The sequence below is a fragment of the Thunnus albacares genome, chromosome 12, assembly GCF_914725855.1.
Source record: "Thunnus albacares chromosome 12, fThuAlb1.1, whole genome shotgun sequence".
NCBI lineage: Eukaryota > Metazoa > Chordata > Actinopteri > Scombriformes > Scombridae > Thunnus > Thunnus albacares.
In genome coordinates this window covers 6,041,285-6,159,487 of record NC_058117.1, presented here as the reverse complement: position 1 = coordinate 6,159,487, position 118,203 = coordinate 6,041,285, and the positions used below count along the sequence as shown (strand labels likewise).

At 41.1% G+C, this 118,203-nt stretch overlaps 3 protein-coding genes and 1 long non-coding RNA gene across 6 annotated transcripts; 3 read left to right on the top strand and 1 right to left on the bottom strand.

The window, feature by feature from the left end:
• Positions 1 to 904: 904 nt before the first annotated feature.
• LOC122994379 (serine/threonine-protein kinase pim-2-like) lies at positions 905 to 15,710 on the top strand. The gene is made up of 10 exons (XM_044369027.1): positions 905 to 1,316; positions 1,545 to 1,639; positions 1,733 to 1,780; positions 2,055 to 2,276; positions 2,823 to 3,003; positions 14,203 to 14,376; positions 14,501 to 14,909; positions 15,019 to 15,128; positions 15,378 to 15,457; positions 15,569 to 15,710. The coding sequence occupies exons 1-7, from the start codon at positions 950 to 952 to the stop codon at positions 14,590 to 14,592; spliced, it is 1,179 nt and encodes a 392-aa protein (XP_044224962.1). The 5' UTR covers positions 905 to 949; the 3' UTR covers positions 14,593 to 14,909; positions 15,019 to 15,128; positions 15,378 to 15,457; positions 15,569 to 15,710.
• Positions 15,711 to 24,377: 8,667 nt separating this feature from the next.
• On the top strand, positions 24,378 to 26,368 carry LOC122994380 (serine/threonine-protein kinase pim-2-like). Its single transcript, XM_044369029.1, has 6 exons — positions 24,378 to 24,422; positions 24,516 to 24,563; positions 24,861 to 25,082; positions 25,516 to 25,696; positions 25,823 to 25,996; positions 26,121 to 26,368. The coding sequence occupies exons 2-6, from the start codon at positions 24,543 to 24,545 to the stop codon at positions 26,210 to 26,212; spliced, it is 690 nt and encodes a 229-aa protein (XP_044224964.1). The 5' UTR covers positions 24,378 to 24,422; positions 24,516 to 24,542; the 3' UTR covers positions 26,213 to 26,368.
• Positions 26,369 to 49,624: 23,256 nt separating this feature from the next.
• LOC122993561 lies at positions 49,625 to 52,878 on the bottom strand. 2 transcript variants are annotated; one of them, XR_006406405.1, is made up of 3 exons: positions 52,688 to 52,878; positions 50,683 to 50,752; positions 49,625 to 49,672 (listed from the first exon to the last, which is right to left on the bottom strand). It is a non-coding gene; the product is annotated as an uncharacterized LOC122993561 (long non-coding RNA). The 2 variants fall into 2 exon arrangements; XR_006406404.1 differs by lacking the exon at positions 52,688 to 52,878 and adding an exon at positions 52,296 to 52,672.
• Positions 50,808 to 117,906, top strand: zswim5 (zinc finger, SWIM-type containing 5). Of its 2 annotated transcripts, none has more exons than XM_044367842.1 (16): positions 50,808 to 51,639; positions 101,055 to 101,242; positions 102,247 to 102,415; positions 103,913 to 104,061; positions 105,241 to 105,391; positions 106,586 to 106,762; positions 106,890 to 107,066; positions 107,807 to 107,953; positions 108,065 to 108,202; positions 112,571 to 112,719; positions 113,557 to 113,659; positions 113,781 to 113,916; positions 114,399 to 114,556; positions 114,689 to 114,852; positions 115,487 to 115,568; positions 116,642 to 117,906. In XM_044367842.1, exons 1-16 carry the CDS (start codon positions 51,114 to 51,116, stop codon positions 117,502 to 117,504), a joined length of 3,477 nt encoding a protein of 1,158 aa, XP_044223777.1. In that variant the 5' UTR covers positions 50,808 to 51,113; the 3' UTR covers positions 117,505 to 117,906. The 2 variants fall into 2 exon arrangements, with proteins under 2 accessions (XP_044223777.1, XP_044223776.1); XM_044367841.1 differs by having other exon boundaries at positions 50,810 to 51,639; positions 112,568 to 112,719.
• The last annotated feature ends 297 nt before the right edge of the window (positions 117,907 to 118,203 follow it).

Genomic DNA, 118,203 nt, shown 5'->3' with positions numbered 1-118,203 from the left:
GTCAGGTAACGGTCCAACATTTAGGTCCAGCTTTAGTGGAGGGTTTATAACACACTGCTGTTCAGAAAATAATGATAAAGAGATGGGTGTTAAAACTTATCTTACAGAGATACACAGTCCCTGCTTCTCACTAGTCTAATCAAACCACCAGTAGAACTCCTATTGTAACTTATTTTCTCATCCACCATTATCATCATCTCACCAACCAAACTATGTTTAAAATGACTGATGGTCTGATGATTATGCCTTAAGTTTCCTGCCTTTTATACACGAAAGAGGGAAAAAAGTCTTTGAAAACACATTTTGGTTGGCTAACTTAAAATGCACAGAATTTTTTGGTTTAATAAATACATTTTATTAAATTTGTCAAAAAAAAATAATATCAATACCTCTCACTTTATGCTGCTGCAGTTTTTACATTTATGTAACAGCATTCAATTCTGACAAGATGTGTTGAATGTGTTAAAAAATAATGTTAAGTCTGTTCTAGACTTTGATGGAAAAGTGACTCAGGGGCTTATTCAAACATGAGACTGACAGTTAAACTTGCCCACACATTAACTTACAAGGTGCACATCTGAGAGGGGCTGAAGTCTTGTATTTGTTTATTTACTTTGCTTTTCCCCTTATTGTCATCACCTCTTGTTCAGTACTAATATAATTATTCACCAAGTTCATTATATGTTTCTTATGTCAAAGTGCACAACCCCGACAGGTCATCATGCATATGAAGCGTGTGCAGTACAGGAAGTTGTTCACAGGGTTTTTCTCATTTGTAGAGAACAACATGGATTTCAATGTGAGGAAGAGAAAAAGGGAGGACAGTGATGTTGCAGGAACACCCATGAAAAAGATCAAGGTTTGCAACATCACCTGCTCCACTGAACCCTGCAGCAAGGTGCAGGAGAGTGTTAATGTGAGGAAGAGGAGGGCTAGTGATGATGGAAAGATGCCCAGGAAAAAAACAAGGCCTAGTGAAGGATCAGTGGAGAATTTCATGAAACAGTGGGGCAAGAGAGAGGCCAGTGTCGACGCAGGGACATCAGCAAAAAGGATTAGGTGTAGCGACAGCACCAGCATCACTGTGTCCAGCCCCACTGAATCCAGTGCTGATGTATCCATCTCTACTGGATCCAGCACTACTGGATCCAGTGCTACAAGATCGAGCTCTAGCTCTACTGGATCCAGCTCTAGCTCTGCTGAATCCAGCTCTAGTGGATCCAGTGAGAAAGTGATCATCAGCCATATCTTTAACAACGCCTCCCTGGAAGAGCAGAAAGTCTTTGAGCTGGCCTCCTCAGGAAGCACTAGCAGAGGTGGGCTGATAGAAAGAAAGTTAGAGAAAGATTAGTTTGTGTGCTGCTACTGCTGTGTAAGCTAAGTGAAGACACTCTGCCTGCACCTTCTACAAGAGATTACTTTTAGTCTGGCCTTTGTATTCAGGGTTATGGTTCATAATAAAATCACGATTGGTTAGGAGAAGGGTTGGATGTAAAAATGTCAGAAGAAGTAAAATAAATCTCTCCATGTGTGTTTGTGTGTAGCTGAATTTGAGAACAAGTATGTCCAGCAAGCTCCGATCGGTTCGGGAGGCTTCGGTTCAGTGTATGCTGGCTTCCGTAAAGAGGACTCTTTACCAGTAAGTCTTACAAACACATGTTCATATACACGTTATACCATCACCACAACTTCAGAAAGTGCCAACCAAAGGACTTGTATTTCTGTCTTGCAGGTGGCTATCAAGCATGTTCCCAGGGATATGGTGAGGCGCGAACGAGTGGTGAGTGATTTTATCTAATGTCAAACACAAACTGTTGATACTAGAATTTTTCCCTGAATGTTGAACTTTTTTTTCACTGCTCTAATGTTAATGAGCAAAACAGACAAGCTATCAGTTCTGCAGCTGCTTATATTTCAATCCTTTCTCCTAAAAGTGACATTCATATGTAATCAATTTGCATTTGCAAATACCCTTTATAAGTAAACAAATGCTGCCTGATTACCTCAATTGAACCTCATTTACCACTCAACATGTCTACATTTGTTTTCTTTAGGTTTGCAATGGGAAGATGTTTTACATCATTCTGGAGGTGGCCCTCATGCTCAAGACTGGAGGTCTACCAGGATCAGTTGGACAATCCGCCGCGATATCCCTTCTGGACTGGTACGCTCTTGAACATGAGTTAATCCTGGTTTTGGAAAGACCAGCCTACTCCCTGGACCTTCACAAGTACCTCCAAATCAACAGAGGCTCCCTGCCGGAACATGAGGCTAAGGTACTGAGGCTATATGGAGGATGCTCCTGTGTATGTGTGTGTGGAAAAGCAGTTCTTGGCATCCTTTAGAGCAGAGCTTACCTGATGGGAAAGTCACTCTGGCTAAAACTGCAACCAAGGTCAACACTTGATTGAATTTCATGTGTCTTTTTCAGTAGAGTGTTTTAGGCTGCAGTCTAAAGCTTGTTTGATTTGGTTCAAACCACAACTGAAAAGTTACATTTATCACATTTGGTGTGATTTGAACTGCACATCCACACATCCTTGTGAAATAGGCAGTGCTGGTGATGTAGGGACTACTCACAGGGCTAGTTGGTAAAATACTGTAGCTGGCAAGATAACAGCTAACATGATAGCCAGCCAGGAACATGCTAGAGAGACAACTGAGACTGACAGTTCAGCAGTGTTTAAAGTTTGCGGAAGTGTTCTGTAAATTCTTGCCCCATAATGTTATTTTAGACATTTTTCCACCATGCCAAGAATCTGGAGAAAATATTGCCTTACAGTCCCTCTCAACTACTGTATGTCTATGTCTCTCTATCTCAGATGATCCTGAGGCAGCTGGTGGATGCTGCCATTGACATGCACGCCAAGGGTGTCTTTCACCGGGACATCAAGTTAGAAAACACCCTGATTCAGCGCTCTTCAACTGGTGCCCCAAGACTCCGGGTGATTGATTTTGGCTGTGGCAGCTTCTCAACAAAGACATCTTTCCATTCCTTCTGTGGTATGACATCCATTAGCCAATTTTTAGAATAATAACTTTCATGTATAAAGAAAGCTGAGCACCCTTCTCATTCTCTCTCACTTTCTGTCTTTGTCTTCCTCCATTTCTCTGTTGCTGTGTGTTCTAGGTACGCCTGCATATGCCCCTCCAGAGTGGTTTGATTGTCGCACATACTGGGCTCGTCCCACCACGGTTTGGCAGCTGGGCGCACTCTTCTATTCATTGCTGAATGATAGAGAGTATTTTTCAACATCAGGCTTCATCCACCACCACATTAAAATCGAAAGTGAGCTGTCCCAAGGTAAGACACAGTTTCATACCAGACAGTATCTTCTTCTGGAAAGCAAATATGTTTTTATTCCCTCACAGAGTACTGTAGCTGCCCCCTTAAACCTTGATCTCCTGCTTTTGCTCTTACTTTTTAGACTGTGAGATGTTGTTGGAAATGTGTCTGGCCAGAAACCCAATGGAGCGTGCCACTCTGCAGGAGCTACAGTCCTTCCTTGCCCTCACATAATCCAGCCCTCCACCCATCTAAGCCCTCCTCTTCAATAAAAGGCCTTCAGGTTGGTTCCTCCCACCACCTCACATTGTCACAGTCAGGACAGCACCACACACATATCCACATTGCAGGAAACAGTTAGCATTGAATAATACTCTGTGATGTCTGTTCTTTGCATGGGATCCTGCTGTCACTGTTTCTCCTCCTGCTGAGATGCGCTGGAGCCCACCTGACCTCCATCACTGTCTGCTGTGTGTCCTGCTGCATCCTCAGAAATGGAACATTAACACCAGGGAGGAAACTGGAAAAAACACAGCAACAACAAAAAATATGTAATCAATTTGCATTTGCAAATACTTTTTATAGGTAACCAAATACTGCCTGGATTACCTCAATTGAACCTCATTTACCACTCAACATGTATACATTTGTATTCTTTAGGTTTGCAATGGCAGGCTGTTTGACATCATTCTCAAGTTGGCCCTCATGCTCAAGACTGCATGTCCACCAGAATCAGTTGGATAATCTGCCACGATATCCCTTCTAGACTGGTAAACTACTGTAGTTGGCAAGATAACAGCTAACATGATAGCAAGCCAGGAACATGCTAGTATTAGTCAATCTAATTCAGTTCTTCTGAAAGACAACTGAGACTGACAGTTCAGTAGTGTTTAAAGTTTGCGGAAGTGTTCTGTAAATTTTTGCCCCATAATGTTATTTTAGACATTATGGGAATCTGGAGAAAGTACTTCCTTACAGTCCCTCTCAGCTACTGTATGTCTGTGTCTCTCTATCTCAGATGATCCTGAGGCAGCTGGTGGATGCAGCCATTGACATGCACGCCAAGGGTGTCTTTCACTGGGACATGGAGGCCTTCAGGTTGGTTCCTCCCGCCACCCCACATTATCACTGTCAGGACAGCACCACACAATCTCCACATTGCAGGAAACAGCATTGAACAATACTCTGTGATGTCTCTTCTCTGCATAGGATCCTGCCGTCACTGTTTCTCTCTCTGCTGAGATGCGCTGGAGCCCACCTGACCTCCATCACTGTCTGCTATGTGCCCTGCTGCATCCTCGGAAATGGAACATTAATACCAGGGAGGAAACTGGAAAAGACACAGCAACAAAATGGATCATGAAGCCGCCCAGCCTTCCGTGCAGAGGGAATCTCTCCAATTTCCATACAGGCTCGGGATTTTGGGGAGTTTTTCCTCGTCCTCTTAGAGAGCTTGGACTGGGTCAAGAACTAAAGCTGATGTTCAATCTACAAATAAATCGACCTTCAGTTGATGTGGTGGTGTGAATTTTAAGTAAGGCTGTGTTAGAGCACTGTGAGCGTGTTTACGAGACATTTCTTGAGTACAGAAAAAGAAATGTACTAAGCATAAGTCAGGCGAATTTAGGCTGCTAGATGATTTCTGACAAACATGTTTAAAGCTATGATATATCTGGTTTATTTTACTCATGTAGAAACAGAAGTACATCGTGACCACTTACGATTAAGCACATCTTGTGATGAAACATTTCACACTTTTTTATTTCTTAAAGAATCAGCTGGAAGCTGTCTGTTTAAAACTTCAGCAAAAATGTAAGCAGCTATGATTTCACCAGTATAATAGGTATGATGACAGTAAATGATCATCTGAGAAATCCAACTGAAAGAACATCTGAAAATAAAAACTTTACATGAAAGCAAAGTCCAAAGAAAAAATAAAGTAAGTTCAATAGTGGAAACCTTCAGATGAGTATTTTAATGATGACCTACTGTTATTTAAATGTTAAAACAGATACATTTCCAAAATATAAAAACCTTAGAGCTGATATAAAAGTTCTGAAAGAGCTACTCCAGGCTTTATGACTGGCAAAGACAGACAGAGACAAGTAATCTGTCAGCCTACATTTAACTGCCTCAAATGTATAATACAGTATGTATAAATTAATACAGAGCTCCTGACATCAATGTATTTGTACAATCTGACTAGATGTATACCTTATGGACATAACACTAGAAGAAGATGTACACAAGATGATTTTCTTTAAGGTTTAAATTGATAGATAATTTAAGCAGAGCTCCAGTGTGGACAGAGAAAACATTAATAAAATATCATACATTATGTTTAACAGTCTTTAATTTAGTGAATATAATAATTGTGTACATACAGTAGATGCTGAACTTGTCATAATGTCATGAAATGACATGATGCACCAGAATTACAGGCACTCTTAATTATCTTGTCACATCCTGTAGTCTGTTTTTTGTTGGCTATTTTAAGAGTTAGTCAGAAATCACAAATAAATTGGCTGAAGTGCACTCTCACTAATGACTGATAATATGAAAAGTTCAAGGTGTCAGAGCCACACACACACACACACACACACACACACACACACACACACTCACACACACACACACACACACACAATAAATCCATCCCTGTCTGTCACATGTCATTCAATCATCCATTACTGACAAGGGAAAAGGCTTTTTTAAATACAATTTCACAGCTGGGCCTGATTGGATATTGTTTGTTTATTAGTTTGGTCTCACGTATCACATAGCGGTAAACACACAGCCAAGAATAACTCAAAGGGTCAAGCTATGTGCAAACACACATACACACAGAGAGAGAAATTATACACTGTACTTTGCTCACTGTACTTAAAAGTTTATGGGGGCTTGCACACAAAATTTGTAGTTTAGGCCAGTACAGTAACATGAAAGTTCTCCTGACAGAAATTAAATGTGTCACATGACCCTCATCTGACTGGAAATTTCTGTCAGTTCAACAACTTTTTTAATCATGCATGAAATCATTTGTGTTTGTAGAGTTTGAATTTTTATGTAATTTTAACAGGGAATATATATCTTATATAACAGCTTACTGAATGATCATTTTCTTTTTTACGTAACACAAATAAAATGTGTCAGAACTCAGTCATTTTATTTGCAAACAACATTTATATCTTGTAACTTTCATGTCAAATTAAACTAAAATATTTGTTTTTTTCAGCAAAATCCCAATTTGCTCACTCTACTCAAAAGTTTTTTGGAAATGACTTGCACACAAAACTTTCCAGTACAGCAACATGAAAGTTATGAGTACACCTGACACAATATAAATGTGTCACGTGACCGAAGTCAGTTTAACACAATATTTTCAATTAAATGATGGAATAATTTGTATTTTAATAATTTTCTATGCCATGTTAAGTGGGAATATATAGCATACACAACATTTAATTTTAAGTTATTTAGTGTATATATTATTATTTTTTCTAACAAATAACAATAAGTTATTAATTTTCTAACCAATAGTTTTTGGTGGAGTTAACAATAATCTTTAAAGACAAAATATTGCATTGAAACAACTGTTTTACTCATGCTCATGTATGTTAAAGAATTAAGTGAACTACACATACTTTTGCTGCTATATTTCCTCATTTTTAAATGTTAATATAACTACTCCTGCTAAGGTGAATAGACTCAAAAGCTGATGTGACCCAAAACCATTCTATTTCTTTGTTTTCACATATCTTCTTCAAATTTACCTACCAAAACATTAATGTTGACACTACTAGAAATTAAATCACCTAAAAAAACTCAAATACATTTTGGAAATGTCATTGTACTCAAAAATGAATACATCTAACATGATAATGGTGTTAGTTAGCATGACCACATTTCTCTACTAGGGAAAAGGTGTATTCTACAAAAACACTTTCAACTATGTGTCTCAGAACATTTTATTGTGAATATGAATTCCCAAGTTGTCTTACATTCTCACTGCTAACACAAAATAATATATACAGTAAGACAAATTATGAACATAAACAAGTTTAGAAGATGACCTTAAGTGTATTTTTTTTATTGTGCAAACTGCAAATCCCATTATGACAGCTCAGTGAAGGATATTAAGACCAAAATTATGACTGTAACAGCAACATCTTCAAATGGCTTAACAACAAAATGAGTTACTATTTACTTTTTAATCTAAAAACTGTAAACAATAGTTCCATCGTTTTTATGTTGTTTCTAACACTGCAGCACACAAATCCTACGCAGCACACAGTAAAACAACACAAACAAACCACCAACATTTGTAGCTGTAAGTAGTTCCTCTGCTTTTGGTGCAAGACAGATTTTTCAACAAATCTGCAAAAATTTCAACAAGTCTAAAAGACCCTTTTGCCACAAATGCTTGTGTTATGCTACTTCTGTAGTTTATAGCTCAATTTTTGAGGAAAGTGTCAATTTTTCTCCATCCACATTTAGTGAAGTATTCATGCTTTCTGAGTAACCAACCTGGACAACATACAGCAAGCCATACAATTAAAGTAGTGGATCAGGCCAACACTCAGTACTCGGCAAGACAAGGATGACCTTGACTTCACAAGAATGGAATAGCACCATGTTTACATCCTCACTTTCAGCCATGATGGAGACATTGGCAGCAGATCTCTTAATGTTTGGGCCTCGGTCTACATTGTCCTAAAAAATACGCACAAACATTTACAGTTACAACTTTGATTAAATACTCTCAATTATTATCTCACAAATCTATCAGAGCAAAGAATCCTCTGACACACCATCGTTATTAGTGATGGTTACATTATTTCATGTTACCTAAAAATAATTTAACATTTGTCATAAACATAGAGCCAAAATAATGTACATGTTTTTGGGAGTTAGGTGGGAACACATTAGAGGACATTGTGGAGATCATATTCATCAATTTTCATATTTATCAATTGCTGAGCACATTTAAAGGGTTCTTTGTGTCTCACTGACAGTGTACAATAAGCATGGAGGGTGTGTCTGCTCCAACAGCAGAGCAAACACCTGAGAGTACTAACGACTGAGTGGACATTTCCATTTGAACAGAAACCTACGTCAGGTCACATGGGAAAATAGCATTTTGACACTAAAACATACATACTTCAACCATATGGAACACTACTGAGATGATATAAAAATCTCAAAAAAAAAAAAAAAAAAAAATAGAAAAAAGAAAAAGACCCATCATTTAATCAACAAGTATTTTTTTCTCAGTCGAATTAATGTTGATTAGCTTCAATGGTCAAAACAAACAGTAATGATGAAGCATGCTTAAATAAATCAAAATATTTGAATTAACACCTGACAGTGCCGTTCATAGTTTTAGGTTAATTTAGACACGTTATTGCAGGCCTGGAATTTTTAGGGCAAGGCCACTATGGCCTTTGATAAATACAAATTTATTGGGGCATCACGGCCAAAATGTAGGGTACCAAGGTCAAAACCAATGGTGTGATGACAGTAAGTAATAATTACATTGTATGAAGACAAAACAGTATACAATCAACAATTAGGAGTCGATGTATTGAAAAACAGTACTGAGTTTATTAAAATTACACTGAATGTTTGACTTTTCCACAAAATGCTGTCTGACTGATTTTTTAAAAATGTGAACAATGCATTATATTAATCGTTATTGTTATATTTTAACAATAAAATAAAGTCTATAAATGGGCTAAGGGTGATGAAAATGAATCTGAACAAGTTTCAACACCCGTGCAACTATTAGCATTTGAGTCTGAGATCATAGAAGCAGTCACAAAAATGACTTAAAACACTTTCTTACACATTAAACATTAAACATACTGATGAAAAACTTCTCAAGGGGAGACTCGGATGAGAGCTGAGTCATAACAGCCGACAGACTCTCCTGATCTGTCTTAACTCAGAAGTGGCTTTCTGCTTACAGAGAAATGTGTCTGTGTGTGTGTGTGTGTGTTAATGTAGCATTGCGCTGAAATCTCTGTCAGATCTCACAGCAATATCCTGGTTAGGATGTCAACAGTTAACCACAGAGAATATTTTTAACAGGTTATGCATGTCGGTCTTTAGTAATATGCACACACACTATGCTAACAGCTACATCAGATGTGTAAAACCAACTCCTACGCCAAGTGTTGCATTACAGGTTGTTTGTAGCCTTAATCTTGCTAGGCTAGCGAGTGTCTAAAAGTCTGTTTATAGTGAGTGTGTTAGAGTCAGTCAGCCCTAAAAGCATTTTGTTAGTCCAGTTTAATCTGCAGCAGTTTCTGAAGGCTCGTGAAATGTGTTTTTCTGCCATGAGTCCAAAGCATCTTTGAAAAAATATTTCAAGCTGCCACATAGCATTGTCACACATGATAAGGAGCTCAAAAAGACAGGTGGTCTTATAAATGCTAACTACCAGAGAAAATAATTTTGACCGCTTCCAGGAGCCTGGAGAGTGTGTGACTGGTAAACTTAAAACACAACGTGTATTAACACTTATACCATACAGTGTTTAAGCTGCTTGTGCTGCTTATCACATGTTAGCTAACGTTAGCTGTTAATGTTTAACGTTACACATATATTTGCAGGAGTGGGAGAAATCTTGTGCTACTGTTTAAGTCCAGCGTGATGACGGAGACACTGGGAAACATTGAGTCTGTTTATTCATTGCGTCACATGTAGTTTTAAATGAGGAATCCACAACTTTCTTTCAAGAGCACAACGGCCAGTTCAGAACAGGGCATGCCCAACTGCTAACGGCTAAGCTAAGGCTAATTCCTCATCAGCTATCTCTACTCAGCATTTTCCTCACCAATGTACAGTCTCTGGTGCACAAAATGGATCAACTGCGACTGTGGATCACCGCTCATAAAAGGATTATGGACCGCAACAGCAGCGTCCCCGATAGCACCATTGAGCTAACGGGCTGCTACATCCTCAGGGCAGATACAATAGCTAATGACTCTGGTAAGACCAGAGGGGCCTGGTGGACTATGCGTTTATGTTAACAAAGCTTGGTGTACGGACAATGCCATTATACAGAGGCATTGCTCTGTTAACCGAGTATATCTCATAGTTACGTGTGGACTTTCTATCTGCCCAGAGAGTTTATATCTACTGTTGTGACTGCAGCATACATCAGGATGCTAATGCTAAACTTACAGTGAAAGTATTGCCAACAGACTACACACCCAGTTGAAGCCAAAGCGCTCTAGCTCTTATATACTGTTGAGGGGGGAGGGATTATGCTAGTAACGCCTCTACGTAATGGTGCAGCCATTTTAGACACACCCAACAAAACCAAAAACACAGAAACTGTGAAAAGCAGTTTAACAGCCTAACTCCACAATTCAGTACTACATAGTTCACAGTCTTTTCACATTTTCAGCAATTATTTACTAACATATATAATTTGTTTCAAAATTAATCTCTGATTTTCCTTTACATGGACTTTAACAATATATGGCATTTTGACATTATTTATCTAAGTTGTATTGATTTAAATATTGTAACAGAAATTTAGGTTTTATTTCTACACAAAGATTTTATGTTACACAAGCAAAGAAATCAAAGTTGTACTCAACCTTTAGATTTTATGTTGCAACTTTTAGTAAACTACGTGTACTAGAAAATAATTAAAAACACAGAAAATTCGGTCAGTTTTATATTAGGAAAGCAAAAGAAATGAGTTCAGCATAACACTGCAACTCTTCTTGTAATATGTTTTTGTTTTGCAAAGTGAACTCAAATTATTTATTTTATTGAACATGAAATTGACTGCATAAAAGCAGTTTTTTTGGGGGTTCAATCAACACACCACCCTTCTCTCTATAACCATAGTGGTTGATAAAAACAACCACAGTGTGCACATGGATCAGACAGATCACATTCATTCATTAAAAAACACTAATCATCCATCCTAATCTACAGTTGACTCAATTGACTCAGTTGTTTAGAAATTCACTTCTTAAAATACTTAAAAGTTTGCTTATAAGCTTTGAGATGATAGTGTTAAATACACACACATTACATAGAAAATGTGTTAAAAGGGCAAGAAAAGACAAATTAATAGCCCATTTCATTAACATGTAGGGATTTGCTCTCAGACTGATTATTATTATTTTGCTTTTGTGCACAAAAGCAGAGATACACTAAATGTAAAAAAAGTCTTTGAAAACACATTTTGGTTGGCTAACTTAAAATGCACAGAATTTTTTGGTTTAATAAATACATTTTATTAAATTTGTCACAAAAAATAATATCAATACCTCTCACTTTATGCTGCTGCAGTTTTTACATTTATGTGACGGCATTCAATTCTGACAAGATGTGTTGAATGTGTTAAAAAATAATGTTAAGTCTGATCTAGACTTTGATGGAAAAGTGACTCAGGGGCTTATTCAAACATGAGACTGACAGTTAAACTTGCCCACACATTAACTTACAAGGTGCACGTCTGAGAGGGGTTGAAGTCTTGTATTTGTTTATTTACTTTGCTTTTCCCCTTAATGTCATCACCTCTTGTTCAGTACTGATATAATTATTCACCAAGTTCATTATATGTTTCTTATGTCAAAGTGCACAACCCCGACAGGTCATCATGCATATGAAGCGTGTGCAGTACAGGAAGTTGTTCACAGGGTTTTTCTCATTTGTAGAGAACAACATGGATTTCAATGTGAGGAAGAGAAAAAGGGAGGACAGTGATGTTGCACCCATGAAAAAGATCAAGGTTTGCAACATCACCTGCTCCACTGAACCCTGCAACAAGGTGCAGGAGAGTGTTAATGTGAGGAAGAGGAGGGCTAGTGATGATGGAAAGATGCCCAGGAAAAAAGCAAGGCCTAGTGAAGGATCAGTGGAGAATTTCATGAAACAGTGGGGCAAGAGAGAGGCCAGTGTCGACGCAGGGACATCAGCAAAAAGGATTAGGTGTAGTGACAGCACCAGCATCACTGTGTCCAGCCCCACTGAATCCAGTGCTGATGTATCCATCTCTACTGGATCCAGCACTACTGGATCCAGTTCTACAAGATCGAGCTCTAGCTCTACTGGATCCAGCTCTAGCTCTACTGGATCCAGCTCTAGTGGATCCAGTGAGAAAGTGATCATCAGCCATATCTTTAACAACGCCTCCCTGGAAGAGCAGAAAGTCTTTGAGCTGGCCTCCTCAGGAAGCACAAGCAGAGGTGGGCTGATAGAAAGAAAGTTAGAGAAAGATTAGTTTGTGTGCTGCTACTGCTGTGTAAGCTAAGTGAAGACACTCTGCCTGCACCTTCTACAAGAGATTACTTTTAGTCTGGCCTTTGTATTCAGGGTTATGGTTCATACTAAAATCAGAATTGGTTAGGAGAAGGGTTGGAAGTAAAAATGTCAGAAGAAGTAAAATAAATCTCCCTGTGTGTGTTTGTGTGTAGCTGAATTTGAGAACAAGTATGTCCAGCAAGCTCCGATCGGTTCAGGAGGCTTCGGTTCAGTGTATGCTGGCTTCCGTAAAGAAGACTCTTTACCAGTAAGTCTTACAAACACATGTTCATACACACGTTATACCATCACCACAACTTCAGAAAGTGCCAACCAAAGGACTTGTATTTCTGTCTTGCAGGTGGCTATCAAGCATGTACCCAGGGATATGGTGAGGCGCGAACGAGTGGTGAGTGATTTTATCTAATGTCAAACACAAACTGTTGATACTAGAATTTTTCCCTGAATGTTGAACTTTTTTTTCACTGCTCTAATGTAAATGAGCAAAACAGACAAGCTATGAGTTCTGCAGCTGCTTATATTTCAATCCTTTCTCCTAAAAGTGACATTCATATGTAATCAATTTGCATTTGCAAATACCCTTTATAAGTAAACAAATGCTGCCTGATTACCTCAATTGAACCTCATTTACCACTCAACATGTCTAAATTTGTTTTCTTGAGGTTTGCAATGGGAAGATGTTTTACATCATTCTGGAGGTGGCCCTCATGCTCAAGACTGGAGGTCTACCAGGATCAGTTGGACAATCCGCCGCGATATCCCTTCTGGACTGGTATGCTCTTGAACATGAGTTAATCCTGGTTTTGGAAAGACCAGCCTACTCCCTGGACCTCCACAAGTACCTCCAAATCAACAGAGGCTCCCTGCTGGAACATGAGGCTAAGGTACTGAGGCTATATGGAGGATGCTCCTGTGTATGTATGTGTAGAAAAGCAGCTCTTGGCATCCTTTAGAGCAGAGCTTACTTGATGAGAAGGTCACTCTGGCTAAAACTGCAACCAAGGTCAACACTTGATTGAATTTCATGTGTCTTTTTCAGTAGAGTGTTTTAGGCTGCAGTCTAAAGCTTGTTTGATTTGGTTCAAACCACAACTGAAAAGTTACATTTATCACATTTGGTGTGATAGCCAGCCAGGAACATGCTAGAGAGACAACTGAGACTGACAGTTCAGCAGTGTTTAAAGTTTGCGGAAGTGTTCTGTAAATTCTTGCCCCAAAATGTTATTTTAGACATTTTTCCACCATGCCAAGAATCTAGAGAAAGTACTGCCTTACAGTCCCTCTCAACTACTGTATGTCTATGTCTCTCTATCTCAGATGATCCTGAGGCAGCTGGTGGATGCTGCCATTGACATGCACGCCAAGGGTGTCTTTCACCGGGACATCAAGTTAGAAAACACCCTGATTCAGCGCTCTTCAACTGGTGCCCCAAGACTCCGGGTGATTGATTTTGGCTGTGGCAGCTTCTCAACAAAGACATCTTTCAATTCCTTCTGTGGTATGACATCCATTAGCCAATTTTTAGAATAATAACTTTCATGTATAAAGAAAGCTTAGTCCTCTTCTCATTCTCTCTCACTTTCTGTCTTTGTCTTCCTCCATTTCTCTGTTGCTGTGTGTTCTAGGTACCCCTGCATACGCCCCTCCAGAGTGGTTTGATTGCCGCACATACTGGGCTCGTCCCACCACGGTTTGGCAGCTGGGCGCACTCTTCTATTCATTGCTGAATGATAGAGAGTATTTTTCAACATCAGGCTTCATCCACCACCACATTAAAATCGACAGTGAGCTGTCCCAAGGTAAGACACAGTTTCATACCAGACAGTATCTTCCTCTGGAAAGCAAATATGTTTTTTTCCCCTCACAGAGTACTGTAGCTGCCCCCTTAAACCTTGATCTCCTGCTTTTGCTCTTACTTTTTAGACTGCAAGATGTTGTTGGACATGTGTTTGGCCAGAAACCCAATGGAGCGTGTCACTCTGCAGGAGCTACAGTCCTTCCTTGCCCTCACATAATCCAGCCCTCCACCCATCTAAACCCTCCTCTTCAATAAAAGGCCTTCAGGTTGGTTCCTCCCACCACCTCATATTGTCACAGTCAGGACAGCACCACATACACATCCACATTGCAGGAAACAGTTAGCATTGAATAATACTCTGTGATGTCTGTTCTTTGCATGGGATCCTGCTGTCACTGTTTCTCCTCCTGCTGAGATGCGCTGGAGCCCACCTGACCTCCATCACTGTCTGCTGTGTGTCCTGCTGCATCCTCAGAAATGGAACATTAACACCAGGGAGGAAACTGGAAAAAACACAGCAACAACAAAAAATATGTAATCAATTTGCATTTGCAAATACTTTTTATAGGTAACCAAATACTGCCTGGATTACCTCAATTGAACCTCATTTACCACTCAACATGTATACATTTGTATTCTTTAGGTTTGCAATGGGAGGCTGTTTGACGTCATTCTCAAGTTGGCCGTTATGCTCAAGACTGCATGTCCACCAGAATCAGTTGGATAATCTGCCACGATATCCCTTCTAGACTGGTAAACTACTGTAGTTGGCAAGATAACAGCTGACATGATAGCAAGCCAGGAACATGCTAGTGTTAGTCAATCTCAATCCAGTTCTTCTGAAATACAACTGAGACTGATAGTTCAGCAGTATTTTAAGTTTGAGGAACTGTTCTGTAAATTTTTGCCCCATAATGTTATTTTAGACATTATGGGAATCTGGAGAAAGTACTGCCTTACAGTCCCTCTCAGCTACTGTATGTCTGTGTCTCTCTATCTCAGATGATCCTGAGGCAGCTGGTGGATGCAGCCATTGACATGCACGCCAAGGGTGTCTTTCACTGGGACATCGAGGCCTTCAGGTTTGTTCCTCCCACCGCCCCACATTGTCACAGTCAGGAAAGCACCACACAATCTCCACATTGCAGGAAACAGCATTGAACAATACTCTGTGATGTCTGTTCTCTGCATAGGATCCTGCCGTCACTGTTTCTCTCTCTGCTGAGATGCGCTGGAGCCCACCTGACCTCCATCACTGTCTGCTGTGTGCCCTGCTGCATCCTCAGAAATGGAACATTGATACCAGGGAGGAAACTGGAAAAAGCACAGCAACAAAATGGATCATGAAGCCGCCCAGCCTTCCGTGCAGAGGGAATCTCTCCAATTTCCATATAGGCTCGGGATTTTGGGAAGTTTTTCCTCGTCCTCTTAGAGAGCTTGGACTGGGTCAAGAACTAAAGCTGATGTTCGATCTACAAATAAATCGACCTTCAGTTGATGTGGTGGTGTGAATTTTAAGTAAGGCTGTGTTAGAGCACTGTGAGCGTGTTTACGAGACATTTCTTGAGTACAGAAAAAGAAATGTACTAAGCATAAGTCAGGCTATTTTTTTCTGACAAACATGTTTAAAGCTATGATATATCTGGTTTATTTTACTCATGTAGAAACAGAAGTACATTGTGACCACTTACGATTAAGCACATCTTGTGATGAAACATTTCACACTTCTTTATTTCTTAAAGAATCTGCTGGAAGCTGTCTGTTTAAAACTTCAGCAAAAATGTAAGCAGCTATGATTTCACCAGCATAATAGGTATGATGACAGTAAATGATCATCTGAGAAATCCAACTGAAAGAACATCTGAAAATAAAAACTTTACATGAAAGCAAAGTCCAAAGAAAAAATAAAGTAAGTTCAATAGTGGAAACCTTCAGATGAGTATTTTAATGATGACCTACTGTTATTTAAATGTTAAAACAGATACATTTCCAAAATATAAAAACCTTAGAGCTGATATAAAAGTTCTGAAAGAGCTACTCCAGGCTTTATGACTGGCAAAGACAGACAGAGACAAGTAATCTGTCAGCCTACATTTAACTGCCTCAAATGTATAATACAGTATGTATAAATTAATACAGAGCTCCTGACATCAATGTATTTGTACAATCTGACTAGATGTATACCTTATGGACATAACACTAGAAGAAGATGTACACAAGATGATTTTCTTTAAGGTTTAAATTGATAGATAATTTAAGCAGAGCTCCAGTGTGGACAGAGAAAACATTAATAAAATATCATACATTATGTTTAACAGTCTTTAATTTAGTGAATATAATAATTGTGTACATACAGTAGATGCTGAACTTGTCATAATGTCATGAAATGACATGATGCACCAGAATTACAGGCACTCTTAATTATCTTGTCACATCCTGTAGTCTGTTTTTTGTTGGCTATTTTAAGAGTTAGTCAGAAATCACATATAAATTGGCTGAACTGCACTCTCACTAATGACTGATAATATGAAAAGTTCAAGGTGTCAGAGCCACACACACACACACACACACACACACACACACACACACAATAAATCCATCCCTGTCTGTCACATGTCATTCAATCATCCATTACTGACAAGGGAAAAGGCTTTTTTAAATACAATTTCACAGCTGGGCCTGATTGGATATTGTTTGTTTATTAGTTTGGTCTCACGTATCACATAGCGGTAAACACACAGCCAAGAATAACTCAAAGGGTCAAGTTATGTGCAAACACACATACACAGAGAGAGAAATTATACATTGTAAACCCCAGTTTGCTCACTGTACTTAAAAGTTTATGGGGGCTTGCACACAAAACTTGTAGTTTAGGCCAGTACAGTAACATGAAAGTTCTCCTGACAGAAATTAAATGTGTCACATGACCCTCATCTGACTGGAAATTTCTGTCAGTTCAACAACTTTTTTAATCATGCATGAAATCATTTGTGTTTGTAGAGGTTGAATTTTTATGTAATTTTAACAGGGAATATATATCTTATATAACAGCTTACTGAATGATCATTTTCTTTTTTACGTAACACAAATAAAATGTGTCACATCTCAGTCATTTTATTTGCAAACAACATTTATATCTTGTAACTTTCATGTCAAATTAAACTAAAATATTTATTTTTTCAGCAAAATCCCAATTTGCTCACTCAACTCAAAAGTTTTTTGGAAATGACTTGCACACAAAACTTTCCAGTACAGCAACATGAAAGTTATGAGTACACCTGACACAATATAAATGTGTCACGTGACCCAAGTCTGACCAGAGATTTCTGTCAGTTTAACACAATATTTTCAAATAAATGATGGAATAATTTGTATTTTAATAATTTTCTATGCCATGTTAAGTGGGAATATATAGCATACACAACATTTAATTTTTAGTTATTTAATGTATATATTAATTTTTAATTCATATTTAATTAACAATAATCTTCAAAGACAAAATATTGCATTGAAACAACTGCTTTAGTCATGCTCATGTATGTTAAAGAATTAAGTGAACTACACATACTTTTGCTGCTATATTTCCTCATTTTTAAATGTTAATATAACTACTCCTGCTAAGGTGAATAGACTCAAAAGCTGATGTGACCCAAAACCATTCTATTTCTTTGTTTTCACATATCTTCTTCAAATTTACCTACCAAAACATTAATGTTGACACTACTAGAAATTAAATCATCTAAAAAAACTCAAATACATTTTGGAAATGTCATTGTACTCAAAAATGAATACATCTAACATGATAATGGTGTTAGTTAGCATGACCACATTTCTCTACTAGGGAAAAGGTGTATTCTACAAAAACACTTTCAACTATGTGTCTCAGAACATTTTACTGTGAATATGAATTTCCAAGTTGTCTTACATTCTCACTGCTAACACAAAATAATATATACAGTAAGACAAATTATGAACATAAACAAGTTTAAAAGATGGCCATAAGTGTATCTTTTTTATTGTGCACATTGCAAATCCCATTATGACAGCTCAGTGAAGGATATTAAGACCAAAATTATGACTGTAACAGCTTAACACAAATGCTTGAGTGTTACGCTACTTCTGTAGTTTATAGCTCAATTTTTGAGGAAAGTGTCAATTTTTCTCCATCCACATTTAGTGAAGTATTCACGCTTTTTGAGTAACCAACCTGGACGACATACAGCAAGCCATACAATTAAAGTAGTGGATCAGGCCAACACTCAGTACTCGGCAAGACAAGGATGACCTTGACTTCACAAGAATGGAATAGCACCATGTTTACATCCTCACTTTCAGCCATGATGGAGACATTGGCAGCAGATCTCTTAATGTTTGGGCCTCGGTCTACATTGTCCTAAAAAATACGCACAAACATTTACAGTTACAACTTTGATTAAATACTCTCAATTATTATCTCACAAATCTATCAGAGCAAAGAATCCTCTGACACACCATCGTTATTAGTGATGGTTACATTATTTCATGTTACCTAAAAATAATTTAACATTTGTCATAAACATAGAGCCAAATTAATGTACATGTTTTTTGGGAGTTAGGTGGGAACACATTAGAGGACATTGTGGAGATCATATTTATCAATTTTCATATTTATCAATTGCTGAGCACATTTAAAGGGTTCTTCATGTCTCACTGACAGTGTACAATAAGCATGGAGGGTGTGTCTGCTCCAACAGCAGAGCAAACACCTGAGAGTACTAACGGCTGAGTGGGCATTTCCATTTGAACAGAAACCTACGTCAGGTCACATGGGAAAATAGCATTTTGACACTAAAACATACATACTTCAACCATATGGAACACTACTGAGATGATAAAAAAACCTCAAAAAAAAAAAAAAAAAAATAGAAAAAAGAAAAAGACCCATCATTTAATCAACAAGTATTTTTTTCTCAGTCGAATATATGTTGATTAGCTTCAATGGTCAAAACAAACAGTAATGATGAAGCATGCTTAAATAAATCAAAATATTTGAATTAACACCTGACAGTGCCGTTCATAGTTTTAGGTTAATTTAGACACGTTATTGCAGGCCTGGAATTTTTAGGGCAAGGCCACTATGGCCTTTGATAAATACAAATTTATTGGGGCATCACAGCCAAAATGTAGGGTACCAAGGTCAAAACCAATGGTGTGATGACAGTAAGTAATAATTACATTGTATGAAGACAAAACAGTATACAATCAACAATTAGGAGTCGATGTATTGAAAAACAGTACTGAGTTTATTAAAATTACACTGAATGTTTGACTTTTCCACAAAATGCTGTCTGACTGATTTTTTAAAAATGTGAACAATGCATTATATTAATCGTTATTGTTATATTTTAACAATAAAATAAAGTCTATAAATGGGCTAAGGGTGATGAAAATGAATCTGAACAAGTTTCAACACCCGTGCAACTATTAGCATTTGAGTCTGAGATCATAGAAGCAGTCACAAAAATGACTTAAAACACTTTCTTACACATTAAACATTAAACATACTGATGAAAAACTTCTCAAGGGGAGACTCGGATGAGAGCTGAGTCATAACAGCCGACAGACTCTCCTGATCTGTCTTAACTCAGAAGTGGCTTTCTGCTTACAGAGAAATGTGTGTGTGTGTGTGTGTGTGTGTGTGTGTGTGTGTTAATGTAGCATTGCGCTGAAATCTCTGTCAGATCTCACAGCAATATCCTGGTTAGGATGTCAACAGTTAACCACAGAGAATATTTTTAACAGGTTATGCATGTCGGTCTTTAGTAATTTGTACACACACTATGCTAACAGCTACATCAGATGTGTAAAACCAACTCCTACGCCAAGTGTTGCATTACAGGTTGTTTGTAGCCTTAATCTTGCTAGGCTAGCGAGTGTCTAAAAGTCTGTTTATAGTGAGTGTGTTAGAGTCAGTCAGCCCTAAAAGCATTTTGTTAGTCCAGTTTAATCTGCAGCAGTTTCTGAAGGCTCGTGAAATGTGTTTTTCTGCCATGAGTCCAAAGCATCTTTGAAAAAATATTTCAAGCTGCCACATAGCATTGTCACACATGATAAGGAGCTCAAAAAGACAGGTGGTCTTATAAATGCTAACTACCAGAGAAAATAATTTTGACCGCTTCCAGGAGCCTGGAGAGTGTGTGACTGGTAAACTTAAAACACAACGTGTATTAATACTTATACCATACAGTGTTTAAGCTGCTTGTGCTGCTTATCACATGTTAGCTAACGTTAGCTGTTAATGTTTAACGTTACACATATATTTGCAGGAGTGGGAGAAATCTTGTGTTACTGTTTAAGTCCAGCGTGATGACGGAGACACTGGGAAACATTGAGTCTGTTTATTCATTGCGTCACATGTAGTTTTAAATGAGGAATCCACAACTTTCTTTCAAGAGCACAACGGCCAGTTCAGAACAGGGCATGCCCAACTGCTAACGGCTAAGCTAAGGCTAATTCCTCATCAGCTATCTCTACTCAGCATTTTCCTCGCCAATGTACAGTCTCTGGTGAACAAAATGGATCAACTGCGACTGTGGATCACCGCTCATAAAAGGATTATGGACCGCAACTTCATGATATTTATGGAAACATGACTTAACAGCAGCGTCCCCGATAGCGACATTGAGCTAACGGGCTGCTACATCCTCAGGGCAGATACAATAGCTAATGACTCTGGTAAGACCAGAGGGGCCTGGTGGACTATGCGTTTATGTTAACAAAGCTTGGTGTACGGACAATGCCATTATACAGAGGCATTGCTCTGTTAACCGAGTATATCTCATAGTTACGTGTGGACTTTCTATCTGCCCAGAGAGTTTATATCTACTGTTGTGACTGCAGCATACATCAGGATGCTAATGCTAAACTTACAGTGAAAGTATTGCCAACAGACTACACACCCAGTTGAAGCCAAAGCGCTCTAGCTCTTATATACTGTTGAGGGGGGAGGGATTATGCTAGTAACGCCTCTACGTCATGGTGCAGCCATTTTAGACACACCCAACAAAACCAAAAACACAGAAACTGTGAAAAGCAGTTTAACAGCCTAACTCCACAATTCAGTACTACATAGTTCACAGTCTTTTCACATTTTCAGCAATTATTTACTAATATATATAATTTGTTTCAAAATTAATCTCTGATTTTCCTTTACATGGACTTTAACAATATATGGCATTTTGACATTATTTATGTTTAAGTTGTATTGATTTAAATATTGTAACAGAAATTTAGGTTTTATTTCTACACAAAGATTTTATGTTACACAAGCAAAGAAATCAAAGTTGTACTCAACCTTTAGATTTTATGTTGCAACTTTTAGTAAACTACGTGTACTAGAAAATAATTAAAAACACAGAAAATTGAGTCAGTTTTATATTAGGAAAGCAAAAGAAATGAGTTCAGCATAACACTGCAACTCTTCTTGTAATATGTTTTTGTTTTGCAAAGTGAACTCAAATTATTTATTTTATTGAACATGAAATTGACTGCATAAAAACAGTTTTTTTGGGGGTTCAATCAACACACCACCCTTCTCTCTATGACCATAGTGGTTGATAAAAACAACCACAGTGTGCACATGGATCAGACAGATCACATTCATTCATTAAAAAACACTAATCATCCATCCTAATCTACAATTGACTCAATTGACTCAGTTGTTTAGAAATTCACTTCTTAAAATACTTAAAAGTTTGCTTATAAGCTTTGAGATGATAGTGTTAAATACACACACATTACATAGAAAATGTGTTAAAAGGGCAAGAAAAGACAAATTAATAGCCCATTTCATTAACATGTAGGGATTTGCTCTCAGACTGATTATTATTATTTTGCTTTTGTGCACAAAAGCAGAGATACACTAAATGTCTCCCCAGATGAGACTTTATTCCAAATATGAAGACCAGTGGTAAAGTGGGACTGTAGTTACTGTGGTAGGGGGATGAAATTAGTCACCTAGACTCAAATAAAAATATGGAATTTTGTCTGCTCTTTGCCTTTGTTACTTCAGATTCTTCAGCATTATGATGTCACAGTCATGGCATCATTCCATTCCAAATGCAGTTAGTATGTTACTGTTTTTCACACAGTACACATTCTTCAGTTATCTGCAGGTGCTTGTAACGTCAAATGAATCTCGTTCGAAACAGTTACGTCATGTCTTCTACGTCTACACAAAGGTTCATGACAAAAGATCGAGGTAAGTGTGAAGTTGTGGCAATCCAAACGATTTATCAGGTGTGGGTACCATTTCTGATTTAGTGCCTCGATTTGTACATAAGAGTCCTGTTGGTGAGAGTTTTATTTAAATGCTGAAAACTTATTTGTAACGTACATCTGTGCTGTAACTTGATAGAAAAAGTTTGCTGACCTGAATATAATGATATAACTATCAAATAAAAACTTTTGGTTCAAACAAGGCAATTCTGTCAGGTAACGGTCCAACATTTAGGTCCAGCTTTAGTGGAGGGTTTATAACACACTGCTGTTCAGAAAATAATGATATAAAGAGATGGGTTTTAAAACGTATTTTACAGAGATACACAGTCCCTGCTTCTCACTAGTCTAATCAAACCACCAGTAGAACTCCTATTGTAACTTATTTTCTCATCCACCATTATCATCATCTCACCAACCAAACTATGTTTAAAATGACTGATGGTCTGATGATTATGTCTTAAGTTTCCTGCCTTTTATACACGAAAGAGGGAAAAAAGTCTTTGAAAACACATTTTGGTTGGCTAACTTAAAATGCACATTTTTTGGTTTAATAAATACATTTTATTAAATTTGTCACAAAAAATAATATCAATACCTCTCACTTTATGCTGCTGCAGTTTTTACATTTATGTAACAGCATTCAATTCTGACAAGATGTGTTGAATGTGTTGAAAAATGATGTTAAGTCTGATCTAGACTTTGATGGAAAAGTGACTCAGGGGCTTATTCAAACATGAGACTGACAGTTAAACTTGCCCACACATTAACTTACAAGGTGCACGTCTGAGAGGGGCTGAAGTCTTGTATTTGTTTATTTACTTTGCTCTTCCCCTTATTGTCATCACCTCTTGTTCAGTACTGATATAATTATTCACCAAGTTCATTATATGTTTCTTATGTCAAAGTGCACAACCCCGACAGGTCATCATGCATATGAAGCATGTGCAGTACAGGAAGTTGTTCACAGGGTTTTTCTCATTTGTAGAGAACAACATGGATTTCAATGTGAGGAAGAGAAAAAGGGAGGACAGTGATGTTGCAGGAACACCCATGAAAAAGATCAAGGTTTGCAACATCACCTGCTCCACTGAACCCTGCAACAAGGTGCAGGAGAGTGTTAATGTGAGGAAGAGGAGGGCTAGTGATGATGGAAAGATGCCCAGGAAAAAAACAAGGCCTAGTGAAGGATCAGTGGAGAATTTCATGAAACAGTGGGGCAAGAGAGAGGCTAGTGTCGACGCAGGGACATCAGCAAAAAGGATGAGGTGTAGCGACAGCACCAGCATCACTGTGTCCAGCCCCACTGAATCCAGTGCTGATGTATCCATCTCTACTGGATCCAGCACTACTGGATCCAGCACTACTGGATCCAGTGAGAAAGTGATCATCAGCCATATCTTTAACAACGCCTCCCTGGAAGAGCAGAAAGTCTTTGAGCTGGCCTCCTCAGGAAGCACTAGCAGAGGTGGGCTGATAGAAAGAAAGTTAGAGAAAGATTAGTTTGTGTGCTGCTACTGCTGTGTAAGCTAAGTGAAGACACTCTGCCTGCACCTTCTACAAGAGATTACTTTTAATCTGGCCTATGTATTCAGGGTTATGGTTCATACTAAAATCACGATTGGTTAGGAGAAGGGTTGGATGTAAAAATGTCAGAAGAAGTAAAATAAATCTCTCCATGTGTGTTTGTGTGTAGCTGAATTTGAGAACAAGTATGTCCAGCAAGCTCCGATCGGTTCAGGAGGCTTCGGTTCAGTGTATGCTGGCTTCCGTAAAGAGGACTCTTTACCAGTAAGTCTTACAAACACATGTTCATATACATGTTATACCATCACCACAACTTCAGAAAGTGCCAACCAAAGGACTTGTATTTCTGTCTTGCAGGTGGCTATCAAGCATGTTCCCAGGGATATGGTGAGGCGCGAACGAGTGGTGAGTGATTTTATCTAATGTCAAACACAAACTGTTGATACTAGAATTTTTCCCTGAATGTTGAACTTTTTTTCACTGCTCTAATGTTAATGAGCAAAACAGACAAGCTATCAATTCTGCAGCTGCTTATATTTCATATTATATTTATATTTATATTATATCTCTTTCTCCTAAAAGTGACATTCATATGTAATCAATTTGCATTTGCGAATACACTTTATAGGTAAACAAATGCTGCCTGATTACCTCAATTGAACCTCATTTACCGCTCAACATGTCTACATTTGTTTTCTTGAGGTTTGCAATGGGAAGGTGTATTACATCATTCTGGAGGTGGCCCTCATGCTCAAGACTGGAGGTCTACCAGGATCAGTTGGACAATCCGCCGCGATATCCCTTCTGGACTGGTACGCTCTTGAACATGAGTTAATCCTGGTTTTGGAAAGACCAGCCTACTCCCTGGACCTTCACAAGTACCTCCAAATCAACAGAGGCTCCCTGCCGGAACATGAGGCTAAGGTACTGAAGCTATATAGAGGATGCTTCTGTGTATGTGTGTGTAGAAAAGCAGTTCTTGGCATCCTTTAGAGCAGAGCTTACTTGATGAGAAGGTCACTCTGGCTAAAACTGCAACCAAGGTCAACACTTGATTGAATTTCATTTGTCTTTTTCAGTAGAGTGTTTTAGGCTGCAGTCTAAAGCTTGTTTGATTTGGTTCAAACCACAACTGAAAAGTTACATTTATCACATTTGGTGTGATAGCCAGCCAGGAACATGCTAGAGAGACAACTGAGACTGACAGTTCAGCAGTGTTTAAAGTTTGCGGAAGTGTTCTGTAAATTCTTGCCCCAAAATGTTATTTTAGACATTTTTCCACCATGCCAAGAATCTGGAGAAAGTACTGCCTTACAGTCCCTCTCAACTACTGTATGTCTATGTCTCTCTATTTCAGATGATCCTGAGGCAGCTGGTGGATGCTGCCATTGACATGCACGCCAAGGGTGTCTTTCACCGGGACATCAAGTTAGAAAACACCCTTATTCAGCGTTCTCCAACTGGTGCCCCAAGACTCCGGGTGATTGATTTTGGCTGTGGCAGCTTCTCAACAAAGACATCTTTCCATTCCTTCTGTGGTATGACATCCATTAGCCAATTTTTAGAATAATAACTTTAATGTATAAAGAAAGCTTAGCCCCCTTCTAATTCTCTCTCACTTTCTGTTTTGTCTTTCTCCATTTCTCTGTTGCTGTGTGTTCTAGGTACGCCTGCATATGCCCCTCCAGAGTGGTTTGATTGTCGCACATACTGGGCTCGTCCCACCACGGTTTGGCAGCTGGGCGCACTCTTCTATTCATTGCTGAATGATAGAGAGTATTTTTCAACATCAGGCTTCATCCACCACCACATTAAAATCGACAGTGAGCTGTCCCAAGGTAAGACACAGTTTCATACCAGACAGTATCTTCTTCTGGAAAGCAAATATGTTTTTATTCCCTCACAGAGTACTGTAGCTGCCCCCTTAAAACTTGATCTCCTGCTTTTGCTCTTACTTTTTAGACTGTGAGATGTTGTTGGAAATGTGTCTGGCCAGGAACCCAATGGAGCGTGCCACTCTGCAGGAGCTACAGTCCTTCCTTGCCCTCACATAATCCAGCCCTCCACCCATCTAAGCCCTCCTCTTCAATAAAAGGCCTTCAGGTTGGTTCCTCCCACCACCTCACATTGTCACAGTCAGGACAGCACCACACACATATCCACATTGCAGGAAACAGTTAGCATTGAATAATACTCTGTGATGTCTGTTCTTTGCACGGGATCCTGCTGTCACTGTTTCTCCTCCTGCTGAGATGCGCTGGAGCCCACCTGACCTCCATCACTGTCTGCTGTGTGCCCTGCTGCATCCTCAGAAATGGAACATTAACACCAGGGAGGAAACTGGAAAAAACACAGCAACAACAAAAATGGATCCTGTAGCCATCCAGCTGTCCAGCCTAAAAGTAATGTAATCAATTTGCATTTGCAAATAAATTGTATAGGTAACCAAATACTGCCTGGATTACCTCAATTAAACCTCATTTACCACTCAACATGTATACATTTGTATTCTTTAGGTTTGCAATGGGAGGCTGTTTGACGTCCTTCTCAAGTTGGCCCTCATAATCAAGACTGCATGTCCACCAGAATCAGTTGGATAATCTGCCACGATATCCCTTCTAGACTGGTAAACTACTGTAGTTGGCAAGATAACAGCTAACATGATAGCAAGCCAGGAACATGCTAGTATTAGTCAATCTAATTCAGTTCTTCTGAAAGACAACTGAGACTGACAGTTCAGCAGTGTTTAAAGTTTGAGGAACTGTTCTGTAAATTTTTGCCCCGTAATGTTATTTTAGACACTTTTCCACCATGCCAAGAATCTGGAGAAAGTACTGCCTTACAGTCCCTCTCAGCTACTGTATGTCTATGTCTCTCTATTTCAGATGATCCTGAGGCAGCTGGTGGATGCAGCCATTGACATGCACGCCAAGGGAGTCTTTCACCGGGACATCGAGGCCTTCAGGTTTGTTCCTCCCACCACCCCACATTATCACTGTCAGGACAGCACCACACAATCTCCACATTGCAGGAAACAGCATTGAACAATACTCTGTGATGTCTGTTCTCTGCATAGGATCCTGCTGTCACTGTTTCTCTCTCTGCTGAGATGCGCTGGAGCCCACCTGACCTCCATCACTGTCTGCTGTGTGCCCTGCTGCATCCTCAGAAATGGAAAATTAATACCAGGGAGGAAACTGGAAAAAACACAGCAAAAAAAATGGATCATGAAACTGTCCAGCTGCCCAGCCTTCCATGTGGAGGGAATCTCTCCAATTTCCATACAGGCTCAGAAGTTTTTCCTCGTCTTCTTAGAGAGCTTGGGCTGGGTCAAGAACTATAGCTGATGTTCGATCTACAAATAAATCAATCTTCAGTTGATGTGGTGGTGTGAATTTTAAGTAAGGCTGTGTTAGAACACTGTGAGCATGCTCATCTCACTTTTTATTTTTTAAAGAATCTGCTGGAAGCTGTCTGTTTAAAACCTCAGCAACAATGTAAGCAGCTATGATTTCACCAGCATAATAGGTATGATGATAGTAAATGATCATCTGAGAAATCCAACTGAAAGAACATCTGAAAATAAAAACTTTACATGAAAGCAAAGTCTAAAGAAAAAATAAAGTAAGTTCAATAGTGGAAACCTTCAGATGAGTATTTTGATGATGACCTACTGTTATTTAAATGTTAAAACAGATACATTTCCAAAATATAAAAACCTTAGAGCTGATATAAAAGTTCTGAAAGAGCTACTCCAGGTTTTATGACTGGCAAAGACAGACAGAGACAAGTAATCTGTCAGCCTACATTTAACTGCCTCAAATGTATAATACAGTATGTATAAATTAATACAGAGCTCCTGACATCAATGTATTTGTACAATCTGACTAGATGTATACCTTATGGACATAACACTAGAAGAAAAGGTACACAAGATGATTTTCTTTAAGGTTCAAATTTAAATTGAGAGAGAATTTAAGCAGAGCTCCAGCGTGGACAGAGAAAACATTAATAAAATATCATACATGTTATCTTTACAGGTCTTTAATTTAGTGAATATAATAATTGTGTACATACAGTAGATGCTGCACTTGTCATAAATGTCATAAAACACTATGATGCACCAGAATTACAGGCACTCTTAATTATCTTGTCACATCCTGTAGTCTGTTTTTTTTAGTCAGAAATCACATAAGTTGGCTGAACTGATAAAAAGTTATCCATCCTTATTTGGGGACATACATTCAAAAACACATTTGATTGAACATGACATCAATGTGGGCGATGCCAAAACACTTTGTCAAAGATTCTGTTGAGTCTGTGAAGAGAATCAAAAGATAATTGATAGTGAAGTCAAGTACATGCTTGATAACAACATTGCTGTACCTTCCTCTTCCTGTTGGGTTTCTCCATGTTTGCTTGTTGAAAAATCTGTCCCCACATAGTCAATGCTGTGGCAAGGCCTGATTCTTATCCATTGCAGGTGCCAAGAGCTCAAGAAGTATCTGCTTTCATAACACCATCTGGCCTGTTATCTTATACAGTCATGGGTTTTGGCTTACATAACGCACCAGCTACATTTCAATGACTCATGAATATGGTTGTTAATAGTCTTGAGGGCTACATTGTATATCTGGACGATGTGGTCTGGTACAGTAACACCTGGGAGGATCATCTAAGTCGTATTCATGGTTTGTTTGAACGACTAGCAGACGTAAATTCAACAATAAAAGTGCATGCAAGCCATATAAGAGCAGGTGCTTCTTTTCCAAGAAGTTCAACTCCGATCAGCTGAATTACTCACTGGTGGAAAAAGAAGCGCTTGCATTAATCTTGGTTTTGCGGCACTTCCATGTCGACCTGGACTCTGGATTGCCAATTGTAATTCATGCTGACCACAACCCACTCACTTTTTTGAGCTCTCTGCAGAACCTAAATCATAGGCTCATACGGTACTCTCTGTTTTTTCAGCTTTATAAATTGGACATCCGACACATTAAGGGCAAATATAATATTATGACTGTCCCATGCACCTTTGTAACTCTCTGCAACTCAATTAATGGTAACATCTTTTCTACTCTGTCCTCTGCAGTCTCTGTGTTTCCCTTCCTCTTGAATTGCTCCTATCCACCAAAGCTGCTGCTGAGACGGGAGATTCTGAGGGGAGGGAGGTTGCAACACACCTGAGTCACACCAGGAGTCTATAAATCAGACCTGTAAGATCCTCTCACTCTCTTCCCCTGGCCTGCCAACTGACATTCTTTGTTTGTGCTTTGTGTTGCACATCCATACACCCACACACTCGTCACCACTCACATAGACACTGCATGCAGTACTAGTCAAAAGTTAGGACACACTTTCTCTTCCAAGTGAACGGGAAGGCATGTCCAAACTTTTGACTGGTACTGTACATATTGACCTGCTAATGTATTTTCTTATTTAATTTACTTAATTCAAACATTTTTGCATTATTTAAGGACTATGTGTGGTCTCCCTCCTTTGTCAAACACTTTTGAGCCAGGTTGCGACAGATAGTGTGGGACACACATGGTTCATTTCTCACTACCTGTAAAGCTAACTTTGTGTAGTCTGTGTTAGCGTTATCATTGCTACTGTAGCTGCTGTTTCTCACTGGAATCTGTGTCATGTTGGCCAGCCAGAGCTGACAGATGCCTATCAAACATGGTATGGTTAAAAAAAAAAGAAAAAAGAAAAAAATGGAAGGATGAATGCTGAACAGTGTTTAAATCACAACAAATTACAAAAAGCATAATATGTCCTTTTTAACCCTCCTTGCACAGTCTAAAATGAGTATATAAAGGCCCAGGAAGTAGGTATAAAAATGAATATGTTCCAATAAGGTATAAGGTTAGAACAGTATTTTCCTGTTGAACACAATGTTTCCCTCAATAAAAGCATTTTCAGTGTTTCTATAACATCTTTCAACCAGAACAAGCATACAACATTTCTTTATATTTTTTAAACCTTTTCCCAGCAAACACTTTTACAGACACACCACACATGAACACAGAGTCACACTGAATCTATGCTTTGCTGCACAATACAATCTTTTTTTATGGTGGTACTGCTGTGGGTACACACACACACACACACACACACACACACACACACACACACACACACACACACACACACACACACACACAGCCTCCCACTTGGGTTTATTTAGGGTCACAGAGATACCTCCTCAGATTGAGTGCTAGCCATCTGGTGCTACATTTACCACGCCATGGACTCATATGGAGCGTGTGTGTGTGTGTGTGTGTGTGTGTGTGTGTGTGTGTGTGTGTGTGTGTGTGTGTGTGTTTGTTTAGTAGGGGGGGCCATAGAGCATGTGGCCCCACCCAGGGTACCTTCGTTCGAGCAGTAGTCTGGAATCTATGGATCATCACACTTCCACTCCGCCTCCCAGACACACACTGTTATGCACACACACAGACACACGCACACACTCCTGGGACGACAATTCGAGATCCCTTTCAGAGTGTGTGATGGTTAGTTGCATCAACAGCACAGTGAAGGGAGTGGGGGAAGGATGGGAGGACACTGGGTGGGGATGATGGAGTGTAGTGAGTGAGGTGGAGCAGGGAGAAGAGGGTGACTGAGACTAAAGTGATGGCTCGGGGAAATGAAGATGGAAGTGGTAGCTGAGGTGAAGAAGAGAGTGCAGCCAGGCAATGATGCAGAGTTTAAAGCTGGATTCTCTCCGGTGCACCCTTATGATATGCTCAACAACCTCTGAAACGTGAGCTGCGTTTTACCAGCTAAAATCATTTTAGTTTGTTCAGCTGCTGCTTGTGATGACTTACTTACCAAAAAAGTCTAAGAGAGATGAAAGTGACAGCAGATTTTGTTTGTTTCTTGCTAATGTTACGTAATATGGGGTGTATTGTCAAGAGATTTACATGATATTTTGTTTTCTGTGGATGTTTAGTTTGCTATTCATAGACCGTCACAGTCTAAGGTCAAGATCACAAGGGGCAGACAGATTCAAGATATTTGGCGGTGGTTTTCCCAACTTAAAAGAAACAAACTTTTATTTTTGGGAGCTTTTTTTTTTAGCTTGTATGCTTTTTCCCATCCTGTAAGAAACCTGTGGGTAACTATAAAACTGTTTCAATATGAACCATTCTCTAGATTATCATTATGGTCAAGACACTGAGAAGACATATTCCGTGACTCAAATTTAATTCTGGCATGGTAATTTACATGTAAACACTGGTGTAGGCACTTCAGTCAACTTCTATTTGATGTTGAACTTTATTTTTTTGAAGATCATGTGGGGGTTATAAGAGGTATAAGAACAAGAGAAAAGACGGTGTGTGTAGGACAGGACAAGCCTGCTAGTAAATAATGTGTGATCACTATGATTATTTACAGCAGGTCTCCATGATGATGAAATACCACCTGAGGTGGACACAACACACACACACACACACACATCTTCTCATGCAAGCAGATGCAACTACCCGTGTATCAGTATATATACAGTTCACAGAGAAGCACCCATGCACACATTTTCTCTGCTTGTCAGATTTCATTGACCAGATGGCCAAACAGAGAACCTAAATTTCACAGCTCTGATTGGTTAATTACTTTTTGTTTATATGTGTTCATTTGTCTGTCATTAGAAATCCCACATTCTCTTGTAGCAAAGTGTCAGTCCACTGACTTGCACTGAGATGTCACAATGCTGCTGGAAATCTGTTCTGCCAGTTTCATAGCTATGGCTGAAAATGATTAATCGTCTTGCCACCAATTTTACACACAAGCCTTTTTCTGACATAAAATATGCAACATTGCTGGTTTCATCTGTCTGTTAAAGTCATGACTTTTTGTCATTTAAACAGAGGTGTCTCCGACGTTAATGTTCCTCACAGCTTTATTCAGACATGACAGGATATTTTCGGAACGAGACAATGCTCAAGGAGTAGAGAGAGACAGAGCAGTAAGATAAAAATATTGTGATAAAGAGGAGGAAGACGTTTTTTGTTCTTTCAATGGCTGCATTACTGATGAATTTTAAACTTATTTTGCTGTTGAAGCCTTCATTAATGACCATTGTGTCCGCAAGGGACTCATAGTGAATACACTGACACATTTTAGCATCAATTTCACTTATTAGAGAGCAAATTCTGCTGCCTGTTTTATAAAGTCCAACAGTACACAAGTATAGACGTTAAGTTACAGACATTAAGTTGGGACATTTTGCAGGATAGTCCATGCACTTGGCATTAATGAAAATTAAAAATATAGGGACAGAGGGCAGGTCAGATTATAACTGTGGTTGTAAGGTTTTTGTCGTCTCTTTTGCCCTCATCGCACTGCAAGGGTGAAATAACGGCTTTCGGCTGTGTTATGGAAATGTTACCTGGTCCGACCTAGATTTTTACATTTAAGTTACCAGGGTGCTTATTCAGACATGACACTGACTCGTTAAACTGCCATCAGGTTAACGTAAAGGGGTGCATGTCTGAAAGGGCCTTCAAAGGTCAGTTTACCAGTCATAAGGTGTGTTACTGTGTGTGGAGTTTGAAAGACATGGTCATTTACCAACAGGGGGCCAGTATACTCCATTGGAACTGCTTGTTGGATGATTGGACAGCCTGGGAAACCCCCACCACACAACACCTTTCCAACGGTTTTGGGGGGCTGCGGCCATTTCTGTTACTTTCAAAACCAACAATCAGACATTCACAATCACTTTGCACCATGCTTATCTGGCTTCGGTAGTGAGGTCTCTCTCTCAACACTATGAATGCTTTCCAGGAAATCCTGTCTGAAAGTGTGTGCCATTATCCCCATATTTAAGCAATATCATGTCTCTCTCCTCTCTATGACGACCAACTTTTCACTCCTTCACCTTCAAGTTTCGCTGTTCGGAATAAGTATAAACACTTTAATTTCCAATGTGGTCAGGCAACATGTCTTACAGAATAGCTCTGATTGAGCATAAAACGGTCCTTACTCATACTGGGAGTAAAAGTCATGATATCTCGGTCTCTATGATTTTAATAATTGCTTTTTAATTTGTCTCTCACATGTCCTCAAATGGAAGCACAATACTAAATGTGTGACGTAACCTCAATGTGATTCATGTGACTAATTAGCGTTTCCAAACTCCACGGTCTATGTGCTCACCAAATGTCATGGAAAAAGATTTGCAGTGAAAATGGCTTTGAGAGCTAGAAATTCATCTTGTGTTATTTATTGGACAAAAGATTACTGAGCCTCATTATCAACTATAATCACCATCATCAGAAGCAGAATGGTAAAATCACAAACAACTCAAGCTGACTGATCACATTTCTTTTGGTCTCCGCATGGCACCGCATATCCATAAATGAAACCATTCTACATTTTTTGAGAAAGGACCCATCATCTCAGCTAGTACCTTGAGCTACCAACACCTTGTTGTCCAGCTTCAGTTTGTTCACATGGTGACAAACACACACACACACACACACACACACACACACACACACACAACAAAGACGTTAACAGGCTGAGAGCTAGCTGCCCTTCTCTGCGTTATCTGATCTGCAATGCTAATCTGCCTTATTTGTCTCCTGTCAAAGAACTGTTTATTGCTGATTCTCTCAATACACTTAATCCTGTTTGAACATGCAAATTAGAGAGCGAGGAGCACCACAGACATATACACATACAAATAATCACAACACACGAACACACAAACAGAGGGATGCATTTACGCAAGCACCACGACAGCTAATGGGAACACTTACTGCACACTCATACACACACATACACACACACACACACACCAGGAGAACAATGTCTTCAACTCACATAAACCATTTGGCCAATACGGTGGCTGATGAGACCATAAGGCTGCTGGGTGTGAAATCAACTCCTAACACACACACATACACACACTTCAAATCACCCCCTAGTACGTTAGAGACATCACAGAAACTCACACATACACACTCCAATCAGGGCGCAATGAGCCCATACAGAGAGAGAAATGTGCAGAAAGGAGAGAGTTGGTGGTTGGGAGAAAGAAAGACAGGATAGACGACAGACTGTTTGATTTCTGTAGGTTTGGAGTAACGTCCACAATTTCAAATATCAATGTCATTTGATGGGAGTCCATTTTGTTGGGCTAAAAAGAGCCAAGCGCAGGGCTGGAGTCGGACGTAAAAAACATGCTCTATATTCTCTTTCAACTTTTATACCTTCAGTTTCACTTTTCATTCTTATCTCCACAATATTGTCTCATCAGTTGATTTACCATGACACTGGCTTTGGTGCCTCTGTTACTGCAGTAAGTATAGGGCCTCCCCAATAATCTTAGCTAGTCATTGTGGCCACTTCTATCTGTGATGTCACTCGTCTGAAAAAGAATGAAATTGTTGTTACAATCGAATTAAATGAGTTTCCTGTGCAGGGTGTCTGCAGTACCATTACAGTCCTTACATGATAGTTACGGCCATTTATATTATAATGAGTAATACAATATAATGAAATAAGAATTTTCAGTAATCTGAGGCGATTTAAAAAAAACTGGAAATGCGAAAATACATAGCACCACATTCTCCTTCGGATCATTTAACATCAGAAAATTGTTATTCAAGTCTTGTTTTCCCTCTAAAATGCGACAATGTGCTAATAGGATAATTCCAGCAATTTGTTGTATGGTATGGTAAGGTATGGTTAAACTGTAGCATAGAGGAACTACATAGTTCTTCTAAGTGTTGGGTGCCAGACAGGAGAATAATAAAAATAATCCCAATTCTGTCATTTCTCTAGGAAAAGAAATGTGTATACAGATAAGTAACTTAGCAAGATAACCCAGATAGATAGATAGATAGATAGATAGATAGATAGATAGATAGATAGATAGATAGATAGACAGGCCACACCAACTGGACATCCTTTGTGACCAGGAAGGAGTGGTCAAAGTGCATGGCAGATAAGGTGCTAGTGCATAACCTGTTTAAGAACTTAATGGCTTGTGGAACAAATGAAAACGAAAATCTATTTTTAGTGAATAGAGGGAGGCAATATTGCCGGCCAGATGGCAACAATTCAAATGAGGAGGCAATGGGGTGCCTCTGGTCACCAACAATGTTGTTTGCCTTCTTAATCATTCTATTTCTGTAGATGCGTTCAATACTTGGTAACATAATCCCTAACAGTTTACTGGCCATTGGTACAGTTTTTCTGACTCTCTTTTTTTCTGTGCCTCAGTAGCGTTGCCAAATCAGAGGATGATGGAGAAGATTAAAACACTTTCAATAAAAGCACAGTAAATCATTTAGAGCATTTTGTTGTGGATATGAAAAAAATAGCAATTTCTTTAAAAAGTACATTTTTTTGTCGAAAATATGTCATTTTTTGTTGAGAGACACTTATCGAAAGTGTCGAGGCCTATCATTCATCATCAGTGACGTACCTACTTTGTCCTGCTGGATTCTACAGCTAAGAAAATCAACAATCCGTGAAATCAAACTCAAGCACCACCCGCAGTTCCCACCGGGGGGCAGAGACATGCATCACCAGCCATTGTCTCCTAACCCCCTGCAAGAAATGTTTCACGAGGGCGTGGGCGAAGACAGGTCTATTGCCAAAACCTTCATGACAGGAGGAAACAATTGCTGCATACACTTAAACAGTGGCATGAGACAAGGCGTTTTCCACCAGATATTATAGAAAGGAGAGAACCTCTCCCACTGCACATGTCAGGGGGTCCAATTTCCTTTCTTCGAACCAGTGTTGGAATCCTAACCACTTTGCCTTTTAGCAAGCAATGGTGGTTCCCACTCTGGCTGCCTGGATGGTCTGCACCACCTGTGCAGACAGTCCAGCTCGCATCAGCCTGGCCCCCTCAGGAGCCAAGCCTGGAGAGGTTGGCCTAACGTGGGCAGTATGCCTATTGCGCCCACCTCCTGGGACAGAGCCCCCCACACTTGAGGGATGGACTTGGGCTGGGCCGCCAGTGTCTGGGTCATCTCTGCATACCACATAGAACGGTGGTCCAGGGCTATCTGGATGACCAACAGCCACTCTTGTCTGAGTCTCTCCAGCAGCGGAGAAATGAGACGATAAGGGGGAAAGGTGTAAAGCAGCCTCCTTGGCCATGGCGTGTGTGCACACGTGTCCACCCCCAACAGTGGATCATCTAGCAGCGTCAGGGAGAACCAGAGCAGGCAGTGGGTGTTGTTTTGACTGGTGAACAGGTCCACTACCGCTCTCCCGAACTGGTTTCAAAAAAGAGCCCAACATGCTCCGCCACCACAACCATAATCTTCGGGAAAAATGAAGTCAGCGGTGGATTTCTGAAGGTCAGCAGCAAAGTTGCAGAGAGACAAGACGTTATCATCATCATCCATTGGAGAGACTGCTTGGAGAGTCTAAGCTGAGGCATCCAGCGACGGTGGCAGTGGCGGGCCAGATGAAGTGAGAGGTTCATCTTTGCAGCGGAGATCAATATCCAGCTCTGGTTCGCTCTTGTCACAGCAAACCAGCCGAAAATGGCCCCACCATTTCTGGCGTTGAACAGGAGGGACGGGACTACGTTCTCTGTGTGATCCCATCTGAGGCACGCGAAGCAGAAGAGATGCCCGACAGCAGCTGCGGCACTGAGACTGGGGTACGACGGGCAGGAACGAGCTTCTCCATCTGCAGAGAGGTAAGATTAGTGAGCTGATTTCGCCGTTGCTGAAGAAAAGAGGATAGTGAGCAGCAGTGAGATGCTGCTTATATAGTGTGCAAGACACATAATCGGTAGGCAGGTCCTGATTGGCCAGCTACGTACATGAAAATTTCTGTGGGCGATTGCGTGCGTGTGATTGAGGAGAGTATTACCCATAGAGTCCAGTAGAGGGTGGAGCCTATGCGAGACAGAACTGGATTTACAGTGTGGTGTCAATATGGGTACAACAACATGAATACATGTAGACATTATTTGACTCTATGGGCCCCTGGATATCTTGTAGGCAAAGGAAAATTCAGCAAAAGAATGCTTTCAATAGCTTATTGGAACCGTAATTAACCAAGTTAGACTAATCAAAACAAGCAGCATATAAGTAATTGTACTAATATATGCCTCAACTTAAATGACATGCTGTAGTCAATTGAAATTTCTCAACAAGAAGAAAAAGCTAAAATACAAATCTAGCAGGAGCTGCTAGGTTATGATCCAACATGCCCAGATGGGCATTATGTCTTTCTTTACGTCACATGGGACTCAGACTATTCCATCCTTCTTTTCTTACCACCTTCATTTTCTCCTTTCTTCCTTCTTTCCTTAAATTCCTTTCCTTTTCTTCCCCCTCCCTCCCCTGCCCTAGAGTTTGTTTTGTAGCTTTTTCTCCCACTGGATGTCCCACTGGGGGCTGAGAGCCTCCACAAAGCCCTGACACCCAGAGTGAAGGAGAAAAGGGCTGCGAAAAGAGAAAAGGGGAGAGAGAAAGGCAAGGGGAAAATAGAGGGTGAGAGGTCGCAGAGGAGGAGAGGAGCAGAAGGAGAAGAGAGCTGTAAAGAGAGCAGAGAATAGGGGACAGAGAAAGAGCGAGGGGAAGACTTAAGAAGACGAAGGATATTGAGAAAAGGACACGAAGAAAAGGGGGAGTGAGAGAGACAGTCTGTGGTGAAAGAGATAGAACAAGAGGAGAAAAGAGGCAGGAGAGAGGATAATGGGAAGAAGACAAAGATGCAAGGACGAGCGGAGAGAGAGATATAGAGGCTAGGGAGGGAAAGAGGGATTGGATTTGACACAAACAAGAGTATCCAGCAGAGTAGAAAGGTGGAGATGAGAAAAGGGGAAGAGACAGACTTGATGAAAAGAAATCAAGCTTTGAATAAAGAGGGAGGGAGAGAGTCCGTTGCCTGGAGCCTGTGTGTGAGTGTGTATTGTAGGGGATGGAGGGTCATAAGTAGCTGCTAAAAGGCTTGTGCCACCTCTGCTAAGGAGGAGCCCTTCAGAAAACATCTCATCAGCTGAATATGTGTGTGTGTGTGTGTGTGTGTGTGTGTGTGCGTGTGTGTGTTTGTGTGTGCACGTGCAATTTGGAGAGGAAGTGTTGTCAGGCGCAAACGGCATGCTCATGAACACACCACCCCTAAACACACCGCACACACAAACACAAACACACACACACACACACACACACACACACACACACACACATACTGTCTGGCCAACCCGCAGCCTGTTGACACCTCAGTCTTAATCATCACCTTGGTGTCAGGCTGACAAAATGTTCTGCTCTGATCTGGCTCTGTCACACACTCGCTGCGTTTACATGCACTTAAGAAATCTGATTATTCTCGGCTCTCGGCAGTAACCTAATTTCTGAAATGCCATGTAAATGAGAAACCTGGTTTTCTTAACAAGGTTAAGGGATTAAGGGATTAACAGAGGTAGATTTCAGCAGGAAAAAACATGGTTATTTGTTCATGTATGCCCTTAACTGCTGGCTACTAAAGGTTTTTCACCATTTGTGCATCTCTATGACAATTTACAGAGCCTGGTATGTATCAAACAAGTAATCAGTTTGTGCATGCAAATAATTTAGTAATTTGTACTTGTAACTGACAGTTTAATTTGTGCTCACACCTTGAACCAGTATCAAGCTAAGGTAGCAGTAGCACCTTAAGTTGTCATGACAGTGTCTTGTCAGTTAAGGAGGGGCAGCTAGCAGCAAGCTAGCAGCTGTGGCAGAAATGCGACAGTGAATTTATCAATTAGTCAATCAACAGAAAATTCAAGGGATACATTTCAATAACTGAGTCATTTGATTTAAAGTAGTTTATCAAATGACAAGACAGTCTATAGCCATGCTAGCAGCTCCATGAGGCTGTACTTAGACTGTGAGCTAAATGCTAACATCGGCATGCTAACGTGTTTACAGGCAGTACATTTACATCAACAAAACTAGGTTTGTGTTGCATTGAGAAAGTAATTTTCATACTCTGCGCCGACTGGACAGTAATTGTTGTTTTCTGATGTGGCCATTGTGAACCAACAATGTCGGTGATTTGTTTCCACACTGTCATTCTTTGACGGTCACAGTAGCTTGTTAAATACACATCGTAGAGAAATGGGAGATCACAACGATCAGCTTTTCTTCCATTTTGTTTTAAGTTATTTCACGTAGTGGATTGGAGTAGTAAACAACTCTGTGCTTCACTTTCCACAGGAATCAAAACGAGTGTGATTGGCTCTCGCTGGTTGTGACTCGCACCGTGTCAGAGGACATTTGCATTTGCGTTGAGCCTTTCTCAGCTTGCCCCTGTAGTGTAGCTGGGCGCTTTTCAAATCTCTTTAGCTCAGTAGGGGCTGCAAAGCCAGGTCTCATCCATAATGAATATTATCCTATTGCTGTCCCAGCTTTTCGGTCCATATGTGTGAACAGACTGTTAAGCAGGTAGTATCATATTGTAACAGTTTTCTTAGCTCATCCAATACTTTGACAGTTATTCAGATTTTATTCCTGTCTTAGATAACAGGAAGCCAACTGTGGATACAATACATGTAAACAGACCAGTTTGTGCTTTTGTCGGGAGTGTAATAACTGCAATGTTAAAGCTATAGAAAACTCAAATTCATCCATTTATATCTAAAGACATGTTAACTTTGCCTTGCTATCAGCTCTAAACAATGTTATCAGTACTTCTCTGCTGTTCCATTACTGTATTTTTTGGGTCAGAAGTTCAGTTCTCAATTTACCAAATATGAAATACTTAAATGGGCATTGCTTTTGATATGTGATTGACAGAAGCAAAACCTGTAACACAAGTTAAATGTACAATCAATCATATAATATATGGTTAGTATGTTATGCTAGCCTCACATGGATAAACTAATTTACCAAAGATGGAACTATGGGGACGGATATGCTGACATTCTTCTGAAGCAACATTTCAAGGAAATGGGCAAAGGCCGTGTTGATTTCAACAGAGATGTGGTGAAAGAAATCAATACCATCAACACAGAGGGATGTAAGGAACCAAGGTGACATGACAGAAGAACTTTGATGGGAATTTTTGACAAAATTGGATGTCAAGAAAACCTGTGTGTTATTGAAAAAGAACAGCCTACAGCAGATAACACAATGACCTTCATATATGTGCCCCCTGCATGATAACAAATCTCTAAGACAAAGATGTTTAAATTTGTTGGAAAAGATATAAGATCTTTCTCATAGTGAATTTTACAAGTTAGCACATGGTGAAATATCTGATACTGGCCAATCATGCAGCTTGCTAATATTATGGTGAACAGCATTTGATGCTACTCAGTGATTTAACCTGGTGAACTTAATGTATGAGTTTTCTATTTCTCTTTTTCACTCTGAACATCAATAGGAACATGTCATTTAAAAACATCAATAAAAGGTTAAAAGTCAGCTTAAGCATTCAGTACTGCTAAAAACCCTAAATGTTAGATGGGGTATTTGGCTAAATGCTAGTGACTGGGAAGCGATCACCAAAAAGGTAGCAAGTCCGAGTGATCGTCCCCTATAACAACTAGTTCAGTAGCTACAAACAGGGTTCACTGTGCTTGAAACTAAGACTATGTCTACATTAATCCGGGTAAATTCTAATACACTGTTTAAGAAAAAAAAAAAATGTTCATGTTCACAGCAGGAGTTTCAGCTCATTCCTGTAAATACTTCTGTTCACATTAAAACACCAAAACAGGTCATTCTCCTCCTACTGGGCATGTGCAGAGGACAGACCAGCAAGTCAGCCACAAAAAACCAGCGAAAAGGAACAAAATACTATTTCCGTTTCCGTGGTGGCTTGCTGATTTATGTTTATTGTGAGCAAATTACAACAATTTCAGTGAGAGAAAGGTGGTAGATAGCTACATTTAACTCTAAACATGCTGTCAAAGTAGACAATAAAGAGAACAACACTTGCATGAAGCCATTCGCCAACATTACATTGTACACACAACCACGTCAAACCAGCGTTTTCAGATTTACACACTGGAGGCCGTTTTTCCAAACTACATACAACAGAGAGAAAAACGTGCATCTACAAATTTAACCAGCTTAGTGTGAACATGGTCTAACTGGCTCATATGACGTCGTTCGACAAAATCTGAAGACAAAAATCTAACAGCCACATTTGAAGGAGTGGCAAAAGTTTGTTGTCATAGCTTCCTCCTGGCTGAATCACACATCTTCCACTGCCTGAATTTGTTGTCTTTTGTGGGTGTACGAAGTCTCAACACAATACCGTACAAGTGGATATAAGGAAGCAAACTTTCAAGCAGTTTGTCCTTGGAGGTATTCATGGCACACTTGGTTGTGCTCACAAAGAGCGACTACTCTTGCACCTCTGCACACCTAGCCAGTCATTACATGAAGTGGACATGCTTTTGGAACGTATTGTTTTCTTTTTTGAATGGCACATAGGAGTGTGTGTGATGGGGGATTCAGACGCTGTCAAAGAGTGGAAGCAAGTTGAAGCATACTTCAACAGGGTACTTCATTGATTTAGCACTCCTTTAACACAGTCAGACTTACAATGGACAGTCAAAAGAAAAAAGATACAGCAGAACCAGAGAAATCATCTTTTTTATTCCACACATTCTTCTTCATGGTCAAAACCTACATTACCCACAGTGCAACTTGGCCATCGAATGTTCAGTTGGAGATTCAGGTGTGTTATGGTAGTCGCTAGCCTCAAGCAGAAATGAGGGGTGGGTTACAGAGGTCTGGCAACCTCACTTCCTTCTAACTCCACACCCTTTTTTTTTTTTTTTTAAATTTTTAAACTTTGTAGTCCTCTAATTATGGAAATTTAAGGTAGTACAGGAAACCCCAGTCTAGATTTTCTGCACTGACCATTAAATATACTTGCTATTTGAGCTCTGGTATACAGTGTGTGCTTCATACAAGTATACAGTAATAAGCCTTGGGAATATATGCAATCTATTTTAGTGGTTTTGAAACAGGTCAACCCTCGCAGTGAGGATCAGCATTCACTGGGCTTTCATTCAAAATCCAGTCAGTAGTTTATGGGACCTTGCATGTGACCAACACAGCAACATGCAGACACAGATCTATTCTCCTCGCTGCCTCTTAATTTGAAGCCTTTATATCAATGAACAATGAAGCAGTTGAGCTCAGAAGGACAAAACTGCTGTAGAAAATAAATTGAAGTGATTATAGCCATCGGTGCAGAGAGAGACAGAGAGAGAAAAGACGGACAAAAGGAGAGGAAGAAAGGTGGATATTTTTGCTCTATTGTCCCTCAATGATGAACTGCTCAAGTGGAGTGTTTACGGTGAGGAAAGCTCCCGAGCTGTGAGCCCTTTGGTTAGCAAGACTTTGTGAAACAAAAGGTGTGTGTGCACATGGTTGTGTGTCAAGGCCAATAAACACACACACATTGTATGTCTATTGAATGTCTTCACAGTGTGGTGAAGCTTCGTTTTTCTTCCTGCTCTCACTGGATACAAAGAGATCTATTTCTATTTTTCTCTCACTCTTCAGGACATGACTCGTATCCCTGGAGAAGTGTGTGTGTGTGTGTGTGTTTGTGTGTGTGTGTGTGTGTGTGTGTGTGTGTGCGCCATTGGACCTGTAGTAAACTTCACAGCCTTGGCCTCAGAGTAGCGGATGCCTGCTGGAATTGTGTTTGAAAACAAAAGGCCATGCATATATTTTATATGAGAATATGATAAAATGCAAACAAGGTTTTTCAGAAAACTAGTTACTCAGACATTGATGGACTTTAAATGGGAGGACCGTTCAACTCAAAATAGCTGAAACTGGACAAAAGATCTGTAAAACCTCTCGGTTGTGAATTGTTGTGTGTGGTCAGGTGATTGTGTACTGGTGTGTGTGCATATGTGTGTGGGTGGATAGAATGTGGGTAGGAATGTGTGTGAATGGTGCTCAGATATTGTGCAATGTACAATTTCTTTTTTTACATCTGTGTTTGTGCAAACACAACAGTTCGCAAACCAGTGGGTGACGTCACGGTGACTACATCCATATTTTATACAGTCTATGGTATGAAAATATTGAAGTAATATATAAAAATAATATATAATGTATGAAAAGGGGCAACTTACGAATTGTGATGGGTGGGTTTTTGCTTTTAAATTTCATTCGAGAAAACATGATCATAGTGTAAATGTCTGTTATAATAGACTAATTATAATAGGCCCTTTGAGGACACAGTAGACATTATGATTTGTCATAGTAAGGAAAGTACAGGTGTTACTAATAACACTGATGATGGCAGGTGTCCCAATAAACCAACATGAACATTTCCTACTGTGAAATGTCGAATTGTCTGCTGTGAAAAAGGCCTATTGTCCTACATAGGTTGTGGTTATCAAGCCTCTATGCTTTATTGGAACCAACCAAAAAGGCTCCATCGCACCAAGTACCAAAACCTGGAAATGAATCATTTTGGTATTGGCACTGGTATTGAAAATCTCAATAAGGCAAGCCAATCACCACCTCCAGTCATGGTAACCAGCTTTTATATTTCCACAACTTTCCACTATACATCATTTCTGCTTCAAGAAAATTCCAAATTTGAGGAATTTTGAAAACTTTTCTCACTTTTTGCTGTCTCGAATGACACAAGGCTGGATTACCAAACAGATGTCATCACAGTCTCAATCATCGCATGAAGAGCAGAGACAGAACACAGGAGAAAATTCGGAGCTCTTTATTCAACTTTTCAGCACAGTTTGTGTATGAATGAGCATGATGTAAGTTGCCTTCATGTTTTTGTAGTGTCGTCATTCAGCAATTACAGTTAGCTTGGTTGTTATCTTACATTTTTAGCCTTAATTGACTTAATTGCCTAATCTGTGTGGAGCACACTGCATGGTTGCTATTTTATGTTAGTTATTTGATCTGCATGGCATATTTGTTGGCCTTAAACCATTGTATCATGAGCAGTAAGATGCATATACAGTATTTTATGTGCAGCTAATCTCAGTATTTGCAAAGAGAGATATTTCTTTATTTCTATGATCATCTTTGAAGCTAATCATAATAATGGTTGCTTGTGATTTAGGTTACAGTAAATAGCCTTATTCCTTTGAATGTCATGATCGTTCATATTTATAGTGTGATTTTATATCATATATTATTATCTTCTCTTTTGACGATCCTGCCATGGGCGACCTCAAATAAATCCCGCAGCCTGAGGATCCTCTCTCCTGCCCTGATTCTTTGACCAGAATCATATCCATATCTGCCAACCCGAGCCAGCCCCAGCCTTTATTATACTGGAAACTGACCCTCAGGGGTTTCAAAGGCCCCAGGTTCACTGCACAGCAATTAGTTTGTGGTAATTGGATTAATGGATTAATAGTAACTGAAATGGAAATTTTTAATGAAAAAAAATGAAATTGACAATGTGTGTTTAATCAAACTAAGTTAGGGAACATGGGGGGGCTCAACTGGGACCCAAAGCTCATTTTTTGCCCCGCACCTGTAAGCAGTTAATCCAGCCCTGCTGTGACATTTCACCCATTCATGGCCATTTACATTTGAGCTAATCTAAAATTTAAATTTAGAGCTAGCATTATTATATTATAATAATATTATTATAATATAATGTCTGTTTTATTAACCATACGGGGACTAAACTTTCTTACAATTTTCAGTACTGCTGTGCTTCATGTTCATCTCGTTCCTCACATGTGCTTCATGAGCTGCTCTGCACCAAAAACTGTACAAATTTTAGCTCACTTTAGCAACTGGGAGTTGGTTGCCTTGCTCAAGGGCAGGCTGATAGCAGTGGTTAAGGGATGGAATCAAATTTTCATCCTCCTCAGCTAGAATTTTATAATCTAGCCTCTGGATCCTTACTGATGACCTTCTAATCACAAACCAGCCTCTCTAACCTCAAGGCTCCTCCACAGCCTGAAAACACATCAATACAGACACACCGCGTGTTTACGTCCCCTGGACACTGCCTGTGTGGATGTGTGTGTGTGTATGTGTGTGTGTGTGTGTGTGTGTGCTTCACACAGGGGTATCTCTACCCTTTTCAGCACCTCCCCTCACTAAGTGATAATGAGAGGAATTATACACAATAGGTCCACTTTTCACTTTGGAGTCAGGGGAGAGAACTAGTGTGGAGGGGAGACAGAGAGAAAACAGGATATGGTGGAGAAGAAGGGCTAATACAGAGGGAAAGAAAGAGAGAAGAGGGAGTTACTGCAAGAGCAAGAGAGAGTGATTGCCTATTGACTTGATGAGAGAGAGGATGCATCATTATATAATTGTAAATCCCAGAAAGATAGGGTGTAATAGGGCCTTCTCTCCTCCCACTGCTGCTCTGGTAATTTATCCTTCTCTCCTTCCATCCCTTTCTATCTCTCTCTTTCACCCTGTCACCCATCAATCTTTTTCCAATTACCTGCTCTGTCTATCCACAAATCCATCATAATCATTTCCATGGTAACGAGTTGCATCCTCCATTGGCTTTGGCCTATTGTTCAGTATAATTGCACGCCAAAAAGCAGTCTTTAGAAGAGGGAAGGGGATACACAGAGAGACACAGATCTGGATATTGTCTCCGTGCTCAGCCGCTAATGTCTCTCCCGTATCTCCAAAAGAGTCAACTTCAGAGCAGATAGTCTGCTTAATTTCAGCCATGACGTCCATTCATCAGACATTTTATTAGCCATTATGTGTAGATTGGCTTTGTCCCAGGCTGATGAAACATCTTCTCCGCCTGCGCAATTGTCAATTATTGTGAAAATGAAAAAGCATAACTGCCCATACAAGGTCAGTGAAGAACAAAAATGATATGTATTTGTTAGGAATCAATGGGAGCCAACGCACTCCAAAAATCTATTTAGGTGGTTTTATTTTATTTGGCCGGTTATAATTGTAAGTTAGTGGATACACATTTTCAGAGCACCCGGGGTCTCACTCTATATCCACATCATTCCCAAAGTACCCTTTTTTCACTTATAAAGACCACCAGGTTATTGGTTATTGACTTGGCAACAGTTATCCAGATAGTTCACTTGCTCTCTCAATGCAGCAACTTTATCATATGCTGAGTGATAATAGGTGCATTGTCCAAAGTAAAAAGTGTTTTTTGTTTGTTTTTTAATAATCTGGCCATTAGATTCATTAATTCCCTGTTTCGGTGTTGACAGGATGTAAAAATAGTAATGTACATTGTATCATTTATGCTGTAAACTAGTAAGTCCTCCATATTAAAATAACAAAATACCTTGTTTCTAACTGAACTTTAGAACAACACATAGAAGCGTTTTCTTATCTGATGCCTTTAGAACGTGACAACGTTAAGATCTGGTTAGGTTTATTGGTAAATTTTTAGAGACGGATGGTGGTTTGGGTTAAGATAAGTATTTAGTTGAGCCAATGGAAATTTATTTGCAATATTTAAGGTTTTTTATGTGCAAATGAAAATTGTGAATAAAAACAAGCGGAGGTCATGATGGTTGGATGGTCAGACTTTGACACGAAAGTCATCTTTGCACTTTCCGTTTCTTGCTGACAGTCATGGTCAACCATGAACGTAATCATTCCCTCATGTTAACCACATGGTTATTATTATAACCATGACGTTGAAGGTTCCCTAACCTTAAGACAGTAATTTTAACTCAAACCATGATCTCTCCCTTACTGAGTCATTTTTGTGCCTAAACCTTAATTATATTGTATAAATTTATTTTTCCAACAGTGATTTGTGCACTTCCATTTCTACAAATGTATCAGTCCACACCAACTCCAAGAGATGCATGTGACATGTATCAATACTTAACCCTCATGTTTTTTAACAAATGTCCAAAAATCAATTTGGTGGGAATTTATTAACTGTGTATAATGCTGGATCAAGGCCCCCAGATTGACTGTGGTGGGCAGTGGGAACAAAATAAATGAGTCTCTTACTTCTCAGAGAGCCTACTTGAAACTGTTTTGTCCACTGAATTTCTGATTTTGCAGCCAGGTGAGGATAGTTTGTCCTGCAGTGGAGTGATATTGCTGAAAGCTTACAAGCTGCTGTGTATTTAGGATTTGTTTCAAACTGTAGGGATTTGTTATATGTATGATAAATTTACCTCACTTTGCTCTGTTTTTACAGTCACCCAACATAGTGTGTTAGAAAATATAACTGGAGCCAACAATCTAACTGGAACACGATGATGAGTTTTATCTTAAATCTTCTCAGTAACATCAGAGATATATTGTGATCAAGTAAAACAATGTCTAATGTAAAGCTTCTGCTCACTGCAATCATTGTTCTCTGCAAAGTGAATAAAAGAAATGTAATCTTGTGTGTCTGGCTGCTAAAGATGACATGAAAATAGTTTAATCTGTACCCTAATAGTTAGCTAGACAAGGCAAACCTTCCCATCGTCATGCTGTATGACAGCGTCAATGAAATAACATGTTATTGTGTGAATGGAAAGAAAAAAAGATGGGATTTTAAATATAATGAATTAGGTTGGACATGACCTCAGAAAGACATCATTATATAGGTTTTTCCAGCAGCACACTCTGGACTTAGAATGTGAGATGTATCAAATGAGATGATCAAATCAGAGCTGAGCAGATGGTGGTGCAGAGTCTGTAAAACATTTTGTCCAACTGTAAATTACTCTGCCTCCTGTACCTATCTTCATCACATTTCTAACTGGACCTGATGGATCCTTTTTTTAAAGGTGTGTTTATATATCAAAGATCATTGGCCAGTAATGATCTTATTTGTTTTTGTTTTTTATATATACTGTATCCAGTATCAGCCACCCTCTATTAGGTCCTCATTGCTTACATAGAATGTTGACCATTTTAATAATCTCACAAAAAAAACAAAAAAAACAAACAAACAAAAAAAAAAAAACAACTATGTGTGTACTCTTTGGAGTTGGAGGCCATGAAGCACAAAAGTCAGTGCATTAGTGCTACTACTGTATGTGAGTATGTATGTGAACGTTGGTTTCTTTTGTGTCTGATCATAGATGTTTGAATTCAATTTAGCAAGCTCAAGCTAATCAAGCTAATTTACAGTTTAATTAAAGAGGAATTCGGTCTGTATAAACACACACACACACACACACACATAACTGTTGACTTTTATAAATAAGAGATTTTTCCTGCATGATATTTCTCATTTATTTTAGAGTTTTTAACATCCAAGGATATAGACTTAAATATACAGCATGAGCATATTTTTCTGTGAAATAAGCCTTTAGTCTAAGCACTGAAGTTGCTGGCTGGCTCCAAAGCCTCTGCGGCCTGCTGTGGGAAACAGACAGAAGTGTGTGCGGCATCCATTCAAATGAATGTGTATTTGCAGACCTGGGGTAATTGATATGTATAGGGCACATAATGGTGTGAATTTAATTTGCAAAACAGTAACTTTGTTATTCATGAGGATGAGTTGGGATCGTTACTTGCTTCAATGTAAAATGCGCACATGTCAAGGACTTTGCTGTCATGTCAAAAGGAAGAGAGCGGGAGTGAGAAAGTGTTTTTTTATTGGTTTTTAAGAACAGCTAATGATCTTAAAATACATTTCACAGAATCAACAAATTACAGGAAAACTACAATAGGAGTATTGTATGTATATACGTAATATATTCTATTTTTCTTTTTACTGTTACTCATCATCTGCCTTGTTTTTGTGCATTGTGTCATATGATTGCTTGTGCATCAATGGCTGGTACACAGTCACATAAATAATATAGCATTGTTTGAATGTAAGAGAGCTGGCATGTCATGCTGATCAGAGACTGGAGGGTTTTGTTATTGTGTGGGTTAGTGATGTGTAACATCTTCCACCTCCAATCAATCTTCTCTCTCTCTCTCTCTCTCTCTCGTCTCTGTTGCTCTCTCTTCCTGTTCAGCTGCATCAAGGCACACAGACATATAGCCAAAGAGACAGGAAATTAACACATTTGGTTTTTAAAATAAAAGACTCACTATTACCATAAGTGTTTTTCAACAAACTAAGTACATGGTGCCAAAGGATTTCTGCACATTTTAGACACAGTGTAAATGATTTAGTTTCAGTATGTATGAAATACATTTGTCAGTATCAATATCAACTAGCACTTGGGACCACATTTGTCTTTTAAAATGCTTTTATCCTCTGCCAGACTGTCTGTGGGGACACACTGAAGCTTTCCTGAGGGCTCTTAGTACAAACGCTCTATTGACAAAATAGCAGCAGAAAAAGACATTGGTGCCATTTTCTTAAAGGCCTAAATGGACTTTAAGGAAGAAAATGGTAGCTATAGTTTCTGCAGCTGGAAAATCAGGCTGTGGGGACTCAGGAAGATGAAGCTAGAAGGAGATGAGCCAGAACAGGCCCACACTAGGATGATGAAATATCTGCAGCAGTGTGGAGCTCACGGGCCTTGGAGGAACAACTGGTAGCACCATTAAAGAGCAAAGTGGCCACAGAGGCTGAAGAGGATCAAGATGCACCTGAATCCACTCTTATTGTTGACTTTTCATTCTGCACGTCATCTCCAAAGCATTATCTTCTAATTTCTGCAACAGAGGGAAAGAGAGAGAGTTCACAAGAGAAAAGGCAACCAGTTGAAGTTACGATTAAATATTAAACAGTTTTTTTTTTCATCCAAGTAATTATACAGTAACAGGAATGAAGAACTATAAAGCTGATTGTGTGTCAGAATTGTCAGCAACGTCCAACTGAGAGAGATTGATCTTGTGTGAGTGTGGAGCAGCGTGTAATTGAAATATGTCACTTAATTTTCAGTAAACATGTCATGGTTAAATAAAGGTCACAAAAACTGAACAACTTTATATTGACATGCCATGGTCTTTCTACACTTTTCCTCCTTTGGGGCTGAATAAAGAAGCACGGCAGAGAGATGACAGATAGTTAAAGAAGAAAGACAGAGGAGGATTATTGTTAATGTTTATGGTTTTTGCTGCAATTTAAAATGATAGTTTTGCATCTGTTTTACTACTTATTACTGCATTAACCAAAGAAAGAGTAATACAATGTAGTTAAATCTTTGTTCTAACTAAAATTAACAGCTAAATAGGGAAAAGGTAGCAGCTGCACACCCCAGCCCATTCTGACTGAACTCCTACATGTACTATTGGTAAACTAGCCAAGTGTGAGGGCTGCTGCTCCCATTAATGCTACAATGTATACAACAACTGGCTTTAACTTGAAATAAAATTTGTTCACTCAACTGGTCAATAAATTCTGAAATAAAAAATAGAAGATGATGCAAATAATGTGAGGTAGGGTGATGTAGTTATGGTGAATGAGTGAATGGGGTGGGTTATTCAAATCTATTTGAATAAACCTATAAATCAGATATTTAGAAATGTGATTAAAGTGACACATTTATTGATCAGTGATGGTGAAATTAAAGATACTGAGAAGACACCAAAGTGGGTATTTAAATTAACACTCATATTTGTAATGCACCAGTAATAGGAATGTCATACAGCAATGTATGAATGTGAGGTGTAAAAAATATGCATTACAGAACTATGGTGCATGCAATACAATACAGACTTACTGTAGACAGTAAAAACGACCTTCAAGTGAAATTTCAGACATCTTTTCTTGCAGACTTTTCAATGGAATTTCTGCAAACAGCGAACAAACAGCATTCGCATTTTACTCACATGAAACAAACAATCAGATAATTGTGGTTCTTCTTGCTGCTGGATATTTGGCCCAAATTTCTCAGTCTTATGTCAGTCACACTCTTACTGGTAGCCATCAGCAGTTTACACGTTTGTAAATAACGAAGTTAATTTTGAAATTTGTGATCGGAAGTCTTGCCTGAGATCCTGTCTGCTTTGACACTGGCTTCTCAATGTGTGTGTGTGTGTGTGTGTGTGTGTGTGTGTGTGTGTGTGTGTGTGTGTGTGTGTAAGTAATCGGCTTCCTGCTGCTGCTCGGTGTCCGCACACCGTCCGTGTAGTCAGTGTTGATCGGCTCGCCATGGCGGAAGGACGCAGAGAACAGCCGCATCCTCTCCTCTCCTTACCACCGGCCAGCAAGCGACCCTGCCTGCGCCCTGCTCCCCGAGGTCCCGGCCCGGGGCCCGGCCACGGCAGCGGGTTGCCCAGCTCCCGGTACCGTTCCCCGGAGTCCCTTCTGGACTGCGCCGCTAAAGCAGTAGCGGAAAAGTGGGCCTTCGAGAGAGTGGAGGAGCGCTTCGAGCGGATCCCGGAGCCTGTCCAGCGCCGCATCGTCTACTGGTCTTTTCCCCGTAACGAAAAGGAGATATGCATGTACTCTTCGTTTCAGTGCCGAGTGGCCGGCGAGGAGGGTCCGTCGGCGGCTACCGGTGGGGCTGGGGGTACAGGGTCCGGAGCTACAACCACCGGGGGTGGCGGAGGATCTACCGCCGGTACGGCGGCTACCGTGGGGGCAGCCGGAGCGGTGGGAACGGGAGACGGACTGCCTTTTCGCCGCGGCATCAGGCTGCTGGAGACCGGCTGTGTGGAAAACGTTTTACAAGTCGGTAAGTGGAATAGTTGACAAAAACCGAAGTGAAGCAGTTTTGGCTTGAACCCGGTGGACTGTTTGCGAGTGTCGCTGCTGCGGCTGGAGGTTCACTGGGGATGATTGATGGAAGTTTTCTCTGCTATCGCGGAAAGTATGCAAAGCATCTGTCTTCGGTTTATTTATGACAACACTTGGGTCTCTGTGTATGTGTGTGGGTTTTTTGTAGTTTAAAAGCTCCCAAAGAAACATTTGTCAAATTCTGAGCTTCCACTGGCCTTTCTGCGAAAGGGGAAGCAAACATAAGGTCGCTCGCTATTAGCCGACCAGCTGCTGTTTAAAAATTAAAGGGCTTTTCACTGCTCTGTAGCCCTACTGCTGTATACTGCGTCTTTGCCCAGTTTTGCCTTCTTTTTGAAGCCCCGACTCGCTGTCCATGGGACTGTAAAACACGGGAAGCCGTGTTTCGGCAACTATCAGCACTTTTCTCCCTCTCCGGGGCTCTTCGTCGACGGCCGGAGCTGGCTGTAGCTGTAGCCCGGAGAGAGGCAGGGGGAGGCGCGGAGGAGGAGGGCTGACAGACGCGGATACAAAAGGACCCAGCGTTACAGCGCTGGGGCTTTATTTTTGTTTGTGTGAATTCCCCGTTGCAAAAGTCGTTTTTTCTGAACTCACCATCGGTTGGGGGTGGCTTACGCAAAGAACAAAGGCGGTTATTGGGTCTCTTATTATGATTAATCCAACGTTAATCCGAAAAAAATCCCCCACAGTTTTTTGTTTATTTGCTGCTGCTGGTCGGACCGGACAAAGAGCGCAGTCGCCACCAACGTGGAAAATACATGTTGGTAGTGTCTGTGTTGGGTTTTTTTATTATGAAAGTGAAGCCCTCAGTAGTCACATATAACATTAAATCGCCTTTTATTTGTGCGTTTGCCCGCAGCCTCTCAGTGGCTTGCAACACAAAAGGCTTCCAGTTGAAATGATCGATAAGCGTCTCGCGTTTCCAGCGCTGCAGAGAGGCTGTTTCCAAACAAAGGGCCATTCCGCAAAGCTCCATCTCCACTCACATTCTCATTAGCTTCATACCCCCGGCTCTACACAGCCACAAAATGAGCTCAGACATCAGGGAAATTGATGAGATGAAACCGATGGATAGTCAAGAAACAAAAAAACAAAAAATAAACCAAAAAAAAACAGCCTTTTATGGTTACTGGGGGATTTTTCTCAGGCCATATGGTGTAAGAGCCACTGGAGCTTGTCTGGGGTTTCATGTTGCTCCAAGGTATCTGGGGGGGGGGGGGGGGCTGCAAACTGTGGCTGGTGCGTTTCTGTGTGACTGCTGTATCTAATTGCATCTTACAAATGCTCATCGATTCCACCCCATAACTGAATGAAATGTGAGACTTCTGAATATGAAAGTGAGATTTCTTCTCGGTGAGATTTGTTGCAGTCTGGGCTTGATAAGTTTGTGTCTGAGTTGATATATTACAGCTGCACCTTCATACAATCAGTTAAGTCAGATTAGCTCTGACTTTAGTTTTGGTGAAGGTTGTTACAGGCCTTAAATTATGTATCATATTCAAGTATTGTTTGTAAAACCTAATTTAATTTAAGTGTGTCTGAACAGGTTAGAAGTGATGACCTACTTTTAACACTTCCTGTCATTACAAACACATCAACTTGGTACTCCCACATACTCTTGGTAAAGCAGTTTTTGTTGGTGTGATTCATCTTTTAATGCTGGTCTGTGCAACTACAGAGCAAAGAAAAAAAAAGATTTTGTAACACATATGCCACTCATCAGAGGTGTCAAGATAGATAATATGTGATTAAACAAGCTGTATCCCATCTGGTATAAACTAGTTGAAATTTAAACAGTCAAAACAAAACCTGTAAGCAAACACTTCCAGTCTTACCTGCCTCACCAGCGAATCGTTTCCAGTCTCTCCCCCCCCCCCAAGGTCAGTCATAGCAGACAGGCATGGTTTTGTCTTTCTGTCAACAAAACACTAAATAGCTGGGTGACAATCAAGATAAGATTTGGCTTGTTCTTCAGTTTGTGGGCCATGGGAACCAGTTGCTGTGAAAGGTTTAGTGACTGACTTAACAGAACAATTGCTTTGTCGGGTTTTTTCACAGCTGGATTTAGAAAGGTTGGGCAACACACTCATGCACAATGCACTCATTACAGATCGTGTTGCATACCTGTAAATGATAGTCTTAAGATTGCTCTCACCTGACTTGACATAATATAATAACCCCTTAAAATAGTGGCAATACTTGTCTTCAAGAAGGCGAGATGGACGTGCCTCATGTACTTTGTTATAGGAATTTGCAGGGGAGTGATTAGGAATGAGACAAGGCTGCTGGGTGATGATGCATGGTTTGAAATATGGCCTATATCTCAAGGAAAGTCACTGTGGAAAACTGCTGTTAAGCTTGATACACGTATAAATTGTTTAGATATGGCTGCAAGCTACATTTATACACCAAAGCAAACTTCCTTTTTCAGTGTAAATATACCATTTATTTAAGCGCATGTTGCTTTATAGCCCAGACAGTCATCATGTGTCTGCATCAGTCTCAAGTTGGGGTGGCTGATGTTGTATTTTCAGTCAGCTTTTGTCTTTGTTTGAGACTTTTGGGGAACTGAAACGTCTGTTTTCCACTGGCGCCCTAAAGATTGATAAAGATTAACCAGTTTTGGACAATTCAGGAACTGAAATTACACAACCATGATGCAGCAAAGAACACTGAAAACACTAAAGTGATGAACTCAAAAGCCAGGCTATCATGAGATAATTTTTTTTCCCTCACAGCTATCACAAGCACAGCAGGAGCTCCTGTTCCTATAAACTCATGCTTGTCTTAATACTCGTATCTGTCCTGGTTTCTCTGAATCGGTGTGTCCAGAGTTAGCGAGATCAGGAATTGCTCATTTTTGTTTTGGTTTTTTTTCATTTTTTTTTTTAGGTAATTACTATGGGATCTGGTGCTAGGGAGGGGAATTCTGTGATCTGCTTTTCTACTCTGCAGGACTTAACAAATTCAGTGTCCGGGTCACAGAGAGTTTAAGACCAGACTAGGACTGTTTGAGGAGAGGAGGAGGACAACCGTTTCCTGCTGTTGCAACAACGAAAAGAACACAAATGTGATCAACCCAAGATCTCATTTACGTAAAAGCAGTTGGATAAATGCGTCATTTGGGGTTTTTTTGATGAGTAAAAAGGTTGAAGAAGCGGCATCAGCACTGATATTTTAAATACAGGAAGAAAGCTTGTTGAAATATAGCCGCAAGCAGCAATAATCAGTCCCACAAGATTGCAAAAAATCACAAAAATTGACATTTTTAGAGCAGAAGGCCAGATGCAGATGACTTGAGAGATTAAAATGATGAAAGAATTTTGACTCTGAGCCAAGCCATTCTTGAGATAATTGCGAAAACGTAAACTTGATTATGACAGCGTCAACTTCAGGTCAGTGAGTGTCATTTTATGTGCCTGAACAGTGGGTGGGATTTGCGACCCACCTGCCAATTTTTGGTGTTTCTAGATCTTACAGTTTTTGCTGCCATTTGACCTATCTGACTTGAGAGGAAGAGGAGAGAAAAAGGTTAACAAGGAAGCCACCCAATAGACTGAGGATTAAACTAACCAGGTGCAAGTAGTTTCCTGATGCCCTCTCCAACCCTGCCAACTGGCTCCTGAGCCAGGAAGCCAAACCAACCTCACAAGCAGAAGGCAGAGAGAGAGAGGGATGTCACGAAACTGTGCAACAATTTAACTGTTGGGGGATACAATTCTGAAAGAAATTACACATCAACCCGCTTTTCTCGAGTGTATCATCGTTATTTTGGTGAAATTTGTTTAAAAATGAGATGAAATGAAAAATGTTGTGCATACAGTACAAATTACAGGAAGATATTGAATATCACTGTGGACTCATCGTTTGACCGATCTGAACACCATTTGAAACACTTGATATCTAGTATCCAAAGAATGTCTGTGTCAATTTTGGTAGCATATGAATGAAGAGTTATGGAGATATAAATGTTTATTGATTTAACATATTTTGAACAATACACAGTGACGGACTTTTGAATTTCTCACAAGTTGCACTGAGACAAACTTTTGTCACAGTTGAGTTGATGTGCTGAAAAACATTCAGCTCTTTTGGACGTACAAGCAATTTATTCATTTATTTATTTTTTTGAAGTTTTGAATGCGATGTGTCTAGAAATTTAGATTTGTTGTAATAAGCTATGCCCACTTCATTCAAACATTACCAAATTTTATGCATCGACTGAGTCGTCACCCTAGATTCTGCGAGCCAAATTTTTTATGAATCCATGCAGCCGATTACGAAATAAAAACTTTTCGTATTTGTGGCGCCCCTTAGTGGCAGAATATCCCAGGACTGTGTAGCGAAGCTCAGACCTAGCATCCAAACATGTGCACCAAGTTTGGTTAGAATCACTTAAACCAATTTTGATTTATGAGCGTTTATGTAAAATTGAACTTAAAGACACGAGTCTAAAAATGTATAACTTCAAAACAGACTGACGTATCGAAATTTCCTTGATACCTTTTAGATCAGTGAAGTACGTAGATGATCCTGACAAAGTTTTGGGACGATTGACATTTTTAAAGCAGAAGACCCCTAATTATACTCTTTACAGTTTGCCTCCAACTAGTATGAGTGCTGCTGATCTTTATTGCCCTAAAAGTTTGCATAATGAAAGTCATTTTGGTACTGAACGCCAAACTGATAATGTTTGAAGACATCTGCTTGAGCGTCAACAGTTTTAAAAAAAATGAGTGGACTGGTATGTCCCTTAGATGCCCTCCACCCCCCGTTGTATATTGTGAGTAAAGGCCTTTGTCTGTCAGCCTCCCTTAACGGTAACACCGACGGATTTGAGGGACGTGAGCTCATCAGCAACTCATCAGCCCATGTGTTCATAATAATCTACTCGTAGCTCCAAGTCATAATTAGAATAATCAAAGCTAAGCGTGCTTGTATTTGTAACCCCCCCTAAACACATCACACACACACACACACACGTGCAACCAAAAGCCCCCTTATAAAGTCCTCAGAGAGCGGGAGGAAGGGATATAAGTGGAGGGAGGGAAGGGGGGGGGTTATTTAGTTTTGAGTCAAGCTTTGGGATTATTGGGTCATGCTTTGTTACCCAGCTGTAGAAAACCCCTTGTTCACAGAAAGGGGGGTGGGGGGGGTGGGAGGGATATGTGTGTATGTGTGTGTGCGTGCGTTCCAAGCACGTCCCCGTCTCCACAACGTTACATAAAGCTGTAATGGGTCCCTGACGCCTTTTGAAGCACTGGTGACTCTGACAAAGCGAGGCAGCAGAGTTGAACAGGATTAAACTGTGTGGGACAGCCAGTCAGTGGGCTGAAAACACCGTGGGGCGTCTTTACTTCAAATGTTTGAGGCCCTGAGAAATCTAAAAGGTCCTAAAACAGGTTCTTTAATTAGAACTGGGTATCGAACATGAGCACGTTTTTTGGATAGCAAGGTTTTGAAGCGTAACAAAAATTGGAATATCAAACACATGGTCAGTTTCGTACTTTATCTGTACTTATTCTGCGACCAAATGCTTCCAGATTTTAATCAAAAATTTATTAGACAGTCAGTTCAAAGTTTTATATAAAAGTAAGGTAGCAAAAAGTGTAATTTTGTCACTAGTACACAAAAATTCCAAACAACACCCAATACTTCTTTTAATTACCATAGAAGTGACTGTTTATGTTCAATATGTAATTCCAACATAGATTAACATGATTTTTTGTGAAAATAATTAACATGATTTCCCTCGTAAATTACCGGCAAACCAAGCAGAGACTCAGAAGAGGCCAAAGAAATCGTTGCATCATTGCACGTCATCTAGTTGGCGCTGCAACTACTGATTACTGTTACTATTGATTAATCAGTTTATTGTTGTTTCCATTTATAGATCAAGCTTTTATTTTATAAAATGAAGGGGAAAAATCAAAAAAATACCAATTACACATTTTCAGAGGTCACGATGAAGCCTTTAGATGCCTTTAGGAAGCCTTTAGTTGTTTTGTACAACCAATTAAATCTGTGCGATTTACCCTTTTAGCACTGCATCTATTCTGTACTGCCTGCCACGTTATTGAACAGTTTGAAGAACCCATAAGTGATTGTTAATGCAGGTGATGTTAAAAAAACACTAATCTGATAAACTCCACAATGAAGTATGTAATGTAGAAGCTATTTGGATGTTTGTTTTTAGCGTGATGTTTCTATGGAGTTCCTACTTGTTATTGCTGTGTTTACTTCTTGTAAGTTCATTTATAGTCAGTTTTTACTTTCTGTATGGAGGGGGGTGTTGCTGGTTGGTCTTGCCAGCATTTCCTCAGATGTACTTTCCTGGCAGAATGGCCGCGGGGTTCCTTGTTGTGGAAAAGCTCATGAGCCTCTGGTGTAAATCTTTGGTTGCTCAAGAGCGTTGCGATAAAAGACAGAAGGAGGCGGTGAGCTCATCCTCGCTTGCCTCATCTCCCATCTCTCTCTTCCTCACTCGACTCTCAGGAGCAGGTCCACTGACACAGCTCAGTTTTCATCTATCCATCCATGTCTTTATGTCTCTGTCCTGTCTTTAACTTTTCTTTTTTGTCCTCTTTCTGTTTTCCTTTCCAATGTCTTTATCTGCTTTTCACTCAGCCTATATGTAACTCCTCATCTGCTTTCTATCTTTCATGCTCTTTTATGTTCTCCACGCACACACACACCCCCCCCCCCCCCCTCTCAGTTTCTGTAACTTACATCATTAAATGATGACTTGCTCTTTAATCATATTCTGTCTGTAGGCTCCCATATAGTAAAGGGCTGTTAGTCGGGCAAAGCGAGATCTTAAAGTTTTTATTTTTACCTCCCTTCTACCCTTCTGTCTCCTCCACGGTTGATGTGCGAGGCTGCTGCTGGTTGAGGAAGTGTTAGTGATTTTGACAGTAGGAGTAGGGGGAAGCTGGAAAGACTCAGTCACGACAGTGTTGAATGAGAAAGAGGTCAGACAGTTGAGGTTGACGCTCTGGGAGTGCGCCTCTGCTGCATTTCCACACTAGCGGGATGTTTGCTCATGTTCTTCTGGGCAACCATGAGTAACTTCTCCGAGGTCAGACCCCTGTGTGCTGGGTTTTCCCTGCGTATGTAATACAAAGGCGGGCTGCCTTTGTATTACCGGCCACTGCCTTTTGTTGAAAAATGTGGCATGTGATGATGAAGGAACGCACACACGCTAGAGTTATCTTGAAGTTCATCTTCAAAAAAGGCAGCGGTTCCAGGCGTTTTTTTGATTTAACGACTAATTGATTACTTTTTACGAGACGAACGTTCAGTATATTGTGAACTTTCTACACCGTCACTCAGAGACTAACGTTAGCGGAACAGAGCAGTGAACTCCAGCAGTAACAAACGAGAGCAGCTGACCAACACACACTGTGGCATTAAACAACTTAAACCAACTCTGAGGTGAAGAAAATAACTCTGTGCTGTTCACCTCAAAAACCCTGCAGCCGCTCAGCATGTTGGACAATGATGTCTTATCCCGGAGCTAACGGTGCAGCAGAGGGGCTGCTCTCCACTGCTGGAGACATGACGTTAATAATAACACAGTGGAGCACTCTGCCTCCCCCTCAGTTTGTCGTACATACAGGCAGGAGACTGTAAGATGCTTTCAAATTAATTAATTCATTAATTAATGCAGTTAACTGCAGAAAAGGCATGCGGATCATTTCTCTTATCTCTTACAGTGGACCAAAAGTTTCACAAAGGCAGCATGTGTGATTCCTCATTCTCCTTGTCTTTAAAAATAATTTTGCGGTTGCTGGTGTGTTTTGAAACCAGTCAGTCAATGGTGCAAATGGCCTCAGACTGCCATGTTACACATTTGCTGAGGTTTGAGGGTGCACGCACAAGATTACAAAAGTTCCCAGTATGCTTAAAGCAAACTAGTTCATACAACCTGCTATCACACCTAAGAACAAAAGTGTTTCTACCTGTACTGAATGGCCACATGAAGGTGGGGCAACGTAGAGAGCAGAGAGACGCGATGTATCAATACAAATGGGAACGGCTGTCTTAGACAACATTCAAATTGTCAGAGAATTCAGTCAGTTCTTGTTAAACTATCTGACAAGCACTCCATTTCAAGCACACTGAGGCCTTAAAGGCCAGCATATGCTTTAAACAGACTCAGTATGACGCGGCTGAAGGCAAAATGTTCACGGCTGTTCTGAACACACGCACTTGAGATGAAAAGAAAACGGGTAGGAATATTTTTTTAAAAGTGAGTGTTGTAGTTTAACTATTCGCTTCATAATACTCTCTTTTGAACAGATTTATATCCCTTTTCTTGCTTCAGTATTTCCAGCATTGTTTCCATTTTTTGTGTAAGTGTGTGTGTGTGTGTTTACACCTGGCCTCAGGTGTTTCAGCCACATTTTTTGCTGCCATCTTCAGCTATGCCATTTCTACTCCGGACTTGTTTGCAGTAGCAAGCAAAAATGGCATTCTTTGCCGTTGGTACTGTTTGCTCAGCTCCGTCCCACAACAGCAGTTCCTTTCTTTTTTTTTTTTACAGTTGTGTAACAGTTATAACGTGTGTGTGTGTGTGTGTGTGTGTGTGTATGACGGTTGTGTGTATCTGTACATGTGCCGAGATAAAACTCAGAGCACACATTTTTACTACTTCTGTCCTCATACCAGGCGGTCTGTGTGTTTTCCTCCACCTTTAGTGCTTTCACCTTGTGTGGTGGGTGTGCAATTATCAGCCGAGATCAATGCTGGCCTTGTCCTTTTAGCTTTCCAAGCTGACAGCCCGCTGTATTCGGTTATTGCACTGTCCCCACACCTGTCTTTTATTGGTTCTGTGTGTGTGTGTGTGTGTGCTTACCATGGTAGTTGTACACATTTGGCCCCCTGTGCTGTCTCATGGACAGGCAGAGAGAGGCTGCACTTGAAAGAGAAAGCTGAGGCTGGCAGACCGGACAATTACATCCTCGTTTGGTTGTAATTGCCTAACAAATGTTGGGGAGAAATGGACAGACATGGAGGAGAAGGAGGTATTTGAAATGCAAATCCAAGACCCAAATCAAACTCTGTCTCATGGTCAGGTTGCTGGTATTGTACGCCGCTGGAACTACTATATTACTTTTCCGTGTAATATAATCTCATAACGCATCCCACATGGGATTCTGTGAGGCATTTCCATAAAAAAAAAAAAAAAAAAAAAGCTGGGCCTGTGGCGTGGAACATGACAAGAGGGGAAATCCAGGATGACTTAAGCGGGGGAGGAAAGCAGTGACAGGTAGCATTGTTTAAAAAAACAAAAAGGTAAATCTCTTGGGGTTAGACCTATTGGGACAGGAAGTGACTCTTCATATGGACATGTGGCAGCCTCAGCTTCTCCACTCGTCACGTCAAAGGTTTAGTCTTGAGTTTGAAGAAGTTCAGGCCCCAACCGTCTTGCCAATGGAATCATTTTACCCCAGATTAAAACTTAAAAGCTGTCTTCATTTTACTGATCCGCAACATGTTCGTTGCTTCTTTTTTTTTTAGAGGAAAAGAGTGAGAGGAAAATAAGCAGCATCACTCTCTGTATATTGATTACTTGATGGTTGGATAGAACTCATTCAAGCAGAACTCTCTTTCAAGCCTCATGTCTCAGTCTGTGTGTCTCCTCTCTTCATCTCCAGGTATTAAACAGAGGAACTTTTAAAGCTTATAGGGATAGTTCATTAGTTCAGGCTGTGGGTCCTATGTGGTCCTTGTCAGAAACAGCAGCAAATGGGGCCAGTTCGCAAGAGAACACAACACAGCAATCAAAAACGTTTAAACCATCCAGCCAATCAATTTGAAAGGACACATCAGCGACCAATATAAGTACCCACTGAATTGTACATAGCTTATTATAGAAAATGCTTTTATTTGTTTTCCTGCCGAGAATGAGACGATAAGATTGACACAGCTCTCACGGGTATACGCTAAATGTGAAGCTACAGCTATCAGGTGAGTAGCTTAGCTTAGCATAAAAACTGGAAACCATTACTGGAGTAGTACTTTACAAGTACTGGAACCAGCACTTGTAAAGTTTACGAGCAATATCTGACACAGGGCTGCAACTAACGCCTGTTTTCATTATTCATTCATGTGCCGATTATTGATCTGTGAAATGTGAAAAATGCCATTTACCGCTTCTCAGAGCCTGCAGTGATGCCTTTGATTTGTTTGATTTGTTCAGCCAACAGTCCAGAATCTTAAGATATTCACTTATCTGTTACAAACATACAGTCTCACATTTAAGAAGCTGGAACTAGAGAATTTTTAGTATATTTGCTTGAAAAAATTACTAATAAGTTATCAAAATAGTTTTCAACTTTTGAGGCCAGGCTAACTGTTTCCCCTTTCTTCCAGTCGTTATGCTAAGCTAAGCTAATCGCCTGCTGGCTCTAGCTTCATATTTAGCCTATAAAATGCCGCACTACTCCTTTTTAACAAGAGTGTTTTGATGTCTTCCTATCTGTCAGGCTTTTGTTGTCTGCTGAGAGAGCGGTCACAGAGCAGTCACAGAGAGTAAAGCGTAACATTGAAAGGAGATCAGGGATTCTCAGAGCCAATTAGATTAGATTTGACCTTTTACACTGCACAGCATCAATCAGCTGTGGTCACATCTCATTTTGATCTGCGTGGCGGAGCAAATACCCTGGAACCAGTTTTGGGGATCCTCGCACTGTGAAAACTATTTAGTAGACATACTGTATACAGACACAGCAGTGCATACAAACACTGTACACAACATTATGTACAGCAGCCACTTTAAAGAGACTTAAAGTAATGTGATTATCTTTTTTTTTTTTTTTTAAGTTCAACATCTGCAATATTTTGAACACTTCACTCGCTTTCACTTCTAATGGAAATTCCTCCTCCCTCTTCTCCCATAATGCCCAGCTTTGTGTCAGACAGTCCTGACTGTTTCTTGATCTCTATGCTGATGCTTTCCATCTTTCCTTCTGAATGCAGTGAGTTTGGTGCTTTATTGTGTCGCCCCATCTCCTCTTGAAATGGGCAGTGGTAGATCATAGATATCAGGCACGGATAGTTTTCTCCACTCCTCTTTTGAAAACACACACACACACACACACACACACACACACACACGGTTGTGTATTGCAGTGAGTGGCTGTATTCTGTGTGCTTTCCCAATCTCTGCAGCACTCAAAGCCCCTCACAACAACAGTGCTATTACTGCCAACCAGACAGGCGAGGGCCCATAGGAGGCCATTGTGTGTGAGGCATCCATTATAGCTGGATTAGAGGCTATTTCCATACATTTGGTTGACTTTGATCTGAGGAAATGGGAGTCAACAACCATGCTGCACATCCTTTTTTTTTTTTTTTTTTCCTCGCTGAGTGTGTGCAGCATGGTATTATCATGGCCTACAAATGTTAGCACTGTCATGTTCCTTCCAGATGAAAACATTTTCCCGCCCGCTGTATTTAACAGTTAATATGTAATTCATCAGCACAGACCTCTTCAAAAGATTTGATCTTTTCTGATTGCTAAAGCTCGCCTCTCTCTCTGGTCTCCTTGTGCTTTTCATCGCTCTCTTTTTTTTCTCTCCCAGTCTCCATCACTCCCTCTTACCAAATGTGTGGATAAGGTTTTAAAGGAAGCACTTAGTGCTAAAACTACGAATAATTATATCACTTAGAGACCAAGTCCCCTATTATGGTGATTCAGACTGTCAGTGTGCATTAGCAAATGGGCCAGGGCCTCCTGTGTGGCTGAATTATTCTGAGTCGTTTGCCGTGTGAATCTGAAATGTGACCAGCACACCACTCGTAACCCCCCAAAGGTCCTAAAAAAAATCTTAACCATTCCAATTTTTCTTTGTCCCAAGACAGTCCTACTTTATCATTCTGTCTCCAAATGAGATAACCTGGTGAAATACAGGTTATATGTAAATGTTCACCAAACCTCTGAAGTCAAAACTGAAACCACCACAGATAAGAAGGATCTTTTTAATATTGATTCCTACTGCGTTCAGCTAATCCTGACTATTCATGAAGATGAAATTTTAAAAAAGCAAAAAACTCTCAGTATCAAAATGTGCCAACTCATCTCCATTCAACAACAATGGAGATGTGTGCATGGGATCAGCAGCATCTCTGTCTGTTCTGTTGAGTCATGGTGGACAGAATCCTTAAATCAAATAGATTCACAAGACTTACCCAAATTCAAACTAATTACTGCATAAATATGAATGTTTCTTACTTTTGGCTATCATTCCTGTTGTTAATAACATTGTACTCACCAAGTTAAAGCTGCATTATGTGATATTTTTTGGTGACAGCATAACAAACACAACATTCACATATTACGTTAGCAAACATTTGCTAACTTACACATCTAGCAGACACGGAGCAACATTAGCATTCATCTGGTGTCGTGTCTCTGGCCATCTGACGAATCTAAGTACAATATTCACTTTTATTTTGCTCTCTTATAGTTTCTACCTGAGGGAAATATCTGGCTAATTAGCTGCTAAATGCTCCACTATGTTCTCCAGCTAGTTGATAACGTGCTAATTTGGAGTGGGCAAGTAATGGAAGCAATTAGACGGTCATACAGGCTTTAAACAAACCCCGAGGTTAGCCCAAGTGATTTGGAATAATGCAAACAGTAAAACTATTACCCGAACTGTCCGACAGATTGACTTCCTGGTTCATCTTTGACCTACTGTACTTGCTGTAGTTTTGCACACGCAATATTTTCTGTGCAATGATGGATTATTACACATATTTTAAGTGTGCTCACTTTTTTTTTTTTTTACTTGCAGATAAAGTGTGTTGTGTTTTTGCGTGTTGGCTCGTTCACAACTTGTCTGACTTCTCATGTTTCTTGTCTTGTCAGACGTCTTTGTTGCGTTGTTGCTGTGTTCCCAGATTTCAGCTTTCAGTGTCAGGTTTCAGTTAACTTATATATTGTCCTTTTATGGGAAATCCATACCAAACGCATAAAATGCAGTGAGTCTCTGAGTTTTAAGCCAATTTTTTTTCTATTCTGAGGAGACTGAATTCATTGTTGTATCTATTCAGGCGTTTTCCTCACTATGACTCACCTATCTGTCCTGTAAGAGGCTGTTAGGTCATGTTGCTCGATTGATGGCCTCTTCTTCTGTAAACAAGCCAGGTTGCTAACTGGTAGGACGGATGCATACTCATTGCATCCTAGATGGAGAGTGGAAGATGCCTCATAAGCACTTGTTAGTCGAACACCATCCCCCCCCCAGTTTACCTTTCCCTCACTCTTGTCTTTCCTGTACATTATTCAGCTATATTCTTTTGCCTCCCTCCTCCTTCCTCTGCCTGTCCGCCTGCTTCCCTCTTCTCTTTCTCTCCTCTGCCTGCTAATATCAGCACTCTGTGTGGGTTTCTTTTAGTGGATGGCCTGCTATGGCCCATTAGGCTGCAGTCTCACCGACAAATGAATGGTACGATGACTGCAGAGGAGGAGGAGGAGGAGGAGGAGGAGGAGGATTAGGAAGAGGAGGAGGAGGAGGAGGAGGACAGGAGGCGAGGATGAAAAAGGACCGGGGCAGAGATGGGGTGGGATGGGTGAGAAAAGAGATGAAGGCAGGGAGGAGGGAGAGGGAAGGAGACAGAAGAGAGGGAGTAGAAGGTGTGAAGGAAGGAAGAAGGGAGAGGAGGCAGGAAGAGGAGAGCTGAAAGGCAAATGTAGAAGTACACAACCAGCTTGTCACCTCTGGCTCCCCCTTCCCCCTTCACACACACACACACACACACACACTCCGCAGTCACAAAAAAAGCCAAAGGGGAGGGAGGGACCTCATTAGGCTCTCAGCAGTCCATCACACACAGGGAGAAAGAGAGAGAGAGAGGGAGAGAGACTACGGAGCTCTACGGTGGGGGGATGGGATGCCCTGAGAAAAGAAGGGAGCAGAGGGAGAAATGAAATTGAATTGATAGGAGCAGTCAAGTGCAGCAACACACACACACACACACACACACACACACACACACACACACACACACTCCAATTCTCTCTATGCAACATGATTAATGTGGTCAACAGCCGTGAGGATCAGTCCGGTCGAGACCTCTCACCCTCTTACACGCATGCACACACACACATAAATGTCGCCCTCCTCCACTTCAAGTGTTTCCATGCCCTTTTCTGGTTCCCCTGTTCACACACCCTCCTCACCAACACCTACCCTACCCCACTCTACCCTCCTCGCACCCAAACAAAGATGGAGGAGACAGACGCATTATATTTGACTGCTAAAAGCTTGGCATCTTTTCCATTTAATTCTAAAGCCCCATTATGTATGAAATTAGATCAACCGCACGGACGCAGCAGATGTTGATTCCTCAACATTATGAAAAAAGTTCCGACGCTCACTTGAGGAGGAACGAGTTTACTTCACAGACACTGTGAAATAAAATAATGCTTGTCCAACACAACAAACTAAGGCTGATTGATAAATAATTATCCGCACCGTAAAATATCATAAAATAGTGAAAAATGTCTATAAAAGTTTCCCAGAATGCAAGTTGGTGTATTTAAATACTAGCCAAGAGTCACAACAGTCAGTTTACTAAATGGATTTTCCTACTCTTGGCCATATTCTACCATAGTTTATGTAGTTCAGATGCAGTTAACAGATGAAAATGAACCTATTTCACCTTTTTATTATGGAGAATTTCCTGCATACTTTGCTATTTTACCAAAGCCTACCAACCGTGAACATGTCCATTGACAAGCGATTAAACCAATTATGTGCAGTATTTGTAACAGTGTGTGTGCTAATGGTTACTTGCTGACTGACATGATTACATAAAAGTTTCCAGACTGGTATGGAGCTGTGGAAATATTACAGCATGGCCTTTGACCTGCTTGCAAACAGCCTTAAATCAGGACTTCCAATCCCTGCTTAAACCATCTGTCGAGATTTTGTAGCACAAGAGTCGAAGAATCGGCCTTCCTCTACAGCTCAACTTTTTCCTGAGCCTGAACAATTATTGCACGTACCATTTTGGAAAAGGAAGAGAGCATGACTTGCACTTTATTGGCATCTGACCTATTTTGATAGGCATTGTTGTGAGGAATAATTATCAAGAGTGGAAGAATACAGCCTTGTTGATAGCTGTGTTATCCAGCTACTGGTCACAGTGACTGTATAGGAACATTTAAATCTTCTGAAACCGGAGATATTTTTTTTTTAAAAAGTGGAATTTTAAAACAGAAATTTAGTAGAAACTTTGAAGAATGGAAAAAGCAGACTGACTGACCTGCAAATGCACTGAGAACTACAGAGACGGCGTCCTTGCAGCCAATCAGCACGCAGGATAGTCCAGACAAAATCACAGCTGTAAATATAACATAATGAACAAATGGATCCTGGGGTCTCTTACTAATGCAGCTGTTTGAAACATTACCTTTTGGAAGATGGCCTCAAGACGTTTGAACCCAAACCACTTAAACCGTCAGTTCAGATGAGGCCTGTAAACTGTCCATCACTGAAAGCACATAATAGGTCACTAAATGTCCACTTTAAGGCTGTGAATTATTTCCTGCTCCTGTGCTACTTGCTGTAATGTTTGTGTGTGTGTGTGTGTGTGTGTGTGTGTGTGTGTGTGTGTGTGTGTGTGTTTGTGTGTGTGTGGAGGGGGAATAACAGTTCAGCAAACCCACAGTTCAGTTTGTATTGCGGTTTTTGGGTCACGATTATGGTTTCGGTTCAGTTTGTTTTGCACATTAGGGAGAAGAAAAACGTAACCATTTCCACTGTTCTCTCTGTGTTTTGTCTTAGTTGCAAAAATCTTCCATTCAGACATTTGATAATATATGAAATCAGCAAATAGTGTTACTTAGCCTCTTTAAAACAATCAGTATAACTACATTCTTTGCCACTTTGCCTACTATTTAAAACAAAGATAAAATACTTCCTACTGTTTGGCTGACAGTGGCGTAGATGCCCCATCATGTTAGATGTGTTACCGTTGGCAACCCTGACATGTGTCAAGCAATGCTTACAGACACAACCTTTTGTTTCCCTGTGGAATAAAAATACTGCGACTCACATGTGCAAACCGGGCCGTGGTTTGTGTAGTGAAAGGTTTGTATTTTTACTGTTTGGTTTTGCATCCTTAGTGTGTGTGTGTGTGTGTGTGTGTCCAGGCGTGGGCATGTATCAGTGAATACAGGGTTTCTAGTAGTTGTCATGCTGTAATAGGATTAGGTGCCTTCTCCACTGCCTTACACCACATGACCATTGTTGTGTGTGTGTGTGTGTGTGTTTCATGTCTCTGCTCAAAACTTGACAAAACTTGAAACCTTTTCAAAAAATGACACCTTTATTGCAGAAATCAATGATTTAGCATGATTTTTTTTACTGGAAGTGAATATTAGCATATTTCATGGTGCGGTTAAGTTAAAGTTGTTTTTACTTACATTTCCTGTTTTTGTTCATTTTTGGTTGCACTTTTCGTCTTGACCTTGACAGAGAAAAAGATTAATTTAGAAAAAGATCCAGCATCCTATCTGAAATTCTCCTCCCTTTGCCTCCCCCTCTTTTTCACTCCCGCTTCCTCTCTCTAACACACACACACACACACACACACACACACACACACATACCAAGCCTGATCTGTATATTCCCTTCTTTTTTTTTGATTTTAAAGTCTAATTTTCACCTAGTTAAATTTTGCCTCAAAAAAGGGAGCATGTGGCACGCTAAGCACTTTTTCTGCCACGGCAGCAGAAAGGAAATCTTTGCGTGTGTGTATATATATACTGCGTGTGTGTAAATCAGTGTTCAAAGTGTTGTGAGTTATCAGTGGGATGAAACACCACTGCTGTAACAATGGGATTAAAGCTGCGCTTATGAAGGAAGCAATTAAATGGTATCTTATCTCATCTGCTTCTAACACCAAAAAGCACTTTCATATTTTTCAAGTTTTCTCTCGTCCTCTTCTCTGGAGGCATCTGCAGGTTCCCAGCAGACACCGCTGATTGGTGGACGGTTGAACCGTCCTTTCATCTGATTGGTTTGTTGCACTTGTCTAAAGTAGATGTGCAACACAACTTTCTTCTCTCCATTTTTCTGTGCTGGCTAATTAGAAGATTTTCATAGAAGTAAATGTGTATTTTGCAGCACATGCTTCACTATCATATAATAATAACAGTTGAACTTACAGCTTTTATAATGGCTGTTCATAATTCCTGGTGCTTGCTAATTGTTCATTAGGAGATGCTAGGTTGAACTTTTTTTGTGTTTAAGACAGACCAATTAAATTTGAAGAATGTCTGTTTTGTTAATTTGATCATTTGTCAAGAAAGTTATGCTGTTAAGCTACTCTTTAATCACGCAAAGTCAGTTTTGAACGGTGCACAGGTTCATGAAGTTATTACAGTTAAACAAAAGCAATCCTGTGGCAAACAGAGAGTGATCTGTTTGGTTTGTCCTGTAATTGCCGTGATGTTTGTAATGAAGTAAACTGGAGAGTTAGCGTGAGCAGCAAAAACCACAGTGACTGAATAGACAAAGAGCTGCACCTACAGAAACTCAAATTCCTTCAACTGAAAATCCAGGAAAAAAAAGCACATCTTGGCCCCGCCCACATAGTTTGATTGACAGGTGATATCTGGGAAGTATAGTGTATATAAAATATAAATGAGTGTTAACACCAAAGATAAAGAGACAAAACCCAATGAAAGAAACAAAACGCAACTGATTACGTTTTCATTAAAAAAGACTTGAAAAAAAGCTTTTCTCAGCTGCTTGGTGCACCTGCTGGTGTTACAGCATACATGTTTATTACAGGACAAATGATGAGATGGTGAGGTAACAAATGAACTGATCTCAAAGCTGCTTAAAGCTGCATTTAGTCATCGACAACAATAAACGGACAATAATCCCCACCGTCTTCATCCTCACCTTCTCCCCTCCCCTCTCTCTCCTCCAACCTTTTGCAATGGAAAAAAAAGCCACTAACTGCAATATTCACAGCTATTAACTTTTAATCATCTTTCATCTCTTCATTCTGAGTGGTTTGGAAGAAGACAGATGAGAGAAAAGCATAGAGATGTAGCGGTGGAGGGGGGGGGGGGGTGGCTGTGTGATTGAAGAGGGTTTGTCAGGATAATTCTCTCTGATTGGAGTCTCTGTCTCCTCTCTTGGAGGTGGTGAGCGTCAGAGCTGCTACTTAGCCTTGACTTGGCCTCTTTGTCCTCTGTTTTATCCCTCCCTCCTTTCTGTCTTTCTTTCCTGCGTCTGTCCTTCGAGGCCCGAGTCCTTAAAGAGCCAGCAGGAGTGTAGCTTTCAGAGTACGGCAGTGACTTTTACTGGACGAGAAGTGGGGGAAAAAGTGGACATTTTAGCCAACGTTTGCTCGTAATGATTCAGGTTTGAGGTTAAAATTAGACTTCGGAATAAGTCAGGGTAAGGGAGGAATATTAAAAGTTATTTTAGAGAGAATTTACCATCAAACAGGATGTGATGACGGAGCTAACTGGAGGAACAGCAGCTGATTGCAGTCTGTTTTCAGCACAAGGCTCTTTGCAGTTGGAGCGTCTCCCAGAGCAATGCAGATTGTGTTACACTGACCTGACCCGGCTGCTCTGCAGCTGATGGGCTCTCGGTGAAAGGAGTTATTAAATTGAATTTGAGTCCAGCTGTTTTACCTTTTTGAATCTTTCGAGAAGGGAGGCTGTTTTTAAACGACCGTGGCAGTATTTGAGTATTGCATTCTTTTCTCTTTTGTTTTTTTTTTTTTTTTTGGCTTCCTCTTAGTCTTGCCAACATGACAAGCTTTACGTGATTATTTATTCATTCGTCACTTAGTAGACGTCTCCATTGTTGAGTGTTATCTATAAGTCATTGTTGTCTGTTCTTGGATGCGAGACAGAACACCTGGCTTTGCACGGTATCGTTTCACTACAGAGATAACGGAGCGTATTTTAACAGTGGTGTTGCACTTGCTCGGTGTTACGGGTCTCTCATTTACCATTCTGACGGCAGCGACGCTACAGGGTAACCAGGGTAACCAGGCTACCTCGGCTAAGCCATCTATGGGCTAGCATACATCCATGCTAAGCTAAGCGGTGTGCTGCTAAACACGTTCCAGGTAGAACTCATGCTCTAGAATTATTGTTCCGCATGTCGCATGTAAGTGGAGGATTATTGAACTGTTTTCCGTGTATTCTTCATGCAGTGAGAAGGTGTTTCCTTGTTTTTTTTTTGGGGGGGGGGGGTCATGAGACAGAAAACAGCACAGGCCTCACAGTAACAGATGCCTCTTCACATTCATGACTATTAGCTGCTTCCCCTGTGGCTGCTACGCTGTCCACATATCAGCTCATACACCGAGCACACAACATGCACACACGCACACTCACAAACACACACACACACACACACTACTCTGCAGATTTGACACAGACTCAGTATTGTCCATGTGCACACTAAACTCACAGTATTTAACTACACACACACAGTCCCACACTAACTGACCCTGGCCTACACCCCTAGGGGGGTTCCCATGCTATTTAACCACAGCCTTTGTTGCAGTGGTCTATAGCCTAGCCTGGCACACCTTTTAACTTACAAAGACCATTTCAGTTGGAAGCCAGTGGTTACTGAGGCCCGGGGGCACTGTGTGTGTGTTATGTGTGTGTGTGTGTGCGCGTGCGTAAAAAAACCAAAAGACTATGATCAGACCCTCCTCAATTGTCCAGCCCCTGCTCTTTTCTTTTTCTTTTTCTCCTCCTTTTCTGTTCAAACTAAACTAATTCCAGTCAAAATGTTCTTTATACTTGCCTGTCGCAGTGTCCAGTTTGTCTCCCTCAAAGGTTTTTTACCGTTATCTGAAGAATTATGTGAATCAATGCAAATAAAAGCTGCCTACTGTGATGTGAAACAAGGTTGCTATGCACGCTAGTTAGGAGAACACTCGGTAGTCTGACTCGGTGTATTGAATCGCCGAGGTGAAACCGGGCACTAGGTTTTACTGTGTTGCCAGGTGACTGATTCAGCTGGCTCAATAGACGGCAGCACAACGGTAGCTGACTGATGAGGAGAAAAATGCTTTTGATATCAAATACCACAAAGCCAGGAAAGAGTCATTTTTCTAAAAGTCAAGCAAGGCCACACAGGGCCTGCCAGGACCAGCTCTAAGTGCTGCTGGCACTCTCTGAAAAAACCCTGTTTCTTTATTATTATGGGAAGCTACATTTGCCATGGCAACAGGATACAGAGATGAATCCCGTAAAGGATATGAAATCTTTTGAAATCCAGAGGTGCGGCCCTCCTGGCCATCAAGGCTAAAGACCAAAGGCTGACATCATCTAGTGTGAGGAGCCGAGGCTGAAAGAATCCCAGCTTCAAACCTGTGTTATTAAACTGTAACCTGACACATCTGATGGGTTGTTACACAAAGCCGTCCCAGAAGTCGTCCTTGGAAGCTGTTTGGGGAAAAAAAAAATCCATGGCAGGTGATTGGATGAATCATCCGTCTATCAGCGTCTGTCACCGTCTCACCTTGCGAGGCAGCTGGAATTGCGAGATCTCAAAAGAATCCTCAGAGGATGCTGATAACTTGAAGTCTGACGAGATGGATTCTCACGTGATCTCTTGTGAATCCAGCTGCCTCGCAAAGGTAAATTAAACTGATGGTCTAATTTATTTAGAGGCTGATTACTTAAATATTTACTGCTACTGAAAAAGTGTAATCACTTCCACCACTGGAAAAAAAAACCATGCCATGTTTCTTTCATGTGGCCTTGGTCAAACAAAGCTGTTCAGTATCTTTACATGCACTCTAATAATTTGACTGTAATCAGATTAAGGCAACACTCTGACTGTGGGAATTGTTATGTAAAGGCCTTAGTCAGATTAGTTTCTTAACTGCGTTAAGCTTGATGATCGTCATTAACATAACCTGATTAACACACCTCGATTTCTACCCACTAATTGGGTTTTTCACGGAAGCACGTTGAATAGCACTGAAGTGATTGATCGATTAATAAATTAGCCAATAAAGGATTTGCTGTTTTTCTTGTTTTAAGACGGCTAAGACGGTTAAGACGGGCGCCGTAACAACTTAATATGGTGACAGTATGTCAAGCAAGTGCTATAAAGGTCACTGAGTTCACTCTCTGCCCTGCTGTGCATCTGCGTCCATCTTGGAGTTTAGCAGGGCCTTCATTCAAATGGAAAGCAGTATTTATGTGCACAAGTAACATCACAGCTAGCAGGTGTTGTGTGTGTGTGTGTGTGTGTGTTTGGGGGGGGGGGGGGGCACATTTGACAGCGACATTAAATGGGCTTAAATGTGGCTCTTAAAAATTAAGAAATATTATTGAACAGACAGAAAGTTTAGTGTAAAAAAACTGAAATCAAACTGTAAACTTCATCTAGTTATTTAGAGTAATCTAGTGACATCATGCATGTAAATGTATAGTCCAGAATGATGAACCCCACATATATAAGGAACTATAAATTTTCTGTCTTTATTTTGGCCTCTTTCTGTCTTTGTCGTCTCGTCTCCATCGCTGCTCCCTGCAGTATTGTGTCATGGCTGTCTGCTGACTTAAGGGGGAGTTTCCCCATTCGTCTGTCTCTTCTCCCTGAGGTCCTCACTCTGAAAGGACCTTGGATGTGTGTGTGTGTGTGTGTGTGTGTGTGTATGTGTGTGTGTGTGTGTGTGTGTGTGTGTGTGTGTGTGTGTGTGTGTGCGTGAGTGCACGGACGCACGCAAGGACAGGCTGCTGTGACATTTCTATTGAGTTCAAAGCAGAGAGAGGGAGTGTTTATGACACTAGAAAGCTACTATAAGATCTCAGTGTCTGAATTTGTCACTCCTTCTTGCACACACACACACCAACACACACACACACACACACACACACGTACTCGATGAACCTGCCTCACCCCCAAGCTTGAAAACTTAGAGCTTTTCTTTGTGGTCCATCTGCATTGGATGGTATTTCATTCCTAGCTAATGATCACTGCATTGACTTCCTATTATAGAAACACAGTCAATGGGCTTTTTTTTTTCTGTAAAAATACAACAGGAGATATTTGAGCTGCAAACAGGGCTGGGTTTACAGACACACACACACACACACACACACACACACACACACACACACACAGTCGCACTCAAACAACACACAGTGTGTATCGTCAGCACGATCAGACGTTTGTTGCCCGTGGGTTCAAAGTGAGACGGGGCTGTTTTTGTGTCAAAGGAAAGGTATTTTCATTCATACAGGGGCAGTTTTTGGAGCTTTGTGGTGATAGCAGCTATGCACGAACACACACTGAAGTCTGGTCAGCCACTGTGTGTGTGTGTGTGCGTGCGCATGTGCATCCCCTTTGATGATTGCACAAGAACAGAAAAAAATCCACCCCATCATCAAATCCTTCTTTTAATATCTATTCAAGGGCTCACTCTCACTATCCTCATCTTCTTTTCTTACTCTTATCTGTTCTTTTTATTTAACCGTTGAGAAGTTTGAAAGTCCTGACGGGCATTCGCTCGTGTCGGTCCGTCACAAGCAGATTTGATCAGTCGGCCTACTGTGTGTGTGTGTGTGTAGATTTACCAGTTTCTATCTCTCAGCGTGTGTGTTTTTTAATTGTACTAGTTCAGAGTCTATGTATCTTTACACTCCTCTTTCTGTCAATTTAAAAGGACAATGAACTCAAATAAGCCAACAAAACAGATCGAGAAGGAAAAGACCCACAAACACCACAGTTGATTGCTTTGATTTGCTACAGTGTACTGGTGAGAAGATCAAATATACACCAGCGATACCAGTTTAACGAGCCCTGTGCTTCAGGGTACTTGCCATATAGCCTACATATATTTTGTTTCACGTGTTTGATTAGCTACCACAGTGTGACGCCTGATGACGTTACACTGTGCTGCAGCAAGAGCTGAGTCACAATCAACCTTTTTGCAGACAACGCTGCGTTCTCTTTGTAAGACTGCAGCAGCATCCCCGCTATGTCAAAGCAGACCATCTTAATGAATCTGTTGGGAGTCTACGTTTTTCACTCAGTGCTGATTTTGGCCTAAACGCAGCCTAAGCAGAATTAAAGACAGTTTGCATATATTAACTTGATCTGTCTGAAATCATATGAACTAAGCGGAGTCTATTCCTCTGAACCAGCGGGTTTATCTTCAACATGATAAAAGCTTAGAACTAAACATGATGTTGAAGTGCACAAAAATCCATATAAACACTTCTTTGCTCTAAAAGAGACTAGTTCTCTGTGGACTTTGCCTTTCCACAAGCTCTCCATAATCTTCACTGGGAGTCTGATGAGATGAAACTTTAATGGCCCCTGTGGGGAAAGTGGGTCTGATCACAGACTTACCCTACACACCACCGCACATTACATTATATTTAGCATTTAGTTGAGGCTCTTATCCAGGGAGACTTATAACAGCTTCTCTAGTTTGTCACTGTCAAATAAAGTGTTGTCTTTTTTTTTTTTTCAGTTTTCGAAATCACAGCTCTTACATGGTCTCATTTCCTTTTGAAGTGAGGAGAGAAAGCGACATATCTATGGCGGGAGAATCCTCCCAGTGTTTTCTGCTAATTTAAGCGAGAGCAGGCAGAGCCCGTGAGCTCTCTGGCCTCCATGCAGGGCCGTCGCCGAGCACTCTGCACTGTCTTTCCAAGCTCTATTCATTAATTCATTTCTTATTGGGACGGAGATAACAGGATTAGTGCTCCAAGCATCCAGGAGTCAGCAGGGAGGGAGGGGGACCCTTTAACCCTCTTCCCTCCTGCAGACAATGGCTGTGTGTGTGTGTGTGTGTGTGAGTGTGTGTGACTGTGTGACTTTGTGATTGTGTGGGTGTGTGTTTGTGTCCTTGCCAGATGGGACCAGTGCTTCTTCCAACTAAGAAAATCAGTAACACACACACACACACACACACACACACACACACACACACACACACACACACACACACACACACACACACACTACATTCTCCAGCTCTTATCCTCCTTCTCCTGGTTTGTATCCAATCCACCACTTCACTCTATTGTCTGCTGGCTTCCAGCAGAGCTATATTTATAAAGCCAAATATCACAAAGTTTTTGCCCAAACACCATACCTTAATATTCATTATTATTGCTACAATGATGATGTTTTATGGATAGAAAAAAATGTAGATGCAGTCAAGTAGCTCAGAAAACATTGTAATGTAGCCTTTTACGTCAGGAACTATCTCAATATTATATCCGGGTTTTTATCACAATATCAATGTTTTTATGGATGTTTCATCCAGCTTGAGCTTCCAGTAGCTTCTCGTGATAACCCTTAAATTACGACCTCTTAGTATCCGCGTTTGAACTCAAGAACCATCAGTACAACAGATGAGCAGCTATGTTCTAAACAGTCAAAGTCTTTGTGTATAAAAACCTGAAGAGAGCAGTTAAAGGGGACCCATGATTGAGGCTTTATCGGGTAAGCAGGGGTAAAGTTCAGTGCTTATAGACATTTAGGAAAACAAAACACACATGGACGTCATGTTCAGCTCTTCCATGCTGTGTTTTGCAGTCTTGCAACTTATACATTTTGTCATTTGTCCGCAAGGGTCCACGTCATCATCCAAAGAGCACTCATTATGTGATTTAAGTTACGGTGTGCGGCAGTCTCAGTTTCTAATATATCTAATGAGACCTAGTTATAACAACTATAACAAATGAGAACACTTTTTGTGATCATTAGTCTTATCCTATACAAGATGCCTATACAGAATAAAGACTTTTAGCTCCATCTGTAAAGCAGTTTCCACCCAAAATCCAGGCACATAACAAAAAGTAAGATGTAGAGGATGGTGGATGATCACTACTGTTATGGTATGTAGCACATGTAGCACCTTTAAAAGAGGGCTTTAAAAGAGCAGGTCATTGCATAAAAGCACTGCTCTGTTTCCCTTTTTCCCTTTTCTCTGGTTTGCTCTCGCTCACTCCTATTTCGCAGCAGCGTTTCGTTCCCTCTTACTCGTCCTCCGTTCCCTCCCACCCTCCCTCTGTTGAGACAGAGTCTCTTGCCTCCTCTCACTGTTACTGTGGAGAAACCGGCAGCATGCGTCCCAGGAATGCAAGCATACACACATTCCTACGCACACACACACACACACACACACATACACACACACAGCCACCCTGTGCCCTGCCAGCTTTGCGGGTCATTGTGTTTGGCACGTGGCCACTATCTCCCCTACGTTGCAGACACACACACACAAATCACACACTCGCCCCCTGCCTGACTCCTGCCTTGGCAGACAGCTCCTGCTGAGTGAAGAGGCCTGCGCTGATTTTCTTTCCCTCCCTCTCTCTCTTTCTCTCTCTCTCTCTCTCCCTCTTTTTACACCTCTAGTTTCTTTTCAAACCACCCTTTTCTCCTTCTCTGTTGCCTTCATGTCCACACAGTAGTTTCATTTCATCTCTTCCCACATATTTAACACGTCCTCAACCCGCAGAGAATAAGTAAACCCAAGCCACTCCCTTTTCCACTCATTTCCCCGATGCCAGACCCTGTCCTATCAAATCCTTCAAAAGGGTTTTTTTTTTCACTGTCGGCCGTATTGCAGCACCGCTAAGCCGCACCACATGCTTTTCAGTTGACACGTTGTAACTGGATGTGAAGATTTAACTTTGGCCATTAGTCATGTCTTTATTCTGCTGCTGGCAGTAATGTCTCAACAACTAAGAATTAGAGGTGGGGCGTCGGGGATTGAGGCAGCTACATTGAGCCTTAAGCTATAGACGCTGTTTCACAATGCCGGGTAGTGTATGGCCGGGCTTGTCCAATCCCCCTCACGGTGACTCACACTTTAACTACGGACGTAAGCTGCTGCAGAAACAAAAAGTATAGCTTTAGATGAACGAGGGCGAAACCTGAATATACAGACACTTAAGTACAGATTTAGTAGCACCTCGGTTGCCGTGTCAGCGTCACTGCTTTGACAATCGTTCATTCAAATAATTTCTGTCTATACAAAAAAACTTGGCACGCATTCTAACTGTTGATTAAGGGATGTGTACATTGAATGATGTCTGAGTCACTGGACAAGTGTTAAGCTGTTTGCTCACAGTAACCTGACAATGACTACTGTTCTGTAAGCCATATAGATAATAACAGTATTTAGGGCCTAGTGAAGTTTTTACAGCCTAAGTGTCCTGTCTGAGCTGATAGTACTTATTCACCCGGAGCTGGGTCCTGGTATGAGAAATATTGTCAAACCTCCCTTCAGCTCATTCTGTAACACAGTTTTTGGAATGACGGAGGAGTATTTCATATTTTTGGAGCTAATTAACTCCCTCAGTCCCTTCAAGAAACCTTGTTTTTGTCTATCTGTGCTTCTCTATTGAGATAATGCCAACAAAGCCAACTTGCTTCATCTGTTGAAGATAGTGGTTGCTTTAAATTGCCTTAATAAAGGTGCTTTGAACATAGGCAATCGCTGGAACCAGGCCCCTCTCCTCCCTTTATAAATCATTGCATTGTTGAACATTTAAAGGTCTGATTAATTAACTTTCTTTTCTGCAAATCTAAATGTTTGTTTACTCAAACTTTGTCCTGTGATGAGCAATTCCAGATGCAGTAGGTAAAGCCTTTATGTACATTGTCTGTATATTGTCTGTATTGCTTGAGAGACACCGATAGCCAGAAGCAAATTCCTTGTGTGTTAACATACTTGGCTAATAAATCTAATTCTGATTCTGATTAATCAAACTGCTACTGGATGCTTAACACATGATTGGGGCTTTGGTCTCCTCCCCTGGCATCATTTACAATTTCCTAAATGGTAACTTGTGGAGAACAGAGGTATGCAAGATTATGGGGGATTTAGGCTAGAAATGAAGGGTCCCTGCATGCTTTTTGCACCAGGCTTTGTACTCTTGTGCACCAAGCTGCAAAGTTGTGTAATTGTGGCTGGTGCCTGAACTTTGAAACATTGTGGCTTGCACTTGCGCTGACTCCACACAGCTTGTTGCTGATGATTTGCCCCTGGTCGTTGTTACCAACTATTTGGATCAGCTGCTGGAAAACTATAGAAAAGAATATTTATTTTATCCAGGGAATCTGTGTGTGGTGTCATGCCGCAGACATTGCAGTATGTGGCATCCATTTTGACCAGTAGGCTCCCGGGGCCCCCCGGGATTCTGCTTCGTAATGGGTGACAGTCTTGAGGTCTAATGTAGAACACAGATCAAGATGTATGCTGGTTAAATTGTGGTATAGGTCTCATTGTTTCTTCCAATTTCTGGGAATGCCATGCTGTGAAAACACAGTATGTGTAGCCTACATTTTAGACACTGTAATGAACTCAAAATGTTTTTTCTTAAACAGCATCTAGTGATCTGTATTGTGCAAAAGAATCCATTGGTTTACCTGGTTTCACACTGACCTTCCTCGTGGCTTTCCAGAAGATTGTCTGTGAAGATTCTTAGTCATCCAAAAGAGCTGAATCAGGGTAAATGGAGTTGTTTTAGATTCTTGAAGACATTAGTCAGTCAGTGCTGAAGAAACCTTTTGGCTGAGAGGGGAAACGTCTTTGAGAAACTGAGGTGGGATCCTGTTCCCATCACAAACGAACCACTCCACAATTTGTTTGGGACTGGACCAAGGCCACTTCCTCAAACGGTTTCGGTATGGTTGTTTTGGTCTGCGCCCGAGTACTATTGCTGTGGTCAGATCTGCCCGATCAAATGACACCAAGGGAAACAACAAACTAGAGTCCGATTCAACCGGACTAAACAAGGTAGGTTTGAAAACGCCCAATTGCACGATTGAGTGTGTTGAGTGTTTATCCTCCATGAAGCTTTAATGTGCCAGACCTTGACTCACAAGTTCAAGTCAGTTTTCTGAGACCATAAACACTACTCTACCCTGTACTTGAGGTACAAGCCTGTCCCAAATATTTGTCCAGCTCTCTCCACAGCCGCCAGCTGAGTCCCATTCAAGTTCCTCTGTGTCTTTTTTCCCACTCTTGTTTTCAAGATGAAAAGAGGAGCCCGTTGTTTCTATGGTGTAGCCCGACATAGCCTCTTCTCACTGAGATCTGATGAACAGAACCTGTTTTAAGTGATGAGCCTCTCTATAGCTTTTCTTTCGACCTGAGAAGCTGTGTGTGTGTACATAAACGTGTGTCTTTATGCCTGCATGTGTACGTGCGTTTGTTTCATTGTCATGCCAAGGACAAGCGGGCTTGTCCCGTGCCAAGTGGTGCCAAGCCAGCTGGCTGTCGCTCATGCTTTTGTTTTGTGCTATGCTCTGTATTCAGCCCACGACACACATTGTTGTGAAGAGTCTTTCACTCACTCTCTCTCCCTCGCCCCCTTTGTGTGTGTGTGTGTGTGTGTATATGTGTGTGTCTTTTATGGCAGTGACCTTGATGTGGGGAGAAAACTAGAAACACGAGTGGGCCAATAGAGAGAATTAGAAATTAAATGCTACTGCATGTAATTACCTACTTAATTCTCACTGGTGTTTGACTTTGGACATACAGTAACTCTGGTTTTCGTCTGTTGTTACATCAGAGAGGTGAAGGGGCATTGCTTAGCTCTGTGGTCCGATACTGTTCAACTGTCACATGTCGTGACTCTCCAGTGTGTGTTGAATAGTAACACAGAAAGAAGCTGCAGCTATTCGCAGAATGATCAGTCAACAAATGTACAGACTGGTGACAAATTAAAAGAAAAACCAACATAAAGTGTCTTAGTAAGGTGTTGGGCCACCAAGTGCCGCCAGAACAGCTTCAGTGCACCTTGACATTGATTCTACAAGTCTCTGAACTCTACTGGAGGGATGAACACCATTCTTCCAAAAGATATTCCCTCATTTGGTGTTTTGATGATGGTGGAGAGCACTGTCTAACACATCGGTCCAAAATCTCCCACAGGTGTTCAATTGGGTTGAGATCTGGTGACTATGAAGGTCATAGCATATGATTCACATCATTTTCATACTCATCAAACCATTCAGTGACCCCTCGTGCCATGTGCATTGGGGCATTGTCATCCTGGACGAGACCACTCCCATCACGATAGAAATGTTTCATCATAGGATAAAGGTGATCACTCAGAACCACTTTTCTATTGATTTGCAGTGACCTTTCCTTCTAAGGGGACAAGTGGACCCAAACCATGCCAGCAAAAGGCCTCTCACAGCATAACAGAGCCACTAGATCCCCTCACTGTAGGGGTCAACATTCAGACCTGTACTGGTTTTTCCTTTAATTTGTCACCCAACTGTATATTTGAAGCTATGTGCACTATTTGTTCTCCAAATGCGTTGATGCTAATAAACTAAACTGTAAAGGGGTCAGTGTGCTTCAAATGAAGTGCTTGTGGGATTTTTGAACATCATCTGAACCACCTTGACTTCAGAATTGAATGAACTGCGTCCTAACTTGCTTTTTCTGGTGAGAAAGTAAGTTAGGAGTTGAACTCCCCCTTTTTTAGGGAACATGCTTGCGCTAGTCAGTCACAGTCCAAGCTACTTTGTCATATTTCTGTACAGGGCCATTTACTTCCTCCTGGCATTTGGAGCTCAGGATTATACATCATTTCATTCAACAAAGAGTTCTTGAAGGGCTTTGAAAGCTTCTTCTAGTGAGCTTTCTAACTGACAGTTAGCAATGCTAACAGGTCAATAAGTTCACACAGTTTATTCAAAAGGCATGTTCATACCATCGACTCCTGTCTGCAAGCCATGTGTCTTTGTGGAGCAGTTTGTACTCTGACAAACCTCTGAGGAGGTTAGATAAATGTAGACGGTGCAACACAACTAATGAGTTACAATAGCTTCCTCCATTTTGGACTTTCTGGTTCTAAACCCCTAAAGGTCAACCCTGTCAAAGTTCTCCAAATTTGAACTCTACACAAAGAGGATTTTGTTCATTCCTGCGAGCGAATCTGTTGGTTGCTGCAATTCCATCGGAATTAATTGATTTCACAGTGAATGCTGTTGTGATTGGTCCTTTAAAGAATTACTAAAAAGACAAGAAGCCTCTTTCAGAGCTTTTACCCAATTGATCCTGGATTCAACAAATAAGAGAGCGGACTCTCTGCTGACTGAGATTCAAGAGCTAAAGGTCAGTCGTACTCTGAAAAAGATATTGATGAAAGAAAAGATAATCAGACCAAGTATTCTGCTGAGGCTAAGGATCTTGTAAAACAGGTCCTAGAAATCAAATATAAGACACTGGATTCAAATGACATTTCGGAGAGGTTGGATTATCTGGAGAACCAAACCTGCAAGAACAATCTAGTCATTGAAGGCATCAAGACTGACCCCCGCATTCTCACACAGTCTTTGTGTGAGAATTACTCCATTAATGACATAAATAAGGTAAAATGGGATAAAATGTATGCAATTAATAACATGGACACAGCACTTGAACTATTTACAAAAAAATCAGGATTAGATAATCTTGATGGGAAATTTAGGAATGGTTTCTGGCCCTATTGCATTACCCATATGCCATGTTTTCATCTAAGTTTACAGGAGGTTGTATGTCACCTACATACACCTCAGTAATAAACATAAAGTAGAATTATCAACTTTCTCACAATGTCAAAAAAAACTGAAAATGTGGACGGGGAGGGAGGGGGGGTGTTACTGAGTAGCTGTTACCTTGGTAACAACCAATGGATATCCAAATAAACAATAAAACAATAAAGCTGCCAGTCTGTGTTGCACACAACAAAGGTAGTTTTTAAAAAAAGAAACCGGTCTTTTATTTACTTTTGTGTGTGAGAGACAAATAAATCCTTTTTTATTCAGTTGTAATTAAAAGCAAAGGCTGAGCTGTTTTTAACATTCGTGCCAATAAAATAGACCAACTGGACTGACTTGAACGGCAGTGGCAGAAAGAGAATTTCTCAAAAGAAGTTGATTGGCTGATTCTCCCCCTGTGGTGACCCATGAGAGGATGTTTAAAGTGTTTATTCATAAATATTCATGAACAGAGTTCAAACCCCTCAACCCCCCTCCACCTCCTGCTGCCTCATGTGTCCAAAGCTGTTTTTAAATCTACATAATTTCGGTTGAAGTGCCATTCAGGTGGCCTTCCCTGTTCTGACACTTTCCGGAAACAAGGGAGGGACACACTTATTAATCAGGCTCTCATTGTGTGTGTGTGTGTGGGTGTGTGTGTGTGTGTGTGTGCGCGTGTGTGTGTGTGTATGTGTGTGTGTATGTGACAGAAAGAAAGAGAGAAAGCAGTAGAGAGACGGACAGAGATACTGTGGATGGCTGCAGAGGAAGACCCACAGTAGTTGAGAGAGAATTGGTGAAAAGGGAAAGAATAAGAGTGTGCGTGTGTGTGTGTGTGTGTGTGTGTGTGTGTGAGAGCCAAACAGACCAAACGAGATGAGGAGGAGTCATGCTGCATTCACATTGTGGCTTAAAAAAGCAAACCAGTTGGCGTGGTGAGATGTTGGTCAACCACAACAGCAAACTGCCATGGTGGTTTTGATAAACAAGATGTTCAACTATTTAATGTACAAGCATGAAATTAAAAGCATTCACTTGTCGTAACTGTTCTCAGAGAAACAGTTTGAGTGCTTTGTCTGCGCTGGAAGAGGACACAAGGAGAACAAGAGAAAGGACACTTTGTGTGTTAGAATTCAACGTCTGTCACCATGCCCTGTCTGCAAATCATCCATGCCGGAGTTAAGCATCATTCTCCTGTTGAAAACCATTAAGATTGCCATTAACATTGCCATGTACTCAGCACTGGCACAATGTGAATATGCCATCTGGCATGAAATGAGTCTCCACAATGCACGCTGGGAAAGGCTTTCTCTTTCCTTTCCAGTGTGAAGAATATTGAGCATATAACTCCATTTCACAATCTGTTTTCACATTTAACAATCATATCACTCTTCTCACCTCGACTATCAAATTTGTGCTAAAATAGCCAGTTTCCTACCTTGGTTTGGCTGATCAGCTTTTCAGGTTTAAGCATGCCAATGCTAGATTTTATGTTTTTTGCAACCCTGTCAATAAGAGCATGGTAATTCCAGGAAAGAAAAGGAGGTCTGGATGGAGGTCACCCAGCAATACCACTAGAAGCCTCCAGAGAAAAGAGGATCTGAATACACCCTCATCAGACCCCATTCATCAACAGTAGTGAATTAAATGAGGTGCATGGAAGTCATATGGAAATCATATCCAATCAAATCAAACTTTATTATCACAACGCCTCTCATATAATCAAGCATGTATTAAGAACATGGGCCAACATATAAAAATCATATCATCAAAAGGCACATCAAGGTTACTAGCTTCGCTTTTAGTCTGAGCAACTTCATGTCAGGGCACAGCTTCTCATTCTGGGACTTTCCTACAATAAATCTGTAGGTAATCTTTGTTCAGTGGCAGAAAAGTCCTTATAATCTGTACACTGTTATTAAAGGGTTGATATAGAAATTTACAACTACATTAACACACAGCTATGAAAATCAATCCATGCACAGTAAAGGGTAAACAAAACGGGACCCAGAACGGAGCCCTGAGGAACCCCACATTACACTGATGTTAGCAGAGAAGTAGTCAGAGAGGTCTTTCATGTCTGCGTCTTAAATTTTTAAATGAGGTATATTGCAGTAACTATATGAATGGCAGCATTCAAGTTTAAAAGTAGTAAAACTGAAGGATTTAAGTTCACACTCAGGTCATTCACATCTTTAACCAGGGCTGTTGCTTTGGTGATCATGAAAGACATTTGCACATTTAACCTTTGTAAAACACAGGTACAATTAAGGTAGGGCTTAGCTGTTAAAGTCTTTCAGCGATTTTGCTGAAAGAAATCGCTGAAGCGTTAAAGAATGTAGGACTAGGTTGCTTTTCTTTCACAATAGCACCTTTCAGTGCCAGGGGGGAAAATACCAGGAAATGGGGAATGACTGATGAAAACTGGCGCCTCATCCTCTCGACAACTGAACACTTTTTAAAAAAGTGGTTGGTTTGGGGTCAAATGTTCAGGTTAAGGGGTTATGTCTTTCTTTGTAATTTATTTTCTTCTTTTTACTAGTTTGAAGCAAAGGTCATCTTGTTTTGATGATCAATTATAGCTTCAGTATATCTTTTTAATTGTTAATTTGGTCAGTAAAGTTTTCTACATCTTCAGAGGTAAGATCTTTTTTTTTTTGAATATTCTCTGTATCAAATGTAGGTGTCAAAAAGAAAATAGCATTTGGGTAGTTGGGTAAATACTTGGTAGCCTTGTGTTTGAATGAGAAAGCCAGCACACATGCTCACACACACATACAGTACACTCTCACACATACAACTGTAGCCCCAGGGTTGTTGTTACTAGCCCTTCATTGTCCATACAGAAGGGGTTTGGAAGGCTTGCATCACTGTTGGTTCAGTCTCAATCCAGGCTATTGTGATGGGATGTGATGTGGTTGCCAGTTTGTGTGTGTGTGTGTGTGTGTGTGTGTGTGTGTGTGTGTGTGGTGCCGTACTGAGTCGGGCCCTTGAGTGCAGCCCGATCCCTTCTATCTGTCCTATATTACCAACTCAGTGATAAATGATGGAGATCCTTAAAATGAAGAAAGCAGAGGACAGAATGTAAAAATTCATTCAGGAAAATTGTTTATTTTAAAGTGCATTAAATATGAACAGAGAGGGGGAAAGAGGGAAAAGAGCAATTGAATGACTGAATAGAGTAAGTGAGAGAATGTCTGCCTGGCATTGTGTGTCCCCTAGTGCATGTCGTAAAGGTCTCTCCCTCTCTCACCCTGGCTGCGTGTGTGTGTGTGTGTGTGTGTGTGTGTATGTGACTGAATGAATGTCTAGCGATTGGAAACCTTTTCTTTTGTAAACTCAAGTCCCTGCCAGGGAGCATTGTGGAGCATTGTTTACCAGCCTCCCCTCCTTTGTTCTGCCTGTGTGTGTGTGTGTGTGTGTGTGTGTGTGTGTGTGTGCGCGTGTGCACGCATTATGTGTGTCCTTGTGTGACAGTTGACATTATCAGATGATTGCTCCCACGACTCATCTGTGTGTATGTCTCTGTGTGCACACTCACACGCACATGCCTGTGTGTGTATATGCGCGTGCTCACGCATGCCTGTGTGTGGTTATGTACATGACAGCTGACATTATTGGATCGCCACTATTGTGTGTGTATGTGTGTGTGTGTATGTGTGTGTCTGCATGTTTGTGTGTGTGACAGTTGACATTATTGGATGATTGCTTGTGTGTGTGTGTGTGTGTGTGTGTGTGTGTGCACTTTATTATTTCCCATTCAAACATGGCTTGTGGTCTGACAACAAGATGCTCAATTATGTTTAAAGCAGCATTGCACTGCTGCCTGTCAGAGTAAATGTTACCATGTGTGTCACGTCTTCATTCAACATGCTAAACCAGGCTAAACAAACTCTTGTCAGTGCTGTCATACTGCAGGTGAATCGGTTTCAGTTTTGCATGTGCTGCTGAAACCTCCATGGCAGCTTTTGTAGACGTCCTTGTTGTTGCGTGACTGTCATTGCTCTTTTCTTCCAATTTCCAAACTGGAAAAACAAAGTGCCTTTCCTTGATCATATTTCTACTTAACTATTCACCAGTCAGTCTCTGAAAAATATTGAAGTGACCCCTTGTTTTAGAAGTTGACGAGGAGGTGCAGGAGAAGCAGTGAGCTAAATATTACAGTATCAGTAGACAGTATCTATCTGATCGGGTTCAATAGATTACTAGTGTAGGATATACTCTAAAACCGAAAGGGACGGGCACGCATTCAGCTCTATTTCTACGTTAGGTTCCTGTATAGTGGGACTTGTCCACACATGTGCCAGCAGCGCAAATAGTCCGCAAAATTACACATTTTGGGCTGCGCACAGACGTTTGCACGCACCGTCATGAACATGGGCATATGACAAAATTCATATCCAGACACCGTCACAACTACAGCAATGCAGAAAGTATCATTTGAGCTTTAGCGGATGTTCAGACCGAAATAGCAACTGCATTTAAAAGGGGCCTCTGCTGGTGTGGGTGTGTTGCTACTGGTGAGAGAAGAAATTCCAGTAATAGATCCTTAAAGCCTCATCAGACCCCTAAACACTGCACATTTATCATACTATCAGACATAATTTTACTACTCTGGAAAGTTATCACAGCAGCACTAATTTTATCCATACTTGCAATGTTTGCGAGGTAAATGTAAAACTACTTTGATCATGTTACAAAGTATTTTTTTAGGAAGTAAGCTGTAGCAAAAACTGAGCCAGGTTCAACTTTTTTTTACCTGAACTTTCTGCATCGCTGTGTCAACACAGTGGTCTGATTGAAATAAATGCTGCTTTTTTAACACAGTGCTAATGTCAGTCTGAACATGTCTTTACTTTAAATCCCGTAGTGAAAACTGAGCTTATAATACAGTCTGGCTGCAGTGACAGATGCTTCTGTTTGAAATAAATAAATGAACCTCCACTGGAGAATAAAGCTCACTTTATTAAGCTTGATCCCAGCTTTAGACGGCAGATTCTATAGAGCAGACAGCCTGTGTCCTGTATGATGCTTTGGTGGCTTTGTGAAGCCACACAGACTATTAGAGTTTATTAAACTGTCTCCTTTCTACTAAGTTATGATGCATGTTCCTTATATAGTGAGTTCAGTTTATGGGACTAACTCTTTTGTATTTCAATGCATATTCATTTCAAAAAATAGGTTTATGATGTGTGTCCATCCATCCTCCCCCTTCAGTAGCTGCTCTCCTCCCTCTCCCCTGGCTTCCTCCACAAGGCCTCCTGGCTGCTGCCTGCCTGCCAGCCGCCTCTCACCCATTGTGGGCTAACAATGGCAGGCGAGGCCCCAGCCTCGAGGCCTGCAGCCTGGGTCTTAGAGGGGGTGTAGGGGTGGGCGGCGCTTGGGGAGAGAGGGGGGCTATGTGTGCTTGCCTGTGAAAGGCTGACTATGGGGGCAGCCAGTAGAGGAGGGAAGCCGGGGGGAAGCCAAGAAAAAGCAGGTCACGCCCAGATTAAAATTCAATGTATGCCCCATGTACGACTGTCTGCCTACGTCAGCAAGCTGGCCTCAGATCGCTGTGTGTGTGTGTGTGTGCAAGCAGGCAGGCAGGGGGTGCAGGGAGTGGGGATACTTTGGATTTTCAGGGTGCCTTGCTGGCTCGCCAGTTACTATGGAGGGAGAGGAAGGCTAGAAATTAGAGACAGAGGATAAAGACACAATGGGGGGAGAGAGGAGAAATGTGTGTGTGTGTGTGTGTGTGTGTGTGTGTGTGTGTGTGTGTGGATAGGAAAAAGGAGGAGGCAGTAATCAGAGTGTCTGGCAATCGTCATTGCTCTGCTTCAGCTGTTTTGAGCCCAACACACCTTCAGGGTGTGTGTGTATGTGAGTTGGGAGGGGGTCTTCTTAATGGGGCAGCAGTAGCGTCATAATGCATGCAAGACAAAGCTGATTTGGTGATGCATGCTTCCTTTGTGTTGGTGTTGCATTCGGGGGGGGGGGGGGGGGGGGTTCTGTAATACACACACATGCACACACACAATCAAATCCCCCTCTGTTTTGGGCCCCATCCCCATATGGTGGCTAGGCTTGATGAGAGCTTGATGAAGTCAACCAGAAGTCCCCCACCCCTCTGTGTGTGTGTGTGTGTGCGCGCATACACTTTGCGCAAATCTGTGATTGCTTTTCAGCTAATGGATAAATGAGAGTTTCACCCTTGCAGAGCTATTGTGTGTGTGTGTGTGTGAGAGAGAGAGAGAGAGAGAGAGAGAGAGGGCATGTGTGGATCGTCAGCTTGTATATTGGCTTGCAAGCTGTTTTCATTATATTTCATTATTCATGTTTCATGCATGATTGTGCAAAGCGAGCAATGATCAGCTCTGTAGGGGTGGAGGCTAATCAGGGGGTGGAAAGGTTTCTAAACCCAAACATGCGGACGGTCCAACAAAACCACAAATGTCGTGACCTTTGTATCAGACTAAATATTTCCCAGAAAGAATTATAAAAGAAAATAACTTGTGGAAGCAGAACCAAAACATCACAGAAAACCTAAAGATAGTTGTTTTTTTTTTTCACATTTGCAGATAACTGCAGCATCAGCAGGGAGTCCGTGTCTAAATTTCCTGCTTTTTTTTCTTCAATCTGAATATGTAACTTTGGTAAATGGGCAACTAGATTAACCAGTAAACCAACAGCATTTATTATCATTTCCCTGGGTATGCTTCCATTTTTAGCTTCTAAAATGAACTGAGGTTATTGTCTTTAAATGTTTCTCTTGTCAGGAATAAAGCTGAAGCAGACCATCTTCTGTCATGAAATATTGTTGACATACTGTACTTGGGGCCACTTTCAGTGACTGCAAAACATAAAAAAAGTTTCTTAATTATTCATACAGTGTGTATTTTTGCTAATTCTGTGTGCCTGTGCAGCACGCCTTCCTTCAGAAGCTCTGTGAGAGCGTGTCATCTGCTTGACAAGCCTAGGTCAATATTCACTTATTCAGAAATGTCCTTGAAGTTACTTTTGTTCAGCCTTCAGACATTGATTTGGCTGCTTTCATCAGATGGTGGCTTTTAGCTGTACAATAAACAGAAACACTGATTAATAAAGCTGGATTTGTATATCAAATGTTCAGCTTTGTGCTCAATTGTGTTTGTGAACAAACTACAAATGCTCGGCTTTGTGCCTCCTTTCTCTGTGTGTGTACACAAACGGCGTCAGAACGAGATTTTGCTTTTCTTATGTTTTTGTTGCCACCTCGCCGTTCCTTGTGTTGTGTCCGCCAACTCAGAATGGAGCCATTTTGTCTCCTTCAGTTCCTGAAATGAAATATAAGCCTCTTAAATGCATACTTATCTTGCCCTGCAGACTGCGCTTGAAGAACTAACACACACATGCATGCAGGCAAGTACCCACACACACACACACACACACACACACACTAACTAAAGAGGCATTGTGATGCCAGCCCTTGTTGTTCCTAAGACGGCGGCTGCATGCATATGGCAGATGGTTGTTCTTTTGCTTTGCATGCCGCCATATTAAACAAAAACCATGGCTAAGGCCACGGCTGGTTTAGGAAAAGGGCAAAGTGCGAGAGAGACAGAAAGAAGAGACAAAAGAGCAGCAGAGGGAGAGACAGAGACAACAGGCTTGGCATACATCAACACAAGCAGGAAATCCATGTGTGTAAATGTGCATATGTGTGTGCATAACCACATTAACGTTGCATGCCTTGCTTACACAGATGCATACGGACAGACACAAACACACACACACACACACACACACATTCTGCTAAATGAACACACAAAGATAGCCAGGATACACACACACACACACACACACACACATTCCAGATGAATGCTTTGCTGCAGGGAAGGATCTATACATGTTGCAGATATCATGTGTATGTGATTTCATGTGTATGGGTGATTACACTAACTGAAAAAAATTGGTGTTGCATGTGTAAATGGGTAAATGTGTGTGCATGTCTTTGGTAAGCTGATGTATTGGTAATTGGAGGGTAAATCCAGTGCGGTGACCTTTTACAGCTGTCGGCTCCTTTCATATGCTCACATGTTGGTGTGTGCCTTTTTAGTGTGTGTGTGTCCGTATCAAAGTTATGGTTGTCTGAAAGGTAGCGATTTAAGAGTCAGGGTCATTTTCAGTTTCTCTTCTGTACTGTGTCCCACTTTTAGACCCAGTTTTTCTACCAGCACTGATAGAAGGAGTGAAAAAAGCTTTTGTTACCTTCCCTAATTTGTAAAAAAAAAAAAAAAAAAAAAAAAAAAAAACATTTTAGTGGTAAGGAAGAAATGACACATACAGCTGGCAACAAAGGTTTGAAATGATAATCATACATACAGTGTTTGACAAAATTGTAAAATTTTAGCTAAAAAATTATGCCTTTGCTATGCTACTTATGCTAACTGCTATGGCAACCAATTCCCATGACATCTTTCAGCCATAAACAAGAGACAGAAGGGAATCTTGTAACGAAAGACAATGAAAAGAGACATCTCAAATCAGCAGGCGTACTTAATGGCACGTCAGTGTAACAAAACACCACACATTTTCTCTCTGCATAGATTTCTTCATTTACATTTGACATTAGCATCCACTTGTCCTAAACCTCCTTGGTTTTGAAATTAGTTTTAAGGAAAAAACAAAGACACAGAAAATGTTACCAGGCAGTCATGTCAGCTTGTTGGTTATTGTTTGTCACAAACCTGTGAAACAATTTCTGGCTGGTTAGGAATCTGTGACCCAAAACAAAGTAATTTTAGGTCAGTAGGTTGTGCAGTTGTGTGACATTTAAAAAGATGAGACAAATCAGTGACATTTTCATTATTAAAAAGCTAACTGGTGTTTCATGCTAATGAAAACTAGTTGTGAGCATATATTTCTCGTGCTGTTTCATGTGTTTGTCAATAATAAAAGTTCATAGTAACTTTTGGTTTCCTCTAATAAACTTCACATACAATCAAACTGACAATATGTTACTAGACAGTCATATTAGCTCGTTAGCTGTTTGGTCTGTTCACAACCCGGTGACATATCTCATGGCTGGTTAGCATTTTGCCACCAGTAAACAGTCAGTAGGTTGTGCAGTTGTCTGACAGGTTAGCAGACATATCACACTTTTAAGAGGCCAAACTGGTTGTCTCATGCTAATAAAAGCTAGTTTTTTGTAATGTGAGCGCATATTTCACACACTGGTCATGCATTTGGTGATGATAAAAGTGTATAGCAACTTTTTTTTTTTTGCTAATTAGTTGACCATACAATAAAATTGACAAATTCTTACCAGGCAGTCATGCTAGCTTGTTAGCTACAATTTTGTGTATTTACAACTTATAATGCAACCAGAAACAAGCCGTTAAGTAAACAGGTGAGACAACATGTACATTTAAAAAACAGCTAACTGCTTTATCTCATGCTAATGAAAGCTAGTTCTGTGGGCATATATTTCACATTTCATATGTTTGTTCATGACACATAACCTGTCTTTTTTTTTTGCTAGTAAGCAGCCCATACAGTAATATTGACAAAATGTTAATGGATGATAATATTAAAATATTTGCAACCTGTTAACATTTAGCTCTTTTATGGCTTTGAGTAGTTATCTGCAAACTATACACAACATAATATCACATAATATCATATTTAATTCCATAACTTGTCTGTGTGTTCACACACAACAACAGACGTGGGCTGTTTCTTGCTTCTCGCTGAATCTGTAGCTTCCAGGCATATTTGCACTATTTGGTTTGAGCATGTTATTTATACATTCAGCTCTGATTGGGCCATTGGGAATCAACACAAGTGTTTTTGTTTCATATGAGGTGTCGCCCAGCGTGCCAGGACATTTGCATAAAGGTAAACTTTTATCAACAGTCAGCTTTGCATCTTTGTCACTGACTGAACTTTACAATCGAAAACAAGTGAAAACTCTTTTTGTAGCTGCGTATTCTATTTGAATGAACCATTACATTGTTTGCTTCAAGAGTTGAAAACATAATAGATAATGCCAAGTCTTAACCACAGTCAAAAAAAAAAAGAAAAGTTGAAACTGGAAGTCCAAATTTTCTAGCAGACAATGATTGCAGGCTTTATCACCTACAGGAGAGTGACATGAGTCTGTCTGCGAGTGTTTGCAGCTTGATAAATTGCTTTTGCTCGCCTCTTTTTAAGTGTGTCCAGACAAGGCCGCAACACAATAATGCCTCTACACTGAAAACCAAGCAAACAACAGGCCAGAACAAAAAAAAAAACACGGCTGTCTTATCTCTAATTTAGCCTTGGGTGAACAGGGCTTACACACACTGGAGAGAGGACAGCTTCTGTGTGCAACAAACACACAGACGTACCAAGGCCCTTTAACTCTGCGTCACCTCAGCCCAGCTTGAGCTTTGTATTCCATATAATGTGTTTCTTGTGTTTGTGTGCGAGCATTTCTGCTCTCAGCGCCCTCAGGGTTTTGGTCGCGTATTCTCTCGCAAAGCTGAAAGCAGCATTTATGGCTTTTCTCCTCTCAAAGTAACCTTCACTTTAGTGTCGCACCCACTCACAATGGCATGAATCGACCAAGTGACTCTCCATTAACAGCAGAATGTATGCGAGTCTTGAATTGGACCACTTTGCCTTTCAGGTTGTATAGCTTGCTTTCAGATTAGTCTGATAAAGTCAATGATTGAATTTCAGACGCCATCAAGCAAAGGATGCCATCTCTCTCTCTCTCTTCCTTCCTACATCCATCCATCCCTTCAGAGGCTGCAGCTTTTATCTTGAGCAAGACACCTGTGTGTGTGTGTGTGTGTATGTGTGTACTTCATTCTGATGATTTGGATCAGTCTCTGTCCATCTATTTATCTCTTTTTTGATGCACGTTTTGATCCTCTGTGCCACTTTCCCTGCTTCCCTCCCTCTAGATTTCTTCTTTCCCTTTTCCTTGCTGTGTGTTCAATCAGGTTGGGAACTCAGGGGGGGCCAGCATGTCAGTCTTATGCATGTCAGCTCTGTCAGACCCTTCCTCGTTGTTTTTACAGTGACACATCAGCTGAAAGGGACTTGATTAAACCTTTCTCTCCCATCTTTTTCCTCTCTTCCTCACTCTCTCTCCCCCTTCCCTGTCTCCCCGTTATCCCCACCCCCCACCCGTCGCAACAGAATGAAGCAAATCAGGGAATCAATTCAATGTAATCATGACAAATGAGTCCCGGCGGTTAGCGATGATTTTTTTTTTTTTTTTTTATGTGTGCGTGTGTGTGTGTGTGTGTGTGCCTGTGTTTGGGACAGGGCTGCTGGGAAATCACAAATGAATCAATCAGCTGTTATCGCATCAGCAAACACCGCAAGAGGGATGGATGGATGGATGGATGGATTGGCAGAGAGGAGGAGAGGATTCAGTGTACTCAATGTGTGTGTACATGCACGTCTGGTGTGCAGAGATAGATGGCTGATTGAATACAGGGCCATGTGGGTGTCTGTGTGTGTGTGTGTGTGTGTGTGTGTGTGTGTGTGTGTGTGTGTGTGTGTGTGTGAATGAGAGCGAGCAGGGGGGTACTGTGTTAACCTTGGAGCTGTCAGAACAGATGGGAGATGGGAAGGGCCGCAGGCTGAGAGGGATGTGTGGGCTGCTGGAGGAGGATGAATCCCAAGCTACTTTTGGAAAGGGACAGTAAGATTACAGAAGAAAAAAAGATGGTAGCGGGATATTTTTCTACTGGATGTACTTCTGCTGAGATACAGAGCGAGAGAGAGGGCAGATTTGACTAGGAAATTTTACGTTTACATGTTTTGTCGGGTTATGTGTTTGATTGGGTGTTTTTCTTCAATCAAAAACTCAGTAAAAGCAGAATTTGCCGTTTCTGGGGGTTTCTTTTAACACAACAGACAACTAACCCAAACTGAGGTTTATGTCACTGTAGAGAGAAAGAGTACAAAAAACATCATCTGCAGGGAAAAGATCTCATAGTACTGCCTGCAATGACTGACAAGAAGTAATATCTGGGAAATGCAGTGCAAAAAAAAGAGATTGTGAGTACCGTATTAGCCCGAGAAGATAAGAAAACATTTTACACAGCCAGTCTTTTTGAAAAAGTTTCCCCAAGATACTATTAGTCTGTTAGAATTAGTGAAACTCGAAATACTTTGTAGCTCATTTATTCTGTTATCAGTCACGTACTCAGACGCTGTCAAGCTCTGTCTCATCAAATAATATATAAACAACTCCACTTTTTATGGTTAACACAGAAAAAGTAGATTGATGCTATATTAGAGATAATACGGTACTTGATAATGAAATCTACATGGAGAATAGAGAAGCTTCTAATCATCCTCGCTTCCTGCTTTGATCTTGGGGTTCTTTTTCTCAGTCTGACAACCAGATTATTGATTCATTGGTTGATTTTCATGATTAATTCATTTGTTTCATGTATGTAGTGCAAAAAAATGTACATCACAATGTCCCAGAGCCCAAGGTGAACTCTTCAGAGTGCCGGTTTTGTCAAACCATCAGTCCAAAAGCCAAAGAAATTCAACTTAGAATCATATAAAACAGCAAATCATTTAACTGACTATTAGTTTCAGCACTATGAGACATCAAAATTATTTCTGAGTAAAATACGGCGATTTTAATATGTTTCATTGAACTCTCCTCTCAGCTGCAGCTCTGATTTCTGGAGTAGATGGAGGACTACGAGTGTAAAATTAGCCTGCGAAGTTGGGTTGTCCACACATTCCCCGCTGTTCTATTAGGGTTGTACAGGTAATAGTGATTGGTGTAGGTGGGATTCAAGCGTCAAATGAGCCATGTTGGAGATATATTTCTGTACAAAGTGGGGGATGCGGTGATCCTGTGTGGGTGGTGAAATAAAGGAGTGGCTGTTGGCAGAGTGTGTGCAGTGTAGGCGCGGCGCTGTGCGCAAAGTAGATGAATGGAATCAAAGATTTTCTCTTTCTTAAACTTTAAAATCCACTGTAAGGAGTGGGCGGGGTTTGTGTTTCTGCAAGGTTGAATAAGACTATGGTCTATTCGTGTGTGTGTGTGTGTGTGTGTGTGTGTGTGTGTGTGTGTGTGTGTGCATGAACACTTTGGCTCACCGCCCAGCTCCATCTCCCCAGCTGATTAGGGGTTAATGGCCTATGAGCGTGGGGATCATCCTGCCCGCCGATTGGCTGACTAGCTGCTGTGTGGGCGGGGTTGCCAGCGAGTGACAGATGGCGGCGGAGTGTGTGTATGTGTGTGCGTGCGTGTGTACATGGTAGCGAGGGGGAGGTCTCTAATTACAATGGAAAGATGTACAATGGTGGTCGTCTTTTCTCCTCTCCTCATTGTTTCTTCGCACTTTTCGTGGTTTTCTCTCACACGCACTAGAATAGATAGAAGTGTGAAGCAGGATTTCACCTACATACAGATGCATCCATAAATAGACGCCTACATCATACTGTCAGTAGTGAAGTCTTACCTACATGCGTTACTGCACATGTTGATTGAAAACGAAAAATAATCCAGATTAGAAACAAATCCACATGCAAAATCTAAAACCTCTGATGAGACGAGAGAGGTGCTTCGTATTGTTTTCCTCTTTCGCTAAACAGAATCAGACTCGCGGATTACAGCTGGCGTTTGAATGCACACAGCTCTATATGTAGCTTTAAATGATGTACAGCTCGTACAATGGAAGGGTTATTGTTAATACCCACAAATGACACACACATACAATGAACACTTTTTTAAGCTTAAGAGATGTTAGCCGCAGACAGTGTGTGTGGGTTTTCAGGGCAAAGCATGCATACCTGCATCTCAACAGACAAGAAAACAAACAACACACACACACACACACACACACACACACACACACACACACACACATACACAGGGCCATGTGATGTTCCCCAAGGATTAGACAAGATCATTGTACTTGGCAACACTCCCAGTTTACATACATCACACTCCTAATTCACCTTTGTTAGAAATTCATCTGTTCAGCCGAATCAGCCCAGTAGCTCGGTATAAAGCAGCATAAAGAGTGTGTGTTAGTGTGTGTGTGTGTGTGTGTGTTAGTGTGTGTGTGTGTGTGTGAGACGGAGAGAGAGAGGGAGATTAGTGATATCTACTGTGAATATCACTGACTAGTTTGTGTCGTATCATCTGTGCGCTCGCCGTGGCATTAAGAACAAAAGCAGACGGGCTTTGAAAAGGTCGTTTTGTTCGCCGTGTTTACATGTGTGTTTGTGTGTGTGTGTGTGTGTGTGTGTGTGTGTGTGTATGTGCACGCTTGCAGACTGTCTGATGCAGCGTCTTTTTATCAAGTGTCATTGCATCCCCATCTGCTGAAGACACACTGTCTCCCTCAGCCTTCACACACACACACACACACACACACACACACACACACACACACAGAGCGGTTTAAAAAAAGAAGGGGTACAGTTTTCCACTGAGCAAAAGTCATTGAAACATTGAATACTGTCATTGTAAAGAGATACACACAAAGTTTAAGTCAGTCTAGTATATTTCTGGCTTTTAGATAGTTATCATAATCACATAAGTTCTCCATGGTTCTTAAAAGCAGCATCATTCATGGACAAAAGGATCTAAAATATTGATGCAAAGTGAAAAGACTAGCTCGACGTTTTGGGAATTGCATTTATTGGCTTTTTTGCCAATAGTTAGATGAGAAGATGGGTACCACACTCAATGAAAGTGGTATCAGTATTCTCCTTGTCTTGGCCAGAAAGCAAACAATTATATATTCCAAAATATCAAACTATTCCTTTAACGTTCTATGAGTGAGCCAGTCGCAACCGACTCAAAAGTTGTTTTTCTATGTAAAATCCTGCAATGCCTGGCCTCAAGAGCCAGGCACCAAATGTGTAGCCTAATCTGTTAGGAATGGCCAACTTGTGTGGGAGGTATGAATGCCAAGAACTGCTAACTTACCCGGATAATTAAACCCAGCAATGTCACGGATTTCATGTGTGAAACTGGCAAAAGATACAGAGGAGGGGTGCCAGACAGACGGACTGTGAACTGTGTCTGGGCCATTTTCGACTTGATTGAAAGTGAAAAGAGCAGCGGTGTCACCGTCACATTCATCCCTGTGGCCCGAGCAACAAAAGGCTTTAACCTAACAGACACAGACGGAGAGAGAAGGAGGGAGGAGGGGGGGGGGGGCTGTATCCGAAGCCAAGACAGAATCAGAGAGCCTCACTCCCAGCTGTGGGAAAGTCTCTGTGCTTAATATCATCTGAAATCATAACTTCTAAACTCATCTGAAATGCTAGACTGCAGTCCTAGAGACAAGTGGAGCGATGACTGATGACTGACGAGACATTATTTAGACAGCTCAGACGGAAGATAGCTCTCAAATGTTCCCCCGATGCTTTTAAGAAATGCACTCCCCCCAGATTGTTGCCTGATCTTTTGCTCTCCGCTGCGATGATTTCAGCACTGAAAGATCAAATTTGGACTCCCTTACACTAAGCTGTGGTTAGTGCAAATTGGGTCTACAGGTATATCCATTATAGAGACGGAGGGAAGGAACGGAAAGCTTTCTTTTTTTGACATTTATGATGTTACCATGTGCTGCCAGACACAGAGATTGGTCGGACAGGCGGACTCGGTGGGAGGGAGAGATTTCAACAATTTGGAGGACTATTTATGTCTATCACTCCCCCTCTGCAGTCTGTTCTCTCATAGTGTCTCTTTCACCCATCCTCAACAACTGTCATGGTCAGATGCTCTGCCTGGCTCAGCGGATAGTTTGTGTCGGTCAGTCACCTTCTTTTGGAAACCGATCGATATGTCGGTCAGTGGTTTGTCAGCTGGTCGGTGTTGATCTGTAGGTATGTCAGCAGGTTGCTGAGTATGTTAGCGAGTTGATGTGTTGATTGGCTGACATGAGGCCAACTGGTGCAGTTTGTCAGTATGTCGTTCAGTAGATCAGTCAGCGGTATACATGTGGCGTTGGTGGTCGCTGTATCAGTTGGTATGTGGGTATGGTAGTCTGTTGGTGGGTAGTTCAGATGGTTTGACCACATGCAGACTGAAAATAACGCTGTGTTACAAAGCCTTGCAGGGGGCTGCCCAGGCACGGGGGTGTTGCTGCAGGTATCAGTAAGAAAAGGAAATGCACACTGCACAGTGGTTTGGACTCCTATGAGGCAAGACCGTACGTCCCCGAAAAGTTATCAGAGGTTGAACGCACTGACTCAAAGTCCTTTTGGACGAAATAGACCTGTTAAGTAAACAGGTGGAATGTTATCACAGGAGCAATCATTTTATTTAGTATTCTGTAGAATGAGCTCAACGTGGCAAAAAGTTGAACTTTTTGCTGGATGACCCTGTGTTTTATTTGCTGGAGCCACCTCGAACCAGTTGTCAGTCAAAATATTTAAACCCAGCTGAACCCTGGCTATCATCATCATCTGGCAAAGCTGCATTGGCTTATCAAAAGTGTGCATTCCTGACACAATACTTTTGTAATGTTTACATTCATCTAGTTAGATTCTGTTGATCTTTGAGACAGAGGATAAAGTGATCAGTGCAGGAAGAACTTTCCAGAGTTGTAAAATCCTGCCCTAAAAGCAATATAAACCACGCAGTGTTGGCATCTGGTAAGCCTTCACACTTGGAATGTACCAATCCCATCGGTATTACCGCAAATATTGACCTTACTAAGCAGATCTTAAGATTCAATAAAGTCTCTTTGTCAATATCATTATCAGGAAATCTGCTATCAGTCACATTCATGGATCATATTTTCTCTTTTGACCTGTAACTGTAGCAGCACACCCACACTAACGTAGGCAGTGCTATTTTTGGTTCTTAATTCAGTCCTAGTTGTATGGTGGCAGTCTGGGGAGGTAGGTTGAGGTGTCCATCTGAACAGCAGGCAGTTAGTATGCTGGACTGACAAGTTTGGTCTTGGTTCAGATTGTACAACAGTGTGCGTGTGTCCTTTTTTCAAGCCTTCACTTGCTCTTCTCTCTCACTCTCCTGCAGCTCTTTATCTTTCTTTGTCATAGTGAAAGCAGCTTGCAGTTGATTGGATCTCAGCATGTGTGTGTGTGTGTGTGTGTGTGTGTGTGTTCACAACATTTGGTTTGGAAAAGCCTATTGTGGGATTTTGCCAGGGAGATGGCTTAACACGCGCTTATTAGGCTGCTCTACCATGCTGGCCCATACCCCAGAAATTAATTGTGTGTGTGTGTGTGTGTGTGTGCGTGTGTGTGCGTGCTTGCATCAATGTTTGTTGGTTTGTGAAAGCTTTAGACGTGTACTCCCCACCGCCCCCCAGGCCCAAAATAGCCATATCATTGCTTTCCAGTTAGCTTGCTCATCCTCCCTTTATGTCTCTCTCTCTCTGTCTCTCCTGTCTTCTGTGAATGCAGCAGTGGGGTTGCTATGGTTCGGTGAGATACAGTAATCCAATGTGTACACACACACAGACACGCACACACACACACACACACACACCTCACCTCATAAATAATTGACCTGTCACAGTGAGACGACAGGACAGACCAGATACACTCTCCCCTCCTCTATTCTCTGTTCTCCTCTCACATTTCTCTTCCTATCTCGTCCCCTTTATCCTCTGTTTCCTCGCTCGCCATTCTTTTACTCTGATGGGTTTTTTTTTTTTTTTTTTTTTTTTTTTTGTTCCACCTTTTACCTTTTCCTCTCTTCAGTTCTTCACTTCTCATCACATCACAGTTTTTGTTAGTACCTGAACAATAAGGGCTCTACAGAGACTCCCTACAGCTGAGGATATTGGAATAAAACGGCTGTATTTGGTCTTTAAGTTGAGTTCCAACATGGAGATTACTAGCATTAAAAACGTCACTATGTGCTTTTGCTGTATATTTATTCAGTCATTCGAGTGAATTTCAGTAGATCTCAAGTGTATTTTTGCTTTCACAGCTCCCTTTAATCAACCTTGTATTCAGACCCAAAGCATAATCATAAGCTTCTATGTACTTACTGATGTCTGGATGGAGTCATAAATAATAAACAGCCTTCTACAAAGGGCACAATGCATCTATAAGATTTTTTTTGGGGTCAAGTGTTGAGGTGTGGGTTCATTTTTCAGTCGGATCATTTGTCGCAAATCATATTCAAGTCTTTATCAGTGGATTGCTCTAAAAAGTTGACTTTAAGTGAGGACAAATGTTTCTGTACGTGACAGTGTCTGTGTTCAACACGCCAAATTTGCCAAAAGGCTACAGTGACAAAAAGTACAACCGGTGGTCTGCCAGAGGCTCAACAGCAGCCCAGCAGCCAGTGGTCAGCTCAGTGTGTGAAGGAAGTAAAGATTAACTATGCAAAGCAGAGTTAAAGTTTATCTCTTTAGCCAACCACTCAACCACATGAATGAAATGCATGGAGTCATCACACACCAACATTTTTATATGTGTGTGTGTGTGTGTGTGTAGGCAGGAAATGGTCAGACTCTAGCAACCCCTTTTTCACTGCACACACACACAAACGAATAGAGACATAAGGAGAGAGTATCAGATGGCATAGTTCCCTGTTGGAGACGTCTCATTAAGATGTGTGTGTTTTGTACAACTGGAGGTTCACCCTGTATGTTTGTAGAGGCTCAGATTACCACAGATGCTTGCTCTCTGCTTCTTTTGTGCTTTATTTCACCTTGGTTGTCCACACATGAGATCCAGGTAAAAGCTGAAAGAAAGTGAACAGTCAGAAATTTAGGATGAAGTTAAGCCACTTGAGTGTAATCGTATTACTTTTGTCCTGTCCTTTGTTTTTTTTTTCATTACACTGAATGATGAAGCCAGTTAAAGCTCACTCTTTCCTTCTCCATCCTTGTGTCTGCAGGCTTTCATCTCAGTGGCACAGTAACTGAGCCCCCCACCTCATCAGAGCCAGAGGTCACCCACAAGGTGGCCATCAGCTTCGACCGCTGCAAGATAACCTCCGTCACCTGCGGCTGCGGAAACCGAGACATTTTCTACTGCGCGCATGTGGTGGCGCTGTCTCTTTACAGGATTCGCAAGCCTGAACAGGTACGAACCACTACATGCATACACAACTTATATTTATATCTATAAAAAGATTCACCCCTTCTTCTTAGGGTCATAACTGATAGAATCAGACTCTTTCAAGTCATAGTGGGGTCTCTGGTGTCTGTTGAGAATAAACTTACATAAATACTTTTATAAGTCATGTTAAAAAAAAAAACCTCAGATCTTTTTCTGGAGTTTCAAAAGTAATCCAGGTATTTGTCTGTACACCCGTAGTTACAGACAAACATATGTTATTTGCACACATACACAACAGCATAAAAACTAAATAATAGAAGTGAGAAGTGTGACAGGAGAGGACAAGAAGCCACAGGCTTACACAATAGACCTCCCTTCAACTTTAGAAATAAAAACAAAGGCAAAAAGAATACTTAACTAATAAATACATGACTTAACAAAATACAAAGAAAATAAATGGCAATAAGAAACACACTGAATGGACAGAGGAGTCCACCAATCACCAGACAATAATCCTTTAAAAACAAAGAAATATATACAAGAAACACCAAGAATTACTTTTTACTGTGCAGATTTATCAACATTTAATATTTATATAAATGTCATATCACCCAAGGCATGCTGGGAATTGTAAAACGGATACATCACAAATGTTAAATAGGAAAAATAGGAGTGACAAAATTCTAATACCTTTAATTTTTTGATAATTCTACAGCTCTGAATGTCACATCAACATGGCTGAACCCTCTGTTCATTCATCATATACAGATATCTGCTGGGTGCATTTGCATTAAACATTATTTGAATCATTTGAAATTGTATAAAACTTTTTGTTTTTCATTGAAAAAAACTCTTGTACAACATTTGTAGAACACCACTTATATACCACATGATTGTATTTCTGAGAAGCCCAAATAACAATACACATTATGCCTAAATAAGACATGTTGACAAAAAGTTGTAGCTGAGGGTTAAAAGATGACAAAGTTGATCAAGTTAAATAAAATGTGTGTGTGTGTGTGTTGCAGGTGAAGCTGCGGTTGCCCATCTCAGAGACGTTGTTCCAGATGAACAGAGACCAGCTGCAGAAGCTGGTGCAGTATCTGATAACAGCCCACCACACAGAGGTGCTGCCCACCGCTCAGAAACTGGCCGACGAGATCCTCTCCTCCAACTCTGAGATCAACCAGGTCCACGGTGAGAGGACAACCTTTTCAAACCATGTTTCTATTTATTTCAAGTGAAAATACACATGATTTGTGATCATGTCCGACCTAAGCCTTTAGAATCTCTTCTTTAATGTCAGAAATGTATGACAGTCAATAGTGCGTTTCTTAATTGTCAGAAAGTCAGCTCTGTGGAGATGCTGTCCATCCCTCCGCAGTGATATCTTCACAGCAACAGGCCAGACTTAAAAGCTTCCAGACTTAAAACATCCAGCACACCAGCCCAGAGCCTGTCATACGTCAGAGCCCTGATTACTCCAGCGAGGCTGCAAGGCAGGCTTCAAATGGCTCGTTTGATTTCTTAGTTCCCACTCTCCAGTCGCTATCTCCTTGCAGTGGCATCATGGGTTTGGTAAAGAAAGCGGTGAAAAAGGGAGCTGAATGATGAAATGGATGCAGGAGAAAGTGGAGAGAGATGTGTGGAAAGGAAAGGGACACTGAGAGCAAGAGACAGGAGAAACGGCACTCAGGGAAACGGGAGAGAGGAGACGGAAAGGAGAGGAGAGATGAAAGGGCCGGAGAAAAGTACTGAGATGAATAAGAAGAGGAGGAACCACAGCGGACCAACGTCGGGGAAAACGACAAACTAGACACATCCTTTCACAAAACAAAACTCTTTATCTCTTTCTCTATTTCATCCTCCTCGCTAAATGTTGACATTCTTCAGCTCTCCTGTCCAGGAAGCCCCACGCCGTGTTTCCTGTCTGTGTTTGACAAGGGGGATCATGGGGGTTGAAGTTCAGTCGATCCAGGAGCGAGGCTTTGATGGAGGAATGTGGCTGTTTGCTGTTTTGCGCACCCGCAGCCAGTTGGAAACACATCTCTGGGCTTTCCTCAGCTCACTTCCTGCAAGATCAAAGTGGTTTCCCCCCCCTCACGAGCATATCTACATTTCCCTGTAGTATTACTCAGACACACTCACACTCAGTGCTGAACAGACGAAAAATAAAGTTGGCCTCATGTTCCCCTCAGTGCACCATTAGCCTAAATTGAGCAGCTTTTCACAAGTGTCACGTAGGTGCACTGTAAGGTAAATGCAAAGCAAACAGGTGTAAGAATAAGCGTGCTGATCACTGAGAAAACCACACTGCAGCAGAGATTTAAATAAATTCAGCATTTGTGTAGTTTTTGTTTCCAGCATTGAGGAAACCTTGTGTGAAACGTTAAGATCGAGCAAAGGAAACGTGATGTTTTCGCAGGTGAGGCTATCGTAAAGTAAACTCCATTTCCCATGGTCACCATCTGTTTGTTTCTTTTGTTGGAGTGAATCGAGAACAGGAAGGAATGAAGTGAAAATACAGATTTTACTGGTGCAGCTTTGATGTGGAGAGAAGAATGTTAATGTTCGATTGAAATTGTGCTCTTGTTTTCAGTTTTTATGTGCTTTCCGCCTGTGTATAGTCCTAGCACTGTAGCATTGTGTGTGCCTGTCATTTAAATGTGTGTTTGTGTGTGTGTGTATTCCCAGGTGCTCCGGACCCGACTGCAGGTGCCAGCATTGACGATGACAATTGCTGGCATCTGGACGAGGATCAAGTCAGGGAGCAAGTCAAACAGTTTCTCTCCCAGGGAGGATACTACGGCTCTGGAAAGCAGCTCAACTCCATGTTCGCTAAGGTACGCATCACCACCGCACAGCTGGCGTTCACAGATCATTTTTAGTAGTTCTATGGTAGGCATGAAGTATCAGAAGTAAAGGAAAATCTGTCCAGCTTTATTTGAAATTTTTTAACTTAACATAATATTGTTTTAAGGAGATTCCTAAAAATGTCACAAGAAATGCTTTGCTCTCTTCTCTAAAGCAAATCAAAGTGAACATACACAAGTTTTAAAGTGATAATCCATTGATTAAATGTTGCAGTGCTATAAAGTTGAGGGACTCTCAAGAGACAGTTTTAAAAAAGAATAGTCAAAATCGATACAGCAGAGGCAAAAATATCCTGACTTTTTGTCTCTGGTAATAGGTCAGTCTTCAAAAACACCGGATCCTACATTTCCCATTATGCAACTCAGTAGTGTCTTTCATTAGTCTTTAGCTGCTTGGTAAATGCTGAAGTCTTAAGTCTTAAAAATAATGAAAACACAGATTTTGAACAGTTTTGTCCTGATGTATCAGATCATTATTTCATCCCTATTACACGCTGAACCTCCTGCTTATTCTGCTCTGTCAAAGGACAAAATGACACTCTGAACACTCTGCCCTTTTGCATCAAACATTTTGCAGTGAAACAGTATAGTTCCCCACAGGGAAAATGGCACCAAGAACAAAGGGCGCCTGCAGGTCCTGTGAACATCTTAAGATTCCTTTAACTGTATTGTTCAAACTCAAGGCATTAAATCTTGAATATGGTTAAATACAGCTTTGCAAATCTTCAAAGTCAATGTTGAGGTTTTAGAAATACACTTTCTTACTGCTTTCTGACTGAGTGAAACAAGCCCATGTAGCTCACACCTATGTTCTGATAAGGCTGTGGCTCTCATTTTAGTGCTAAACTGTTTCTTTTGTTTAGTTTTAAGTGGCATTCAGAAGTTGTTTTTTTTAATAAAATCTTAAATTTGACCTTTGAATCTTATGTGCACCTGGTGATATGGTTATTGCTTGAAATCATGCTGCATCTTTCCCATTCATTCTGATTTCAAATTGGATGTTTTCAAGTGTCACATCTGGATTTTAAACACATACTATAGTCATCTAGTTGTGTTCAAGGAATAGTTTGACATTTTTATTCACTTTCTTGACAAGAGTTTGATGAAAAGGTCAATGTAACTAAACCTGTACTCTGTGGGTCTTTTCAGGTGCGGGAGATGCTACGAATGCGAGACTCCAATGGCGCTCGGATGCTGACGCTCATAACGGAACAGTTTATGGCAGACCCTCGGCTGTCGCTATGGAGACAGCAGGGCACGGGCATGACGGACAAGTGTCGGCAGCTTTGGGATGAACTGGGTAAGAGTAGTGAGAGAAATGTCCCACAGAAACATGCTATCAAAAGACTTATGTGTTCATGAATTCTTACAATTTGGCCAATCAGCTGGTTAGGTACAACTTCAGTTCGTGTAGACAGCCAGGTTGACAGAAGTGTCCAGTCAGTCAGTTTACTCAGACAAATGAGCAGTCACCTTGTCGGTTAAACGTTCATCCAGCCGGTAAGCTATTAGGTCGTCCAGTTAGCCAGGCAGCAGCCTCTCTTCCTGCTCGGGCCTCTCCTCTCCCCTCGCTCCCTGCACAGAGTGAATGATAAAGGCTGCCGATCAATACGGCTGCTTAGCTTCTCTGCAATCAATCTCAGCATTTAGGAGGTCAATAAGAACACTTCCTGGGTGAACGAGGGAGATCATGACACAGACAGAAATAACAGCCAGACAGTCTGAGTTTGTCGCCTGATAATTTTTCTCACAGATCCAAACGTCTGACGGTTGAACCAGCTCAGGGTGCCATGCATGTAGAGCAGGTGAAGTTAGTAGAGAAATCAACAAGCTGCCAGTTACTATTACCAATATCATTTTGATTTATAAAAAATAACACCTCTGTTTTTTTAATATGTCATTTATGAAATTTAGACCAGTTGTCAGCTTGACCTTTTGATTTTGCAGTCACCACTGAGGATGTATGATTTACTGAAGCATTCAGAGACCTATCTACCTAGATGCAATAACATGCTTTATTACAGTTTTATAACCAAAAAGCACCTTCTTGTCTTTACATGAATTACTTTTGATTTTTTGTTTGTTAAAACCTTCCAGACATAAAATATATTTTTTCTTGTTCTCCACTACATTATTTTCAAGGTTAAGTGTAGCTAGCGATTCAAGCTATTTTGACTTTCAAAGGCCAGTTTTTAAAACTTTCTTCTATGTATTTTATAATTTCCTGTTTTGTTAATGCATAAATTCAAGTATTTTTTATCTGCACAAAAATATTCTTAACAAAAATACTGCATTCATAAAGAATGATCTATAAAGGTCCCATGTTTCTGAAGTCAGAGGAGAAAGAAAAGAAGCACTGAAGTGCCTTTTCTTTCTTCTTTAACACTTAGAAAGCCCTGGGTCAATTCCCTCAGTTAGGACCACACTCTTAAACAGCACTCCAAAACCTCTGCTTCCTTTACATCCTGACCTCTGACCACCATCCTTTCTCCAGGTGCATTGTGGGTATGCGTAGTGCTCAATCCCCACTGCAAGAGCGAGGAGAAGAGCGGCTGGCTGAAGCAGCTGAAGAAGTGGGGCGACATGGACGTCTGCCCGCTGGAGGACGGCAACTACGGCAGCGAGCTTCCGAACATCACCAACGCTCTGCCACAGAGCAACCTCGCACAGGGTCAGCACCAAAACACACACATACACACAGTGTAATCAGAATATAAATACAACTGGAATCAGTCTGAATTTGAACATAGATGCGATGGGACAACAATCACTGATCCTGCATATATGTTGTCTCTCAGATTCTCTGTCCAGGCCGCGGAGGACAGTTTTCAGCCGGGCCGTGGAGGCCTGCGACCTCCACTGGCAGGACAGCCACCTGCAGAGGATCATCAGCAGCGACTTCTACATGTCTCCGTCCTACCAGAGAGAGGGAGAAAGCCTGCTGTTCAACCCACAGGGCCTGCCGCTCTGGCTCGGTAAACACACCAGCCCGCTGAAGTCGTAGTGGGATTATTTCACTCCGCAGAAAAATCAACTTTCTTATTTTCACTAGTTCTGTGTTAGAAAACAGCAATGTCATTGAAATTGAAACAGTAATTAATTACTCATTGCCAGGAAAATGAATTCTGCACATTGAAAGGTGTGAGTGCACACATGTTATGAGTTTATTTAAAGTGCAAACACACACTCTGCAGTATGCGCACACTCTTTGTATTACAAGAATGCAGAGAAACCTCATTTTCAGGAGGAAAGACAGAGTTTCTGTGGCACTTACATATACACACAATCTCTAATTCCACTGAAAGCCAACCCAACACACATACACAGACACACACGCAAACACACACACACACACACACACACACACAGTAATTCTGCTGATATTGAGGCCAGTATCTGCAGTAAGCAGCTTCCAGCTAAGATCTGTCAGATTCTGCAACTTAAGCCAGCTATCAGACACACACTGGCATTTTGCTGAGACTGCACTGTGTGTGTGTGTGTGTGTGTGTGTGTGTGTCATTACTAACTACATCCTGTGTCCCACAGTTTGTGTGTCTGTTAGAAAGAGAGTGAGTGAAAAAGTTTGGAAGAAAAATGCACATCTGTGGCTATGCATAGGGTTTCCTTGGTACATGTTCATGTCATTTAGTTCAGTTGATCTGTGTGTATGTATGAAGCTGTCTGACCCTACCTTATCACTCTGTCAACCACACAGACCACGTCCCAACGGCGTGCGCTCGCGTCGACGCCTTGCGTTCCCATGGTTACTCCAGGGAAGCCCTGCGATTGGCCGTCGCCATCATTAACACGCTCCGCCTCCAACAACAGAGGCAGATGGACATCTACAAACACCAAAAGAAAGGTAATACACACACACACATATATTGAGTGCATTCTGGAACTATGGATGTACTTGCACCATTCATTTTAATGTTGGTCATTGTCACCCATTCTCCTCCTCTTCCTCCCTCAGAGCTGCTCCAGAGGGGTGTGACCTCTACCACCAACCTGGAAGGCTGGGTAGGTCATCCCTTAGACCCCATTGGCTGCCTGTTTACCACGCTCACGGAAACCTGCCGCGTGGATGACGACAACACCATGGACACCGGAGGTATGAAAACAAAGACATTGTTCTTTCTATAGGAATTATCATGATAAATCATCCAACTCTGTGCCAAAATGTGATGAACACAGTAAGACTTATTCTAAGCCTCTCATAGGCTGTTATGAAGGTTCCTATTAGTAACAGGCAAAGAGGCTGACATGCTTCATTATTTTCATTTACAATCTTAAACACTGTTCCCATGACTACTTCTGTTTTGCTGCAACACTTACTGTAATTTTCTTTTACTTGAAGACTGTCTGCCAAGTAAATCATTTTTATTAAAAAAAAATGAAATTCATTCATTTTAGAGAAAAGATTTAAGAGTTATATTACTTTATAGGTCATCAGTAGAGCTAATAGGACTTGATGTCTCAATCCCTGTGGTAAGTCGGCACTCTTGATGTTGGCAGAGGGATTGGAGTGGTGAAAGGGAGGGTAGGTACGTCATCAGAGTCAACAGGCAGGCACCCTCCTTTTTTGACGTTTCATTGATAAGCCCACAACATTTCCGGAGGACTCATCAGTGGTACCTGGTGTTCCAGATACAACCCCCCCCCCCCCCCAGTTCCAAACCCTCCTATCTTCATCTTGCAGCCCAATTGCTGTCTTTCATTTTAATCCAAAGCCAATTCCTGCTTTTTTCTGCTGAATTTGACTAGGACTTGATTGCCGGTTGGGGGGAGTGACCCCTCACCCCAATTTTCTTCAACAGACTGATCATAGATGTAGCAATGAATCCCCTGCGTCCCACTTCTACAGGGAAAATCTTGGTCTTCCAGCTGTTCTTGGCAGCTTCAATTGCCAGTTCAGAGTACTTGGTCTTTTTCCTCTCATAAGCTTCTTCAGCACCATCTTCCCATGGTACTGTCAATTCCACACCGTATGCCAGCTTGGCTGCTGTGGACCACAGGACCTTGTCTGGCCGGAGTGTTGTAGCCACAATGTCTGGAGGAAACACAAGCTTTTTTCCCCATGTCCACGTCCATTTTCCAATCCTGAGCAGCCTGCAGAATGCTCGCACCCTTTGATTTTATATGGTGCTCTGGAGGTTGGCCTGCTGGTACAAATGGTGTAAATTGGACATTTCCTGCCGATGTTTGTGGGAAAGCATTTGTGGTGGTTCGCCTCTGTTCCAAGATTGATGCCAGCTGTCTGAGAACTTGGTTATGCCGCCAAGTGTAACGTCCTTGGCTGAGGCTTTAGTGCATCCTGTTAAAATGTGCCTTAGTAATGCAGGTGCAGACAAAGGGAGCAAGCTGGATCTTCCCCCAACCCCTGCTTCAGGTCTAGGGTGTGGGTAGGAGGTCATAAGCGGCTCTGATGACAAAACTTAGCTGAGATCTCTCCATCTCCCAGATGTCATGCCAGCTGAGTTTCCTCTTTTCCAGGCTCTCCCAGTTAGTCCATTGGCCCTGTTTGGCCATTGAGACGGCCTTGTTGTGTTGCTCTGCCTCCTCCTGTCTTCTCATCTCTTCCACCAGGAGCCGTCTCACCACAAGTACTTATATAGTGAGACACTTAGCTGAATAATCAAGTAGTTGATCAACAGAAAAGTATCCAGCAACAATTCTGATAATCAATTAATAGTTAAAGTCATTTATCAGTCAAAAATGCCAAATATTTCCTAGTGTCCAGCTTCTCAAATGTGAAGATTATTTGCTTTTCTCTATTTCATATTGTTTTGGTTTTGGACTGCTGGTCAGATGAAACAACCTAACATTTTATAATTAATGTTAAACTGATTCTCAGTAATCAATTAAGAAAATATTCAGTATTTGTAGCCACGCTGATGCATATACATATAGAGATCAAAATCACCCTCTGCACGTGCACAGTTAAGTCTGCTGTACCACCATTGACATGGTTCTAAGCTAACCTACTCTCCACTAAACCCGCAAATACACATACTCAATACCCATCCATCAATCTGCTCCCAGGCTTCTCACACAACAATACATTAGTCAAAGAGCTTATTTGCCAAACACAAAGTATAATTCCTTGCACACTCGAACAGCTGATGCAGTGTAATCCTGAGCAGAGGTGATCAGGCTCATCAGCAGTGACTCATCAGACAACAGCCTCCATGTTCTTATATGAGGACCAGGCACTATTGTGCTGCAGACAGCCATAAACTAGCAGGGCATGAATGGATCAGGCTGGAACACCCTGCTCATTTACCACACTGCTGTTGTGTGTGTGTGTGTGGGTGTGTGTGTGTGTGTGTGTGTGTGTGTGTGTGTGGTATGTATAGAATCCATCACCATTTGCATTTCTCACCCTGCCCAGGCCTTTTTCTTTTTTTGCACCAGTGACCATTGCAACAGAGCAGAATAGGGGTTGGGTTTTCCCATTGTTACCAGGCTACAGGGAACTATTGTCAATTCAAACAATACTGACCACTGGCACACTCACTGGTGTGTGTGTGTATGTGAGTGTGTGTGTGTGTGTGTGTGTGTGTGTGTGTATCATGTGACATCTTATGATGTTTTGGGAATTTGAGGAGACTGGTATGAATTTTTTTGTGTGTGTGTATAGCCTGGTTACCATGTTTTCTTTCCCTCTGAAAGACAGCTGGGAACATCTGTTAAAAAGGGTGACGAACCCGCATGATGCGTCAACCAATCAGAATGCACTTTTCTCTCTGGTCTTATTGAACCAGCCAACAGAAACCGCCTTTGGACAAAAAAAAAGAGTTAGCACTGGGGTTTAGTCTGTAAAACGCAGTTTACACTTTTCCCTAGATTTCTGTGCGCGCACACACACACACACACACAGGCACACACACACACACATACACATACACATACACATACACATACACATACACATACACATACACATACACATACACACACACACTTGCAAACATACTGGATCCCTGGAATAAACAGGATTGAGGGGATCTATTGCTCAGAGGGGATTTAAGCAGGATGGTGTGGTGGGGGAGCAAGAGAGAACAAATGGGCACCAATCAACAGCTGAGACTCTTGTGGCATCTGTTCTCAGTTATAGCTGTCAAGCTGTAGAGTGGAGTCAGCGGCCATCTTAGATTAGTGAATGTGGTCCACCATGTACACCAGTTTCATATTAAGTTATACCCGGCTTTAATCCAACATGTGCGCAAGTCTTGCCAAGTCAGATGTTTCCAGGGGATTGTAGTTTTTTCAGACACACTTGCTCCGTTCTTCATTAGAGGTCCCATATTTTACGGTTCCAGTGTTTTATTTGAAGTCTTGATATCCTTAAGGATAGATATGTATTTTTTAAGCTTATCTTAATATAATGCTCACATGTCACTATGTACAATGGAATCTCTCCTGCTGTCCATACACATCTCGAAGTGACCCCTTTGACTGCACTGTAAGAAGTAGAGGACAAAATCCACAACAAAAATGCAGTGAAGCTAATATGCTTTAGCTATCTGAGATAGCCAAATCGAGTAGCTTTCAAAGGCTTCCAAAGTTACAGTCTTTTTACTATAAAATTCCCTCTTATTGTATCCACAGTGTTATCTCTGTGAGGTCACATCGCGGTTGCTGGATGTAATGTAGGTTTGACTACCAAGACAAAGATAGCTATTTTATTTGGCTAACTGAGGCCTAATGGGACTACTTTCTGTGTAATTGTGCGGATAAAATTTGTGTACTGTACTGACTTCTGAGAGGCACTGAGTTCAGTAGGATCGGCTCGACACGCAGTGGCTGTTATTTGACCACCGATGGAACAAAATATTATTAGATTTTATTACAACTAGACTGAAATTTATTTTCCTGTTAAGATGAGTACTCTGTCATAGCTTTGTGGTAAAAGACTTGTAAAAGTTTATGTCTGTTCATATAAGTAAAACATTTAATGTAACTTAAGACTTGGAGGAGATCATTTTTCAAAATTTTTCCTCCTAAACTTAGACTAATAAAACAGATTACCAAAAGCAGATCCTAGGACATAACATTTTATTTTTCTTGCGCTCATATTCAGCTACATTACATACCAGCACCAATTATGTGGACAAAACCCCAAATTCTAAAGTTGGGCAAGTAAGGGACTGATCGCTGCCGCTTTTATCTCTCTCAATTTACATATGTGCATGTGTGTATTGAATAAAAATAGACTTTCAAAACCCATCCTTTAATGAATATATCAGGTAATTTTCCTGATTTATTGTAGTCTTGAACACATCTTTCTGTGCTCTGCAAGTTCTCTTTGTTTTTTGAGTGAAACAGATTTTTGTTTCTGTTAGGTTTGTCCTACTCTATGTGCCACCAGTGCAGATGATATAAATGAACTAGATGAAGCAGAATTAATCTGCTACACAGAGCACAAAACATTAACTAGTTTTCTTTCTTTCTTTGCTTCCTTCCCATCTCTCAGAAGATGACTCCAGGCCTCCAGTTTACCATCATGTACCAGTGTGGGGCAGTCCTAATGGGGGGGAGTCCTACCTGACTCTGGCCTTAGAGGTGGCTCTGATGGGTATGGGCCAACAGAGGATAATGCCTGAGGGCCTGTACGCTCAGGATAAGGTACGGGAGTTCTGAAGTACCCACTGTCACATGGTGCTTTTGTATTAATGTCATATGCATTTTAACACAATCAAAGTTCTCAGATGATAAACGGATATAATCCCTTAATAGATAATACAGTAATGATAGACTGTCAGTCTTGCTATTTCCTGGCAGTGAGCAACTGAACTGACTTTATTTGTTGCATATTTAAAAAATAGTGTAAATTTGCTGATGTACACATGTTGCCATGATAGAAAATCACTAAAAAATGTTTGCGTAAAGCAATTGCCATGTACATAGAGAGAAAAGGTCAAAGCATTTTGTTTCCTGAAAAACAAGTAGGAAGTCACAGTACTCAAGTCCATGTTGATTCAGAATTAATCAGAGGAACATTTCTGTGTGTAAATGGTAATCTCCTTTAGAGTGCTTAACACAGCTGCCTTTCTTAATGTCATTAGAATCAGAAAAGGTTTCTTTCATGAGTCGTGTGTTTAAAACCAACCAACATTTCTAAAAACGTGCATTGTAACAATTGATACAAGAGATCCTTTAAAAAGGAATTTGAACTTCAAACACTGTTCTGATTTATTACATGTATAAATCACAAATATTTACTTATTACAAATATATTCTTGAATGAAGTCTAACATAATCTCATTGACACTGTTAATACAAATTTCTTGTAGAATTGCTAAAAAAAAAAACAACAACCCAAAAACATCTAAATAAGGATTTGCTTTTTGTGTTGTTCACTTTTTTGGGGGACATTTTTCTCTCATTTGTTATTGAAACTAAACTGAACATTTCCTGTAAGATCGCAGTGAATAATAAGTGTGTGTCATGCATATCATCTAGGTGTGTCGTAATGAGGAGCAGATTGTTGCAAAGCTACAGGAACTGGAGCTGGATGACCTTCTGGTTCAGACCCTTCGGAAACAGGCCATACAGCTACTAGAAGGTACAACTGCAACATCGTCTCTCAACACTTTCTGCTCTTGTAACGTGCTGATTCTAAAGATTCTAAGTCTAGACACTCACACCTAAAAACTCAACATTATTTTGTCTTTGTCTTGGTATAGCTGGTCCATTTAGCGGTCTAGGTGAGGTCATCCACAGGGAGAGCGTTCCCATGCACACCTTCGCAAAGTACCTCTTCTCTGCCCTGCTGCCACACGATGCAGACCTGGCATATAAGGTGGCTCTCCGCGCCATGAGGTCAGACTCCTGATTCACTTCTATATAAAGCAGTTGTTGTGTTGTATATGTAAAGAATGATCCATACATACTTCTTGCTACTGTCAAATGATATATGATACTCATACTGTAAAGTGTAAACAAATGACACCACTTTATAAATGACTGGTAGTCTCTGTCTCACAGCACTGTTAGTCATAGATTCAAGAGAGTCATAAGGTAAATGTGTTCTAAGTGATTTTTCTGCCATTGCAAGAAACTGACAGCTGGAATAGATCTTTCATGATTTAATAATGTAATAATTTAGCAATATTTGTTTCAGGCATTTGCAGTAATGTGTCTAAATTAGCAGTAGTATGACCTGTCACAGAGTGTTAAATTACCTTATGAATTACCTTTTAAGAAGTATCAATAAACCAGATAAAATTTTGTATATTCTAATGTATCACTGGAGAGCTTCATGGCATTACAAGAGTGTAACGTGTGTTGCATGTTTCTGTCAGGTTGCCAGTGCTAGAGTCATCAGCAAGCTCCGGGGATGTAGGCCACCCTCATCACGGCATCTCCATAGTTCCAAGTAGATATCCACGCTGGTTCACACTGGGACACCTGGAGTCACAGCAGTGCGAGCTAGCCTCCACCATGCTCACTGCTGCTAAAGGTACCGCACATCAACACCTCCACATAATCACAGCTGTCTTCTTCTTTTCAGATGTCTCTCCAACAACCGAGAGCTTGTTAATGATGTATTCCTGCATCAAAGCCTTAGTTTGCGCTCTGCCTTCGCCTGCAGGTGACATGTTGAGGTTGCGGACGGTGCTGGAAGCCATCCAGAAAAACATCCACTCCTCTTCCTTAATCTTCAAACTGGCCCAGGACGCCTTTAAGATAGCCACACCCGCAGACAACCCGCCTGATATAACTCTGCTCAACGTGGCACTGGAGCTAGGACTGCAGGTACTGAGTGTGTGTATGTGTGAGAAAGAGAGAGAGAGAGAGAGAGCGAGCAGGCGAGGTATGAGGGCAAATCTGTAATTATCATAAATCATCACACCACGAAAAAAATCAGGGCACCGGTCACCAGTCAAAACATGCAACAGTTTCCTTAAACTTGTAATTTTTGCAGGCCTCCACAGCCTCGCTACAAATTAACAGTGAAAACATCACACAGCGTCTCACCGCTGTTGATGAGGAGAAACCACATAATTAAGGCTTTTGGGTTCCACAGTAAACACAGAAAAACTCCTCAGATCATCAAGGCAACAGTGTCCTTGTGGCTTTACACGCCTCTTTCTGCTGGTAGTTAGTATCCGCTGAATTCCTGTCAGCGTAACTGCTAATAAAGTGCTCAAAATGGAAGGGTCACAATTACTCATCTGGGTAATTATCAGCACATTTTGGATACATCTGTCATCACTGTGTGCTGTGTGCACAACCCTCCAAATGTTGAAACTCACTTATGTTGTTTGCTAAAGGTGTGGAAGACTGACAGATTTTTCTAAATGACTCATCATTTACAAAGTTGCAGGGAAAATATGGAGAGTTTCATGAGTGGGATCTGGAAACATAATCTTCTGCATGTGTTTTGCAGGTGATGAGGATGACTCTGTCTACTCTGAACTGGAGGAGGAGAGAGATGGTTCGCTGGTTGGTAACCTGCGCCACTGAAGTCGGTACGTTACGCCTTTTCTGTTCTCTCACAACACTCAGACACACTCAGCAATGGTCTAATTATGTCCTCCAGAGAGTGTTAAGATCTCTTCTCTTTGCTTCACTGTGGTTCGTTTTTATTCAGTTTGAATGAGAGCATGGGGCTTCAGTGTTTAAAGGGACCACCCTCCAACAGTTTTATGTTCAAAGTCGGTTTACAGGTTGTGAGTACTACTCAGCCTGTGAAAGCAGTTGATGATGTCAATCCAGCAAACTGGGGGCATGAAATTTAAAAGATGTGTGCATTTACCAGGAAGAGAGAGTCTAACAAAATAGTGGCATAATGGGAAGTGTAGGATCCAGCGTTTTTGCAGCTTGACCCATATTGGTCAGGATATTTCAGCCAAAATTTTGTCTTTTAAAATCTGTCCCCTCACAACTTTCCCCAAATTTGTGGAGTGCAATACTTAATTCATGGAGTACACTTTTAAAGCATACTAAATTTTCTTTACAATAATAAAAATAATAATAATTGATGTGTAGTGGTATAGATTTGGCCAACAAAAGATTGTGGCTGTCGAAACCAAAGCAAAAGGTTTGTATGTTAAGGTTTACTTGTATAGAAACTTTCAAGAACAGATTCTCAGACTGCCTCAGATGCAATGAACATATTCAATGCAAACAACAGTTAAAGACACAATATGTGATGGTAAACCAGGATGGGTGCTGTAAAAAGCAACTAGAACCATGCAGCAGTGATCAGAACTACTAGATTGTACAAATTTAAGATTGTACAAACTCTCAGGTTGAGAGTTGTGTGTTGGGTAAAACAAAAACAAGTTACCGACATGACATGCTGATGAAAGCTCTTAATCCTGTTCAAAACTGATATTCTGCAACTTTAGGTTTTTTTTTCTGCATCAGGCTGCAGAAAATCTGAATATATTGTATGAAGAGATAATGTATCTCAAGAGACTTCCTGTTTAGATAAAGGTTAAATAAAAATAAAAGAACAAATTTGATAACACAAATTAAAATCTGGCTCATAGGAGTACAATCTCACCAATATCTTATTACTGTCTGTCCTCCTGCTCAGGTCTGCGGGCGCTGGTGAGCATCTTACAGAGCTGGTACACTCTCTTCACGCCGACCGAGGCCACCAGCATCGTGGCAGCCACTGTCATGTCCCACAACACCATCCTGCGCCTCAGCCTCGACTACCCACAGCGTGAGGAGCTGGCCAGCTGTGCAAGGACCCTGGCCCTACAGTGCGCCATGAAGGACCCCCAGAACTGCGCCCTGTCAGCTCTGACGCTCTGCGAGAAGGACCACATCGCCTTTGAGACGGCCTACCAGATTGTGATTGACGCAGCATCCACAGGGATGACGTACTCCCAGCTGTTCACCATCGCCAGGTACATGGAACACAGAGGATACCCGCTACGGTCGTTCAAGTTGGCCTCCCTTGCCATGACCCACCTTAACCTGGCTTACAACCAGGACACACACCCAGCTATTAATGATGTGCTCTGGGCCTGCGCGCTCAGCCACTCTCTGGGTAAAAACGAGCTCGCAGCTATTATTCCCCTGGTGGTGAAGAGCGTGCACTGCGCCACGGTGCTGTCTGACATCCTGCGGCGGTGCACCATGACAGCACCAGGTCTCGCCGGCATTCCCGGGAGAAGGAACTCTGGGAAGCTGATGTCAACAGACAAGGCACCATTGCGGCAGCTCCTGGACGCCACAATCTCGGCATACATCAACACCACGCACTCTCGACTGACGCACATCAGTCCGCGGCACTACGGAGAGTTCATAGAGTTCCTGAGCAAAGCGCGGGAGACTTTCCTGCTGGCACAGGACGGCCACATTCAGTTTGCCCAGTTCATAGACAACCTGAAACAGATCTACAAGGGCAAGAAGAAACTAATGATGTTGGTTAGGGAGCGCTTCGGCTGACCTTTGACCTCGCTGACCTTAACCCCCCCTCACAGGGACCCTCTTCTTGGGAGTAGTTCGACTTATTTGTTTCTATTTAAGGTTTTTTGAATTCCATGTATTTTTACTTTTTATGTTGAGCCATTTGTTGATTAAGTCTTAAGTTTTTGTCCTGTTTTGTTGTTTTGTTTCTTGAATGTGAACCAGGAAGTGTTCGCAGTACATTGCTCCACTTCATTGAGACTGCAAAAGGGGGAAACGGCTTGATATGTCAAAGAACCAACAACAAAAATGCAGCAATTTCCCCTCCAACTAATGTTAAATCTAGTATGAAAAAGTCAAAAGATTGTGATGACAAAAAGCAAAAGGAACTTTTGTTGTTAAGGTGGCACATGATGATATAAAAACCAAAAGATTTTGTTGGACGGGGTACTTTGAGCCAGAAGACACTTTCAGCTGGGGTTAAGAAGAAAAAGAAGAAGTGGTTTTCAAAGTGGAGGAAACATGTGATTCCCAAAAAAAGGAACCCACTGAGGTTGAAAACACACATAGTGTTACTGTCATACCTCGACTGTATTATTTGTCAGCTTTATCTTCTCTATCAGAAACGGCCCCTTGTTTCATTCAGGGCATCTGAGAGTAGAGAAGGCAGAATACAGAACTACATGTGTGTGGTCTTTCTGTAGAAGTCAGTACCAACAGGTTTAAGAACCGGACTAA

What these genes read in the sequence shown, in the direction of transcription:
- zswim5 (XM_044367841.1), top strand. Translation starts at nt 51,114, where the DNA reads ATGGCGGAAGGACGCAGAGAACAGCCGCATCCTCTCCTCTCCTTACCA. An exon ending in GGCCATACAGCTACTAGAAG is followed by an intron (nt 113,660 to 113,780) that starts GTACAACTGCAA and finishes GTCTTGGTATAG; the next exon opens with CTGGTCCATTTAGCGGTCTA. An exon ending in CATGCTCACTGCTGCTAAAG is followed by an intron (nt 114,557 to 114,688) that starts GTACCGCACATC and finishes CTTCGCCTGCAG; the next exon opens with GTGACATGTTGAGGTTGCGG.
- LOC122994379 (XM_044369027.1), top strand. Translation starts at nt 950, where the DNA reads ATGCCCAGGAAAAAAACAAGGCCTAGTGAAGGATCAGTGGAGAATTTC. An exon ending in TGGTGAGGCGCGAACGAGTG is followed by an intron (nt 1,781 to 2,054) that starts GTGAGTGATTTT and finishes TGTTTTCTTTAG; the next exon opens with GTTTGCAATGGGAAGATGTT. An exon ending in ATCTTTCCATTCCTTCTGTG is followed by an intron (nt 3,004 to 14,202) that starts GTATGACATCCA and finishes TGTGTGTTCTAG; the next exon opens with GTACCCCTGCATACGCCCCT.
- LOC122994380 (XM_044369029.1), top strand. Translation starts at nt 24,543, where the DNA reads ATGGTGAGGCGCGAACGAGTG. An exon ending in TGCCGGAACATGAGGCTAAG is followed by an intron (nt 25,083 to 25,515) that starts GTACTGAAGCTA and finishes TCTCTATTTCAG; the next exon opens with ATGATCCTGAGGCAGCTGGT. An exon ending in ATCTTTCCATTCCTTCTGTG is followed by an intron (nt 25,697 to 25,822) that starts GTATGACATCCA and finishes TGTGTGTTCTAG; the next exon opens with GTACGCCTGCATATGCCCCT.